The sequence below is a fragment of the Saccoglossus kowalevskii genome, chromosome 4 (genome assembly GCF_978046115.1).
Source record: "Saccoglossus kowalevskii chromosome 4, keSacKowa6.1, whole genome shotgun sequence".
Lineage (NCBI taxonomy): Eukaryota > Metazoa > Hemichordata > Enteropneusta > Harrimaniidae > Saccoglossus > Saccoglossus kowalevskii.
The window spans coordinates 15,458,914-15,580,907 of NC_140644.1; the positions used below are offsets into that span (position 1 = coordinate 15,458,914).

Here is a 121,994-nt window from a genome sequence, read left to right on the forward strand (position 1 = left end):
TACATGTAGTTGGATTGTCCAGCAGTGAGTTGTAAAAATGACCCCCCAACAAATGAGTATGCATATTACCCTAATTGTAAAATTTAAATTACAGCGTCCACAATGTCCACGTCTATGAACAAAATAAGAAATATATCAATGATTCAATATGCAACTAAAACAAATTTTGGTAAATGTGCATTTCAATTGAAAATAAAACAAAAATACGGTATATTGATTCTATTGGACAGTGTAAATGGTACAAAATGTTAAAGGAGGTGGGAGTCACCTGCGCATGCGTCAGATGGCCATCGCGTGTCATTGTTTACAAACAAGCATCTACCCATGAGCCTTTGCATTTTTAGCGTGTGTTATCATTGCTTGGGACTCAATTCCTGCGTCTGCGCAGGTGACCACCCTCCTGCTCCAAAGAAAGAATAATATAATGTGTACAACAAATCATATTTTCTTCAGTTAATGCTAAATGAATAGTATAACATGGTACATGTACATGGCATAAATACTATTGTTTTACGTAATCTTGTCTAGATGTACTATGAACAGAAACCAAAACAAGAAAAAAAAGATACACCATCGGCACCTGCTGAAAAGCGTCAGTCACAGATACCATCCTCTAACGTGTCCAAAGTAGAGAGCTCAGAGTCAGCACCGGGACTGTCCAAATTACAACCGCAAGATGCAGGATGGGGTAGGTAGTGCAATGCTTTCTCTAAAGTTGCTTTTAGTCTACTTTTCCCAATATCTGTGTGTTAAACAATACACACTGAATGCTAACTTTTTGCAGTTGAACCCTGTGTATATTTTATTTAAGGAATAAAGGACTACTTTGCCTAGTATTGCATGATAACAGGGCAAGGATAGGGATGTGTGTAATAAGGGGCAAAATACAGTTCAGCCAATTATTTAAGCAAAGATTCTCGACTGAGCCCATGACAATTGGCAGGGAAGAATTCTTTATTTCAAATAAAATATCCTGGCTGTCCAAAATTTTAATAAATATGCACGGAGGTAAATTTCCAGGATTTCTCAACCTTAAAAAAATTAATGGTAAGTTTTTGATGGAGAAACACTAAATGTTCACGAGTCACACACACATAATCTTGTTTGTAGACTCGTGCATTGACCTCAAGTACTGGTACTAATCACCCAATAAGAATGCAGTGTTTCATTAATAGGCAGTGCTCAGTATTATAATCATTGTTAATATGTTGAAAGATTCTATAAAGTTATCCCTAACACATAGATGGCTCTTTTTGTTCTTAGTTCCTCCTTCTTACACATATCCTGACTTGGATGAAGCACCTGAGTTACCCGGATATATTCCTTATTTGCTGATTGGTGGCGGTACCGCTTCATTTGCTGCATTCAGAGCCATCAGAGCTAAAGATTCTACCGCACAGGTTAGTTTACACCTTCTTGGTCAGCCACGGGTCATTACACTTTATCAAAATTTTTTTTTTTAAATCCCATGCGATGTTTTGACATAACTGGGACGCTATGACTTTTGTTTGTCGTGTTTTTACATTTGATATAACACATAATGCGGCAGTGAATGAAAAATGGTCTATTGATTTTCCCTCTGAGAAGTTTTTCGTCTTCGCATGCTCAGTTTTAAACCTCACACATTTGTTTACAATTTTGCAAATCAGCATTGTGCGCCACCCGTGGTGGAATCTCTAAATGTTTGTTTTCTGTTTCAGAGGTTTTTTCGATCTAAATATTTTATAATGCATGTATTCAAAATAATTTATTGAACATTGAACATATGTGATATTAAATTACCTTAAATTAATACAAAAATCACAATCAAGAAGCAAGATTGCTTAAAAATACAATTGATTATTAAGATTTCCTACCCTGGTCACTTAGCAAAAGAGATGCTAAGAATGGTTCAATTATTTCACAGCATCCAATCAGCTCAGCTATTAAACAAAATTAAAGACTATAAAATGAATGATTGAATGAATGATTGAATGAATGAAACAGTTTATTGCATATTTATAAATTTTGTTTTAGATTTTAATCGTCACTGCAGAGGATCACCTTCCATACATGAGGCCGCCATTATCAAAAGAATTCTGGTTCAGTGATGATAAAAAGGCTGTGGAGAATCTTAGATTTAAACAATGGAATGGCAGAGAAAGAAGGTATGTACCTTTCTGAAAATGATAAAAATCAGTAAAATTTAAAGCGAGGGAGTCGTCACCTGCGCATGCGTCAGATGGCCTTAGCGTGTCATTGTTTACAAACAAGCATCTACCCATGAGCCTTTGTGTTTTTAGCGTTTGTTGTTATCGTCGCTTGTTGGTACTCAATTCTCATTCATCCACAGGTGGCAACACTCCTGCTTTAATTATATTAACATATTTTATCGAATTTTATAAAAAAATTGTGAAACTTTTATTTCGAATCATTTTCACTTTACATTTACATCAGCAGAAATTTTCTTTTGCATGAAAACACTTTTGGTAATTCCCATTACCATGAGTCTGTGTTTTATTGCTCAATCACGGCTGATTTATGCAGAACACACATGCGCTTATGAAAATTATAGCTAGGTGTTTTTATTTTTTGGGTAGTATTATCCACCTGTTTAAGCATAATTTGCTTGTTTCTCATTGTTTTCATCCATCATGTGAAATTTACAGTATCAGCTTGTTATTTTTGTTTGCATAAATTGTGATTAAATTTTATAAGCTATGATAAGATAGATCAGTATACTGTCAACTGCTTAATTCCTGAATCCCAAATCACCATCAGACGTGATGTAATTCGATTTGCGCGTTTGGAACGTTCAAAATCTGTTCTACCTTCTAAAGGACACGCAATATGCGCAAGCGCACAAATGATAAACACGTAAACGCTATCAATTGGAGAACTGAGAAAATTGACATGAGACAAATGAAGGAGTCGGTGAAAAACTTGAAATTTTATAGCAGTGAGAATTGCTCTGGGGTCCTATGACACAGAGTGTCTGTGATTTTCATGCAATTTTGTTTACAGGAATGCCTTAAAAACATTAAAAATAGTCAGTGTTACTTAAATTGTGCCCTATTATTGAATTTCACTGTTGATCTGTGTATGCCATTTGAACAGTATCATTCCATTTTGATGAACTAGTTAATCTGACAATCTTTTTTTTCACCTTGTTCATTTCAGTATATTCTTTGAACCAGCAGCTTTTTATTGTCGTCCTAATGAACTACTATACAAGGAGAAAGGTGGGGTTGGTGTAGCTACAGGGCGGAAGGCAAGTATCATTTCCGCTTGTTAAAAATATTTAAAAAAAAACTATTATAAGCTAATCTTGTATGACCGAAGCACCAGTTGAATTGAGTGAATTGAATTTAGTTTAATATTCAATAAATGTATAGACGTAATCTATAAATTAACAAATAATGTAATTATTATATTTATATAAATTTGTTACAGGTTGTAGAATTGGATCCTGTTGAGAAGAAAGCTTATCTAGACAACGGATGGGAAATCTACTATGATAAGTGCCTTATTGCAAATGGTAAGATTCGTTTATTTGATTTATATGTTCTGCTAGAATCAAATGGCAATTAAATTTAATTAAATTAAATTAAATTTGTTTACTAAGTTAAGTTTGTGAAGCCAGCTGAAATATGATTTTTATCTATCCTATACAGTGAACTTCTGAAAGTCATGAAAGTTTTGTATGGAAATTTACTAAATATTTTTAAAACATTTTATTCTGGAAGACCCTTCATTCCAATCCAACGATTTGGCTATTGAAGCAATTTGGTAAAATTATTACCCATGAGTCTTTGTAGGTTTCTTTTGTAAAATGCACAACACAAAGAGTGTGGTAATATTCATGATAAGTGCATGGATCTTTTTAGCTCCACTATTGATGAATAGAGCGGAGATAATCATATTACTGATTGTCGACTGTGTCAACCTTTCACATTTTTGACTTCTTGAATACCATATTGTACCTCAGGTGGACCACTCTCAGATTTGTTAATTTCATAATGATATCTTCAATTCTCTAATTATGATGAATAATTTTGTCATTTTTTGTAAAATGTAATATTTTTGACTTCTTCTTGAATACAGCATGACTGATTTCTTTCATAAATATACCGGTATTAATATATACATGTACCTGGGGATACTTCAGGTAGACCAGTCTCGGTTTGTTCATTTCAATATATCTTCAATTCTCTAATTGAAATGTAAATTGCTAACAGCGGAGCTATCTTAGCCAAGAGGCTACTTGTCTTAAGTTGTTGTGTTTTTTTTAAGGTGGAACACCAAGAACTTTACCAGCTTTAGTGAACGCAGATGACAAAATCAAGAAGAAGACAACATTATTTCGTACAGTGAGTATATGTAATACAATGTGTTATTTTTGGATCTCTTTCTAACATGAATGGTTTGAAAAATAAACAAATTGAAGGCCATCAAATGTGTATGTGGTGTGTTACTCAACACCTAGCTGCTGGCAACAACTGAATTATTCATAACATACAATTCAGTGTCCATTAATCCATCTACGTAACCATTATTAACAAATCACCCTCTGAAATCTTCCACAGAAACTGTAGAATACTTTATTTTTGCTTGGAATTTATTTTCGCTGAAGGGATGATTCCGTGAAAATAAAATCCAGCGAATATACTTTTTTTCCTATATTTCACATTAAACTCATCAAAAATCAGTGAAAATAAATTCCATACAAAGCGCTAAAAAGCCTTTTCAGCGGAAATTAATTCCAGCGAAAATAAAGTATTCCACAGTAGCTGTCATGTTATATAAACTACATCAGCAGGCAATCTGTTATCATGTCATTCTCAGTCAATGTTCATTCTTACTAAATCTCACTAATAAATTCTATTTTATCATTTCTATTTGATGTAGATAGATGATTTTAAAGAACTTGATAGAATTACAAATAATGTAGGATCTGTTGGGATTGTTGGTGGAGGATTTCTGGGAAGTGAATTGGCTTGTGCCTTGGCAAAGAGAGGTAATTAATTTATTATCGGCCAAGTTTAACAGAAATCATGAAAACAACACTATAATTTATGTCACTTTAGCTAATGGTATGAAGATACTACTGTAAAATACTTTAGCTGGAATTAATTTTCGCTGAAAAGACATATATAACGGCTGCTCTGTACGAGTTGTTGGTTGTTGATGAGTTGAATGTAAAATATAAGACAAAGTGCATTTTCGCTGGATTATATTTTCACTGATTCATCCCTTTCAGCAAAAATAGCAATATTAAATTGCAAGTTGAAATAAAGTACTTTACAGTATCAGGGCATAACAAGGTAATACTATGTGGTTATTCCGAGGATGCCGAAAAGTATGCACGAAGACAGTACTGCAGGGTTATTGACCGAAGCGCAACAGAGGTCGATGTGATGGCGTACTGTCTGAGTGCATACTTTGTGGTATGCTCATAATAACCTTATTATAATACATCTTTTCCTCCCATGGAAACGTCATGGAAATGCCGTAATCCAGAAAGTTTAGAACAGATTAAGCGAAATTCTTTGTGTGGAATCCGGTCAAACCCTGGTGGCTGCCATGTTTGTTTTTATTATTAGAGGATGCTTACGCACATAATCGTTCCATATTTGGAATTCGCGTTTCCTAATATGATAGAATGCAAATACCCAGTGCAATACCGCAAAATTACAGCACGCTGTAACTTTTGGCATTACGGTAACAGATGTATAATAATATTTTCCATAGCATGTATAATTGAATATCCAAATATAATTATAGTGTCATCAAGTCAACACACAGGATTGCTGTAACTTTTTATCAAGGGTACATTTAGTAGCACAAAACGTTTTTCAACATTAAGCCTGGTGCAAACTTGTCAAAATTTATTAAGTCTATGAAGTAAATGTGATTTTTCAGTTGAATTGCTTGCTTCAACACATGTACACTCTACACCTGCAAATGATTCATCTGCAACTTGAGTATGGGGTATGCATGCTTTGTTGTTACAAACACAAAGAAGACCGATTAAGTTTTATTTTATTCTGCTTAAAATTGATTCCTTAAAAATGTGTTGACATTTGTAGGTAAAGAGAATGGTTTAAAAGTTCATCAGATTTATCCTGAGTTTGGTAATATGGCAAGAGTGTTGCCAGAATATCTGAGCCATTGGACAACTAATAAAATTATAGAAGGTAAGTGATAGAAGGTATTTATGGGGTTGGTATTATATTACTACACACATGTAGCAGATTTATAATACACAATTCACTCTTTTACTTATTACGTCATTGTCACATGACCATATGTGAATGACATTGCGTATTGATGTATTTATAGAGGGAGTTGATGTGATGCCAAAACACAGAGTGAAATCAGTTAGTCTGGATAATGGAAAACTGGTGCTTAAAATGAAAGAAGGAAAGGATGAGGTAATCTTATGTAATTAATTTGTTGCTCTATTAAAAGTGCATTTTCTTGAAATATAACATCAGTTTCATGGTCCAATCAAATTGCTTCATTCATATCACATGTCATCCTCATGTCAAGGAGGGTTAAAATTGTTCCGGATTAGGAAAGTTTTTGACTGTGCCCCACCCCCCCAATATTAATTGACACAGATACTTTCAAATATCTTAACCTTTTCACCAGCCCAAGTTTTTTTGCACTTTTTTCTTATATATTTCAATATTTCTGGAAATGAACCTTAATTTTGGGGCCAACAAACAAAATTTAAGTAAATTTTCAGTTTTTACTCAAAAACCTTTGGCTATTTTTGTCATAATTTTGTGAAGGAAAGTTCTGATAATAAAAGGGACAATTTGTGAATTTGTGTCTGCCTATTTTTCTGATTTTGCCTTCTACTTCATTTGAGCTTTTGAGTAGGGTTGAGTGTTTACATTGTTGATGGCTCATTACATGTTAATGTTGAGTTTGACATCTATCAAAAACTATATCTATATTGAATGCAACTTTGAATAAAAAAAAAAATATTCTTGAAACTTCAATAAAACTAAATCGTTATCATAGTGTTCATTTACATTGAGGGTAAACATGGCTCTTTATTTTTAAGTTAATTGAGGCACATAATCAAATTCTCTGTTTTGACAATGCCTGTTTATGTCGGCACATGTGCTTCTGCCAATCTAATTGTGAGGGGTAGAACCACTATGCTATGTGTGATTATAATTATTACATTAGATTCTACATGTAGGTTTGAAATGCTGTTAGTATAAAATATACATATTTTGCAAATTTTCTTGAAATATCAGCTGATATAAAATCAATATTTGAATGCATAGAGAGTTTTATACATTATGTTTTGATACGGAAAGTAACTTTTCCAATCACGTTTTTTCTGGATTTATAAATGTGTAGCTGCCATAATTACTGGTATAGTGCTCAAAATATTTTCTATTTCAGATTTCCTGAATGTTTCTTTTACTTTAGAAGCTATAACATTGAATGATATTTATTCAGCATATCAATTTGTTGTTTGTTGGTTTATTAGGTAAAAGTTGATCACTTAATAGTGGCTGTGGGCATAGAAGCAAATACAGATCTAGCCAAGACGTCTGGTCTTGAAATAGATGATGCACATGGCGGATATAGAGTGAATGCTGAATTGGAAGCCAGGTCTAATGTCTGGGTAGTAAGTACTCTCAACATTCAAGTTCAAATATATTTTTAAAAACAGTGGGTTTCATCGGACTGTACACCGGATAAAATGTCTGGACATATGTTGAATATGTGTTGTTGGATATCACCTGGACTTGCAGCGATTTTAGTCCAAATGACTCAATTCAATGAATGTGTCTTGCTTTGAACTAGGAAATATTCCCATGGATTTTTAGGATAAATATATGCTACTTCATAACCATTTATGTTGATATTCAATGGAGATCACAATCTATATCAGTCTTGGAAAACAAGGTTATCACCCTATTCAATTAAGAAAGCAAAACATGCACTACACACTCTATGATTATATTTTGACACCAATAAAAACTATCTGAGATTATTTTACCTATGTCAACTCTAGGGGTACTACTTGTTAACTTTTCAATTATTTGAAATAAGGGCTCCAGATTGCACAGTGCAATTCTAACAGTGCATTATGCTAACATTCTGACAGAAAAAGTTCTAAGCTTTGCTTAGAAAACTCGGTGTCATTTGTTGTATTATTGTATTTGTTTGCTTTCATTGAGATTCATTAGAAATGTAGAATTCCAACATTCATGAAGTTTCAGATTTTAAAATTCTAAATATCATTTGTCGTTAGACAAAAAGAATTACAGTGGTTTTAATGTTGGGCTAGCAGGAACAAATTGGTAATTGAAACGTGAATGCATTTTCTTACAGGCTGGTGACGCTGCCTGTTTTTATGACATCAAGCTTGGTCGTCGACGTGTGGAACATCATGACCATGCAGTCGTCAGTGGGAGACTAGCTGGTGAAAATATGACGGGAGCTGGTAAGCCGTACTGGCATCAATCTATGTTCTGGTATGTTTCCCATCTCTCAGTCACACTGAAACACGTCTAATTCTTGCTGTTCTAATAATCATAGTCAATTTTAATAGAGCTTAAATCAATTTTGTTCTTTGGAATGTGACCCAGCCACCCATCTACGTTAAATGAAGTGCCTAATTCAATGTGTTGATACAACATAGACTGTTATTAATAATAATAATAATAACTTTATTGCCCCGTGTAAAAAGATTTACATAGGATAAGTACAGCAAAAAAGAGTTTTAAAATAACAAGATATATGTAAAAATATTGTACAAAAAAAAAAGAACGTAACTAGTTTTTAAATGTTAAATAAATCTTTTTGTTGTGTAAAAATAATTGGCAAGTTCTATAATTATGCCAGGATCTTTGCTTGAGAGTATATATGTGAACTGTATATTTTTATTGTTGGATGAAAGTAATGTCATAATTTTTTGGATGAAGTTTTCCCTGTGTGTGTTATATTTTGGGCAATTCAATAGAAAATGTTCTTCATCTTCAATTGAATTTGAGTCACAGTTATTGCATATTCTTTTGTTTATAATTTTCTTAGGCAATGAATATCTGCCTTTCTCTATTGCCAAGTTATGGTTACTAACTCTAAATTTTGTTAACATTTTCCCTTTATGAGTGTCAAGCTCATTCAATTATGGCTCAAAGATGTATTCTGTTTTAAATTTAGCATATGTTCTCAGTTTGCTATTTTCTTTGGATATCATTTCTTTCCAGAAAGGGAAGTTTTTGAAATTTTGATTAATTTGATATTTTTGTTTGATAATGAGTGTTTTTCTTTTACGAAGTTTAGTGAATTGTCTTTCAATATTTGATTTATGTATGTATTTGAACCCCTGTTTTCTACTCTTTAGGAGTGATTTGGGTCCAAACATTGGGTATGAAGCTATTGGTATTACAGATTCCAGTCTGCCCACAGTAGGTGTATTTGCTAAGGCTACAGAGAAGGATACACCAAAGGCAGCCTCAGAGGCGTCAGGGGAAGCAATGAGATCAGATTCTGAAATGGTGAGTGAGTCCGGACTTGTTTCTATTGGTTGTTGTAATAGATAGTTCTATTTGAGATATTATTGATTATGCTAGTACAACTATTTATAACATATCATGCCAGAGACTTCCATTGCTGTACATGTAGAGAGTTTGTTGGTATATTTTAACCCTTTGGGCCCAATTTCTTTTACTGTCAAAAGGAAGTAAATTTTTTCACATTTTCTGTAATTTTCACTTATTTCAGTCTTAATTTTGGACTAAACAAACAAAATGGGACATTGCTTCTTGTTTTTGAGGAAATAATTTGCAATTTTCGTCAACATTTTCTGTGGAAAAGAGTTGCACAATAACCCATACTAAAGTTTGTACCAGTATGTTTGCAATATCCATTGATATTCCCAGGTGCACAATGATTTATCAATTGTTCTCACGTAAAATTAATATAATTTTAATTGTCATATTTTGTTGTTGTACTTTCTCACTCAAAAACATTCTAAGGGATAATACTAGTCTAGGATTAAAATATTGCTGTGTTCCTACATTCTCCGCATTTTGTAACTGTAGTCATATGAAAGAGAAAACCTCTGTTTAGTTTCAAAAGTTTACTGGACGTGGATCAAAAACATGATCACAAAAATGTAATTTTTTCATTATAGAATCAATAAATGATGTTTTTTTTACTGAGAATAATAATTCCCATTAATTATTAAATTTATTAATTTATGCAATTAATATTAACGTTTCAGCTAATTGCATCTTTTTAGTTCCTCTCCCTTCTGTCTCTGAATATAAACATGTTTCTCAGACTATTGAATTTCTAAAAGAAACATTGTTTGTTCAATGACCCTCAGTATAAGTTTAGAGGGTATCCTGTTATGGTTACCTCATACTATTGTTATGTGGCCGACAATAATGTAGACACACTGCCTTGTGCTTTGTTATCACTCAAACCAGTCACATGTAATTATCTATTTCTAGTCGGCTATGAATGAAGAATCAGTGCCATCCACGGACCAGTCTGCGGCACCCGTTTTAAAAGTACCAAATATGGATGAAAACTTTGGTAAAGGTGTTATATTCTACATGAAGGATAAAATTATTGTGGGCGTAATTCTCTGGAATGTTTTCAATAAGATGCCAATTGCAAGACAGGTATGTATACTACACTGACAAATAAACTATTGCAACAGCTTGTTCAAATTGTTATGTGGTTTGTTTCGTTCAGGATTGCAACCAATGAAGAGTGTGTCTATAATAAATATTTATCTGTAATGCTGAATTTAGTGTAATCTTTGGTTCATTTACTGTAGCAAATACAGTTATTGTTTTAATTGTGTCATAACAAAATTTAAATGAATTAACTACAACACATAAGTGGATATGATTGTATCGATTTTTTATTTGAAAAAATAATATGTACATTATCTTGTTCATATGAATTTTATGCTAAAATATTCTATTCCATGTTTGCGAAATTGATGACTCTGACATGTAGCAAGACGATTTTGATGCCGTGCATGTGCACAAGTGTCTGTTTGAGTCATGTGAATACATGTCTACTTTGATTTACTGTCACCACTATATTGTTAAAACTACAAACCAGCTGACTGGTTTGATATGCGCAGCATGTTTGTTAGAAGATTAGAACAAGTTGCGTCAAACGAAAACTTATATTGGGAGATTCATATATAATAGACGATCATGATGCAATTACCTTTCAATTTTTATTTCATCCAATTGTATAGATTACTATATGGTAAAAAATGTAATTATTGACCCGACCAGGACACACTCGTAAATGCATTCATTTACCTGATGACACACCCTAAAAAAATAGTTTGACCCAGGCAGTTCTAGTAATGATCTGAGATGTGTATAGCAAACCAGTCAGTAATTCAGTTAGTGTTTGGAACAATATGGCGGTGACAGTATTTACTCATGTAATCATGAGTCTCAAATAATCTACCTTTGCTAATACATGTAGTATGTATTGAAAAAATTTTGACAGATATCACTCATTATGATGTGCTAGTATTGCTTTGACAAGTTTAACCTGATTTATTGCAGATTCTTAAAGAGGAAAAAGAACATGAAGACCTTAATGAAGTGGCTAAGTTGTTTGCCATTCATGAAAGTTGATCTGGGTTTAATAGCTGTACAGAACTAACAAAAACTTAACATATTTTAGTTGTTCAAATTAGATTTATATATTGCTGGAATGACAAATACTCGTGACTTTTGTCATTGTTTGGCTTGAATTGTAGTCAATGCCTTACGATTATTCTGTATTTTCTGCTGTGCCACTTTTTCTTGAAAGATTGCTTACATTACTATGCATAAAATGTATCATGTATGTGTAAATGTACTTGAATTATTACACAATCTTGGTCTTAAATTTCCACAATAATCTGCAAGCACCTTTTCATGCTGTTGAATTAACTGTATTTTTGATCTCTGCAATTACTTGATACGGTAGATTGAAACTACACATGTTTCACTGCTGTGCCATCTTTCATTCATATAAGCCATTTTTCCAATGATATGTCTAGGTACACCTATGCATTCAGCTTTGAGATTGTAAGCCTGTCAGTCACTGACTATGTTGTAATTCTACACTAAACCGTACTATTATTCCCATCACGTGGCAGTTTAAATTTAAGCCTCAAACCAATTAAACTATTTTAAAATGAGTATAAAGCAAACACTTTTGTTATGACTTGAATTACTATGGGATATGTTTTACAGGGTAACTAGTATGTGGCAGCTCTGCTGTAACATTCTTACACTGAATACTACAACAGAGTAGATTCCTTGTTTACTAAACAGAACATGGAAATCTGTTTGGCTAGCGAGATGCACGGTGTGAGAAGAACTGTATCAATGCATGTATAAGGCTTGCAAAGCACATTAAACTTTCGCTTATCGGGAAATCATATTTCTTCAAACATGCTCGTTTCTGTGTCATTTATTATATATATTTCTGTGTGGGCCATGTATCACAGTTATAATTTCAGAAAGAATGCATGTACTTTGCCTCATTCAAAGTTATTACCACTGACCGACCTCATCTCAACCATGGTCGCATTTCTGATTGTTCAAAGAGTAACTACATGTACCTCTGATTCTACACCTAGATCATGGCCAATCTGTTGAGTGTAGTATATATATATGTATTTACAGTATATAATTACAAGTTTCCAACGTATTTGTAAATACAAGCAAGTGATTTACAAATTTCATATATATAATATTTACGGGAATGAATACATGGCCTAAACAATGGGTCACATGATCAATGGTTCGTGAATATTCGGAAAGTTTAATTACTCGTATGTAGTTTGAAAACAAGTCGCTAAAAAAAATTGAAAATGGCGTCACAAATTTCAAATTGATAGAGGTGCACCCAAATAACTTGTACACTAAGAAACAAAGAAATTGAGTGGCGAGGGAAGTTTTTAAGAAGTCGAAAACCGTAACAAAAATATTCACTCAAAAATAGAGAATTAAAGATATCATTCCGAAGTTAAAAACCTCGCCTACATACGGCGGATGAACAATTACCTATTTAAACAGGTCCGCTGTGTCATCTTCGATGCATGGATATTAAAAATGGTCATTTTAAAAGTTGACTGGAAAGTCAGTAAAATTGCATGGGAAGTTGAAAATATTTATTTGTCGGAAACGTTGACTCGGTGAAGTTGAATGGCAAGTCGGACAACTACAAGAAACTACCCAATACTTCCAAGGGGAATAGGAAAAATTGAAAAAAAAAATTCTAAAGTCAAAAAAATGCTGCGAAAATCGTAAACGTTAGAAATTTTGTTAATCTGCGCGGAATTTTTTGAGGGTTTTGTCATGAATTTGTTTTTGCGTATCTGTTGACCGACTTAATTAGCTGATTATTAGCTGAATTGCTGTGTTATGTCTGTCATCGTTTAGGCCTATTTGAAGTTTTGGACGGAACTTGGCTCAGTGATTTGGAACTAATTACCAGATAACCGTCGCTATTCTGACAGTTGGTATCCATAGTTATTAATGTAGTGAACGATTAATCAAAAGATATGACGTATACAGTACTTAGTGTGATTGGCTTTATGATTTAAGGTTACGCCCTAGAGTCTTTTTACTGCTTTGTAATTGGTTAGTTTTGAAAATGAATAAAGAGAGTTTTGAGTTGGTCTTGGGGAGCACAGCACGAGAGAGAGTGCAGTCCTGGAGAGTCGAGAGCAGTCCTGGAGAGCCTTGGGGCCAGTGTTGACGCAGTCTAAAAGAGAGTTGGGTCAGCTTTGTGATAGTCTTGGGGATATTTCCCCAGGGCGCTGTGTCTTATAGAGTGCTCGATTGACCGACTAAGACGAGAGCTGAAACGTATTTCGTTGTGTGTGTCTTATTTGACTGTAAAGTATAAGTGACTTTCCCGATCCCGCACCTCAAGGGGACGAGATATAGAGACGAGACGAGATTTCCCCCTGACAAGTGTGGAGAACCCGAGAGTAGGAGAATATTCCCCCTGATAGTTTATTGAAAAGTCGGAATATTTAAATGAAATGTGCCACAAAGGTTGTTACATTTAAGTCTGAAACGGTGTCTTGAAAGTCAGATGATTTTTGAAAAGTTTGAAAAATTAGATGGGACAATCGCAAACGTTTCAAGTAAAGTTAATTATTGTTGTAAAGGTGAACAAAACAGAAAAGTACAACAAGATCTTGAAAAGGTTATCAGCTGAGTGTGACAAATTGTTGAAAAGTGTGCAATAGTGCCTGAAAAGTCTGGTAATTTCACGTCGGACCACGATTTAAGAAGAACAAAAATAAAATTGCAACAACGATATTTGGTTGATTTCGATCTTTTCGACATTCAAAATAATGCTTTCATTACTACTTACAGACCGATTGGTGTATTCGGGAATTGTTTTAAAACCATTCTGCCTGTTAATATCCAAGAACATTACCACAATAGACGCACGACACGTCGTTATAAGGCACTGATTGCACAGCGTAACCACACTTTGTCTCGTTGGGTGTTTCGAATCCCTAGAATCTCAGTGTTTGTGACGCGACGTCGACAAACGCACATTCTATTGCCAGGACGCGCTTGCGTCGCCCTGCTGTGCATTCTCCTTCCCAGAGATCCTTGCGACCAGAACATATTCGTAGAAATAGAACTCTGCCTGGGAGATTGCCTGCAGTGCTAACGTCGCTTGATATTCGGCGCGTTCGCTCATCACATTTGCCCGTCGGTTATACACACGTAAACGGCGTAAACCACAAGTTGTTATATACTTGACAGAAATGTGTGATTGTATTTGCAATACTCAGGATACCGGAGACAAACTATAAATGAAAGAAAGCTATACCACCAATCGTCGGAATACTCGATTTCAAAGTTGGAAAAGTTTATTGAAGTTTCACAAAAAATACATTTTCGGAAAGTCAGTAAATTTCTATGGAAATTCAGAAAAGTTCAATGAAATGTCAGAAAATTTATGTGTGTGCAATAATGGCCGAAGTGTCTAAAATGCTTCTACATACTGTAGAAAATAAAACTGCAATCTGATTAATCTGTGTCAAAATAGTAAAGGGTGGAATTATTGTCGGAGAGACTCAATGTTTTTATTTTATTTAATGCTCAGTTTTACCTTATTGCGCTCATATATATTTTTTCTTCTTATTGGTTATTTTGTTATATTCTTTCTTAGTTTGACATCTCACCAAGTGCGTCAACGTGTAGAAGCACATTCACATACATTATTAGTCCCGTTCGGACGAAATCCGAAAACGGGGACTTATGTTTTGACCTCCGTGTGTCTGTGCGTGCGTCTGTGCGTGCGTCCGGACCTGTATCTTAGAAATGCTTGGACCAATCACACTCAAACTTCACACATACATCATACATGATATCATACATATGCACGTCAATTTGTTTCATGATCTGATTCAAGATGGCCGAATGGCGGCCATTTTTGTGCTAAAAATCATCAAAATCAAGCATTTCCCGGCTGTTTACAAATGGATCTTGATAAACATCATTTTGTTTTACGATCTGATTCAAAATGGCCGAATGGCGGCCATTTTTGTGCTTAAAAATCAAGCATTTCTTGGCTGTTTACAGATGGATTTTGTTCAAACTTGATATATTATACATTAGACATTATGGGACCTTGATGCAAATAATTTTGTTTTTCAGATAACATTCAAAATGGCTGACTGGCGGCCATTTTGTTTTAATGAATGGGCTTCTAGACCCATATTTCCAACTTGGTTTGACTGATTATGTTCAAATTTTAAATATTCATTATACATCATATCATAGATAGACAGATATATTGGTTTGACGATCCTATTCAAAACGACCGAATGGTTGTCATTTTTATGCTAAAAAATCGTCAAATATCAAGCATTTCTGGCATTTATGGATGGATTTCGTTCAAACTTGCTACATACATTAAACATTACGGGTTCCTGATGCACGTCATTTTATTTTTTAGATCAGACTCAAAATGGCTGTCCGGTGGCCATTTTGTTTTAATGAATGGGTTTCCAGACCCATACATGTATGTCTGACTTGTTTTGACTGATTATGTTCAAATTATAAATATTCATTATACATCATGTCACAGATATACGGATATATTGGTTTGAAGATCCTTTTCAAAGTGGCCTAATGGTGGCTATTTTTGTGCTAAAAAAATTGTTTTATTTTTTAGATCGGATTCTGAATGGCTGACTAGTGGCCATTTTGTTTTAATGAATGGGCTTCTAAAGCCATATCTCTGACATGCTTTGACTGACTATGTTCAAATTTCATATATTCATAATGGCTGATTTTGTTTTAATTAATGCTGTTCTAGAGCAATATCTTTCAATACTCATTTGACGATCAGATACAAATGTCAATCATTTAAATGTTAAACAATCATCATATTCCTGACATGTTTATATTCCAGCTATATTACTATAAACAAAACTTTATATCTTAAATTTTATAACTAACGGGGACTGTGCCATGCATGGCTTGTTTACTAATAACATTGACATCAGTTTAAACAGGTATATCCAAACAATAATAAAATCGACAATTTATACTTTGAAAAATGAATATGAATGCGTGGGTAACATAACTCTCGAGACAAAAGTAGACTGATTTGCCATAACTCACGTTGGCATTGGTAAATAATAATTTCAAATAATTGGTTATACTGCTCTTAGATTGAAACTATAATGTGTTATCAATGGCCGTAAATGGTTCAAATAATCAATCATGATTAAATCTGGAAGTGTAACTGTGTCATCGAGCAACTGAGGGCAATTGTTTGCAAATAATATTGTCTTCAGAGTTGAATATCACTAGTCTAAGAGTACACACTCCGTTTAGTATCGGCCAAAAAAAAATGCTGCTAAAACCACAGGACTACGGAACTATTATTACGAATTTAACCACAGTGTATCAAAAAAAACAACAAGTCTTTATTTGTAGGAGGCACATGCTGATGTACACATTTCGTACTGTATTACTGTCACATGTATCGTCACCTTTGATTTTGAAAAGGCAATAGGGTAAGGCAGATGTTAGCTTTACCAAAGGTATATACATCAACTCAATAATAAAGAAAAACTTACTGTGTTGTATTGAAAAAAAAAATAATTAAAAATGAACAATAAGTTTGTCAACAGCAAACTGGAAATTAACTTCTTTGACATTCAAACTACAGCTTTTAAAGTGACACTTCAGATAGACTAAGTGTAGACACAAATGCTCAAGAACTACTTCAACTATGTAACAAATTATAAGAGGCTCGATATTGAAAAAAACACCAACAGAGAGTCAACAAAAATTTGGATGCAGAAAATTATGTACATGTATCTTGATGAAAATGCGTCATATGATCAAAATATTACTGAATGTGTGTGCAAGCAAATTATCCGAATCAGAAAATGAAAAAAAAAATAAGAAGAAAATTGTCTTCACCCCGTAAGGGGACTTCGGCCAAGGAACTTCTGCTGCTTTCGTTGCAGTTTTGTCGACTTCAATGCGGACAAAGCAACCTAACTGATTTGTCGCCTGACCGACTTTTAGGCCACCATACACCTCCACTCCTCTCCCATTTCTCTCGACATTGCAGAAGAAACGCGGGACAGCCACTCTGGACAATATGTTCTCAAAGTTGTCTGGGCGAAACTCGCTTGCCGCTACCGACCTCTCGTATAGCTGTAAAAACGTCTCCCTGGCCACAGTTCCTCCACAAGAGGAGAGACTGTAGAGAGACTGTGCCCTGGCCAATGTCAATTGCGTACCAGTCTACAACAATCCCTCCGTTTCACCTCTGAACTTTTATGCTCGCGTATTTTGGTGGTGTGGTCGCCATGTTGGATCATTTATGGCAAAATTTGCATGTTTTGAGGCAATCTCTTTTCCATAAGTCTTTGCGCTTTACGTAACGCGCATCTAACTGTGCGAAGTTTGGTTTTGAGGTTGGCTGGTTCCCGCCTCAAGTGTCATCACAGGGAGCCCAGGAACTATAATCAACTGTAATACGGAGTTTCTATGAGCGCGGGGGGGGGGGGGGGTATCGGCTGGTATCTAGTGTAAGAAATAGACAACGGATGAAGGCTCCAGCCAGCTCACATTTTTTAAACTCGAAAAAACAGACGAAAAGAATGAAAAATAAAATATAAAAAAAATACCAGGTTGAAGAATATTAGTTGCTTTTTCAAATTTCGCCAAAGCCCTACCTAAATTTTACCGATATCTGCAGAATAAATCAAGAAAACTACACAAATTTACTCCATTTAGGAATTCCTAACGGTTTGCCCGAACGCATGGCATAGTTGGAGGCGTGGCCTGTTCAGCATTTGTCAACAACCAATCACAAGACTGGTTACGAACCACATCGAGGTCACGACTCGGTTAGCCTTGCTCAACTGGTTCGTTAACAATTCTGCCTGCCCACTTCCAAAAATGCATTACCCACACCCACTCCCCACAATATTAAGGTAGAGATGCAGTTTATTTGTGAATTTCAATCAAAAATAGTTTTTTTCGTTTTTTATATAGATTTTTATCTAAAGAACATTCTGTGAAAATTTGACCAATGAATTCTTATTGGAACACCGTTAAAATTGCTGTTTATTTTCTGGTTAAAAATAAAAAAACACTCACACGTGGCAATGTTTATGTCCAATTGCCTAATTTGCATGAGTAACCAAATAACAGGACCTTTGATTGACAATATGCAAATCGAAATTGTACGGGTCATAGTTCATTCAATTCACGCGCATGTGCAATTATTCTCAAATCAGTTCTCGCTCGCTTGCAAACCAAACATTATATTTCCTCAGCGTTTTTTCCTAATTTTTATCAATACATTATGCGTGGTGTGAAAAGAAAGAGGTAGAAAGAAGATTCAGATGATTTGTATGTCGGAAGAGGCAAAAGCTACACTGAAGGCATCAGCCCACCGAACGAAAAACAAAATCGATGTGAGCGTCCAAACATGGCTTTCCCTGAAGGCATAAATCCGAGTTTCTGATTGACTGAGAGATTTTATTTTTAAATAATTGTTCTCAAAAAATAAACTGAGCATGTGAAGAATAATTTAACATTGTTTACAGTGATAACTGCTCATTGTCGAAACGAAGCTTACCCATTCACGCTAGTCACAATAAACATCATACTCTTGAAAATAGGCGTCAATGACTACGGTAAAACTTAGACTCTATTTTAGGCATCAGAAATGATTGAAATGTCCGAAAATGACGCCAAAATACACCTTAAAAGTCCCATTTTATTTATTTTTCTAAATCTCATCCCGAATTTACGACAGAATCTGGTCCCTCAAATAAGGGACACGTGAGCTTTGATTCTAACCGGATATATTGCACTGGGTCGGGGAGATACAAACTTTTGTGTATCTTTTGTCCAATGGGTGGGTACCTGTACTTCGATCATTCGCAAGTTTTGCTAGGTGGTGCGAGACAGCTTTGTTTGCAACCGGACGAACTCCGTTTAATTCAATGAAGCAAACAACTGACAATGCTAAAATAAATTGCAGAGGTACGCTAAAATTAATTGAAAACAACCAAATAATTTCAATGAAAAATAAATCACAGAGAGAGGTAACTTGATACATTACGGTAACAACTCTTTTGACTTGCTGACCGCTTCTCCGCGTCTGATGTTTTGTTTTCCTTGTCATAATACTGATTGATGAAGTTGTTTTGATTTTTGAGTTTTTTAGCCTGCAACTCGGCCACGACCTTTGCTTTTTCCGTGAAAAATGGGTTTACGTCAATTTGACGGACATTCCATTTTTTTTAAACTAACAAAGCACACTGTTTCACACTCCTATTTTTTTCATTTGCCGATTTCTATTCAGAAAAATTCGACCGCTCGAAAATGCACCTTAATTTCCAACACTAATTATTTAAAACCGGTCGAAATTTTAAAACTTTTACGTTAGGAGCTGGAGCTCTCTTCTTGCAGGCGACTGTCGCCGGTAGTACAACAGCATGTTTTGTACGTACATCCGTGCGCTATTGTCTGCGACTGTCTTAGAAAATCCCTGAATAAGGCGTTGCCAAAATCGGAAAAAATAAAAAAGTGCCTCCTTAAAAAACGAACAGAATTCAAATATTTCTTTTAACAAATATGTTGCACTGGGAAAAATGGGATTGGAAACGATGAACAAAACTTCTGTGCCTCGTGTTTCGATTCTAGGATTACGCGATTATTCATTATTGTGCGTTCGCTTCCTGGAGTTGGTTCTCAATACTACATAAAAATCATCAAGGATAAATAATTTAATATCCCACTTTGTACTCTTCACGGTAAACCATAGGCTCTGAAATACTCGTAGATTTTTTATTGAAAATACATCGAAGAGAAGCCATGATGTTTTGATCGTGATAAAAGGTCACCTTCCTAGGACCGCCCCCTGTTTAATAATTCATGAGATTACGTCATATTTACTGGGCATTGCCACGTGTTTTTACCGACCCCATCAAAACACTGGTATGAATGACGTGTTTCTGATTTATAAATTCAAGAGCAGTTGTTCTGGTCCAACGATTTTACATAAAATGTCTATGTCTATAGGTTAACTTTCAATTTCAATAGTCTAGAAAGTATGACAAAGTATGACAAAGCAGTAATTCCCGGTTTAACGCGCAAATATGCAAATTAGCCTTTTTCTCGTCTTCTATTTTTGGTGAATTCTTGGGTTTTAAATTAAAATAGCTGATAGACGCTTTGGCCATTTGCCTCGAAATTTTCACACATTATTGACAAGGTGTTCCCCCTTCAAAATGCGTCCGGACAGTTTATTACGGCGAATGGAACAAAAATAACAAGTCCGCAATTAACATGGATATATAAATTATGCAAAAATAGAAAAGAGTGAACTTTGAGGTCATGCTGTGCGACTTTGAAAGCCGTTAGAGAGATGAGTGGACGCATTTGAATTAGTAGTATACCAAGGTATCCAGTGATGTAATTTTACCCACAAACGGACTTGAAGTTTTTAAGCTAATTTTTTTTAAACCACTTTTGTCCAAAAAAGCATATTTTTGACCCAAAATCAAAAACGCATTCTGGATATTTAAAATAAAAACAAGTTTTACAAAGTTTTAATAATAAGCTTTCAGAAAATATATGACATGTTGGATATATAATACCATCTTCATTGTCTAATTACTCAATTAAAAAGCAAGCCAAATAAACTGCATCTCTACCTTAAGTCAATTTTTTCTCCCTCCCACTGATTAAATTAAATTTTGCCTGCCCACACCTTTTTTCACGAACAGCTTCGTTGACTGAACCTGATGATGCGCTTTCGTCTTCCAGCTGCGCGAACGTAGATTGACATTCGAGGCGTTCGCTCATCATCGACCGTCGTTACACCCACATAAATGGCTTAAATTCGAAAACAAGTTGTTATATACTTAGCCATATTAGTTCGTTGTACCCCTTCTCTGCTTAATATTGGTGGCAGTGTCGTATTTATTTTCTATGTCAGTAGCTACTCTGATCACGGTCAGTAAAGTGACTGTGCTCCTAGTTAACAATTCGTTTTTCAGTAAAACATTTTACAATGGCCAGGAAATTGGCTTATGGCGTTTAGACCAAGTTTCATCGTAAGACGACAGTCCAAAATGTAGCCTGTCGCTATATATGTAAACTGGGAACGAATGAAGTACCCGTGATCATTTACTGACGAAAACAACTTATATAGCATAATACATTTATTCAGAACAATTGAGCATTCAATAAATGTTTCCTCTAGTATGCAATGGTTAAATCATGCAGGCAAAGTCATTTAACGGTCATTCGTTTGGAATCACGGAAAACCTCCAACAGAGGCGGCGACACGAAATTATGCATAACATAACACAAAAGGTTTCAGCTTGATTTGTGGGAGAGCGGGCGAGCAACCCCCCCCCCTCAACATGTTCCCTGGGCGAACTAATGACGGTCACGTTAATTGGTGAATAAACGAGAGCAAATAAATATTTATGAACAATAAATAAGTGTTATGTTGCTGTTACCCGAGGAAATCATTAATCTAAGAATTCAACCATATACAACACAATTCATCATTTTTCAGTCCGTACATTCAATTGCATTGTGTAATGTGACGTCATTAAATGTGGCTTCCAATAGGGAATACTAACAAATATGAACACAAATGATCTCGTGTCCAACAACCCCACAAATCGTTCATTGATATAAATTGGTGCAACTTCACTATGTATTAGAATTACAAATTTATTATATACAAAGTTTAAAATAACATGGGCATGGGCCATGATTAAAACCATTGAATTTGCAAATCTTTATCACAAAAAAATTTACGGCGACCACCGTACTATATTACGTAAGTTTAGATCCGAAAACAAAACATTGATCGTCTTGATACGCAACCGTAAAATGTGAATTTATTTTAAAGGAATGTTGTGATGTTTACTTTTTTATTTTAAAATCTCAAAACAAAACAAAAATCTAGATCAAAACACATTTCCCAATAGATCCTTTGTGTGCTGTAAAATTCTTAGTGTAAAAAACCACGGTTCTTTTCCGTATTCTACAATAGCGTATACTATTATTATAAAAATCAGGAGAAGAAAACATATATACATTTCACAAATAGCATCTTAAAATTACGTAACAAAAGTTCTGCATTTACGGACAAATCTAGTTGTTCTTCCAGCAAACTAGCCTGGTGATAACGGACCATATATATACAATCATCGGTATTATATTTGTCAATCTCGAAATATTTGAAACGTGATATTACCGTGGAAACCGTGTCATATGTAACCAAGCGTTCTCTACGGCAGAATTTGTAGTTTCATAATTTTCTCGGAAACTAGACTAGTCACGTCATTTTTCTTGTGGGTTGACGCCCACTTGATTGAATAACGTTTCTAGAATCTGAATGTGATTTGAAATTTCACTTTTTCCTTTTTCAAAAGTGACGCATGAAAACCAAGAGAAACACATTTGTTGTATTATTTGGATATTGTAGATTAGATCTTGTACCTTGACTAGGGCTGAGCAGCTTTAAGTTTCAGACAGTCCCTTTGAGGGACTATGACGTGTACTAAAGGTGAATCATGCTGTTGTTTACGCATTTGCTCCCATGACTGTAATGCCAAATGGGGCATATTTGGTCAAAGTATTAGAGCTCTAATTATATGTAATTGGATTGCACATGTTAATCGACTTTGCCTGTCAAATTTGCGATGGTAAAAATTGCTGGTTGGAAACATTTGACAGTACAATCATGCAATCACGACAAAAATCATCAAAATCTACCTGTAGTTAGTTTACCGTGACGTACCATAGCCAAAAGTTTGCTGTGGCAATACACGTTAATAAATCACACTACACAGTAAAATACTCGTCGGGCTTGGCAACATGCGGTTTCCACTGTTTTCGGAAAACCTTTGACATCCTCTCGCAAAGATCGTCGACATCTGACGCCCTCCTCTGTTCCATCCGGCGAATTCGTTTGTTTCTCTCTTGTTGTTCCAGTACGTACTCTCCCTCTGCATTCTGGGTAATCAAAGTTTCGATTTCTGATGCGTCCTCTTCGCTTATTGTGGATATTTTACTGTCCATGACGTCTAGGTGTCGTAACCTTTGACCTGCAATCTCGCCAATGGTCACGACCGTGTCGTAGTGAATGTGGCCGTAATGGACAAGGCACGTGAGATTGGTGCATTTGTTGACCATCCGAATGAGATCCTCATCGATTCCGAAACTATCGGATATATCTCTATAACTCTCTAAGCTTTCTGGGTAATATGACGTCAGTGATTCGATTATTATTGGAATAGAGCGTGAAAATCTCATGAAAATGATCGCTTGTAGCGGCATGTAAGGCTGAAATATCGCCAGTACGTCTTGCTGCCTTATAATATTAGCTAATGTCATGACGACCTTCAAGTGGGGGTTATTCTGTCGCACTGCTTTCCAAGTGGCATTTTTGATGGGACTTGTTTCGAACTCCCCGGGTCCCTTCTGGTAAGCTACGAGGATGTTCAGTCTTTCGAGTTTCCTACTTCGCGGTTTTGCGAATTCTGCCAGTACAGCATCCGTCAATATGCATAACTGTACGGAGAACGTCGTGAGCCACTTGAATTTATTTAAACAAACAGTGACTTCACTTTCCTCCGGCATCTCTAAAATCTTAACAGCCCATTCGTCGTTGCCATGGGGAAGGTCCCAATAAATGTTGAGATCTTCAATATCAATGATTCTGTCGTTCATGGCAACGGTTGTCAGGATGGTGTTACCGTTTGGGTCTTTATGAGGCCAGGACTTCATGTGAAATTTTCGCAGTTTCCTCATTTGTAGTACGATTGCATGAATGGGAATCAGCCCTCGGAGTGTGGTGATAGGGCGCAGAATAAACTTAACAACCTTGATAATTTGATGCGCCCCGTACACCCCGATGGTTAAAGAGTCCAGCTCTCTACATTGCCTATATATTACGCCCAGACATGCCGAATCCATTGCGCAGAATTCAGTTCGGAGATAGATCGCCGATACGGTTAAATCACGCATGTACGATCCGTAACGATCTAACATCGTTTTCTGGTAATCCAACGAGTTTGAGGAAAACAGAATATTTGCTTCTTCTTCGTCTTCTGCTGCACGGACAACAATTTCAGCCTCGTCCCAAATGACGGGATGGTTGAAAACCTCCGCCCATTTCTGACATACGCGAGCCGCCCGTGCCTTATCGGTCAAGTTCAGTTTGGAGAAGATCTTCGTCACGATCGTATCAGGCAATGTCGTAAAATCTGGATAATCTGACTCCGACTCTGCCATAATATCGATAATTGAGCTCCAAACTGCCTGGATATAATGCAATACGAGAATCAGTCCGAAAGAATTCCACACGCAGGTCTCCAGTACCCAAAGTGTACCGTTCCCCTCGGCATATTGACCTTTGAGAATTTAGTGGCTTACTTCCGTGTGTGCGTTCGTTATGTCGTTTCTACAATTATGGGCATCCTGTATACTTGTCACATGGGGATAAGAAGTTTATGGTTGGGTTTATAGGGTTATATAACTCCAGTACACTATAGAAAATAACTTACTTGTCAACCACAAATAACCCAAACACAAACTAAATTTATTATCACACCAACAAACGAAAACTGAGTGTGTATGCCAACAATTTACGTTAATAAATAAATAAATCGCGCAGAATAAATAAATCAATCAATCATAAATAAATAAATAAATAAATAAATAAATAAATAAATAAATAAATAAATAAATAAATAAATAAATAAATAAATAAATAAATAAATAAATAAATAAATAAACAAAAATATATGTATATAGGTCAGTGTGCGAATGACAATATTAATAGTACAAAATATTATTCCAATGCTGGAACAAGGCAGACTTCCTACGGACATCAGAGTTACATAAGCTCACCAACAGACTGTTATCCGAGGTGTGTATAGGCTCTCTAATACAAGATTTCTAATAATTTCATAAAAAGACTTGACATGATTGTATGCAAACATATGATTTACACTAGAATCACGTGGGTGATGAAAAAAGCGGCGAAACAAGATATAATAAAATACACGCAAAGCATTAAGGTTCGACTTCCGAAAGAAGCACCATATAATTATATACAATAACTTGATTTATTGCTGGGTATGGCGGTGCAGTCGACCCCTCAACGATGTGACTATAATTATACCTCCATTATTATATTGTTCGAGAATTTTTAGAAATATACAACTAAATGCATAACGTCGATTACGTGATGAACCATTTAAAACCCATTCTGCGCGATTATATGAGGGAAGATACGTACTTATGTAACTGTTTTTTTTATGAGAGATATTGTTTTAATAATACTTCCATATTGCTGTGAAATACACATACAAAATACATAAAAAGTTGATATACATCATAAACGAATTCAATATTTTTGAGCCTTATAATTATACGTGGGATTCCGGGCCAATCAGATTGGTATAAAACCTTAACGCGTTGACCAATCACAATGCTCCAGTACTGAGATGCATATATAATATCTTTGTGTTTTTTGTGTGCATGATAGTAATGAGTAATGTCCGTTACCAAATGAATTCTCGGGCATAGCCAAATAAAGCGCATTTTACTCCAGATTTAAAGAAAGCGAGAGAGTCTCTTCTGGTAAATTTTTATAGTTTATTATTTCCATGAAAGCTGTTCACGACTTCATGATATTCACTGTAGTCAAGTGTTAGTAAAATGAATAGGCAACTGTTCAATTGTCCATTGTCAATTCGATATTTTTTTTTTATTATCAACTGTGGCAGCTATGGTTCAAAAAGTCCGATTTCGATATTTTTGAACACCGCGACTGAGGCTGAGACTTCAAACGTAAATAATCCCAAGACTTCTATCATTTGTTTGGGCGGGGAGGGGGGGGGGTCTGTGAGTTCTGTTGAAATGGAAATTCGGAAGTTAGTATGCGTAATGTATAGTAGCACTTATAAGTGTGGGACGACATCGTAACGGCGCCATTCGAGATCTCCACTTGGGTATGCAACTTTCAAATGCGTTTTCAATTAAACCACGGTTACTAGTTTTAGTAGTTTTAATCTGAATATATATATATTTTTATTTCAGTGTTCATATTCCTACTAAATCCTGACAATGCTGTATAAAATTGTTACGAAAAAAACAATACAGAAAACCTCAATCGATGGAAACGTCTTCGAACGAATAAGTAATTTTATGCAAATTATGATCACCACAACGTCGGTAGTATGCTAATTCCCTTTGTTTTAAATGTAAACCGAGACGCGCACCCTAACAAAAGAAGTGAGAGAGTTTCCTAATCGTTCTTATAGTAACCGTGATCACGCTAGTTTGTTTTGATTCTGAATGACCTCCACAAAACTAACTGCGCAAGCGCAAATCTGCATAACGCTCTGCATGCTGGGATTTTTCTGACCCGTATGATTATTCAACAACTTTCCGCAAACCATCGCTGCTTATCGTAGGTGTGAATAATCTGTTTACCCGTACGCGGATAGAGACAAAAGATGGTCTGTCGTTGCCAGACCGGTGATAGAGGGACTGTGCCGTGATCATGGACGTACTAGAGACGTACTAGTATGTCCATGCCGTGATTACACTTTGTAATAGAAGTTAGATTCTTCTTTCCCATCAAACTTGAGCTTGGACATCCTTTTTAAATTAGATTTGTTACGATTCATTAATAGGGATAATTGGGAAGTGATTCGATATGATCATTCATTGATTTTAAATACATATGTGTATATTTTAAATCAAACAAACACCTTATGTTGACAATGTGTTATTTTAACCTTAAAACCTTAAAATTGCAAAAAAAATAGATAATAAATTATAAAATTAAAATATATGAACAAAATAATAATTTGAAAAATAAAATTAAAAGAATAAACTGGGAAAATGTTATCCCTGGCCACATTGCGTGAACATTTTGCATTTTGCATTCTGCAGTCACGCTTGTTCACTTGTGTAGATTTCTTGGGGTGTTTAAACTGGAGTACCCGTCCTGTTTATTTTTATATTACATCATGGACGTTAAAATATATCTATTTCTTACTTCCGTGATTACATCTTGACTGAAAATAATACTTGCAAGCGTCAGCTGACGGCGGCGGGAAATCCCACCACACATGCGCAATCCACACAAGCTATGAGTTTATGTGCGCATGCGTGCTGACTACTTAGGTGCTCAGTGATAAATTCATATGATATCTCACGAACAACTATAAATTAGAACATACTGAAAAACAGACATCACGATATTCAGTATCATATGATTCATATATTTTTAAATCAATACTATTTAAAAATAATAGCATTCAGAATAAGAGTGCACTTTCCATGGTGTCCTTTGTGTTGCATATTTGTTGTAATCTTAGGGGGCTTGATAATGTAGTGTAGCCGGACCGATCGTGGTAAATCTGGTAATACTGACATACTATTATTACGTTTAGAACCGGATTTTACCTGATGTAGTACTGCTGAATGTGTTGTATATAAGCGTGTTGTTAATTACATGTCACCAGACTACTGCTGGTCAGTATTTTCGCACACAGTACTGTGCACGTTTTACAGGTATGTGTATTGCTCACCAACGCCATTTGCATCTGTGCTGTCCTTGGATATGGTCTGACATCAACCAATTGCATCCCAGTGGTGGGGTGTTTCTTTCGCTTAGCAATAACGATATATTCACATTGAATGATTATGTTATTAAAAAGATTAGTTCATCTGCCAAAAGTATAATGCATCGTAAGTTTGGACTACTGTAACAGGTACGACTTTCCTGTACCATATGATCCATATTTCAAGCGAATGACAACGAAATTATCGACCCAAAAACATCGTGCCATCATATATGTCAGTCGTTCTATGAACCATGGAGCTAAAATTAGTTCCATGTATGAACACACTTAACTAGATTCAGCCTGCAGAATGGAAACAAGTTAAAAAAAGCACATTTTATTTGTTTTCAATTTAAAGTTGCATTATGACATTATTCATAATAATGTGAAATATTGGATGACTGAATTTGAACGAATTACTACGAACCGCAAGATGTTATCCAAGGACAGATATTCCTTCTATATATTATTTTAAATACAAGAATAAAAAATGACATGACAAATATTTCAGTTTTGTCCCTATTGATAAATATGGGCAAATCACTAGAAATATTTGAGAATTCATTCCGATTTATCGCCACAGTTACAAATTACATCAAGTTCCAGTACATTATACAAGGACATAAATTCTATCCATATAGTATTTTGAATTCAAAAATGTTTTTGTTGTGTTTAGGCAAAGACCTTGGGGTTTGTGGTGTATATTGATCTGCCGATCTGGTCAAGAGGTCAAACAGAATCCAGTAAACTTGTAGATTATTAGGCTGCAGATCTTAGTTGGCTTCGTTATTAATGCAGATTTCACGAATTATTGTATTCTCAAACTTTATTACAGTATTAGACGCATAATAATGTGTTGTATGACTACTTTTTTTTCCAGATAAAAAACAATTACTGTATATAGCTCAAGATGTTTGGAGGACAGAATAAGACCCCATTTGGAGGGGCATCTTTTGGTACACAACAAGGTAAATCTTTTTAACATGAATTTGTGTTGCTCACATTATCTATATTTTTCTGAGTTGCACACAGGGGCATTTACAATTTGCATTCTAATCTAATTGCAGATACTTTTAGTCCAACATCCAAATTTTTATGTATGGAGGAGTCATATTTGATGGTCTGAATATGTAGGAATTGGAAATATTTGATATTTCTCTCTTGTTCTTGAATTCAGAACAGGGGTGAATCTTTGTAAATATACACTGACCTGGACATGCCATTAGCAAATGAAATTTGAACTTTCAATCAAATGGAAAGCTGGAATGATTTTTATCATTTAAATGCACTGAAAATCATTGAAATTTCAACAAACTGTAAATGCATTAATTATTAGCTGGTATTTAATTTTGTTATTTTCATTGATAATTGAAATTCGCTAAAATAAATCCATGTGAACTTTTAGAATACCAATAGGACTCGGAGTGAAATTAAATGGTTTTACAGTAAATATTTTCTGCAGTTAATGCAAACTGAAAGTTTAAATTATTTCGCAGTGCAGCTATAGGAATGATATTAGAATGAAAATTCAATACATGTATTGAACAGTAACATTAAATTAATTAATTAATTTGTTTCTTTTTGTAGCTGGTTTTGGCGCAGCAGCAACAACACCATTTGGACAATGTAAGAGTTTGTATAATTGCTATATAATAATACATTTTACATATCATTTTATACAGTACAGTACAGTACATGTAAAACTTAATTTCCTAGCTGGCTTTCAGTTTCCTTAACCTTTTCATAGAAACTTATAATTTTCAAAATGCGTATCATTGTCATCAATAATTTTAACTTCTGATTTGTGGTATTTTCCTGTGTTATTAATAAGAAACACAATTAGGCAGATTACTTTAGGTGGGTTAGGCAGATTACTTTAGGTGGGTTAGGCAGATTACTTCAGGCAGGTTAGGCAGATTACTTTAGGCAGGTGAGGCAGAATACTTCAGGCAGGTTAGGCAGAATACTTCAGGCAGGTTAGGCAGAATACTTCTGGCAGGTTAGGCAGAATACTTCAGGCAGGTTAGGCAGATTACTTTGCATAGTTTTACATATGTAGCAGTTTTGAAAGCAAGCCAGCCAGCTTTAAGCTAGCTAAATTAACGTTAAGATATGTTCTGATCATGCTATATGTATATAATAATTAATATTGACTGTTATGTATTTCACATTATTTGTATGTATTTTAAATTACTGTAAAACATGTTGAAAAAGCAACATGCATTTTTAGCGAATTGTGGTAAAATGACGTAATAGCAAAATGTTGATTTAGCGAATCGCTCTTGTCATTGTGGATTTCATGTGTTCACAATACTTGTCTGTCGCGCGCAAAAACAAATGCACAGTTATCATCTCTATAAAAACAAAGAAAACTGTCAAGTGTAATTTGATTCTGTTCGCAATGATAAAAAACTGATTCAACAGGGATTTGAAAAAGCGGGTATCGTTGCTGCGTTACATCCAGAATATTGACATTTTATATTGGGACTCAAAAATTAATAAGTACTACTAATTTCCTTATTAATATATCAGTATCACTTTATTTATTTATTTTCATTGAAATAATGACCACGTTTATTATTTTGTGTCAATTTACTTTTCAATAAAGTGTATCTATCATGTCAGTACGTTTTTTTGTGTTGCTTACAAAGTGTGTGTGGAGAAAAAGGACGTTGTTTGGCGACCATTTTGAATTTATAATAAAGTCATTAGCGACATCTTGAATTAGCGAATCAGTTCTCTCGCTAAATTTGATAAAAAGACATGCTCGCGAAAAAGACATGTTTTACAGTATTTACTGAAACCCTGATTTTTGTTTTCTTTCAACAGCAGCTGGAAGTGGCGTAGGCAGTTTATTTGGTAACAAGGCAGCAACACCAGTAGGCTTTGGCACACCCAATGCATTTGGAGCACAGACCCCTGGTAGTAGCTTATTTGGAACATCAACTGCTGCCACATCGACTGTCAACACAGGAGGCCTGTTTAGTAATCAAGGTAGTGCCTTTGGAACAAAACCAACAACTAGCACAAGTAAGGACTAGATAAACAGGGTTGCATCAGAGATGAATTCGTGCACCCAAATTGTATACTTCGTGATCTTTGTACAAATTTTAGGATTCCTTTTACCGCACTGGTAATTGAGAATCTCCTATACTCTTATAATTCCTAGTCCTGGTAACCAACCCATCTGTCATTTGCCCTGCTTGCTACAATAGTGTGGAAATTCTCCTGAGATTTTAGGTTGTCTTGATGTATAGACAGGTCATATTTTTGTCATTCTAGCAACTGTCAGTCGATTTATCTAATGGGGGAAAAATTTCATTTCCGGTAGTTTTGAAGAGAGTAAAGTTTTTAGAATAGAGAATTTTGTTGGAATTGATCACAAAAGCATTAGGTGACGTACACAATTCATCTTTTGTCAAAACACAATTGTATGTTTCATCGTCATAAAAAATAATAAAAACAGGTTGTGAAAATATGACTGAGTTAGCATTGAAGAAAGTGCTTTTTATTAGAGGGGAAATGAATTAGAGCTTTTATGGTATATCAGTAATCAAATTTTTTAGCTCCTGTGAAATGGACCTTATGTGGTACCGGTGTCTGTGACTCTGTGACTAAAATTTGTTCCACTGATAACTCAAGATCTGCAATTTCAATTCAAATGAAATTTGGCACACAGCTAATATATTTTGGTGCAATTCCATGCATATTAATTACCGGGTAGTCAATTATTGCTTTAATTAATTTATAACTTAGAGTCTTTAAAGTTTCTTAACAAATATTTGACTAGGGTGAGTAGCCTAATTTGCATATTGCAATAACGTATTCTGTCACAAAAAAAAACTGGTAATATTTCATTGGAAGGTCTGCAAATTTGCGAATTTTAGTATATAATGATTTATTATATCATGATGTTATTTGAGCAGAAAAAGCGACTAAAAACATCAAATGTATGCGAGTATGGGGAGTACAGTACGTATGCGCAGTTACAAGAGTGACACAGACATTTTTTCAGTTTGACGAAAAAGCCCTACCCTTTCCGATTTTCATGAACGCAAGTTCAATTTCACTTTGTGCGTCATATTCATCAATATACAAAATCGAAAACAGATGCCGTACAACCTTCTGCCAATCTTGATTCGTAAATGTGCTGGTTACATGTACAATGTTCTCCTTGGGCCTGCGTCTCTTAGACAATAGCCACGTAACTTTTGTTTCGCCCACGATTCTGCAGTGTTCTCATCAGATCTTTTAAGGGTATCAGGACCGATACTGTTCTTTCTTTCGACTTTACTGTTTCCCTCAAGCTGGGCTGTTTCCAGGCCATTGTTTTGCAGTGATGAATCAGAACAGAACAATACAATTCTGTGTGAACTGATCGATCCTAACTTCTTATCTGGATACACGTATTCACCTGCGGATACTTCGGCCTACTTTCAAGCATGAATATAGAAGGAAATCATCGATTTTTTTTTTCAGTATCGTTCCAGACTTTGCATGAAATTTATATAATAATCACAGTGATCACTACTATTGGGTTCAAAAATTATTTATGATCATTCAAAATATAGTGGCCATGGCTGTCGGTTCAACCCAGTACTGACCTTCACCGCTATTGCGACACCATGAGCAGAGAAAAGGAAAGCTGAATCCCCACGTCTACACTTAATCCATGTATAAGGCAGACACCCGACAACAACAGCAAGGAAGTTTGTCAGTTTTATTCAAAATATAAATTTTCTATTTTACGCATTGGAGCTACACAACGTGACTGAAAGCACTTCCAATGTGATCTAATTTGTAAACAATCTCTTTGCACACGACTCCCAGTGTCTTCTCCTCGAGCAGACTGTAATGTTTCACATTTGTTTTCGCATGGTTTCTATCTTACTCAAATAAAACGAAGCAGTTGATTCCTATTTTATTCTATATAGTGTAAATATGCAAGTTTTTTGTTTTTGCCGAACGAGGACAAGGAAGACAAAATGGTGGTAGTTTTGTGTAGGGTCGATCGCGAGCTTCGGTTTGTATCAAAAGCATGTCTCACAAATGAAATTTTTTTTTTCCGAGCGTCAATTTGATAGCAATTAAACAAATTTCAATTGTTGGCATATGTAAGGGCTGGATCACTTACTTTCAAGGGCTCAAAGTCCGGACGAACATTAAACTACGATGTTTTTATTTATCTGTTCTAGGTATGTTGTACTGACTTTTTAGTTGTACTATTTTGATGATTTAATTTCAAGAATCTGTCAAGGAAACAATCTGTTGTTACTTTACATGTTCACGTATTTCAAAATTTTTCAATAATTCAAAAATTATTCAACTGCAGACAAGACAAATCCTGACCTCATTCATAGAGTGCCTCATTAGTGCCTTTTGTTTACAAGTATAGTGTCCTTGCATGTTTTTCAAAATGCCCATATCAAAATCATGTGTTTCCATATATAGTATGTCATAGATAGTCAGACATCTTGATCAATTTTATAGATGGATTGACCTACATGCAATTACATTCACTTATTAGGCAAAGCCTATACCTTTGTAATACATGCTCTGATAACACGGGAGCTATTTACAGTTCAACTTTGATTTTGTTTTTGGATCAATGAAATAAAACTTACTTTGTCATTCACTTAAATACATGCACCACTAATACCAGGGATAATGCAAAAATGATATTTATTAGCCAATCAACATCAGTCACCTACTGACCATTAAATGTGAAATCTGAGAAATTCCAGACTATTACGGAATGGGAGACAACCCTTGGAATGATAGGACTGTTACCAGGCAACAGAACTCCTTAGAACTCCTTACTTGTTTTGCTAACACTTAATATTTTTAACTACATGTATATCTAATTCTTAGTGTTTCTTCAATGCTTTTATAAACCACAATCAAGTATACATGTATCTTTTAAAATCATAATCCTTTAAATGAGTTTCAATGAGAAATCTAGTCATCCTTTCATGGCATAACATCCAGTTTTTGTTCTTATTGATTCATGCTTTAAAATTCTCAATACATGCTACAGTGTATATCTTGACATTGGTTGTGGACATTTTTATTGGCTTTTTTTTTTTATAATCAGTATAAACTGACATTCAATGTCCACAAACAAGAAAGCTAAATGTTAACTTCTCATTGAGTTTCATTCAAATGCAAATTACACATATCACTAATATCACTAATATCACTGCATTTCATGTGAGTTTGACTCGCACATTTCAAGATATTAGCTTTACCGTAAAATCAACACTTCTACTTTTCATCTCATTATAACTGTATGTGATTGATTGTATCTAACCATGGTTCAATGTAAAAAATCATAAATTGTTTTTGAAAATGAAATTTACACAAAAGTACTGTAAATTGCTTTAGTTTCAATGAGGGATGCATTTTCGTGAATTTTGCACATCACAGAAAATCACAGGGGTGACTTCCACTGGGGTCTTAGGGAGTCATAGTGACTTGTACTGGGATCCTAGGGAGTCATAGTGACTTGTACTGGGGTTCTAGGGAGTCATAGTGACTTGCACTGGAGCCCTAGGCAGTCATAGTGACTTTTACATGGGTCCGAGGGAGTCACAGTGACTTCCACTCAGGTCACAGAATTATTTTGTGAAAGGTGGCAAATCCTGACTTTAGCTTTAAAGGGGTTAAGCTACCTATATTAAAAACAAACAAAATTCATGAATATGATATGAAATAAAACTAAAGAAACTTTTGCAGTGCTCATAGCTTGTGTTGCCTTGTGTGTTACACTGTGAACCATTTTAGTTTATGGGAGATATTTTTTCATGAACATGAGATCTGGAGAAACCTACAGAATATTTCTACATTCATCCATAATGAAATTGTCATACTTTAACTCGATATTGGTTGAAACTCTTGGCCATAGTATGATTTTGGCGCTAATTCGGAAAATGCTGTAGCAGTGAATATATTGGGTATTATGGGTTAAATAAATATGGGACAAACAAAGGTCATAGCGTCGTAGTCGCGTCAAACATCGCGTGGGATTCGACAAACTCAAAAGTATTTTGGGGACATTTCCATGCTTAATAATGTGCTGTCCACATTTAATGATAGGCAATTTCGATTAAGTGAGGGTATTCGGAAGCAATATTCCTCTGTCGAAGATCGGCCGGTCGGTGTGAGCTACGAAATAAGGAAATTCGAGTTCAAAATCAAATCGTTCGATTTTTGCGGCAGACGTTCGACGCGCGTCTTTCATGCATCTCGCGAGATCTCGCAATTGTACAGAAAATCACCTATTGATTTTAACAATAATATGGTTCATAGTGATGAATCACAGTGATATTCACAAAAAATTGTCCTCACTATTGCCATCAAATGCTCAAATCCCAAGAATTGAAATGGTTTTACATTCAGTGTATTTGAAAAAGTGTTCTGAAGACAAGGCTTCTTTAGACTGATCTCAATAACATAATTAATTTGCTGTTTGTTGTGTTCTACTTAGGCGGTGGTTTCAACTTTGGTGGACAGACCCAATCAACAGGTTTGTTTGGAACAGCTGGCACTTCAGGCACCACGGGTACAACAGGTTTGTTTGCCACGCCCTCCACATCTACTGCCGGTGGTGCAGGCTTTGGTGCTAATTTTGGAGGTAAATGATTGTATTATTTGTACAAATCTTTAAATTGTTTTCTGAGGTCATTCCATTAGCTTTATTTGGGTATTGGTACTATGATGTGAAATATTTGTTAGTTTGAAAATACATGTACATGAATAATATTCAAAGCATTTTCCCGATTTGCCCATTTTTCAATTTAGAACAAAGGCGAACCTTTGTGCGTCTAAGTACATTGGAACACCATTCAAATTTGTTAACAAATGAAATTCAAACAAACAATATAATGAGAATTTGAAACACTCGCCAATTTTTGGATGCATTGGAATTCATTGACACATGAAAGTTTCCTGCAATTTGTGTCAACCAATACAGACTAATAACACATAATGATCTATGGTTCTCCAATAAAACTTGAAATTCTGAATGATCTCAGAGTGCAACTTTAACGCCTTATGAACCCTTTTCTTCAATTTATTGCGTTCAGCTAATATAATCAAACATACATCTATATCACAAGTTAGTTATACCACATGTAATCATTATACAGTCATGTGTGCACTTCTAAAAACATGCAAATTTGACAAGTCTAGATTATTGACTAAGTTAGGAGGTATTCTGAGGCCTTTTTGGTATTAAGGGGTAAAACATAGGCGTCCAAAGGAATGTTTTGTCATTTGTTCACTATTTTGGTATGCAGGAACATATGGACTAAATTTAACTGTGTATTACTTGTGAAGTGGTCAGTGTTAAGCAATTGTAAGAGCAATTTCAGTTATTAGCTGAAAGAGGTAATTTGGTTGCAATTGCCAAATAAATGAAGGTTAACTTACGGCATAGGTGTACGTTGCAAGACTAATAAAGAATTCTTTTACCAGTGGTAAAAGTAAATTATATTTACAATCGTTCACTTGTAACTTACTGTGGCTACCCCAATTCATCTGTAATTGTATAATTTTTTGTTATTGTCATTACATTCAGGTACAGCAGGAAGTGGTGGTCTGTTTGGTCAGACGGCTGCCACAGCACCATTTGGACAAACTGGAACAACACCCACTGCTGGACTTTTTGGTGCTGGTGGGTTTGGTGCCAATGTTCCCACAGGTACAACTATAAAATTCAATGTAAGTACACAGTCTGCATTTATTTACTTATTAATTAATGTTTGGATCTTTCCGGAACCGAATCTCAATTGTGCATGGATGGATTCAGTTTAAACTTGGTACACAAATTGAACATAATGAAACCTTGATGTATTTCATTTTATTTTTCCGATTAGTTTCTAAATGGCTGACTGGCAGCCATCCTGTTCAAACAAATGCAGTTCCATGGAATCGTATCTTATACATGCCTTGACTAATCAAGTTTAAACTTCACACATACATCACAAATCAAGTCGTACACATATGTATATATCATGAGTTTATAATAAAGACAGGGACTATGTCATTGAATATTGCTTATATATACATTTTTGACCCCCGTGTGCGAAGCACAAAAGGGAGTCTTTGCAGTTACCCTGTCTGTATGTCTGTATGTCTGTATGTCTGTATGTCTGTATGTCTGTCTGTATGTATGTATGTATGTATGTATGTCACTTTTTTTGTTCCACCGTTATCTCAAGAACCACTAATCAAATTTTGATGAAACTTGGTATATAGATGCTCTGGGATAATGCGCAGAGTTGATTAGGTTTTGGTAAAAATCTATGAATATTAATTACCTAATTTGCATGATAATTAGCTGATTTTTAGCTGTTCCAAGACTGTTCCACTGATATCTGAAGAACCACTCATTGGATTTTGATGAAATATGGCACATGGATGCTCTGAACTAGTGCGCAGATTTGATTAGTTTTGGGTGAAAATCTATGAATATTAATTACCTAATTTGCATGATAATTAACTGATTTTAAGCTGTTCTATGACTTTTCCACTGATTTTTGAAGAACCACTCATTGGATTTCAATGAAACTTGGCACATGGATGCTCTGAACTAATGCACAGATTTGATTAGTTTTGGGTAAAAATCTGTTAATATTATTAATTACCTAATTTACATAATGATTAATCAATTTTCGGCTTTTCCACTGATATCTCAAGTACTAATCATAACATTTCAATAAAACTTGGTACATAGGTGTCCTATGACACTGCACAGACCTGATGGTTTTTAGGGTAATATCAGTACATATTAATTACCTAATTTGCATAATCAACTTTCAGCTTTTGATATTTCGAGTAGTAATGATCACGTTTCAATGAAACTTGGTACATAGTTACTTGTGGACTGTGCAGAGACCTAATTAGTTTTTTGGTAAATATTTGTGCATATTAATCACCTTATTAGCATAATTAGTTAATTTTCAGCTTTTCACCTGATATCTCAAGTACTAATCATCACATTTCAATGAGACTTGCGACATAGATATTCTAGGACTATGCAGAGACCTGATTAATTTTGAGATAAAAAATTGTGCCTATTAATTACCTAATTTGCATAATTAGTTAATTTTTTGCTGTTCTTATGGCTGTTGCACTGATGTCTAAAAACCACTCATTGGATTTCAATGAAACTTTTAAATAGTACCCATCACATTTCAATGAACCTAAGACTATGCACCATATTAGTTTTTGGTAAATATTTATGCTTTTTAATCACCTAATTAACATAATTAATACTAATATCTCAAGTATTGATCATCACATTTGAATAAAACTTGGTACATAAATGCTCTAGGACAATAGACAGCCTGATTAATTTTAGATTAAAATCTGTTCATATTAATTCTCTAATTAGCATAATAATTAATATTTTTTTGGTTCTAATCACATTCCAATGAAACTTTGTACATTGTGCAGACCTTATTAGTTTTACACCTAAATCTGTTCATATTAGTTACCTTATTTGCATAATTAGTTTTCAGCTATTCCATCAATATCTCAAGTATAAGTAATTTTGAATTAATTTTTAATGTGTCTCCAAAACACTCAGCACACGGGAGTTCTTTCTAAGCTTTCTTTGATCTTATACTGTTTTGCATATTTCGTGACAGCCGCCTACGGGTACAGATATAATGCAGAAGAGTGGTGTTTCCTCCAATATCAATACAAGACATCAGTGTATCACAGCTATGAAAGAATATGAAAGTAAATGTTTGGAGGTAAGAAATACTAAGTCATATGAACACAAACAAACTCCGAACTGGGTGTGCCGGTGGTGCAGCGTGGATTTATGAAAATGCTCTCCCTTTGAAAATAATGTACTATGTAGTGTAGTTTAGTAATTTTCGCAGATGGAACCAAATGCTTAACCAGGAGGAGCCGTGTTGTTTATGGCACAACATACTTCTACAGTGTAAAATGTGATTGTCCGTATTTACTTTATTTGAAGCTTTTATTTCATTATACTACTTATATTGACCATAAACACACCTGTTCCATTTACATAAGCGATTACCATGCTAATAGAGTAAATATGGTATGTAGGTTTTAGTGACAGATACTCTGATTTCACTGCCAGTAGACTGTTCTTTTAAGTATTAATGTATTTGTCTTGTCAGGAATTAAGACTTGAGGACTACGGAGCAAACCGTAAAGGTCCAGGTACTGGGGCTGGATTACTTGGAGCAGGTGGCTCCATATCACAGCCAGATGCCAGTAAAGTAGGTGGATTGTTTGGAGCTACCGCTACTGGCACTACTGGTGGCCTGTTTGGTCAAAATAAAACGTTTCCTGCAGGTATGTCAGTTTATTCAAGTTTCACCAAAAAGAAATTGAGGAATTTAAATTTGGAAGTGTGTTCAGTTGAAGATGGTGTTTTTGGATTACCCATAATACTTTGCTAGTTAATAACATACAAGACTGATAAACTTTACTTTTGAAGAATTCCAGAATTGAATGAAATGAAATGAAATGAAACCCCTTATAACATATTACATATTTAAACCATTTAATTTAAACTGCTGGGAATTTTCTTGATGGATTATTTTATAGCATTTAGGAAGGCAAAAGTCACTGACACTCGGGATTCTTACTGACTCGCAGAATTCAAGAAAATTTCTCTATTGCGAAATTACAGTATATAATTCATATCGCTATATGTTCATAATATAATGGAACTCCATGGCAACTGATGTGATGTGATAATGACATAGGTAATGCAGTGCTCTCTAACCTTAAAAAAAAATGTTTATAGCAGGCACAACTGGATATGGACAGACTGCCTCTGGTAGCTTATTTGGACAGACTGCACAGCCACAACAAACAAGTCTATTTGCTAGCAAGGCTGGTGGCTTTGGCGCAAGTACTGGTTCATCATTGTTCACTGGCACAACAGGATTTGGACAAACTCAACAAAAGGTACGTTTTTTTTATTAGTTGTTCACAATGTGCATCTTCATTAGCGGTTGACATGCTGACAAGTCAAAATCAATGGAAAATGGACTAGTCAGTCACATGGAATCGTAGTAATTGTGTAAGTAACAAATCCTTGTTTGATGTATTTCAGAGTCTATTTGGCCAGCCACAGGCGAGTACTGGTTTATTTGGAGCAACGCCGACTACATCTGCCACGGGATTTGGAGCAACTGCTACAGCTCCCTTTGGACAGACATCTGCATTCGCACAACAAAGCCAGGCTGTAGGTATATCTTATGATACAGTATGTAATTCAACAACATATTGTTGTTAAAGATCCTATGTTTAAATTTTCACCATTACTGACTGAAATTGTATTTCTTCTAATATTCTAAATTGAAGTGCGGTGGTCGTGGATGTTTGAATTTTGTGTAAATAAACACTGAATTTTCATGTATTGTATTTGCAACTGTGGCAATCATATTGAACAGGGCTTGGTGCGGTGCCGTCATCCTTTAAATATTTTCATTGTGGTAATATCTGATGTTAAGTGAGTTCAGCATTCTATAAATGTCTGTATATAACTGTAAACTGTAAAGACAGGGAAAATCAGAGTCATGATGAAAATTACTCTTGGGTCCGACAATGACAGTGTCTGTCAGTGTCGAATATCATAAAATCAAGTAAATTCTTAGCTTTGAAAATTAAGCAGTTTGCAGTATAGTGAAAAAAGTAATATCGCCTGACAACAAATTGTTTTGTTTATGAAGGTCTTTGAATGGAATGGACTGAACAATGGTTCAGGACCATGTAGTTTTACTGAAATTTATTGTAAATATCATTGAAAAATTGCATGTTATTTGTCTAGATGCTTTCAATTGTTTACAATTGTTGATGCATGGAAATCCATCTGACATGTGCTTTATCGATCGATAAAACCAATGTCCCAATACATGTAGAAGCCCAATGTCATTTCTGCATTAACACATGGTTACCTGTCAGATTTTACAAGTGAGAAAGCTTTTTTTATACATAGCAGATTCAGCCAGCCGAGAGTGCATCAATGTATATATTGTAATTCTCTCATAATCATTTATTTTTTTTCTTTGCAGGGAAGTTTATTTAAACCTGGTACAGGATTTCCTACTGCTGCTCCTACTTCTGCTTTGTCGTTTGGTGCAACTGCTCCTGGAAGTGGACTGTTTGGTGCCAATAAACCTGCTTCTGGTCTGAGTTTAGGAGCTACAGCAACAAGTCTTGGTAAGTATTATACTGATTCTTTCAATGTGTTGCATCACTTATGATGCTGGCCGTATTCTCCACCAGGAGACAAGGAAATGATGATATGATTTTATTTACTATTGCACTATAGGACCATTCATGATGTCATGTCAATGTCTTGTTTTCATCTTGCTGTTATCATTGCTATCAAATCAAACTGTATTTTATTTTGTACTGAATTTCTAATATTATCATTTTATCTATTTGTGTTTAGCACCTGGCTTTGGTACAACCACACCTGCAGGAAGTCTCTTTGGTAAACCCAACACATTTGGCACAGCAACCGGTCTGAATACCAGTGGATTGATGAGTACTGGACTTGGTGCCGGATTTGGTACTGGTACCACAACCTCTTTGTTTGGAAACACTCCTAAACCAACCACTGGGCTTGGAACATTCGGTTCTACTTTAGGTGAGTAGCACAATGGCGTGTGTGATTTATTTAATACGGTAGCTCATTTTCAGTAACTTGTTGGATCTTGTATGATGATAATTTGTTGCAAACAACAAGTAGTAAGGTCTGAGCATATCTTCACTTTTAAAACTGGAGTATCTGCCTAAATATGTCTCATATTATTAACGTAGGTAAGTACTACGAAGAATAAGTTGAAATTGATAATGACAATGATACTCACTTTGAAAATTATAAGTTACAATGAAATAATGAAAAAGTTGTTGTTGCATCAGACTCATGATCGGTAGACCAGAGTTCAAATTCGAACACTAAAAAGGGTCAAACCCCTATCCTGGGTGAGTATGCCAGAGGCTCACTGGGAAGGCTAAATCCACTGACTGACATTCATTCACTATCGGATGCGACTATGGGGAAATCATTGTTAAGGTCCGCAGGTGCTTGTGTTCAACCGTGCCTTGTTGATGCCAGAATAGAGCATCAAATTTCCATTTGACAGAAAGATGGTCGCACACACAGCCCTGTCATGTAGTCCTAAACATGAATATGGTTTCTGTGGCAAAAATGCACATACAGTTTGAACATAGAAAAAAAGTCTAAAGAAACAGTGACATTCAATGTACACAACTGCCACCTAACACGAAAATATATACCCGGTAATAATGATAAAAAAATAACTACGTATGAATCTCATTTTACTGGCATTGCATACCATTTTCTTATATCCTAAATACTTTGTGCGTGTCTTAATTATGCACTCAGTATTAAAATCACAAATTGCTAATTTAAAGTATGTTTTGTTTCCCAAATTTCTCAATGTTTATAATACAATTTCAAATTTGATATTGTTGATGACAGGTAGTGGGCTTGGAACTGGTTTTGGTACTGGTCTTGGGGTGGGAACGACAACAACCAGCCTTGGCACGTAAGTAAATTCTTGTTTCTTCATATCACAAAGATTACAGTCAAACCCATGTAAAGCGACCACACAAGGGACTATCTTTGAATAGTCCATTTTCTGTTCACTGCGAGATCACATGTTATGCGTGAAATCGAACTTAACAACAGGACAAACAAAGGTCATAGCATTGTAGTGGCGACAAACAAACGTGAAAGTATTTTGGCGATATTTCCATGCTTAATAATGTGCTGTACACATTTGATGATAGTCAATTTCAATGAAGTATTAGGGTATTCAAATGCAATATTCCCCTGTTAAAGATCGGCTTTTTGATGTGAGCTACGAAATAAAGAAATTCAAGTTCAAAATCGAATAGTTGGTCACATAAAACAGGTTGTCTTTATACACAGGTTGGTCATAAGTTATGCCCTTGGGACGGTGGTCTTTATATAGAGGTGGTCACTAACACAGGTTATATATGTTGTATATGTTATGCATGTATTCATGCAAACTTTGTTTTGTAAATTCTTTCTTGTGTGACTGTAGATAAACAGTTTAATTTGTCGTAACTATTTACTTATATTATACACAAGTTGTAAGTACTGTTATAGCCGAAGTATTCAAGTCTGTTTTTTTTTTTCGTTTTTTTTTCAGTGATCCAAATGTAGCTGTAGCTCAGCAAGCTCAACTCCAACAACAGATTGCTGCCTTAACCAGTTCTCCTTTTGGTGACTCACCACTCTTCAGAAACACTCTACAGGTAAGTTTCTTTCAAAGACAATAACGATCCCTAATTACTGCAATGGTTGTTGCACTGCACTTATGATTGTTGCACTGCACTCATGATTGTTGCACTGCACTCATGATTGTTGCACTGCACTCATGATTGTTGCACTGCACTCATGATTGTTGCACTGCACTCATGATTGTTGCACTGCACTCATGATTGTTGCACTGCACTCATGATTGTTGCACTGCACTCATGATTGTTGCACTGCACTCATGATTGTTGCACTGCACTCATGATTGTTGCACTGCACTCACGATTGTTGCACTGCACTCATGATTGTTGCACTGCACTTATGATTGTTGCACTGCACTCATGATTGTTGCACTGCACTCATGATTGTTGCACTGCACTCATGATTGTTGCACTGCACTCATGATTGTTGCACTGCACTCATGATTGTTGCACTGCACTCATGATTGTTGCACTGCACTCATGATTGTTGCACTGCACTCATGATTGTTGCACTGCACTCATGATTGTTGCACTGCACTCACGATGGTTGCACTGCACTCACGATGGTTGCACTGCACTCACGATGGTTGCACTGCACTCACGATTGTTGCACTGCACTCACGATTGTTGCACTGCACTCACGATTGTTGCACTGCACTCATGATTGTTGCACTGCACTCATGATTGTTGCACTGCACTCATGATTGTTGCACTGCACTCATGATTGTTGCACTGCACTCATGATTGTTGCACTGCACTCATGATTGTTGCACTGCACTCATGATGGTTGCACTGCACTCATGATGGTTGCACTGCACTCATGATTGTTGCACTGCACTCATGATTGTTGCACTGCACTCATGATTGTTGCACTGCACTCATGATTGTTGCACTGCACTCATGCTGCACTCATGATTGTTGCACTGCACTCATGATTGTTGCACTGCACTCATGATTGTTGCACTGCACTGCACTCATGATTGTTGCACTGCACTCATGATTGTTGCACTGCACTCATGCTGCACTCATGATTGTTGCACTGCACTCATGATTGTTGCACTGCACTCATGATTGTTGCACTGCACTCACGATTGTTGCACTGCACTCACGATTGTTGCACTGCACTCACGATTGTTGCACTGCACTCACGATTGTTGCACTGCACTCACGATTGTTGCACTGCACTCACGATTGTTGCACTGCACTCACGATGGTTGCACTGCACTCACGATGGTTGCACTGCACTCACGATGGTTGCACTGCACTCACGATGGTTGCACTGCATTCACGATGGTTGCACTGCACTCACGATGGTTGCACTGCACTCACGATGGTTGCACTGCACTCACGATGGTTGCACTGCACTCACGATGGTTGCACTGCACTCATGATGGTTGCACTGCACTCATGATGGTTGCACTGCACTCATGATGGTTGCACTGCACTCATGATGGTTGCACTGCACTCATCAGGCAGATGTGAGTTTAGGACAATCTTGGCTAAAAGTCCACAGCTTGCAATGATAAGATTTTGAAGATCACAAAGCCATCACATAGAATATGGATTCTGTAGCAAAACACACTACTAGTATATGTAGCATAAGCAATTGTACATAAAGTGTCAGAAATGTAAACAAAACTATATTGATTTTGTCTTGTGCGCACGTACAGGAATTGAGTACTAAGCTAATGTTAATTCTCCATATTCCTCTTTTACAATTCATAGTCAAGATATTAAATGCAAATAAATCTGATCCATTCTTTGAAAATATACCCAAAATATCCAAATACAGGAGGCTCTTCAAAGTTCTTTGTAGGAATGGTTTTGGTAATGCCTGCATATGGAGGACCAAAGAACTCTGACTCAAGAATTTAACTTCTATCAAGATTCTTCATTATTTGGGACATATAGCGACCTATAGAACTTGTGTAACAAACGCATTGTTTACATAAAATTCGCACATGCGTTGCGCGCCGACCCACCGCCTGTCTAAAAATTTTATCAACATTTTAGAAAAAAATGAAACAAAAAACAACTTATAAAAAATTAAAATAAAAGCACAATGAAAAATTAAATTAAAACAAACTTTTTTAGCTCCGCTGTCGACTTTGTCGAGCGGAGCTTATCATACGAGTGATTGTCCGTCGTTGTCGTCCGTGTCAATGTTTTACTTTTTCGACTTCTTCTAGAAAACTACAAGCTGAATGCTTTGATACTTGGTGTATATGTACCTTGGGTAGACCTCTCTTAGGTTTGTTCATTTCATGTTGATATCTTCAATTCTCTAATTTTGGTGAATATTTTTGTCATTTTTGGTAAAAAGTGATATTTTCGACTTCTTGTTAAAAACCGCAAGTCCAATTGCTTTGATACTACATATATATGTACTACATGTGGACCTCTCTCAGATTTGTTCATTTTGTGATGATATCTTCAGTTCTCTAATTTTGGTGAATATTTTTGTCATTTTTGGTAAAAAGTGATATTTTCGACTTCTTGTTAAAAACCGCAAGTCCAATTGCTTTGATATTACATATATAGGTACTACATGTGGACCTCTCTCAGGTTTGTTCGTTTTGTGATGATATCTTCAATTCTCTAATTAATTTATTTTGATGAATATTTTTGTAATTTTTGGTAAAAAGTGATATTTTCGACTTCTTGTTAAAAACTGTAAGTCTGATTGCTTTGATACTATTCATATTGTTCATTTTCTAATGATGTCTTCAGTTCTTTAATTGAAATGTGCATTGCTAACAGCGGAGCTATCTCAGCCGATAGGCTGCTTGTTTTTTTACTTTTTTTATCTGAACAAAAAATTTACAATTAAGATTGCAAAGGCATTTATACTGAATATGCAAAGAATGTATGATTACTCATTTTCCTGTACTAGATGCTCCCTAATAACTATACAACCAATTTGATAGTCTACTCATTCATTTTGCATGCCAAGTGTAACATTGACGTTATTCTTTTCAGGATTCCAGTAGGAAAGAGGAGATACTAAAACCAACCAGTTCAGCAGCTCAAAAAGCGTTGACTACTCCATCACATTACAAATTATCTGTGAGACCTACTGCTAAAATAAAAGCCAAGCCTCTCTACTCGATAGCTGGAAAGGTAAGACATCAGGGCGTGCAATGATATTCAAATCTTATTTTTCTAAATAATGTAATTTTTTATAACTATTTTTTAAGTAAAGTGCATTGAGATTATATGTTTTATGTAATGCGCTATATAAGAAATAAAAATAATAATCTTAATCTGTTCACAGCAACAGTTATTTGATGGTCTGGATGATGAAGACACTGCTCTCAGCTCAGATATATTTATCCCAAGAAAAAACATCAAAAAGTTGGTTATTAAGAACAGCCTCTCTCCAGTAAGTATTTTTTGTGGATACCTGTTGACCGAGTTAACACACGATGCGCACATGGTTAACACACGATGAGCACATGGTTAACACACGATGAGCACATGGTTAACACATGATGAGCACATGGTTAACACACGATGAGCACATGGTTAACACACGATGAGCACATGGTTAACACACGATGAGCACATGGTTAACACACGATGAGCACATGGTTAACACACGATGAGCACATGGTTAACACACGATGAGCACATGGTTAACACGATGAGCACATGGTTACTTATCAGTATGCTTAATCTGATTTCTGACAAGAGCACAGGATTCACTATTAATAAAATAATGCACTTTTATTTATTTTCAGAGCATGGCAGTACAGAGGCCATCCATAGCAATTGAAGAAGAGTTGATTGCACCACAAAGTGAATATCCAGATGAAACAGAAAATGAAAGAAGAGATGCTGAGTAAGTTTTTATCATGATTGAAATCACATTTGTGTTTCAGTTTCTTGTTTTGGAGCACTTCAAGATGCATTGTTTGTACTGTAATGTTGTAATTCCCAAAATTGAGAGATAGTGAATGTCCATTTTCATGAGTGATTTTATGCTTAACGTTCAGAAACTCAACAAAAACAACATTTTCATTTACTACAGATGTTCTACTTGCTTGACCTAAACAATCTGTAAACAATGATTTTTTCACATGTTGAGTGTGCCACATATCTTAACGCAACGCAACACAACACAACATAAAAACATTGAAAACGTATCACAACATTTTATTGCTACTCCACCACACTTCACTAATTCTGGTTTACATTCTTACAGTGTTATTGATATTAGACAAACTCCTAATGACTTTATGAAAACACCAAGGAGTGTTAATAGTCCACTTATGTAAGTTGTCACTTTCTTCATAAATGACTATTTTAATCTATTTCAAATGACTTTGCTTAGCTGGCAAATGTTGCTGTTTTGGTGTTCGGAACAATATGGTGGTGACAGTAATGCTCTGAGTGGCATCATGTTTCCCTGAAAAAATATTGGTGCATTTTGCCATTTTTTGATCAAAATTTTAGAAAATTATAAAAAAATTATGATTGGTAATTAAAGTTGAATTCGGGGCTCAAATAATGCTTGAGGGAATGATCTCACATTTGCAACTTTAAAAAAGTCAATTTGTGTGATTTCTTTTTAATGCATTTGTTGCAAATATTTATTTTCAGTTTTATACAAATATTTCTCTCAATAGCTCTGGAGAGAATGCCAACTTGGATTGTACTATCTCTGCCTTGAATGTGAAAAACAAAACCAAGTCGCAACAACCACCAATACAACCAACACAGACGTCAGATATTGAATCAAGTTTGAACGAAACTGTTGAATCGCATGCCAGTGAAGATGAGGATGAAGACTTGGATATGGCTCCACATCCTGCAGGCATCGTTCTTCGTAGATCAGGATACTATACCATCCCAGGGATGGCTGAGTTAGCAGAGTTGCTAAATAATGGCGATTGTTTTGTGGAAGACTTTGCTGTCGGCAGAGAAGGATATGGCAGTGTTTTCTTTCCCGGATTGACGAACGTGGCGAATCTTAACCTGGATGAGATAGGTGAGACTTTTATGTTATTGTCTAGCTGTAGGTATCAGGGATTGCTCATAAACAGATGTTTTGTATATATTTATAATAATATGCGTAAGGGAAATGACCAAAATCAAACTGGTAATGAACAATGAGCGCATGTTTACCCCCGTTAAGCCGGGGTAAAGTGCCTGTGTTGGTGGTGACCCTCGGGCGGCCAAGGAGCTTATCCCAACTTCCCGAGCATTGGCGGTGCCCCGCGGGAAACCGACCAGTTTGATTTCAGTCACTTGCCTAACTAGCTCATTTGAGTAATACTAAGGTTTCACTGACAACTTGATAACAGCTTTCATTTAGGGAACTGATCATTACCACCCAGCCGGTTTCCTGTGAGTTTGACTCGGTTTACCGTACCGGTCGTTGCTTTACCGTACCGATCGTTGCTTTACCGTACCGATCGTTGCTTTACTGTACCGATCGTTGCTTTACCGTACCGGCTGGACAATTACCGTACTGATATGACCAATACCGACTATTTATCACCTTCGATTAATGAATGCATGGTAAACAAAGCCCCGGTAACTGATCGGCGCCCTGCCGGTAACCGTGAGTCATGCATAAATTAATTGGGCATTTTGCAAACAATAAGAATTTTTTTTTACCCATTGAAAGTGAATAATTTGAAAAGGACATGACTTGTACAACAGAGTGTTACGTCCCAGTCGACTAGAGGACTCGATGGTTTAATGATTTGTTTATATTTGCCAGTAGCTCACACAGTAGAAAGAAAGTCGGACAACCGTTGAAATATAAATAAATAAATTAAATAAAAAAGTCTTTCTGAAATTCTTCGCATGTGTTTCTTTCAATATACGTGTGTTATTCACATGTTCATGATCGCCTGTACACTATACAACGACAGTCCTACATCGTAGCTTACCCACGACGTTGAATATAACGTCCCAACCTGTCGCATGAATTTGATGATACTTGCATAATGTGTCAGCATTACTCGCTTGGCCGAGCTCACATGTATTTAAATTCGGGCATGGGCGTTCGAAAATCTGCTTTGATACTTTGTTGACAATAACATGCGCAACGCATGCACGTAGTCCAGATAAAATTCAAGTGCGTAAAACGGAATTTGACCTTGCTCTCACACCCAGTGCGAGCGATGTATTTGAACATAGTTTGTTGTGGGTATATTTATTCTACAAGTATTATCGATGACTTTGTGTCAGAGTGACTGTATCATTGAAAAATGCGTTTTGAGACGAAAAACAGACCTGCGTTTTTCCGAATGAATCCTCAGTTTCACACGTATTGTTTTCTTGTGAACGACTTAAAAGTGTCTCTGGCCTCTGTAGTGTTAGGTCTGTACAAAATACCCAGTCTAATTCTAGACTGTGTCCATTGAACTGGCTGTACTCGGGGCCCTGAAAAGGGCCGATTGCATTTAATGCAACGCTTTCCGAGCAAGGTTGGTGTATCAAATCATTTGAATACATAATAATAATTGCCGAAAATAAATCACTGGAAATTTGTGGAGAACGAATTACAACACAGTGTCAAATTGAACCGGTCAACTAAATTATTCAACATTGCCCCCTGCCTTTATAATAAGTTGCCGTGTGTTGCCATGGTGACCATCAAAACATTTGCCAAATTTCGTCCGATCCATTGTAAGCTGATATTCAATGTAAAATTGAAAACAAAGGGTTTGCGTGTTTATAAAAAAATAAATACATGTACTATATGCAAAACACGCATTTACTACTTTGTATCAAATTGGATGTCGTCAAATATTTAGCCCAATCACTGAATAAAAAAAACATCCAAGCACACAAGCACTGGCGCCAGATGAAGTGAAAAAACGCCTTGGTGAAGCTCTCATTCTCACCATGGACGTACTGGGAGCTCCATGGTCTCACAAAAATCACATGTAGCATTATCACGCGCAACTTGAATGTAAATATTATTCAATAATAATGGTAAAGTTTAATCTCTGACAAATAAAAAGACGCAACAAATTGAACTGGTGGTGTATTTGACCTCGAAAGCTACCGCACAGCAAACATGAACAAATTGATTTATAAACAGACTATAACTACAAACGAAACAAATTAATTCTACAGTTTTGCTTTCTCTGGCGATCCTGTGCATAAAACTGAAATTTAAACAGGTCGGCATTTTACCGGTAAACCGGAAAGTCAATGCATAAATTAACTTGTCAGAGGTGTGAATTGCCTCCTGCCAGTACGGTAACGGCCTTGCCGGTACGGCTAATGACCTTCGGGTACGGTAAAGAACCGGCCGGTACGGTAAAGCAGCGGCCGGTACGGTAAAGAAACGCACGCCGCGGGAGACTCACAGGAAACCGGCTTGGTGGTAATGATCAGTTCTCTTAAGGAAAAGCTATTTACATTTCGTAATCTTAGCATATCTGCCACAAGGGCTACCTTGTTTATTTTTGCTAAATTATTGGTTACACTAGCTAGATAGGATGATACAACTATGACTATAAAAAACTACATATGCATAGCCTGATAGTTTACACAGTTTTACTGCCATTATCCATATCTATAAGGGGACCATTTCCATCCTAGGGACTACCGTTTTTGCTCTTCATTGTATATGTAGTGCACGTCAGTTCGTAAATGACAGAGGACTGTGGTCAAACTAAGTCGTATTTCAATTATCCAATAAATAAATAATTTATAAATAAATGTAATTTTTGGTTTATGTGCACTTCTAGATAAGATACTTCTAATAAAACAAATGCAATATATATATAAAGTATGTATATATTATATTTACCATCAATTGTGTTCATTACACTTGACCCTATCACAATCAGTTACCTCTTTTCATCACAAATTCACAAAATAGTCCTGTTTATAGTCTGCACTTTCTTTCTGAAGATTTGGGACAAAAATAGCTGAATTTTTTGAGTAAAAATTGGAAATTGACTCAAATTTTGTTTGTTGGCTTAAAAATTATGGTTCATTTTCAGAAATATTGAAGAATATAAGAAAAAAGTGCAGACAAATTTGGGCAAGGAAGTCTGGTGGTGAAAATTTAAACTGTTTATGATGTTTATTTCATATCAAAGTACATTTGCATATAATAATAATGTTGCCTTATCATCTTTTCTTTATTTTCAGTGCATATACGTCGTAAAGAGATTACACTGTATCCAGATGAGAATACCAAACCAGTGACTGGTCACGGACTTAATAAAAAAGCTGAAGTGACACTGGATTGTACGTGGCCGAATGATAAAACCACTCGTAAACCGATAAAGAGTCCAAATAGATTAAAAACTCTATCATACGCAGAGAAATTGGAAAAAGCGACAATGAAGCTAGGTGCCAAGTTTATAGATTATAGACCAGAGACCGGGTCATGGGTGTTTCAGGTAAATGATCATTATGCTGTAGTGTTGGCTTGTTCTGTGTCATCCAATTTTCTAAAAGTGGTAATGTGTTGTAAAGCAATATTGACATTAAGAACATTTACAAGCATTTATTATGTTTTATATTGATAATACAATGTTTATTTTTGTGAAACACAATTCAAAAATACTTTTCAACTAAATTTATAAAAACAAAATTGAAAACTATTTATTCACTGTCAAGTTTTCAGTTCACCATCGGGGCAGGCTTGTGCATAAAAATATCTACTTTTGCATCTAAGTCAATGTCAACTGCAGCACAGTCTATTGTGGAGAAGTGTAAAATTGATTTACATAGTAATAGGTGAAACTTGATGTATTAACTTACTTTTTTTTTTGTTTCAGGTTCCTCATTTCTCAAAGTATGCCTTAGAAGACAGTGATGAAGAAAACGATGACCTGCCGGGTCAGGATCCCAAAAAATTGAAGACTCTTCAACAACAAAAACTTCAAAAGGAACAACAGCAGGTACTGACAGTATGAACAAGTGCGTTGTGTTGTATTGTGTGCCTACAAGAGTCAGTTTGTGAATACGGGAAACCCACAGACCATGGGATCTTTCCAACTATCAAACTGTGCACAAAAATTTGACTGTGTTTACTGCTGAATGATTTGCACTGTCATTTCAGTATGTATCGTATCTGCATTGTGCTGATCATTGATTGGATAATTAGAATCATGTGATGTTTGGACATTTTATGAAATTTACATTTCTACACATTGATGAAGCTGGAAACTTGAACTAGGGACCATACAGTGTTAACTACATTTTAATTTTAATCTTTTTTTTAATCCTTAATTGTTTAAATCATTTATTAATTAGTGCATGAATTTGCTGTTTAAATGTGTGTTTAATAGGCAAATTTTTCAAGCACTAACTGAGTTTGCTACTGAAGCCATTGAAGCAGTCTCTGTCATATTTTATACCTAATTTAATACTGCAGTACATGTATACATACAAAGGTATTGCAGTTTTTATGTGTTATTCATAGTATTTTGCTCATACAGAAGATTATATATGAAAAATAATTTGATGTAAAAACTCAACATGTGTGAAAATTAGCCACCGAAACATCAACAAACACAAAAAAGTAGGTCCGCGGCGCTCAAGTACCTTGTATAAAAGTTTTTTACTGGTGCTTTCCATTATATCAGCAAGTTTAAAGATTATTTCAGTATTCCAATTTTATCTGTTGAATAGACTAGTCTAGCAAACCCAGTTGATGCTTAGAGAATGCTTACCATTGAAACAAGCTAATTTTGTATCAATCGTACTTTGCTATGTGTATGTTAATTAAGTTGACAATTATTTTTTATTGTTAAATATACATTAATTGTTTTATCATAGGACTGTTTTGTTTTTTGAATCTGCGCAATAGTGTTAGCGTACATTTTTTAATAATTTTAATAGTTCTTTTATGAAAATTTCGAAGCATTTATTGAGAACAAATTTTATTTCTACTTTTACAAGTTGAACTTTTACAAACGCATTTACAAACTGTTAATAATGATCATATTGTATATTTCAAGCTATTTCTTATATAAGAGTGAACGTCCATCATCTCCTTTATTTTAAAATTTTTCATTAAGAAAAATTTATTTTGATTTTATTGAAAGTATAGATAAGTATGTAATAAATGTTTAAAAAAAAAAAAAACCTTTTCCTGTGTTTGAAAAAAGAAAATAATACATGACAATACACGATATTGGAATGCTATGTGGATTAAATCTTGTACGGAACATTGTCCGTACTTTTCAAATTTGTATCGTTCACCATTCATATAACAACGGGGAATCATTTTGCCGATGCCAGGCAGAAAAATGTTTTGTTCTTTGGATGCTCACACCTGCAAGATCTCATTTTCAATTTCTTTGGGATGGGATTTATACTAAATAATATCTTAAATGTTGGTGACACTGCAAGATTCTCTCAAATTGCAAAATCTCGGACTAAGAGTCGCCTGTGCGTCCTCCCAAATGTTCACCACCGATTATCGTCTCTATCAATGTTTGTGATATTTTCTCTGATGTTTCTGTGTTTAAAGTTAAAAGACATTAAAGATGAGAATAAATGTTTGAACATTAAAAAACAAAACAACATTTTTTTTTCACTTTTTGGGGAAAAACAGTCAAACTATGTGCAAGTATGCTCTGAGACATGTTAGAAATCTCATTTCATGCTCAAGCACACAAAACATCATGTTAATTGTGTAGATGTTGTTTGGCTAAACTGAATAATGAATTTAATTTGTTTTCCCTCAGTGATGAGTAAACTTCCCAGCTAAGTCATGCTAATAATGTTATTAAAAATACTGTGCTGTTCATTGAGATATTAAATGTTAATCTTTTACAGACACAAAGATGTTTCAAACAAGGATAGTCCTGCTTCTACCAAAACTTGTTTTGCTGCATAACTTCAAATTTTTCAAAGCTGAAGTCAACTTTGTTCACCTTTCACAAAATAAGCATTTTTCAATTTTTCAAAAATGTTGATCAAGGCGTAGGAAAATAGGAAATTATGCACATTTTCCAAAATTGACAACAAAAGTATAAAAAAAAACTATTGTAATAAAATATTTGCTGGAATATAAAAATTATATTCTAAAAATTTTAAAAAGTTGCAATAGACTTAGCTTGGCATTGTTTATTATTTTATTGTATAAGCACAATTCGATGTTTGTCATTTCGTTTTCACTAGTGTACAGCATACTGAGAAATATTTAGTTATGCAAGGTCACCACAATGTATTCACGTCGACAGATTCATAAATGTGCCTTTGCCTTGAATATCAAATCCGGATTTGTTTTGTGATCGCTGTAGGCGCACCATTCAGACAGTAGTAGGTGGATACAGCAATACAATCATAGCTGTGTCACTTGTGCAATGTTGTGATGCGTACCACTTGATGCCTTCAATGGTGTTTTCATTTAGAAACTGAAAGAACAGGAGAAGGTACTATCTGGGGAGGACGCATTGCAATCTGAAGAGCCTATGAAAGAGGACAGAGACACAGATAGTGACATGGCTGAAACCACAAGAGAACCGTTGCCACAGCTTCATCTCAGAGGTTAGGCATGGGATAATATTTGTTTTATCAGCCGTAATGGATTTGATTTTATGCTATAAAATATGAAAATGGCGTCCTATATCTGTTTGTGCATCTAGATTCTTAATTGTGTTTGCTTGAAAATCGCCCTGAGATTTCTTTTAGATTTGCTACATGTATTTCAATGCCTGGTGTGGTTCACTGAGAATTCAAATATTGCCCTCTGACAGAAAAACACTGAATCGAATGCCTGAAATGTTCTTGTATGAAGTTGGTACAAAAACAAAACATAGTATTAAATGTCTTTTTGTGATTCAATTGGATGTGGACAAAATGAATTTGATAAATAATTTGTTTTTTGTGTAGATGCTGATGACATGGAGCAAGAGGAACCTGTAGCCCATTCACATCGGTTTGCTACATCTCTCGGTATGAGCTCACATCGTATGCAAGTCATGAAAGCATCATTCTTTGGTGATGAAGAACAAATGGAACAAGTCCCTGCAAGTGGTAAGGCTTCAGTGCAGGTGCACAGTGCGCCCTCTAGTGTTGAGATTTGTAGAACTTCCCTCTATTTCCCGACCTCAAATTATTCTAGTGTAACAAGTTATAAATCCCAAACTGATGAAATGACGCCCATGCAATTGAAACACATTACTCTAGAATATTTCTTTTTTGCTCCTTTAACAAATTTTTGGTGAGAACATTGGATACTGTTCAAATGTGTTACGGTATTTCTCATTATTGCTACTAGCCGTGAAATGACGGAACTCAAACTACTGTGGAAGGAGAAATATTTACTAGCTTTAAAAATTAAATCTCTTGCTGATGCTGTTTTTATACCATTCATATCTGTTTCAGCAGGCAAAATGTTCCCAGGGATATTCTCCAGGTTTTAAATTTACTGATTTTTAAACTTTGGTTTTTATTTTAACATTGCTAAGATGCACACCACTGTACCATGTATTTCTATGGGCTCTGTGCGAGCTGCTGTGGAACGCCGGTCAAAGAGCTGATGAAAAACAGCTAAAGTCGAGGAAACGGCACTAACTGAGCTTCGAATTAATCCCGAGCAACCAATTTTATATATGCTGCCCATGCAGGGGAGCTCCCCAACTGTCCAAAACTACAGCTTTCGTCCTTTGTTTTCACAGTGATGGTTTCCAGGCGGTGAAAATGCCCGGATGTCCGCCCCCAAGAATATGTTTAGTATATACTGCCCTCAAGTGGCATATTTTGACAGTTATTGCATCACTATGTATATGTGCATTCCATTGATACTGTGTTGTTGGTTATTTCTAATAACAATTTTTAAAACCATGCCATGTATGTTGTGTCATAGGATTTGATAGTTCAGCTTATCCGAGTACAGTCAGATCCTCACCAGCTCCACTAGATGACAGCAGACATGATAAAGGTATTTACATGGACCAGTAGTTGCAATAGTAGAATAGTAGTATTTAAATGTTGTTTACAAAGCAGTTTGAAATTTAACAACCTCAGTTATAGCATGTATGCAATAATGGTACAAATTGTGAAACTAGTGGGGAAAAATGACATTGTCTCAGGTTTTCAGTTGCGAAATTGCTAACAAGAATGCTCTTAATTGTGGGAAATTGTATCTCCAAGATTTTTTGTTCTCATGACTTAGCAAGATTAATTAAATTAATTATACTATAGCCAACAACTGGTAAAAGTTAAAATCAAGTCTCTTAATTTTTGTTAAGTGTCAGTTTCTCGCTGTGGTCTGAATCTGTATGAAAATTAAAATATCACAAGACATTTTTCTTTGTATGAAAAACAAGCAAACTAAAGTTTTTTGAACATCAAGCTTGCTGTCTGGTGGTTATAGTGCAAAGTAAACCTTGTAAAATGCTAATCCTTGGGATGTCATTAAATGTTGCTGTATTCAGTATTGGTTCTTTGACATTTTGTTTTGTTTATTTATAGTATCAGGTTTGAATATAAGCGGTCTCGGTGCAACACTGCAGCCTCGTCCTCTTGGAAGTCCAGCAAAGTACCTTGGTCAATCTCCGCTCAGTTCTAGTCTCAAAGTTAAATTACCAAATGGTGAACTCTCGTCTAAACCTGACACTTTCACTTCTAGTAAGTAACAAAATGTTCATTATGTCATTAATAACGCATCAACGGCTGTAGCTTCAAAACACATGACGTATGAATTGCAGCGTTTAGAGCACAGTGCTTCCAAATTCTGAATTAGTATAAAAATGTATAATAATAAAAAAAATAAAAATAAAGTTGGAATACCATATATTTCTTACACTAAATTTATACAATTAATGGACCATTTCATTTCACAGAACCCCATTCCCTCGCCCACATGTTTGAGGGTTATGGAAGTTATTTCAACAAGTACCGTTAAAGTCCTAATATAAACCGCATACGTAATAGTAACCGCACCCCCAATTCCGGCTTCAGGGTTGAAGAGTTCTTAACAAAAATTGAAAACTTGAAAAGTACCTATTACTAACCACACCCCCAATTCAACAAGACCGTGACTGACTTCATTGTTTCAACCAGCTGGTCCAAAACGGCATTGTTCCTAAACCTATTCATTTGTTTCGACAACGTGCCTAAAAATATTCACACCTATTTATTGTTCAGCGGTGATAGGATGTCAGACACGCAATGAAACTGCTTTTGTTCTGGCGGCAACCTCTATCAATACTCTTTCTGAATACGTCTGTGTTTCGTAAGTTTTAGACAATGAGCTGTTATCACCGTAAAAGTGTTAAATTCTTCTTCAATGCTCAGTTTATCTTTCGAAAACAAATAATTTCTTGATTTACAAAAAAAATCATGTCGTTTTCCCATGGAAATCAAAGCCAAGACATCGCACTACATTATCGGTAAATCTCTTCCGTGTTCACCATGAGGTTGCTGAACTTTCATTAACATATTTAAATGAGCTATGTAATTTAGACATGTGGGCACCATCCAGCATTTTGATTGGTTAATTAGTGACATGACCTATTCGGTCAATAAAACGTCACGTGTGCATTCAAAAACATGGCCGCTATCGTATGGACCATTTACATGTGACTGAAATCATTCGTTTACGGCGAAACTACTTGCATTTCATAACAATTCAGCGGATTTATTTTTCGTGCGTTATTGTAATCACTAATGAATAATAATTGCCAATTTAAACACTTCGAAAACAAGTAAGTTATTCACTTGTGAACCACAGCATGGCCGGATTGCGCTACCGTTCTGTGATCATTTGCTACTAAGCAGTGCATTCGTGTTTGTTTTTACTTGAAACTTCTGTTAGAATATACTTTTCGTTAACAAGAAAATTAAAAAAAAATTATTACATTAAATATAGTGAGTATTTTTTTATCATGTGTACAGTTTTTTTGATTGACTGTAACTGTAACATTTCGTAACGCCTATTTTAGAACCAAAGTAAAGCTTCTCACTCTTCCCTGACGCCTATTCAAGAGATTGTACGGTGTATTGTTTGTTTTGTGCATGTGTTGTGGGCAAAAAATGACCACGCCCATTTAGTGATTGCAATATGTACGTAATAGAAACCGCACCCCGAACTTGAGCTTTTGATCCCAATTTTTAAATTGATACATTGTAATATAAACCGCGGTTTATATTAGGACATTAACGGTAATGCATACAAATAATGTTCAAGTTCGCAAACATATACATGTAGATTCACAGTTCTAAAATCACTTTAATGCATTTTTTGATGTTTCTGATATGCATAGTGAAATTTTAAACCCATGTATAGTGGTAACCAATGAAATATTATATCAACACAAAAATTAGGAATTTTTAAATATCTATAGTGGGTATTATATTGATTATACTGATAATACTGGTCCAACAAAGTTAAATTCAGCTAGTACATACATTTTTGTATGTACTGATGTGATGCACCATGCTGTGTTAATAAAACCTTGTTATCTGATTTCAAATTAGGTATCTTTGCATCTGCTAGACCATCCAAACTCAGTATACCTGTGATGGCACCACAACCAATGCTACTGCCAAGTGGTATCACACACGTTGAGAAAGGACACAAGTTGGTTGGATCACGGCGTCAATGCGTGCAGTTACCGTTAGAAGATTCGGTGATATGCGACAGATACAATCTTTTAGCAGACTCTGCTTTAATGATGGGTAGATCCTGTCGAGTGGGATGGGGCCCAAACTGGACGCTGGTACATTGTGGGAAATCAATCAGTAAACAGACAGATGATAAAGGTATCATTTAAAGTATATTGGTGTCTTGACTATTATCACACACTATACATTTATTAATTGCAAATTGCAGTGAAAATAAACTTAATGCTGAAATTAATTTCAAAAATATTCATTGCATCCAAATTTGATTATAGTTTAATTAGTCCCCGTTCGGACAAAGTCCGAAAACGGGGACTTATAATTCGGCCTCCGTCCGTCCATGCGTCTGTGCGTCCGTGCGTCCGTCCATGCGTCCGTGCATCCGTCCATGCGTCTGTCCGGAGTCATATCTCAGAATCCCTTGGACCAATTCATTCTTTGCATGTGCCTAGTACTTTATGTTCGACATATGCACATGCAGTGGTTTAGCGATTCAATTCAAAATGGCCGACTGGCAGCCACCTTGTTTTTTGAAAATGTTGTATTTTGGACATGCTTTGTCAGTTTTCATTCAAACTTGGTACATAGATTATACATGTTAGGATACATGTCCCCGACCATCTGTAAGTTCCTGAGTCCGTCCGTGTGTCCGTGCGTTACTCTGTCCAAAGTCATATTTCAGAATCCTGTGGACCGATTCCGTTCATTCTTTGCATGTGCCTAGTACCTTATGTGGGACATATGCACATGCAGTGGTTTAGGTGATTTGATTCAAAATGGCCGACTGGCAGCCATCTTGTTTTTTGGAAATGTTGTATTTTGGACATGCTTTGTCAGTTGTCATTCAAACTTGGTACATAGATTATACATGTTAGGATACATGTCCATGACGATTTATTTCGCAATTGGATCAAAGATGGCCGACTGGCAGCCATCTTGTTTTTTGAAAATGTTGTATTTTGGACATGCTTTGTCAGTTTTCATTCAAATTTAGTACATAGATCATACATGTTAGAATACTTGTCCCCGACCATCCGTAAGTTTCTGAGTTTGTCCGTGTGTTCGTCCGTCAATCCGTCACTCTGTCCAGAGTCATATTTCAGAATCCTGTGGACCGATTCCGTTCATTCTTTGCATGTGCCTAGTACCTTATGTGGGACATATGCACATGCAGTGGTTTAGGTGATTTGATTCAAAATGGCCGACTGGCAGCCATCTTGTTTTTTAGAAATGTTGTATTTTGGACATGCTTTGTCAGTTGTCATTCAAACTTGGTACATAGATTATACATGTTAGGATACATGTTCATGACGATTTATTTCGCAATTGGATCAAAGATGGTCAACTGGCAGCCATCTTGTTTTTTGAAAATGTTGTATTTTGGACATGCTTTGTCAGTTTTCATTCAAATTTAGTACATAGATCATACATGTTAGAATACTTGTCCCCGACCATCCGTAAGTTTCTGAGTTTGTCCGTGTGTTCGTCCGTCAATCCGTCACTCTGTCCAGAGTCATATTTCAGAATCCTGTGGACCGATTCCGTTCATTCTTTGCATGTGCCTAGTACCTTATGTGGGACATATGCACATGCAGTGGTTTAGGTGATTTGATTCAAAATGGCCGACTGGCAGCCATCTTGTTTTTTAGAAATGTTGTATTTTGGACATGCTTTGTCAGTTGTCATTCAAACTTGGTACATAGATTATACATGTTAGGATACATGTTCATGACGATTTATTTCGCAATTGGATCAAAGATGGTCAACTGGCAGGCATCTTGTTTTTTTGTTTCATATGCAGTATCTTGGACGTGCTCTGTCAGTTTTCATTCAAATTTGGCACATAGATGTACTTTATACATGTTAGGATGCATGTGCATGACAATTTGTTTCAAAATCTGGTCAAGGATGGCCGATTGACAGCCATCTGACTTTTTGGCCTTACTGCTATATTTCCACAATTTATGTACCATTTTCATTCATATTTGGCACATACATCATACATATCAGTGTGTTTCATAATCAGATCAAAGATGGCCAAATAACCGCTGTTTTTATTTTTGGCCATATTACTACTACAAGGAACACGTGTTTTGATGTAAATAAACAATCTGTTGTATACGCCACTTGGAACTCAAGTTTCAAGGACACGCTTGCGACAACTTCTTGGCTTTAATATGACGAGCACAAAAAGAACTTTTAAAAATTTAACGGGGACTGTGTCATTTTCAATGACTTGTTTGATTGTGTGTTCATATTTAATGTAAAAACTCTAAGATAGGTAGATTTGCTTCTGTTACAAATTACTGCCGTTCAATATACATATTTCTGTCCAAAATTTTAGTAAATATTCAGTTTTTATTCAAAAAATTTGTTTGTTTTTTTAGTCCCAATCTTTTGAAGGAAATTGCAGACTATGAACGGGAGTATTTTGTGAATTTGTGATGAAAATAGGAGCTGGTGGTGAAAACGTTAATATTGCCATATTTACTCTTTAACAAGCACAAACAAACTATACAAACCTATAAATCAGAAAATGTAGTTTTATTTTTCTTTCCTGTTTTTCATGCCTACTTACTTGATTCAAAACAATTCTACCTGGTAGTATTTTTAACATGTTACTGTAACATTGCGATATATTAAAGTTTGTATTACTATATCCTTCTCATTTCAGGTCCAGAAGTTGACACAATTCCATTTTCGTTGTTTCCAACAAAACCAAGCTATAAATTCTCGCTGGAAACGACACCATTCAATGTTGTTATAGAAAGAATCCAAATAGCTCCACACATTGATGGCAAAAACACAAAAGTACAGGTTAGTAATATTTCTATTTATTCAAGGTACTCATGGGCCATAATAATTACACTTAGAATAAAATACATTTTGTGGACGATACTGGCTGAACAATACAATAATAAAACTAATTTGTAATATAGGATAATATAATTTCCCAAATTCTTCAAAATTACTGTAGTAATAAAGCAGTAAAACGTTACACATGAAAACATAAGATAAATGTTTTTTATGATGTATATTGGCAAGTAAGTAATTCTGATATAACAGTTAAATTTCCACCTCTAAAAAATTCATTGCAACTTTCTTTCTTGTCTTAATTAACACTTCCTGTCCTGACGCTGTCATACTTGTATACCATTCATATCTGCTATCTGCAGAGGCTTTCCGAAAAGATGTTAAAAACCACTGGTACATCAGTTTATAATCATTGTTTAGAAAATAAGTGTTTCTATGTGAATGTCAAATGTAGTAATTTAACAATATAGTTAAGTTTGTGTAGAATGTGATGTTGCGTAACAAAAATTGCATAATTATAAAAGCCAATTGGTGATTCTGAGCCAACACTGTCATGTGGTGATCAAAGCGGCCAGAGTGGGAGAAAATTTAAACTGCATTGGTTAGAAGTTTCCATGGGTAAAATACAACAAGGATGTAAATTGTTTGTTTTGTAATGTACTGCAGTATACATCCGAATAAAATGAGAGTGTGTAATTGATTTGTCAGGATGTCGCTGAAAACTGTCTGTGCTCCCATTATACCATGTATGTCTAAATTACGGTAATGTCTGAAAAAACACAAATATTTGTTTCTGTGTAGTTTATTAATATGTATTTGTGAAACAATATATTCCAGTGACCAAGAATTTTGTGCTCAGCCACTAAATTTTTCAGTTGTTGCTATAGACAAAAAAAAAAAATAAAAAACATTTTTAACCTTGAGGGCTGATTATTGACCTCTTTAATCCTAATTTCCTCCCACTCGTGTTTTTAGCTCAAAGTTGATAAATTTTCGTTAGTGTATAGGAATAATATGGACAATCACTTTTGGTTCCTCAGTGAAATTCAAGCCAGGTCTTTATTGTAATGGTACACGCGTACTATAAAAATATCAAACATTCTTTCTGTCTCTCAGATACAACATGAGAATAGTTTACAAGTGCAATTAGAACATAGTATGTGTTCCATACTGGATGGATGTCCGGTCTTTGTACCGGAACCTGGTGTCAAGGCACTGCATGAATACTGTAGAGTTGCTGACGATGACATACAAGATGACAGCAATGGAGACGATAGTGAGACTCTGCAACACACCAGCTTGGTGTTCAGTCTTTGTAAAGCATTGTGGGGAAGGCTGCCAGAAGATGTAATGGCTGGTAAGAGACAATTTACGCTTTATTCATGTATATTTCAAAAGATCACTCATAATATGGATTTACCGTATTTGCTATTAGATGTACATAGATGACAGATGTACTTTTATTTATATTTTAATGATTTAGAAATAAATGCAATTTCTTGGCCTTTGTGTGCTTCTGTTAGATCTAATACAATTCCCCATTTTCTAAAAATTTTAATGTTAGACAAACTGACCAAATTCATGAGGTTATATGTATGGTTCACCAACCATGGTGCATACATTGTGAAATCAAAGCTTACTTATGATTTGCAACTAGCCAGGTTTTGCTACTATCGTAAAATTCTCAAATTTGTTAAAATTATAAAATTGCTGTTTAAAATTGCTGTCTACAGAGAAAGGGAAATACACATACCAAAAAGCAAGACGAGATGAATTCTCTAAATGGTTGTCAATGGCTGCAAGGGACAGGATACAGACAGAGATTCAAGATGCAAAAGCTAAGGTACATGTATGGTTAGTTGACTGTAACTTGAAGGGAGTATCAGTGGGAGTGTTTAATCTGTGACAAGATGGACTACCTGAAGGAGCAACCATACTAGTCTTCCGAAGTACTGTCAAACCTGTGTATAGTGACCACCTAAGGGACCTCATCAAGAGATGTCTTTATAGACAGGTGGTCATTATATGAAGGTTGGAGTACTTTTGTTATGCATCATTAACTTTTATATTTGACATATATATTTTTCCTGAAAATAATGAGATGAGATTTGCTGTTACAACAAAAACACATGTACTTGTCTGATTTGATCTGAATCATATAAGTTTGAATTGTTCTATAAATGTAATGTCAATTATTATTTTGTTCTCTGAAAAAAGGCTAAACAGCAAAAATATTGCTTAAAGAGTTGTCACTTTAGCAGGTGGTCTTTTATACATAAAAGTGGTCACTATAAACATGTTGGACTTTGGAGAGTATTTAATTATAGTTCTATCCAGCATTTTTGCAAAGATGTTATATTATTTTGCAAAAAATGAAATTTAATTGCATTTTATTGTTTTGAGAAAACATTTTTCTGAACTTTGCAGTTGATACCTCTGGGCTATAATATCATTGTATGTACATTTATTAGGACCAACACATGGATTGTATATTCAGTCAACTGAGTGGGAATCAAATCAGCGAGGCTTGCGAAATAGCACAGAAATTTAAAGACCATCGACTATCGTTATTAATATCACAGTTGGAAGGATGTTTTGATTTGAAATATGACCTACAGAAGCAGCTGAGCGACTGGGAAGAGAACGGGGTAAGTGGATTTGACCGATCAAGCAAAAATATTGAGCACAGAACGTTTAATATCGAAAAGCATAAACCAAAGAGACAATTAAATTCATAACTGGTTCCTTTAGTACTATTAGAATATATATACCGGGGTAATATTCAATTGGTAATAAATTCAACAACTGTGCCCCATATATGATTTAACTTGTATATACTCGCTCGGATACATAATGGTTAGAAATCAAATTGTATTTCCCGTAATCTCTTCTTTTATACATTGTTCCAATCCATGATTTATATAATTTGTTGATACACCTGTGCAACAGCAACTTGAAGTATGTATACAGTGATGTACAGATGAATTGTGTCGCATTTACTGTATGTAATCTCTGATGGGAACAATGAATGTACATGTATCCCGCATCAACCACCCATGATTTATTACCGTAAAATCTGTATTAGAAGCTGCATCTCTAATAGAAGTCGTACCTATTCTTTTTGAACAATTGAGAAGCAAACATTCATCATTTCTCATATGTGTAGATGCTCTAATAGAAACCGTATCCCTTCTGTTGCATTGTACCATTTTAATAGAAGCCGCAGCTTTTAATACAGATTTTACAGTAACTTGTGCAAATTAACAAATAGTTATGTAAAAAATACAAGTTTCCTGTGCAAACACTATACCCAATGATTGTACCGATACGATTTGTTATGTTTATCTAAAGAATAGTAACATGTGACAAAAATGGGGAATTTCATGAATTTCTGTAAATAAGCCTTTTAATAGTGACTTTCAACATATGAAGAATAAAAAATATCCCATAGTAGCCGTATATACGGCCACCTGTGATAAACAGTGATGGATAATATGCCTTCTAAACAAAGTATACATATAGTAATGATTTATTTTTCTATTACAGGCAATTAATTTTATGGATGAATCCCGTATTCGTGTAAATACTTTATTGGCTGGCTGTCCAGTATGGATATCGTCGCGGGGAAATATCAATACTTGCGAAATGCTAGATTGGAAAAGAGCCCTCGCTGTCCATTTATGGCAAGTCTTTTTCTTATTCTGTTAATTATAATGAGAACTGGTATGTTGTAAATTTATTTGTTGAATAAAAAAAAATATATATATAATCGATCTCAGTTTGTCCATCCAAAGTCCAAATCTGTTCATTCTTTGCATTTGCCTAGTATTTTATCTTGGACATGTGCAAGTGACAGAGTTTGAAACAGGGACTTGTAATCGGTCTCGGTTTGTCCATTCAAAGTCCAAATCTTTGCATTCTTTGCATGTGCCTAGTATTTTGTCTTGGACATGTGCAAGTGGTTTACTGATTCAATCCAAGATGGCTGACTGGCAGCCATTTTGTTTTTTAAAAATAAGGCATCTTGTGCATGCTTTGTCAGTTTTTGTTGAAATTTGTTCTATACATTGTACAAATTACCTGTCCATGACAATTTGTTTAACAATTGGGTCAAATATGGCCGACTGGCAATCATCTTGCTTTTTGTGATAAACATGGAGTTTGTTTATTCAAGTCATTATTACAAGATTCTATATTCTGTTTTGTTCGCAGGTTCATCTGTAGTAAAACAGCATCTATATCTGATGCACTTAAAGAATATGAAAAAGCATTTAAGGTAAGGACACCTGTTTACACTGATATACATTAAATGCAAAATTTTGCCTTTAAAGCAAAAATTTTCATTTATTCTTTCCTGACATGTAATGCTAGCAGGGGATATAGTGGTTACCATTATCAATGCATAACTTAAACATAACTTAAAACTTGGTCGTACTGATTTGGTAACCGTAACTACTCCCCAATTGAGATATGCACTAATGCTACCTACCGGTATATCTAGTTACAGTTGGGTGTACACCACCATCCTCCAATCAAAAATATGACCTCTACCAGCCAGCGCTGGATTTACCTCTGTCACTATTTTGGGTCATTCTTAGTATGGGTCACTGTGACCTGGTGAAGTTGTCATTATTTATTTACAATAATGATTTTATTACTAAATAAATGAGGTTATTATGGAAAAAAAAAGGTATGAGAAGATGGTGATTATATCAACTGACATTGCAGTGGAGGTTCTTGCAATCCTGTACTGCCTGAGTGCATACTTTCTGGCATTCTCATCATGATAATTTTAATATTTATACATTTTTCTGCTTTTAGTCGTAATGTTGTGGGATATAACAGCCCAAAATGTCTGCAAAAATGTTTTTGTGCCTGTATAATCGTTCTCGTTCAGTGATGTGATTCTATTTCAATCACATGACAATTGTTTTTACTTCTGTTATAAACAATGGAAAGTATTTGAATGTGACATAAATATGACGAATAGGGAAGGAAGGTTTCAGGATGGTGCATCAGGTTCTGGAAACTCATGATTGTTTATTTGATTGTTCTCCTTGTAGGGAAGAAGTAATTTTAACAAATATGCGGTATCTCCACTGCCACCATACCTTGAAAATAACCCTGATAATGATGAAGGAGAAGACGAACACCATGTCATCAGAGATACATGTTATCATTTATTGAAGCTATATAGTCAGCATGCGCACAGAATGGAAAGGATACTAGCACCTACCACGTCAACACCGTATCTCTTGGATTATAGACTAAGGTAGCATTTTTATAATATTTTCATTTGTCAACATTCATATTTGATGATGAACATTAATAAAAATTAATATAATACTCATTTTTGTATGTTTCAATGAATAAACCATTTTCCGTTCACTGCGAGAATCACGCGTTATGCGTGAAATCGAACGTAAAAACAGGACAAACAAAGGTCATAGCGTCGTAGTCGCGTCAAACATCGCGTGGGATTCGACAAACGCGAAAGTATTTCGGGGACATTTCCATGCTTAATATTGTGCTGTCCACATTTGATGATAGGCAATTTCGATTAAGTAAGGGTATTCGGAAGCAATATTCCTCTGTCGAAGATCGGCCGGTCAATGTAAGCTGCGAAATAAAGAAATTCTAGTTCAAAATCAAATCGTTCGATTTTTGCGGCAGACGTTCGACGCGCGTCTTTCATGCATCTCGCGAGATCTCGCAATTGTTTGGAAAATGGTCTATTGATATATTAGATATGCATCATTAATTTTTTTTCTCACTGCGCTGGACTCATCATAACTTGCTAAATAAATACTATCAAAATTTAGAGCTGTTAAATTAGAAGTACTGGACTTAAATTTCACTCGCTGTTTCCTGCACTCAGTTGAAGCTCAGACTATTGAAACCCCCCTTCTACCCCTCCTACTCCTACAACACTGGACAATAGTGGCTAACTGATGGTGTGCCTTTAATGATTAAATTGAAAATATTATTTTTTTTCTTTTTCAGTTGGCATTTATATCAAGTACTACAAGCAATAGATTATACTCATATATCAGAACAACAGTCAGCTATGTTACAGTGTAACTTTGCATCACATTTAGAATCCATAGGCATGTGGCATTGGGCAATATTTGTATTACTTCACATACAAGACAATACAAGGTAAATAATCCATTCATGTACGTTCATTATTGTGGAGAATAGAATGGTCAGCATCATGTAATGTGCCTGGGGAAAGGATAACACGTATGAAACTTGTCATGTCAGCATTAAACTAGAAGCCGTCCATGTTTGTGAGACGTTGCTAAATCAATATGACACAGCCAATGATCCCACAGAATTCTGGGCTTATTTATAAACATAGTTTAGCAAATTACCAAACCAATAGTTTGGGTACATAGAACAGCTTGATTCCATGTTACAATTTACCTTAATCCATATGAACACCTCCCATGAACATAAAGTTACCTTGCCATGAGTTTTTATGTTTTTAGTTCCACTGTCGACTTTGTCGAGCGGAGCTTATCATAATGTATGAGTGATTGTCCGTCGTCCGTGTCAATGTTTTACTCCTTTGACTTTTTCTTGAAAACTACAAGCCTGAATGCTTTGATACTTGGTGAATATGTACCTTGGGTAGACCTTGCTTAGATTTGTTCTTTTCATGATGATATCTTCAATTCTCTAATTTTGGTGAATATTTTTGTCATTTTTGGTAAAAAGTGATATTTTCGTCCAATTGCTTTGATATTACATATATAGGTACTACATGTGAACCTCTCTCAGGTTTGTTCATTTCATGATGATATCTTTAATTTTGATGAATATTTTTTTAATTTTTGGTAAAAAGTGATATGTTCGACTTCTTGATGATTGCTTTGATATTATACATATTGTTCATTTTTTAATGATATCTTCTTTTTCTATCTTTAATTGCAAAGTGCATTGCTAACAGCGGAGCTATCTCAGCTGACAGGCTGCTTGTTGTGACTTTGTTTGGAGTGGTTTTTGATGATATACACTTTACTCTGATGATTCTTCAGCATGGTGTTTATTTTATGCACATTTTGAAAAAAGCTGAACTGAATTAGTTTCATTGGTTATTTTACAATACTGACTTAGGTTTTTGATTTTTCTATTTCTAAATTAGAAATCTCGTCGAAAAAATCATGAATATTCTCTTATGCCGAATGATTCGGCTATTAAACAGGTTTCCAGTCTACCCGGGGGTTTCAGAGTTTTGTTTTAGACAGATATCCAGTCTAATTGGGGTTCAGTTTAGACATATTTCCCATCTTATAATGTTTTGGGTTGGATAGGTTTCCAGTCTAATTAGGGTTTCATTTAGACAAATTTCCAGTCTAAAAATAGTTTGGTTTAGATGAGTTTCCAGTCTAATAATAGTTTGGTTTAGACAAGTTTCCAGTCTAATCAGGGTTTCATTTAGACAAATTTCCAGTCTAATAATGAATAGGTTTAGACGAGTTTCCAGTCTAATCAGGGTTTCATTTAGACAAATTTCCAGTCTAATAATGAATTGGTTTAGATGAGTTTCCAGTCTAATTTCTGGTTTAGAATGATTTCCAGTTCAATCATCGTTCTGTTAGACAGGTTTCCAATCTCATCAAATTTTTGTTTAGACGGATAATACATCTGTATATATCCATTTCATAGGAGAGAACATTCAGTACGTAATTTATTATGCCAACACTGTACGCTATCAAATGATGAAGAAAATGAGAGAAAAGAAGATCTTCTGGTCAATAAATTTAGAATTCCAAGGGAATGGATACATGAGGCTAAGGTAAGTGCATAAAATGTTGTAAACTACTTGTCAATCAGATTTACAAAAAAAACATGTTTTGTATCCTGTAAATGCATTAATTATTCACTGGGTTTTAAGTGATAAGTAAAATCCACTAAATTAAATCTACGAGAACATGTGAAATAACAATAAAATTCTTCGTTTCCTTGACAAATCTGTGAAATTAAAACAGTGTATATGCTCAAACATCATTATAGTGAAATTAAATGTCGTTGAAAATTAATGTTTTTACAGTAATCATTGGTCACAGTGACTTTTGTGGGATTCAATTCTTACATGCATACACACATGTATTGCAAATTACTCAACTGCATCAATTTCTAACAGTGGCAAAAATCCAAAGTATTGTAAATGTTCACAGTATTGTTTTTCATCCATTTTAATTTGAGGACAAAACTATTTTTAGCTCCGCTGTCAACGAAGATGACCAAGCGTAGCTCATGGGTTAACTGGACCTGTCATCGTCCATGCGTTGTATGGTATCTGTCATCTGTCAAATTTTATTCAAGCGACATTTTTTTTCCCATACCATAAGCTAGAGCACCTTACAATTTACAACACGGCTATAAACAGCTCACATCCAAATCTCTATTTTTATTAGGGAATATTTTTGGTCGAAAACATTTTTTTAACAACTCCTTGTCAAATTGCATTGAAATTTGGCATGAATGTTCTTGACATGTACTAGACTCTGACTTACCGGATACTAATTTCATGAGATCATATGCAAGTGTCTATATTTTTAATACATAGTTTGGGGTCTTTTTGTGCTCATTTTTGCATAATTTTGGCTTCTTCTCCAAAACCGCCTGCCAGATTGCTTTGAGATGCATAATGTAGACACATGGACTTTCAAATTTGTACATTTGATGAAGATACATGTATCTCTGTTTTTGGGAAAGTTAGGAATTTTTTTATGAATTTTCTTTTCCCATTTTCTCTTATGCTATATATGGGCTATGTATAATACATGGACTGTAATAGATAAGTGTTTTGTTGGGTTCTGAACTACTAGGGCCAATGTTTTTCAAAATTGGTAGTCTTTTTTTCAGTATACATTGTGTTGGGTTCTGAACTACCTGGGCCATTACTGATCACAGCCGATCAGATTATAGATTGATTACATCTGCAACATTGCGTAGCACTCTTTTAATCTCTATTCTTATTTTAGTTTTAAAAATCTTGTCCTGACTGGCCGTATCATACTCCACGATCTCCATTTCTTCAAACTGGTAATACATGTAATACAATGACTAGTTTCTTTTATGGTGCCAAACTTTATCAATATCACTCCATCCTACATTTCCAACTCACAGTTACTAATTACAACGGTCCTCTCTCGACGCAAGGTCGCTTGTTTATGTTTTTGAGTCGCAATTGTAAATGATTGTTCCATGAGATGTTACATGCAGTCAGGTCAGCAACATTCATCAATCAGTTTAGTTGACAGTGTCTCTCTCGGCTCTTACAAGATTAGGTCACATTAAAATAAAAAACTAGATGGGAGTGACTTTTGTATTACTTTTTTGTATACTTTTGTATTACATATGCAATTATCTGTTTAACATCAGTGGGAATAATTGTATTTTCAAACAGTTCCATTTCCTTAGGGAAAGGAGGGCTGGCTCTGAAATGACCACGTGGCCCAATAGTTCAGCTGATTTTTACAGTAGGGGGGCCAAGACGAACACACCAGAATTGAATAAAATTGAATAAATTACAGTTCTTCGTATTTTCTCTACTAGCCAGAGGCTATCCAGAAGAAAAAAACTAGTATCCCTAATTAATTTTTACTGGCCAGTTAAAATAATTTGACCCACCAATGCTGCTTATCACAAACTAGTAGGGAAAAAAAAGACAAAACACAATTTCATTCACAGGGTAATCAGTGTACAGGCATAGTCTTATATCAATCGGCTCAGTTGAAATTTGTGTGATTGATTTTTGCGATTCACTTGAAATTTTATGGTTCTTGGGAACACTTGCTTCGTGAGTTTGTTTGTAAACTTTGACGACCATCACTTAAAGGTTCAGAAAACTAACGAAAGATCGTGCATTGTTGCTTCGAGTAGATTTTGTACATATCCATGATACATGTTTTGGGAGATCAAATCCCTAATAGACGAGAAAGATGAATTCCAATCACAATATTTAAAGTCACTTGATTTATGTTTAACAAGTTATTAGGAGTTGATACAGGATTCATAAACAAGCTATTTATTGCCATAAATAAATCCTTTATTTTTGGAAAGGCAGTAAGAGCATTTAAAGGTAGGATTTCTGTATTATTTTTTTGGCAGGGATTAAGAGCTAAGTATGAAGGTTGTCATAACGATCAAGCAGTACATCTATTAAAAGCCGGACATTGGAATGACGCACACATGATTATTATTAGACATCTTTCTGCTGATGCTATCATTAACGGTAAGTTGTACTTCTTACGTCAGATTACCTGATACACAAAACAGATAAATACACTGTGTTCGGCACTATTATTTATCACAATGCACACGGTCATTGTTACATCACTTTTATTGTTATGATGAAAGTGTTTTTTTTTTCAACAGGCCACAGTGCTTTATCTGCATGTAAATCTATGAAGAGTATTTACATCTGCAATTTTTTTTTTTAAATAAATATTTTTATTTGTTTGTTCATGAAAAATGCTTGTTGTACCAAATGAATACAGCCAAAGTGAAATGTGCAGGTTATGCACTTGTAATCAACATCTTAGACACCTTGAAGCACAACAAATGATCATTTTTTACCATGTCACCTAAACATGTATTTGGTGCAATGATCTATTTGTAATATGGGGTTTGAAAATTATGACATTGGTTAGGGTATTTGTGTTTGTCTACTCATTGTGAGGGTTTTTAGTCCCCGATCGGTCACAGTCCGAAAACGAGGACTTATGTTTTGACCTCCGTGTGTCCATGCGTGCATCTGTGCATGCGTCCGGACCTGTATTTTAGAAATGCCTGAACCAATCACAATCAAACTTTACACATACATCATACATGATATTATCCATATGCACGTCAGTTTGTTTCATGATCTGATTCAAGATGGCCGAATGGCGACCATTTTTGTGCTAAAAAATCCTAAAAATCAACCATTTCTCGGCTGTTTACAGATGGATTTTGTTCAATCTTGGTATATACATTAGACATTATGGGACCTTGATGCAAATAATTTTGTTTTTCAGATAAGATTCAAAATGGCCGACTGGCGGCCATTTTGTATTAATGAATGTGGTTCTCGTGCCATATCTCTGACTTGCTTTCACTGATTATGTTCAAATTTTAAATATTCATTATACATCATGTCATAGATAGACAGATATATTGGTTTGACGATCCTATTCAAAATGGCCAAATGGTGGCCTTTTTTGTGCTAAACAATCATCAAATATCAAGCATTTCTGGCATTTATGGATGGATTTCGTTCAAACTTGGTACATATATTAGACATTACGGGTTCCTGATGCACATCATTTATTTTTTAAATCGAATTCAAAATGGCTGACTGGCGGCCATTTTGTTTTAATAAATGGGCTTCTAGACCCATATCTCCGACTTGTTTTGACTGATAATATTTTCAAATTTTAAATATTCATTATACATCATGTCATAGATAAACAGATATATTGGTTTGACGATCCTATTCAAAATGGCCGAATGGTGGTCATTTTTGTGCTAAAAAATCATCAAATATCAAGCTTTTATGGGTGGATTTCGTTCAAACTTGGTACATACATTAGACATTACAGGTTCCTGATGCTCGTCATTTTATTTTTCAGATTGGATTCAAAATGGCTGACTGGCGGCCATTTTGTTTTAATGATTGTGCTTCTAGAGCCATATCTCTTAAATGCTTTACCTTATTATATTTCAATTTTATATATTCGTTATACATCATGTTATATATATACATGTATTCAAAATGGATGAATTTTAATGCTGTTCCAGAGCAATATCTCTCAATATGGACAAGTACTATTTAATGTTATTTTAATGTTAAAAAAATCATATTCCTGACATGGTTATATTCCAGCTATATTACTATAAACAAAACTATATACATGTATCTTAAATTTGATAACTAACGGGGACTGTGTCATGCATGGTTTGTCAGTAATAGCACCCCTCTAGGGTAAACATGAAATGTTCAAAAAAATAAAAGTTCATATTCACTAATGTGACTATTGAGGAACTTTGAATAAGGTCTGCAGGTGCTAACTTTGAATAAGGTCTGCAGGTGCTAACTTTGAATAAGGTCTGCAGGTGCTAACTTTGAATAAGGTCTGCAGGTGCTAACTTTGAATAAGGTATGCAGGTGCTAACTTTGAATAAGGTCTGCAGGTGCTAACTTTGAATAAGGTCTGCAGGTGCTAACTTTGAATAACGTCTGCAGGTGCTAACTTTGAATAAGGTCTGCAGGTGCTAACTTTGAATAACGTCTGCAGGTGCTAACTTTGAATAACGTCTGCAGGTGCTAACTTTGAATAAGGTCTGCAGGTGCTAACTTTGAATAAGGTCTGCAGGTGCTAACTTTGAATAAGGTCTGCAGGTGCTAACTTTGAATAACGTCTGCAGGTGCTAACTTTGAATAAGGTCTGCAGGTGCTAACTTTGAATAAGGTCTGCAGGTGCTAACTTTGAATAACGTCTGCAGGTGCTAACTTTGAATAAGGTCTGCAGGTGCTAACTTTGAATAAGGTCTGCAGGTGCTAACTTTGAATAACGTCTGCAGGTGCTAACTTTGAATAACGTCTGCAGGTGCTAACTTTGAATAAGGTCTGCAGGTGCTAACTTTGAATAAGGTCTGCAGGTGCTAACTTTGAATAAGGTCTGCAGGTGCTTGTGTTTCACCATGCCTGGTTGATGCCGGGATAGCGAACTTGATTGTCACAATTTATTTTACACATATGGTATGCATGCACGTTGCATTGCTACTCGCATTGAAAATAGTGTGGTGTGTCATCTGTGGTGTATTAATAACATGCTCTTTTCATCATTTCACTTTAGAAGACTTTGAGCACTTGCATGAACTTTTGAGTGTTCTAGCCCCTGGTGATCGCAGTGCCACCATACAAGACTGGAATGTTGGTGGAAAGGTGTTCCTGGACTACATTCGGATATCACAGAAACTAGAAAGCTTAAAGAATGAAGGGATTCCAAACATGTACGATGTGGAAAGATTGCATCCTGAAATTGCGTCTTTGTGTGGTAGAGTAAAACATCTGGAGTGCCATACAGCAAAGGATAGGTTATGTCAGTCTGAGATGGCCAAGAAGACTGCTAACCTGATGAAAACAGTACTTATATTGCAGGTACGTATACAAATTTGGCATGACTATTCACAAGTGTAACATTCTGGACGACTACAATGCAACTATGAATGTTTTGAAATGCTAAACTCTTTGTGAGAATGTTTTGGAATATTAAAATCTATCTATGAATGTTTTGGAAGGCTAAAACCTATGTATGAATGTTTTGGAAGGCTAAAACCTATGTATGAATGTTTTGGAAGGCTAAAACCTATGTATGAATGTTTTGGAAGGCTAAAACCTATGTATGAATGTTTTGGAAGGCTAAAATATGTGTATGAATGTTTTGGAAGGCTAAAATCTATGTATGAATGTTTTGGAAGGCTAAAATCTATGTATGAATGTTTTGGAAGGCTAAAATCTATGTATGAATGTTTTGGAAGGTTAAAATCTATGTATGAATGTTTTAGAAGATAAAATCTATGAATGTTTTGGAAGGCTAAAACCTATGTATGAATGTTGTGGAAGGCTAAAACCTATGTATGAATGTTTTGGAAGGCTAAAATCTATGTATGCATGTTTTGGAAGGCTAAAATCTATGTATGAATGTTTTGGAAAGCTAAAATCTATGTATGAATGTTTTGGAAAACTAAAATCTATGTATGAATGTTTTGGAAGGCTAAAACCTATATATGAATGTTTTGGAAGGCTAAAACCTATGTATGAATGTTTTGGAAGGCTAAAATATATGTATGAATGTTTTGGAAGGCTAAAATATATGTATGAATGTTTTGGAAGGCTAAAATCCTTGCATGAATATTTTGGAATACTAAAATATATGTATGAATGTTTTAGAAGGCTAAAATCTATGTATGCATGTTTTGGAAAGCTAAAATCTATGTATGAATGTTTTGGAAGGCTAAAATTTATGTATGAATGTTTTGGAAGGCTAAAATATATGTATGAATGTTTTGGAAGGCTAAAATCTATGTATGAATGTTTTAGAAGACTAAAATCTATGTATGCATGTTTTGGAAAGCTAAAATCTATGTATGAATGTTTTGGAAGGCTAAAATTTATGTATGAATGTTTTGGAAGACTAAAATCTATGTATGAATGTTTTGGAAGGCTAAAATCTATGTATGAATGTTTTGGAAGGCTAAAATCTATGTATGAATGTTTTGGAAGGCTAAAACCTATGTATGAATGTTTTGGAAGGCTAAAACCTATGTATGAATGTTTTGGAAGGCTAAAATATATGTATGAATGTTTTGGAAGGCTAAAATATATGTATGAATGTTTTGGAAGGCTAAAATATATGTATGAATGTTTTGGAAGGCTAAAACCTATGTATGAATGTTTTAGAAGGCTAAAATCTATGTATGCATGTTTTGGAAAGCTAAAATCTATGTATGAATGTTTTGGAAGGCTAAAATTTATGTATGAATGTTTTGGAAGGCTAAAATCTATGTATGAATGTTTTGGAAGGCTAAAATCTATGTATGAATGTTTTGGAAGGCTAAAATCTATGTATGAATGTTTTGGAAGGCTAAAATCTTTGTATGAATGATTTGGAAGGCTAAAATCTATGTACGAATGTTTTGGAAGGCTAAAATCTATGTATGAATGTTTTGGAAGGCTAAAATCTATGTACGAATGTTTTGGAAGGCTAAAATCTATGTATGAATGTTTTGGAAGGCTAAAATCTATGTACGAATGTTTTGGAAGGCTAAAATCCTTGCATGAATATTTCGGAATACTAAAATCTTCTTATGAATGTTTTGGAAGGCTAAAATCTTCTTATGAATGTTTTGGAAGGCTAAAATCTTTTTATGAATGTTTTGGAAGGCTAAAACCTTCTTATGAATGTTTTGGAAGGCTAAAACCTATGTATGAATGTTTTGGAAGGCTAAAATCTATGTATGCATGTTTTGGAAAGCTAAAATCTATGTATGAATGTTTTGGAAGGCTAAAATTTATGTATGAATGTTTTGGAAGGCTAAAATATATGTATGAATGTTTTGGAAGGCTAAAATCTATGTATGAATGTTTTAGAAGACTAAAATCTATGTATGCATGTTTTGGAAAGCTAAAATCTATGTATGAATGTTTTGGAAGGCTAAAATTTATGTATGAATGTTTTGGAAGACTAAAATCTATGTATGAATGTTTTGGAAGGCTAAAATCCTTGCATGAATATTTTGGAATACTAAAATCTTTGTATGAATGATTTGGAAGGCTAAAATCTATGAATGTTTTAGAAGATAAAATCTATGTATGAATGTTTTGGAAGGCTAAAATCTATGTATGCATGTTTTGGAAGGCTAAAATATATGTATGAATGTTTTGGAAGGCTAAAATATATGTATGAATGTTTTGGAAGGCTAAAATCTATGTATGAATGTTTTAGAAGGCTAAAATCTATGTATGCATGTTTTGGAAAGCTAAAATCTATGTATGAATGTTTTGGAAGGCTAAAATTTATGTATGAATGTTTTGGAAGACTAAAATCTATGTATGAATGTTTTGGAAGGCTAAAATCTATGTATGAATGTTTTGGAAAACTAAAATCTATGTATGAATGTTTTGGAAGGCTAAAACCTATGTATGAATGTTTTGGAAGGCTAAAACCTATGTATGAATGTTTTGGAAGGCTAAAATATATGTATGAATGTTTTGGAAGGCTAAAATATATGTATGAATGTTTTGGAAGGCTAAAATATATGTATGAATGTTTTGGAAGGCTAAAACCTATGTATGAATGTTTTAGAAGGCTAAAATCTATGTATGCATGTTTTGGAAAGCTAAAATCTATGTATGAATGTTTTGGAAGGCTAAAATTTATGTATGAATGTTTTGGAAGGCTAAAATTTATGTATGAATGTTTTGGAAGGCTAAAATCTATGTATGAATGTTTTGGAAGGCTAAAATCTATGTATGAATGTTTTGGAAGGCTAAAATCTATGTATGAATGTTTTGGAAGGCTAAAATCTTTGTATGAATGATTTGGAAGGCTAAAATCTATGTACGAATGTTTTGGAAGGCTAAAATCTATGTATGAATGTTTTGGAAGGCTAAAATCTATGTACGAATGTTTTGGAAGGCTAAAATCTATGTATGAATGTTTTGGAAGGCTAAAATCTATGTACGAATGTTTTGGAAGGCTAAAATCCTTGCATGAATATTTCGGAATACTAAAATCTTATGAATGTTTTGGAAGGCTAAAATCTTCTTATGAATGTTTTGGAAGGCTAAAATCTTTTTATGAATGTTTTGGAAGGCTAAAACCTTCTTATGAATGTTTTGGAAGGCTAAAACCTATGTATGAATGTTTTGGAAGGCTAATTTCCTTGCATGAATATTTTGGAATACTAAAATCTATGTATGAATGTTTTGGCATGCTAAAATCTATGTATAAATGTTTGTGGAGGCTACAATCCTTGTATGAATGTTTTGGAAAGCTAAACTTGTGAAATTAATGATTTGGAAGGCTGGAATTCACCAATTTTTGTTATTTCTTATTGTAGCAACAGTCTTTAAATCCAGAGTTGGAGCCTATAATACCATCACGTTTGTTAGCTCCACATATCGGCAACTTACCAATGCCAGAAGACTATGCATTACAGGAACTGAGACAGCTTACTAGGAGCTATATGATAGAAATGACATCGTAGCGATTGCATTACACTCGACTATGGAGATTACAACACAACAATTACTTGACTTCAAATGGGAATTCACGTAAATCTTCATCAATATAGACATGTATATTGTATACAAGTTGTTGGTGATTGTACAGAGTACTTGCTATGAATGAACCAATGCATTTTATCACATTTATTTTTTTCGATTTTTGATGGAATTGTTAAACTCAATGTAGTACTCGTTTGTTTCTTGCTTTAACACTGCTATACCCATTCACTTTATATTTTAGTCTTGATTGCAATAGACAGTCAAATTTTATTCTTACTTATTTAGGTACATTCCATTATGTTGGTGGTTGTTAGGTACATGTGCGTGTACATGCAGCTGATGTCTTTGCAATGTTCTTTTCACAGACATTTACCCACTAGAGTAGGGTTGAAAAGGGAAGTACGCAAATGTTAGTTTTAATGTTGAAGGGTGGTAATGTCAAATTAACAAACTGCTTAAATCTGCATTATTGAGGCTGTTGTCATTTCTACTTCGTGTTAGCATTTTTTTACAGCAGAGCCCGGGGAACATGATCGATTAGGCTGCTTGCTCGGATGCTATGTTGTATATCCACGGGAGACTAGATCACATTGGTGTAAATGCACAGATGATTCATGTATATGTTAATGTAGCATCCCTATAATGTACTGCCTTGTATGTATCAAATACTTTGAATATAAAACTTGAATTTATTTTTTACTGATGATGAATAAAAATATTGACAATGTAAAAAGACTTGTCATTGCATTTTTTACATGTACCGCAATGTCTAGACTTGCTTGCAGTCTGTTGCGATTCCGATGAAATATTCTTGAAAAATAAATATAAATTGCATAAACGTATGATCATAAATATATGATGATGAGAATAAGTTATTTCACCAGAAACAAGTAAATCCATAGTGCTAAACACCTGTAAATGATACAATAATTGAAGAAACTTGTATATATATATATATATATATATTTTAATACCTAACCTTTGGTTTATCGAAAATCAGATCTTTCATTGGTATGTTTAACAAATCACTCACAATGGAAATGGGCAATGCCTGTAACATGGTAAATGAACGGAAATGTCTGACCCCCTTCATTGTTAGATATTTTGGTATGTGTTGGTATATTTATTTTGAAATAAAGTAAGCTTATATTGCACATTTGATACTCCAATCGAAGCTGCTGCAAAGTAAACGTTTAGATTTGTATTCCTTATTTAGTCTTGATTCTCAATGAGCAAGGGTTGTATTAGTAGTGCTATGATTGTATTAATACACCACTACTACAAATGATTATAACACCATGCAAACTGGGTCATGGTGTATACGATATACCTTTACATGTGCAAGAAGGGTGGTATACAAACCTGGTCAGGGTGCATCATTCTGATGAAAATTTGCATAACTAGCTTCTTTTGAATATTAATTATTCAACTCCAAATATTTGCCCCCAAACCATAACCAACATCGTGTTCCAGATAGCTCAATTGGCAGTTTGTCACATTATGCAAGTTATGGGCTTTGAGTTCCAAGCCCAGCACTTGTGGTTTATTCTTAGTACAGTTAATCCTGGCGATGCATCTTATTCATATAAAAGTCCTAGGACAGTTCATGAGAACAGGGGGGTAGGATATAAAAGTGCTATGTTTTGAAGATTTGACTTAGTTGTGAAAACGTTTGCGATTGGCCTAGAAGCACAAGGTTGGTCTTAAGAAAAACATTAAACAGTTGCCAGGTTAGTCGCTGACCAACCGAATCAGCTAAAATGTACCATCTAAGAGGTATTATTTAAATACTATACATTTAGAGATGCAGCCATGTATCTTTAAAATCATTGCCTGAAAAATCTTCCGAAAAAATCTACCTAAGAAAGAATGGCTTTCATGGAATGTCAATGACTAACAAATGTCTAGTATACAAGTGAACAGTCATAGCTTGTTCACCACTTCTTACTAAAACAAATCTAAATAAAATAAAGTATTACATGTATTTTCATTTGGGTACTATAGCTTTTGTACGATCGAAGAACTCTCTTGATCCTTTTAGTGGTGTTGTTATAGTTTCAAAGGGGTCGATTTGAGTCTAGGCAGTCTCTTGAGTTGTGAAGATATTAAGAGCTGCTAAAGATACCACATTGCTATCACTAGCTTGAGTATGGTTGTGCCCCAATAATTGGAAACTAGTCAAGATGTCTATCATTTGATGCCCAATGCCATGTTGTGTTGAGACGAGCATAACTTGGCTTGCACAATTAATTATTCAGTTTTTCAATATTCCTTATCACATGTTTCTGATACGATATTTGTTCTCGTGTAGCATTTTCTGACCGATTGGCCTTGTTCAGTGCATTATCTAGATGATAATGGGGCATTATAATCTAGAATACAGTATTTTTTACCAAGTAAAATCATATTTATTAAAGTTGTTAATTGTTCATACACAAATTGAACACACTAAATAATTTGTAATTTCATTCAGCTTCTTCCAGTCAGAATATAACAAAATAAGTTTGTCTTTAATATTCCTGTGTAATTGATAATTAGGAAAAAGTTGGCCAATTTTGTGTAACTACACACTGGCAGCCATGTTATGCTTACGGAACAGAGGAAGATGTAACAGTGGTGCTGACATAGTTAATTGGGCAGAGGATTATAACTAAAGTTACATGAAAGGGATACTCGCAGTTGAATGTCCTAAGGTCTATGGAAACGTATACAAAGAATGATTCAGTGACGGCCATTGACCATATAAGCACAGTCAGCTGGTGTACACTTAAAATAAATGTGATTAATCTACCGATATTTACTATATGGGGGCCGCCATCTTGAAAATGTATGAAAATAAAAAGACTCGTTAATGGAGGTTTCTGTCTCTATGGTGCATATAAGTACCTATCATGGTTCAGACTCACTGGCCTCAGTGAGTGATATTGTCGTCAACAAATTGCAACTCATCTCTCCTTAGTATGACATTTATTCGATACACATTTAAGCAAATTACAATCTGTATTTCACACTAGGTCATTATTTCTTGAAGGAAATAACTGATTCACTGTGAAGTTGCATTGGGCATCCATAGATATTGTGAAAATTGCAAATCTTGCCTCAGGAACAAACAGAGAGGGCCTAAATAATGAAATACTGATTTGACTATGTAGTGTATTTATTGTTTTGTTTTCATCGGCGGTCATTTGTTTTGTGTTTTTGGACTTGTAAATTGCCCGGTATGACTTTTGCCTAAAGCTTTATGATATTTTATTTATTAAGTTACTAATATTGTACGAGACAATTTCATGTTAGCGAACGGATAACTGAATATCCTTAACTGTCTAAAAACCGAAACAATGTACGCGCCATAATTTGTGAAAAGTGTAATATATTATACATTTGTACTACAATGATAAACTGAAAATATTAGCAGTAATTTATGATTCTGGAAATTTCTTTATTCTATGATTACGAGCTAACCTCACTCTCGTTACAACTACTCAAGTATTTACCACTTATTTCTGAGTACAAAAGACAAAATAAAAAGTCCTCGTCCCGAGAAACGCACCACTTTAATAAAGCGGGGGAGTCGTCACCTGCGCATGCGTCCGATGGCCATAGTTTACAAACAATCGTCTACCCATGAGCCTTTGCGTGTTAGCGTGTGTTATCGCTTGGGCGTTGTGTCGTCACCGGAAGCGCTGTCCCAGCACAAACCGATCGCTTGGGACCATTGACGCTGCAGGTCGGCGTCTTCTACACCGATCGTGCATATCTTCAATATATTATGACGCATATCGTGCTAGGTGTGTCGGGAGTTCGAAACTTCGAACGTTTCGAAGTCAGTCATCGGTTGGCACGTATTTTACAGAAATATTAAATCGTTTCATGGGCCTGTTTACTAAATAATGATGAATGAAACTTGTAAAAACAAACTGGGTCCAAATTGCGCAAATTTGCAATAAGTTTACGCTGCTAGTGTCTGGTTCGGAAGGCGTTCTACGCGTGATTTTATCGCGTTCAAGGAAGTTCTATTTTCGAACTAGTTGAAACCGGAAATTACGCAAGTAGTTTCGAACTTCAAACAAAAATTTGATTATCGTTATTATGTGTTAGTTTCTGTTGTTTCGAATATTGAATTATTTATGACATTAATATATCACTCACTAAACAATATTTCACTAAAATACGTGATTAAAAAGCAACTTAAATTGGGAAAAAAAATATCAAGTTCCGAGTATAAACACTAGTGTAAAGAGACGGCGGAGCGCTATTTTAGCCCAAATCGGCTAGTAAGGCGTCATATGACATTGGCTGCATCCTGCGTAACAAGGGTCACGCGCCATCCTCCGGTCCGTGGGGCCGATGGTAGAGAATGCATTGTCATGGCGTACCAAGCCACAAGAGGCCGGTCATTGACGCTGCAGTTCGGCGTCTTCTACACCGATCTGACGCATATCGCGCTAGGTGTGCCGGGAGTTTGTTCGAAATTCCGAACGTTTCGAAGTCTATTGTCGATTGCCACGTATTTTACAGATATATTAAATCGTTTCAGAGACCTGTTTACTAAATAACGATAAATGAAACTTAGAAAACTTGTAAGAACAAACTGGGCCCAAATTGCAATAAGTCTACGCTGCTAGAGTCTGGTTCGGATGGAGTTCTACGCGTGATTTTATTGCGCTCAAGGACGTTCTATTTTCGAACTAGTTGAAACCGGAAATAACGCAACTACTTTCGAACTTCAAACACAAATTTGATTATCGTTATTATGTGTTAGTTTCTGTTGTTTCAAAGATAGAATTATGTATGACAATAATATTTCACTCTATAAACAATATTTCACTAACATATGTGATTCAAAGGCAACCCAAATTGTAAAAAGCAATATCACTGTTGTAAAGAGGCGGCGGAGCGGAATTTTAGCCAAAATCGGCTAGTAAGGCGTCATATGACACAGGTTTGTGCTGGGACAGCGCTTCCGGTGACGACACAACGAAATGGAACAATATGGCGATTACTAGTTACCTGCGTCCTACCTACCATTCGCAAAGGACGCCGGGAACCAGCGAACATATGACACAGGTCTGTGCTCAATCTCCTTCCCACAGGCCTTTGCGCTTTACGCAATAGTGCCTCGTCACAGGCAGCCTTCAATTTTGTGGTCAATCACCTCACTACGCACGGCCATTTTCTTGTACCTGTTACATCTGAAAACGTACTACAAAAAGTGGGGAAAAAACGTATGTGACATCCGAACTATTCGTGTATATTTTAATCTAATTAACAGAACATTTTATTCGGAGTCGGGGCGTGAAACGTCTTATTAAAGTGTTTAATGTAACCAAGTGATTTACGCATAACTTTGTTAATCGACAGGGTCTTGTAGTTAGAACTTGTTCGAATATGCAAATGAGTTCTATGCAAAGCTGCTTTGTGCAGTGATGAGAAGTAACGCGTATCGAACTATGCGGAGTTCGGTCTGTGCTGGAACAGCGCTTCTTGTGACGACACAACGCGCTTGGGACTCCATTCCCGCGCATTCGCAGGTGACGACCCTCCTGCTTTAAATCAAATAGATACAAATTTGGAGGATATTTAAGTTTGAAACCCTCTCGTCAAATGAATAAACACGTAAATAATGCCCATTTGAAGAAATAAACAATCATGTAAGCTTCTGTATATTGATATTGGTAGAGCAACTTTTTGACACGTCCTACATAAGTAGACTCAGTGTGAAGCCAACAAGGTCAAATCATAAACAATTTAAAACCATACTTTGAGGGATCTGATTGCTCATGAACTTGCATATACTGTAAAATGGTTATTATTCACTGGGTTTTAATTTAGCTTATTTCGCTGACTGGAAAATGCACTAAATTAAAACCCAGTGAATATTTAAAATTTAGCATAAAACACATTATCTAAATGATAAAAGCGTGAATTTAACTAAAACCCACTGAATATGCCTGAAATGCTAAATCAGTGAAATTTAAACCCAGTAAAAATTAGTCATTTTACAGTATACCTTGAATCAATAAAATGCATATATAAAAATAATATATATTCAATACAGCACAGATAACTCAGCGATTCCAACCTCATAATATATACTAATACTGTACACATTATTTACAGTTCGAACATTTCATTCGAACGAAAATGTACACAATGCTATTGGTCTGAATTACAAATATAGGCTTAACATAATTCCAAAAAAATAACGGTTTTATCAATTCTATTTATCGTTTGAGTAATTAATATGTGGCTGTTCATTAAATATTAGTGATTTCAAAAACTAGTGGGCGTCATTTCCGTAGTATGAATCGTTGTCATGTTTCCTATGTTCGTCACTGGCTTAAATGCGTCTACTAAATTGATAATTGACACCAATGTTCCAAAAATAAACCCAAAAAACCCAAGTAAAACAATAATAGTATTTTTCGTAAGTCGCAACACTGCCGAAGGCTTTTTATAACCATTGTAGAAAACAAGTTCATCGATAATTGGTGGAAAAATCATAATTAGACTGCTTCCTAAAAGTGATCCTATCAATGATATGAAAAGACCAAGCTTTGGTATAAGAGCGCCGAAACCAACTGTAAACAAGAATAAAAAAAAAGAGAGAGAAAGTTAAAGCATGAAATATGGATTGTAAACACATTTGCATGTGCAAAATTCACATATTTATGTTTGATTCATATACTTCAATCTTTACATTTCAAGTTTTATGCTTTTTAGGCCTTTTTCTAATATACTGACATAATGGACATTAACAAATACAAAATCAATTCAAATATTCATTTGAGCTTGAATTAGTCATATCGCACACCAAATTATTCTTATGCGCCAATTTGCTGGGTAGAGTTGTATTTTATGTCAGTTTGTTTGCGCACATTTATTCGATGCAAATTTAGCGATTCGACGTCGCATCATTGTACGGATTTACGGCCAAAGGAATTGTGAATTACGTTACACTGTACTGCAATGATGTCAAGTATGTTTAGGTATAGACATTTAAATAGTATACGGGAAGTGTTTATGCTTATAATGGCGAGGCGCATTTGTTGTGTTGAGTTGTGTGTTCGAATTTCTTGTTTCATGTTTATATATTTATGTGTCTGTAATTTTGAATATAACTCAAGACATATATCCGGGGACCCAGTTGAAATATATATATACTGCAAATGGATATTTTTTAAAAACCGACTTGAATTTACTTTCTTTGTGAGGAACAAAATTCAATTCTTGGGGAAAAGCAGGGGAATTAATTTGTTTGCACCTTACTGTTACAGTATTATGTTTGTATATTTGTCTTCGCTTCCAAAACTACTACATATAATTACAGGAAAGCGCTCACAGGTATATCATTTGATGTTGTACATACTTTCCCGTTAAATTCAAATTATTACTATTCCAAATATAATTATGTTTGATTTAATCCATATTGTCCTCAAATTATAAAACATTTATTTACTTACATGTAATAAGAACTAATATTGTTCGGTAGACGTATTCGCCAAATGTTTGGAATCTCTCTGGTAACTTATCTCGTAAAGTTGGCCATGTGATTTCTATCGGAACATAGAACTGTACTGCATAGCTGACAAATACGGCCATCGAGAACATAATCTTCACAGATATGTAAAGCCTAAGAATTACAAATCAGTTGTGATATAAGTAATCTTGCACTGGAACAAGAGATTAACATTCACCGTGAACGAATGACCAATCAGACTATATTACCGCTTAACTATGACCTATTACAGATATATGTTGGCAGGCTGGCGGCCATTTTGTTTTATCTGATTTATCAAATTTTACACGTACATGCATTTGTTTTGTGGTTCGATTCAATATTTCCAAATGACGGCTACCTTAGTGCTAAAATGATCAAAATCAAGCATTTCTGCCATTTCGGGACCAAACAATTTTTTTTTTAAAAACTTGGTATATAAATTTAACATAATGGGTCCTTGATGCACATCATTTTCCAAGATTAAATTAAAAATGGCAGACTGTCGGCCATTTGGTTTTAACAAATACTGTTCAGGACATTACGATACGTAATGACTTGATATAAAGATAAAAAAACAAATCTCCAACAATTCATCATTTCTCCAACATACTTGAATTACCCTTTAAACATTAAGTGTAGACATTCACCTTAAGTTGATTTTGTGATCTATGTTTTTCTTTGCTATGTGAGTACATGAAAACCATGTTGAAGAAAATTATAAATATGTGTCATTTTAATGGCTTGTTTTTGTATTGACTCATCGTTAGACAAAAAATGGATCTATATTTAGGATTCATTTCATTTTTTCACGTTAAACAGACTAAAACGAATAGCTTCGATCAAATTGTTAACATATTTACAAATTCAGTTATAATTAAGACACCGAAAACTAGTTTGACGCATCACAGATGCATTTGCATACACCTTTTTGAGTATGCAGACCCTTGGGACCCCTGTTCTCCTGGGACGAGAATATAAATAAAGGTGAAAGCAACAAGTCGAAACTTACCTTTGATTTTGGGGAAGATTTAATGTTATTGTATCGGCAACATCGTGACCAAAACGCATGTAGCCCAGCGTACCCATGGAGACGAAAAGCACCACTACTATAGCCATACCAATGTATAACACATGCTTAAAATAGTGTGGGTGCTGCATTTTATTTTCTACGGGCAGTACCTAGACAAAAAATAGTAATTGAAATCCTTATTTCCATATCATACGAGTATAACGTCTGCAACTTATTGGCATTAGATAAAACAATATATAATAATACTAGTGGTTTCTAGAGTGACGTAATAAGTGTACAGGAACACACTTTATTGATTGTACACCAATGCCAGTAGAGTGTAAACCATGTTCGCCATAGAAGGTAAATCTTCAAATCGAAACGAAAACCTTAGATTCCACACAACTGTCACTCATTTTTAGCGTTACATGTAAAGAACTACCTGCAGAGCTATACCCAAAACAGTGAATGGTCATGAAAAGTTGGCGTTGTGGTACTAATTCGGTTTGCATAGTTATAAATATATAATTGATATCACCGCAATATATATATTGTACTTTTACCCGCGTACCTTAAATGCATTGTTTTTACATACAGAATGGGACATCATGGTATTGTCATGAATTAGTTTTCGCGTATCTGTTGACCGACTTGGTTAGCTGGTTACTAGTAAATGGCTGTGTTATATCTGTCATCATTTAGGCTCATGCGAGGCCCTAGACGGAACTTGACTCAGTAATTTGGAACTCATTATGATATAACCGTCGCTATCCGGACTACTATTTCTGACAGTTTGGTATTTGCAGTTATTAATATAATGAACAATTAATCAAAAGATATGATGTGTCCAGTACTTAGTGTGATTGGCTGTATGATTGAAGGCTATGCCTTATAGAATTCATACTCCCCTGTAATTGGTTAAGTTCTTGGTCCCAGAGAGAGCTCCATGAGGTGAGAGAGTCTTGGTCAATCCTGGGCAGAGTCTCTGACCAGGCAGTTTGCCTTGAGGCGTTCTCGATGTGGCTAAAGACTAGCTATTGAAACGTATTTCGTTGTGTGCGTCTATTTTACTGTAAAGCTTAAGTGACTTTCCCGGTCCGGTACCTCAAGCAGACGTGTATAGAGACAAGACGATATTTTTCCCATGACAGTATAATAGTAGAAATTCATTAATTGTAATAAAAGCAGTTAACACAATCAGACAAAATTAATGTCTTTATTTGCTTTTATGATACATTGTAGAACAAATCATACTAGCAGTTTTCTCCTATATATGCATTGCCATTGTTACAGGGCCAGCTCAATATACAAATGAGAAACATTTGATGGCAGATTGTCAGCTATATCACAGGGAAAATTCTTCTTCTCTGGGTTCTCCACACGTGTCAGGGGGGAATCTCGTCTTGTCTTTCTATTGCGTCCCCTTGAGGTACGGGATCGGGAAAGTCACTTAAGCCTGCAGTCAAATAGACGCACACAACGAAATACGTTTTAACTCTCGTCTTAGTCGGTCAGTCGAGTACTCTATAAGACACAGCGCCCTGGGGAAAAGTCCCCAAGACTATCGCAAGGCTGACCCAAGACTCTCTCTAGACTGCCCTTAGACTGCCTTAGACTCTCTTAGACTGCCCAAGGCTGCCCCAAGACTAACTCAAACAACTTTATTCACTTTCAAAACCTTAACCAATTACAAAGAAGTATAAAGACTCTAGGGCGTAACCTTCAATCATACAGCCAATCACACTAACTACTGGACACATATCTTTTGATTAATTGTTCACTATATTACTAACTGCGAATACCCAACTGTCAGAAATAGTAGTCCGAATAGCGACGGTTATATCGTAATTAGTTCCAAATCACTGAGCCAAGTTCCGTCCAGGACCTCGCATGGGCCTAAACGATGACAGACATAACACAGCCATTCACTAGTAATCAACTAAATAAGTCAGTCAACAGATACGCAAACAATTTCATCATAGCTAGGTCTAATAAATCCAATACACAGACTTGTCAGCTAGTTTAATAGTACATAAGTACTGAGAATAATTGTAAACTCATAGTAGCTGTTAACATAGAAAGTAAAGCAAGCAAATAACACCAAATAAATGGCATGGTAAATACTACGTCAAATCAGTGTAAAGGTGGTCGTCCCGCAGCATGTGTTTGAATTTCATGTGAACAAACAATGTATTTTACACGCGTTGTGTACGAGTCCCATATCGAACAGAACGCGGCGCGACGACCACCTACCTTTAATAGTACAGTGACCGTTATCAGCTTAATCCACGAGGTAGGCTGGTTGGCGATCCGCTCTGCTGAAAAACAAGCAACATGTTTTTGGGTGTTTCCATGGTAGGACATGAACAGGAAGCTAACGTCGGTTTATAACTAAATGGGCCCTGTATACGAAGTTCGCAAAAAACATTCTGTCTTTAGAAGTCACTTAGTTTATTACTATGACGTATTCTGCTGTTACCTTTATTATTTCCAACCGTTTTGCGATAGTGTTTTCTAGAATGAAGGCAGCATTTACAGTTCATTCAAAGTTGCATTGGAATTACATTGATACTGTGTAACAATGTCAGCGCCGGTGATCTCTTAACAGTGTGTAATGTAGCCAAAATAAAAAGCATGATTTGAACACTGCTATTACAAAACTCGTAGGAGGTAATGAATTTGGGGCGAAAGTATTCAAAAAATCAGTTTTTGGATGTAGCAATGGCAGTGGTGGGCCAGGATTTTTTTCCAATTAGTGACGGTACGATCTACCTGTCAAGTATGAACAAAATCAGCTGAGCCAAAAAAAATCACAGACGATTTTAAAGCCGTTGCTGGTGAAAAGTTACGCCAACTTTGAGTACAATTTTCTCGTTAATGAAAATATACATAAAAAAATAAAACAGTAAATCTTTGCCCACACTCAAGCTGAGTAGAATGAGATATGTCTGTGCTATTTAATCCTAGAATTGTAGGGTAAGATACATTTGGCGCAAAGGTATTTAAAAAATCAGTTTTTGGGCTGTTACCATGGAAACAATGGACCACAAGTTGTTTTCAGATTTTACAACCTACCTAGAGTGAATGTGTGACCAGCCAAAAAAATCACAGAAGAGTTAAAATGCCATTCTTGGTGAACTTTCTCGGTAATGAAAAAAGATATCAAAAATTCAAATAGTAACTTTGTGCCCACACTGAAGCTGAGTAGAATGAGCTATGTCTGAGGTGTTTTATCCTAAATTTGTAGGAGGAAATACATTTGGCACAAAGCTATCCAAAAATCATTTTTTTGGCTGTTTCTATGGCAAAGGTGGGCCAACAATTTTTTCAGATTTTTCCTAATAACTTGGGTGAAGGTGTGACCTACCTGCCAAGTTTGAGCGAAATCAACCAAGCCAAAAAAATCACAGAAGAATTAATACGTGAAAACACTGGAAATCACACACACACACAAACCTACGAAAGTGATTATAAGGGCAATCCTAGCGAAGCGAATCGCAAACATTCACTACAGTGGTAAACCAACCATTATAATAATAAGCGAAGGTCTGATTCCCGTAGCTTGCCTGGATCTCAGGTCACATTGTACCCACCCTATAAACTTTGTTCATTATATTAGTTTGCTTCTATGTCTTATGAGAAACAATATTTTTTTTGGTGTGCTAAAAAAATCATCATTGTGGTCACTGTCATGAATTTGTTTTTGCGTATCTGTTGACCGACTTAATTAGTTGATTATTAGCGAATTGCTGTGTTATGTCTGTCATCGTTTAGGCCTATTTGAAGTTTTGGACGGAACTTGGCTCAGTGATTTGGAACCAGATAACCGCCGCTATTCTGACTAAGATTCTGACAGTTTATATCCATAATTATTAATGTAGTGAACGATTAATCAATAGATATGACGTATTCAGTACTTAGTGTGATTGGCTTTATGATTGAAGGTTACGCCTTAGAGTCTTTTTACTGTTTTGTAATTGGTTAGAATTTTGAAAATGAATAAGGAGAGTTTGAGTTGGTCTTGGGGAACACAGCACGATAGACGCAGTCTAAGAGCAGTCCTGGAGGGCCTTGGGGCGCTGTGTCTTATAGTGTGCTCAATTGACCGACTAAGACGAGAGCTGAAACGTATTTCGTTGTGTGTGTCTTATTTGACGTAAAAGGGACGAGATATAGAGACGAGACGAGATTCCCCCCTGACAAGTGTGGAGGCCCCGGAGAGAAGAATTTACCCCGAGGAGGAGAATTTCCCCCTGATATAACTTTCAAATTCAATATGGCTACTGAATGGTAAATGTACAAATATCTGGTTAAATACTTATGCTAGAATGTTAGTGTAAATGGCTATTCATATGTTTTATTGATTAATAATCCACATATTTGCATTCCAAGTTGATATCATTAGTTGATAGCAATATATCCATGCTAGCCGAGTCCACACTCACATTTTAGTGAATTGTTCGTCTCGTTGACCAGACGACTTCAGTAATTATAGAAGTACCAATTAGCCATTCTTCAACAATCAGTAGTCAAGAAAAATATACTGACAAAATCGATGGAATCGGAACATCATAAACCCCCATAAGGGAGTCAGACCAGGTGCACGTGAAAGGTAAGCATCTGCTGCGGGCATGTCGAACCCGCCCTGATGTTCCAGTCATGTCAGCGAAAAATGTCAAAACAAATTTACTAGACAAACAACCACACCAAACCACAAGGACAAACAGTTGTCTTGTATGATATTGGATAGTGGATCTGTTTTAATGATACGTGAATAATATTGCTCACTTCAAATTGACAAATATATACCACATTGTGTACAAACAATTTACGTAATGAGCAGTTTAGCTGTTATTGGATCCTATACATAGGGTATTATATACTGTATATTTATAAACTGCTAAATTTATTTGCCAGATAAAAAAAAACAATTTTATTTCGAAATGCAGTATCATTACTGGTTAAGAATATTTATGATAGTTGTGTATGGCACACACAGTAACATATCAAAGTAACACACACGTTTTAGTATTTCGATCTGAACAGTAACTACCAGTATATGATAATCGGAAATCTGTAATTAGCGAAACAAGGGTCTTATACGTACACGTACAAACTGTATATTTACCTTTCAGTAGTGTATATAAGGACATTAAACATATTCAATAAATCATTCGTTTCGCTAATTACAGATAATTGGAAATATGTGTTATTATGTAAATTGTTGGCTTTAGTAGTCCAGTGTATACAACGGCATGGAACAATTGTCAAAAATAAAGGTGATGACACCGAAAGGAAGGTCCGTAAAGGAGGACAGCCCCATCCCTCGTCCTTGGTTGAACCAGAGAGCTCACCACACTGATGGTCATAATAAAATTAATACGCCTTTTGGTACTCCTCGGAGCGTTGCACGTTGCATAGCTGGTTGCAATATTACTGTTAATTTAAAAATCATCCCCTTTATTTTTTGACAACTGTTTCATGCCGTTGTATACACTACTGAAATGTGAATGTACTGGTCATGTTTCGTCCAGTTACAGTTGTAAATAATATACGTGGAAGACCCCTGTTTCGCTGATTACAGATTTCTGAACATCCATAATTAGGGAAGCGAAACTAATTAAAGTCCCGATATTTTCGGCAAATGTTTTATCTAGTTACGACACGACTGAAAGGTGAATTTACTGAATCAAGTTTCGACCGAAAGTTGTAAATATTGAACGTGTAGTAAGACTCTTGTTTTATTTATTATCTGTAATCAGCGAAATGAACCATTTACTGACAAATATTGTTATTTTCTGCAAATGTTTTATGTAATACCAGTATACACTACTGAAAAGTGAATATACAGGTCAAGTTTCGACCGACAGTTGTAAGTATTGTACGTTTAAGACCCTTGTTTCGCTGATTATGTATTTTTAATTATCTGTAAATATTGTACGTATATGACCCATTTCCACTGATTATGTACTGATTTCATTATTTGTGTTATCCCCGTTTCGTTTCGTTTCTTCGATTACAGTAAGCCAAAATGTACCAATGACTCGTTAAATCTCGAAGGGCCTTTAAAAACTGTTTGTTCACTTTTTGGTGTGCATTGCTAATTACGGTGACAAAGCTGCCTTCTGCTTATCACAGTCCGTTGAGTGACTATGTGCTGAATGAGTTCGATTTTCTCGTTCAAGATTCTTTATTGATATTTCTGGATAGGTGCCAGTCACCCAATGTAATTTCAGCTGCTGAATAAGAGCCATGGTACAAACAAATGGATCATCAGTTATATACATAAAACGTGGTTTGCACCAAATATTGGTGAATATCTTACAGTTTGATAAGAAACAATACTTTTATCATCATAGAATGTTAGTTCGTGAACTTTTTGGTTCAGAAAAACATATATTTAGCCACTTTCACAAATATTCTATCACAACACAAATGGAACCAGCTATATTAGGTTGTACAGGCTTGGTCGCCATCTTGGACGCCATCTTGGATTTGAAGGTCACCGCAATAACTCTTTTCGAGCACATCAACAAATTGTGGTATCTTATACCATAGATGTGCAAATAAACATAGTGAACTTAGTTTGTAGGCCGGGTACAATGGGAGTGCCTAGTATGTGGGATCAGACCTTCGCTGATAAGTATTTTAAGCTTTTATGATGCGGATCTATCGCTTTGTGTCAGTTTAATGTCTTTAAGAACGTCACATTGATCTCGGACTTACCACTCCGATTCCTTCAAATGCAAATACTGCTGTACCAAAAAATATCGGGTAAGCGCTTATGCTCTTTGCAAGTGGTAGAGAACTCAGGTCCGTTTTTCCCTCTGAAATTCCGGAAATGAGATACTGGAAAAAAAATCATCTCACTAAACATTTATGTTGACCATCGTTGTACTTTGGGGGGGGGTATATTCATATCGTTGTCTACCTAATTACTGAGTTTCTTGATTCCAATAGGGCTATATCATAATATTTTGCACGGACAGGGTAATAAATTATGATAAAAAGGAATATCATACCTCATATGTAATGACTACTGCAATAACTATGAGAAGGTTGGCAACTGCTGAAAATATTGACAAGGTGTCCAAGTTTCTGATATAAGAAAGTAGTATAAATGCTATAGCAAGTATTGCCATAAATATTTGTATTACTGGAGTACTGTTAGGGTGGAACTGTCTATATACCTGAAGAAAAAAAAAGAAAAAAATCAATATTTCTTCTTAGAAATCTAATTTTATTAAATATGTTTTATATGTTGTCATTGACATTTTTGGTTAAAAGAAGACTGAATATTTGATTTTGCACAAATATATGTTTTCAAAATGATTCTATCCATGACGGAATAAGTTTTAGTTTAATATGGCATCAGAAAATAGATCAATTGCAACATGTTCGCGACAACTATAATTTGCAATGGACAATAAATGAAAACGGTGTTAGTATTAACTCTAAAACGTGGCGTTATACAGTAATACATCTTTACCTATTTGTTTTAATTTGTAAGTGTTATCATCGAGTGTCATTTACTGAATATTGATGACAATATGTACGATATGGAAAAAGGTGTAACATACGTTCTGTCGGACATTTAATATTAAATTAATAATCACCTGTTGGAAATTATCGGATATAAATATAAAGTAAATACAGCAAAAACCAAGTTGTGTCAAAACAAGGAAAGTGTTCACCACGTGCCTGCAAATAACATGATTAATGAGTCAGGTTCATGATACTAGCCCAAAATGGGTGACTATGATAGTATTCAGCTCTATTTAAGGTAAAGATTCAGTTTACTTGACAGGTATTTTAATTAGTTAATTAGGAAACCAAGATGACCTCCCTTGTCCACAAAACTACATATTTCCGGAAAACTTATTGTATGTAATTTAATAAATTTTTATTATTTTTTTATGGACACTGTAGTTTGAAATATGCACAAAAATGTGCTTTTTTTTGGTCAAAAGTTATTTAAAAAAAATAGCTCCTAAACCATGCTTCTGTTTCCTGTCAAAATTGGTTTATGGGTACATCTGTTTACTATGAAGAAAGAGCCGTCTTGAAAACTGTCTACCAGTTGTCAATTTTGCAAGGCAGTAGCTCAAATTTCACTACTTCAAGTTTATGCATAAATTAACACCCAGGCTAGTTGTCTGTACGATTGTTGTAACACTGTTTAATCAAAAACAATGCCCCGACGGTGTTTTAAAGATAAACACATTGTCAATCATTTGTGAACATTTCAAAACAAAAGGTCAAAGCGTCTAGGAGCTATTTTTTTTAAAGTTCAGGGATGTACACTAAAAAGAAACTGAGATAATTGCTAATTTGCATAACCATTCACTCAGTAAGAAGTTTGCTATTGCTCATAATTAAAATGGCTGTAACAGTTCCAAATTTAAATGTATTATCGTTTTGTTAAAAGTTAAATATAGTGCATAATATGGAGATCTCGTCATTACTTTTTTTCACCATGTTTCTTTTTGATTATTTATGTACAGCCATGCTAAATCTTGCTAAGCATTCAAAAAAGAGAATGTTTGTACCTGTTTTCTATATTTTAAAATCGTCTTTAGAGTATGTTCCACTATTCACAAATCTACAGTCTATAGCCAAGACTGTTTGGATAATAAAAAGCAAAAACACAAAAAAAATTCACTCCCAAGTGCCCACGAACCTGCATCTCTACCTTAAATGACGAGGTTCATTGGTGCATCCAATGTTATTAAGCACCAATTATTTTACTAATTGATATTGGACTGTTTGTATACTGTAAAGAATTCGAGTCGCATACGATATCAACATTTAAAAAAAAGTTCCGATCTATCCCCGAAGTTCAGCCAGAATATTTGCCACAATTAGCAAGAACGTATAGGGATGATATGATGGACAAATTCGTTTCTAACCTGCCTATATTCCCGTACGAGTTCAGTTTGGTATTGGAAGACTGTTGTATTGCATCATGGGCTAGGCAGCCGTAGTCGAGAGCAGCACAACCGGTTCTGAAATATTTATAATATACAATTATTGCACAGATGAATCGTAACGCTGAAATGTGTGGTGACATCCATGGTGTCATATCGTGTCATACAAAGCGCTGCCTATGACAACGCTGACAACACGTGTGACAACGAAATTAATGAATAGACTCATATTTTATTAATTATGGCAATGAACCAATATTAAAAAGATGAATCAGTAAATTTTGTTTACGTGAGGACATCCCATCTATTACTTGATCTGGATATTCTAATAATATGCACATTCAACATTGTTCGCATATTTAAAGCGGGAGAGTCGTCACCTGCGCGTCGGTCGATACTTTGAGGAATCCTCATAATTATCCGTAATAACCTCATATTATCTCCAGTATTACCCGCGAATAATATATAATTAAGCGTCGTGGTATACAATATTGTTCGTTGGTTAAGAATGGGACCCAGGTTCAAAGTCACTTATTTTTAAAATAAATATGACATTTAACTATTATACATGTTACATTTATTTTGTTACAAAATGTATAAAAGCATATTCTTATTTTTCTTCAAAGCCTGAAATATTGAACAAAGGGCTATGTGTGTAAAGTATAAACGAGAAATCAAATTTTAAGTGTCGCATAGCTAGTGCATTCCTTCAGATCATTGTATAATTAAATAGTGATCACTAATAGTTAAACATAAACGCAAACATCATTTATTATTTTTTAAACCCGGCCTCAAACATGAACCAGTAGTCAAATTATTTAGTTCACGAACGCCCATACTAAACATAATACCAATGTGACCTTACTAAATACTAGGAGTACACAATGCATTTGTCTCATAACTGTATGTCATACCTTTTGCAGAGGTTGTGACTGGAATCCACCAATATCTGCATACAGTGTGTAGACACGATTCCTAACACAAGTAAAGAAAACGGTCCAAGCTGACGGAAACACAAATTGTAATCATATTACAAGATTGTCTATATATATCTACTCACCGTCTACTAGCAGACACCAACAGTATAGAGTTGAGGTTGTAGTCATATTAACAATATTCAGATACATAATTAGAGATCATTACTATAATATACACGACAATTTATACAAACTATCAGTAGTTAACTTTGTGATTACCAGAAGTCCAGCATGTTGTACAGTGAACGCCATTCCAAGAAACCCAGGACCAATATTTGCTTTTAATATATGCATAAGTGTCTGCAGATTTCTGAAAAAAATTATCCGTTCATTCAAACATACTCATGTTATCATGCAATGTATTAATTATGTCGATTAGTATGTAGAAAAATATATAACTGACCAGGACCAACTCTACAGGTTTGGTTAATTTTATTTATACTCACATTTATATATTACATATTTGTATTTTGTGTGTGTGTGTGTGTTTTGTAAAAATATTTTTCTTCATCTGTTTTGAAACCACTAAACGAATTGCGTCGATATTGAATACGTAGATTTTGTGTTTCTTTTTTTAGTCAAATTTGTTTTCAGAAAAGGAAAAGTTTATTGATTATGGGTATTATTACATATCGGTTGCTTCGGATTCAATATATATGCAAGTTTACACAATCATGGTTAATAGTTTTGAAGTAATTACATCAGAGTTTTGGCTAAAATCAAACATAAAGGTTAGCTTAAAATTACAAGAATTACAAGTTATCCTTTCTTAATGGAATAAAAAAAATCCACTCCTCATGGGGTGAATATACCAAAACATTTACCAGGCAGTCTGTCTGTATCTGTAGGGATTAAACAAATAATGGCTAAAAATATAACAAAACAGTCAGATTAAATGATCATAGCTCAGAACCCCTCCACCCAATACCTATCAGAACAGTGCAAAGCTAACAGTTTATGAAAACCTAATTAGGTCATTTAACAAGTTAATTGTTTACTTTATAGCAACAAGTCTACATGTCAATTATTTTGTGCGGATAATAATTTATAATAATAAATTTTTTTTGGAAACCAAGTCAGCTTCGCGAGTGTAATGCATTTTTTTTAAAAATCTCAACAAAGACAGTCGATTAGTTGCCGTTTATGGTTTTCTCGGAAATAAAACCTTATCTAACCCTTGCTTATACGGATTGTGTATATCGATTCACACACTAAATAAATCACACTGAGAATAAAAATGAGAAAGATGCTTACGAAGTGAGGTTTGCAGTTATTGGTCCCGACTCCCTGTCATCTCTATGAAGTAGTATTGTTTCCTCGGGATCTGTATCGCGCGTCATAGTGCAACACAGAAATGTCACATATTATTCGGCTATTATCAGAATTTTTAGACCCAACGATTGTATTGTAGAAAACACGCACACTGACAAAATGGTATCTGTTTGTGTACTATAAATAACTGAACAGAGAGTCACGTGGTATAAGCCTGATATATTTAAACCCAGTAGTAGGTGGATATAGTGAGAATATTAGGTATTTAATTAAATATTTAATTAATAAACGAAGTTCTACTGTTAATTCATCAAGACATTTTATTGCGTGGTACATTATTTCTAAACGACGATATCACTTAATACTGTTATATTTGAGTCTATTATTATGCACATTCTAGTACTTGAACTCTAGTACTCAATTTCCTTCGCCCCCCCCCCAGGCAGTTTTTTTGTTTATTTGCCCATATATAGCACATTATTTGAGATCTATTCCTAGCAATGTTCTAATAATTCATGTTAGCTATGTACATTGTTGTTTAATACAATGCATATGCCATACAAGCTGATTGCTTTTAATGATGTACAGACCGAGTCATATTTCAATATAGGTTATTATTCTGTAAAATATCGAGAAACTAATTCTATTTGGTTCCCAACTCATGTGACAAAAAGGCATGCATTTTATTTATAATGAATTATTTGGAATTTTATTTCAGTAAAAAATGACGTGTTTGGGCTATCGTGTTTCTATCTTTACACCTGTAACGTAATAAAGCTGTTGTTTGTTCTGCGCATGCGTTCTCATTATGGTGATACGTGTGTGAATAAGGATTTATCTGTCCTTCATTTATTGTCCTCATTCAAAATAGTATCAAGATTTACGAATAAAACAAATAAACAAGTCTGGAAGAAGTAGCTTAGATCTCATATGTTATTTTCTTATGTTACTTTCCATGTCAGCAGCAACTATCAGTTTACAATTATTTCTCAGTACTTATTCACTGTACCATTACCTTCGGCTTTCACCATTCTAGTACAGCCAGATCTGAAGGCCTTTGCCGCAATGTCTGGCTATGCTGTGTGGCGTGGATCGCGCGGACGGGTTTCCTGCCGCCTCTACGTATTAAGCTCGTGTATTAAGCATATTATTTGGGAGCGAGCGCCGGTCCGAGTCATGCATACAGAAGGTGTTTTCTTTGATTTGACGTAGTATTTACCATGCCTTTTATTTGGTGTTATATTCTTATCAAGGTATGTTGTATTGTTTTGCCACATCCCTTGATTATAAGCACGAATACATTTTAACAGGGTGGGGTCACATTTATGCTTCACTTAGCCGATATTTAACATAAATACGCACACCATGTCACGTGCTCTTTTGTTATATTTAATATTATGTTTTAATTTTAACGTCACAGATCCCGCAACGAATAAATGTTAAACGAAGTGTGATGATGACGTAGAGAACAACATATTATGATATTTGAGAGAATATACATAGCTCGAGTTTCAGAACAGTAAGAAATGAATATTTTTAATAACAAGTGGCAAATCATAGTTTAAACGTCTTAAAAACAATTTTAAAATATTTTCAAACAACCTTTCCAGTGTAGGAAGTGTCTTCCATAAAATTCATAACAATATCATTTGCAACATAAATTTTCTAAGATTTATACTAATTATTGTTTCAATTTGTTTGTGATTAAAAAAACTCGAAAACAATTTGAATACCCTAACTTGTTTTCGAGTTGTGAATCTCAAGTTCAGTTTCTCAATTGTCGATACGGTTTAACGCTATATGGAAACCGCAAAGTCATTGTTTCCATGGAAATAACTTTATTTTTATTTAATTTTCATTTTCATGGAACATTTCATTCAGCGAAATATAAATAATTTGTTGTGCTTTTAAAAATTCCAAATTCATCAATTCTATACTAATATTTCCATACAGGCAAGTTCCAATGAGTTGACGAACAACTTCTTTCAAACATAATTTAAATTGTAGAGAATGCTCAGATATTCCTTGTTACAAAGACAAAGACGGTCTTAATTAGGCATATTCGAAACACAGTAATTAGAATATTGTGGGACTGCATGCTGGGTAATATTGTTTGTGGAACAAACAAGATGGCGGAATTCTTGTATATACGTGATTTGAAGATTGGCATTTGAGTAGTAAACTATGACAAAATGTAATCAATGGAATGGTTTACTGTTGTTTTCAGAGCACTGTATCCTGGATGCGGTATTTCCAAACAGTCAGAAAACCAAGTTGTCATAAAATTTTCCTGTGAGCAATATAGTGTAACACAGCAAACATTTTGTTGGGGATCATTGTGACATGACAAAGTAATCCCGAATTTGATTGAGAAATATTTTGTCAATAAATCTTATTCGCAAATGGCTACAAAACAAAAACTTTACAGACAGCGAAAGAGACACGTGCCTTGTTTTTGCCCCGGAAATTGTGTTCTTTTCCCGTCATTGCATGCAATGTTCCAAGTACATAAGTGTACATAGATGACGATAGAGTGTGGAATGGAGCCATAGTTCAGTGCATTCAATGGAACATTAGGATATATTATTTTGTATTAAAATGTGCGACTATTTCGTTTTCTGTGTGTGTTGGCAAAATTAAATTATGCAACAAAATATGCAACACGATTTGGGTGTTGTTTTTGAATTAAGACGTTATTACGTGAATGAATATGTCCCATATGGATAAAAACACCTAACTTGTTACGTCAGTTACCAGCTGAATATTATTAATAAAAATGAAGACGTTATTAACATGGTGAAAAAAGGAAAACTGGAGAGTGATTTTTACACAGTGTTTAAGTGTCGATGATTTGATGAATAACCGCAGAATTGCCCTTTGATGTCGTCTTCACCAAAAACCTATTTTTTTCAAAATAAGCTTTATTATTTACAGATTAGCATAGATGACGTAACAACTCACTAACTGCTGTGAAGTATAGTCGCAAACAACGTCACCAAAACACACAAAAGTAGGGCCGCCCATGGCTGCATTGGTGCGCAATTAATTTACGTACTTCTTTTTACGAAACTACACGAATATAGCACAGAAAACATAGAAAAAAATTAATACAGTATTTTCTGATTGAGTATCTGATGCATACAGTCGTTGCTTGGACGAACATCATTGACACGTTATCCGTAATAATCAATACAGAAATACTCACGTGGTATTGTTCTTATAAGGCAGTCGAGCCTGACTGTCTGCATGGTGAAGTGGAGTGTGTTCATCACGGGGAGTTGACATTGTTCATTAACGACATGAACCACAGCTAATATTGCCCAAATGCAGCAGGCCATAGTACTGTAACAGAATACAGTACGCGTATTTCCAGTTAAATGCACCCGTTTTCAGATATCAGTGTTACTGTTCTAATAATATCCCGGGTATTTATACTTAATGATTTATTCATCTGTGGCAGGTAAGAAATATTATCAAGCTTTATTTCATATTGGAATATCGTCAGAGTGGGGAATATTTTGTATGAAACTACAGTCTATTTCACTTGTCTGTATTATTAATGCAGTCATGTAAATTATTGTATTAATCGCCGGTTATGGTATTATATTTACCACTCTTATCGCTACGCCCTGTGTAAATATTCAGCAGCTAAACCTTGTTTACGTTAATATAATTTTCTGCAATATCATTACGACACATATTATATAAGCTTATATAAGTAAATTGTAGTTCTATGTGCAATGCTTGTTGGCAACACTGATATCATTTTATTCTTTGTTGTCAAGAACGGGAACAATAATATTTGTGTGACCTTTGTTCCTATTAAATTTAAATAAAATTATATTTATTTAAGTGTCAAATATGTGTTACTAAGATCAACAATTTTAAAATGTTACGATTTAGATTGAATAATAAAATGGAATATATGTATTTGCGCGTGGAATAAATAGCAACCTTCGTAAATTCCATATAATGTCTAATATTAAGTAAATGATGATATCATTGAATGGCTCATTTTAAATTTGCATAGTGGCAAACCAATAACGCATTGTCTTTAATGAGGACAATGGTAAATAAAACGAGAAGGCCTACACAATGTATGTTTCAGTATTATCGTATTTTATTTCTTTGGTTTTAGTATTTTCAGGTCTGTCATAATGTTTTCCAGTGGGAAATGCAATTGTTTTATTTCGGTTGATATTCAGGTATACAATTTTAGACTTTAAAACATTATATGATTTAATGTAGAATTCAATTATATGAACACATAAAGATGACAATATCATATTCGAATATTGTCTTAGACACAACTGCATGGGCGAAAGAATCGTACACAGGGCTAATGTCACATAAAATGCGATGTGAAAACTAAGGATGGAGTCGTCGCCATTTTGTTGAAATCGGTCACATGGTGCATTATGGTACATGACACATACATTAATCAGTGAGAGGTCATCGTAGGGAGGTTTAGCCTCTAAAATTGCCTCTAGTATTTGACATTTCGCTTTCAGTTTCCATATTTCAGCAATGGCTGTTACAAATCGACACCGATGTTAAAATTAATGTTTTTTTATTAAAGATACATACTTTTTACACTCCAACTTATTAATTTGTTAACTATTATTTTATTGTTAGTTGTAATATTTTACAAATATGCACGTAAAGAGTGAAGAATGTTCACTGTCCCTCTCACAGACTTTGTTGTGGTGTGTGTAGTACATTTTTAACCAGGTATTCGCATTGGTCCGTTGTGAAGGCCGCGTTTATCACTGAACTATTGCATGGACGAGATACCATACCAAGCATATTTGTTGTTATACCTTTTAAACCATTGTTTTATGTAATCCATGCATGGCGTTATATGTTCCCGGTGTGCATTCTTGTCTCTAATAATATATGCATGTAATTATATTGGACAATATCGGTGACCATCTGGCCAAATTGTTCATGTGTTACGCGAATTGTGCAACTTCAAACTATCTAAGTAACAAGTTGTGAAATTATTAATTATTATTGGGGTTTGGGGTTAATATTTGACCCGTGGCCTCATGACGCAATACACTCTAAGTGATATAAATAATGATACATTTGAAATCGTTATTTCATTTGTAGAATAATAAATATTGCTGGAGAAAAAGTTAAATGTTAAATGTTATACTGCTCAAAAAAGGTGGCTATTATATTATGTATAGTATACATAATCTACTGAATGTACTGAATGTGGCCAATTGAATCATTGACTGAATGTGGCCAATTGAATCATTGACTGAATGTGGCCAATTGAATCACTGACTGAATGTGACCAAGTGAATCACTGACTGAATGTGGCCAAGTGAATCACTGGCTGAATGTGGCCAAGTGAATCACTGGCTGAATGTGGCCAATTGAATCACTGACTGAATGTGGCCAAGTGAATCACTGGCTGAATGTGGCCAGGCGAATTACTGACTGAATGTGAACAAGTTAATCACTGACTAAATGTGGCCAAGTGAATCACTGACTAAATGTGGCCAAGTGAATCACTGACTGAATTTGGCCAAGTGAATCACTGACTGAATGTGACCAAGTGAATCACTGACTGAATGTAACCAAGTGAATCACTGACTAAATGTGGCCAAGTGAATCACGGACTGAATGTGACCAAGTGAATCACTGACTGAATCTTAAGACCAACGCCAACAGTCATATATAAAATAAAACAGGTGTATTGGCACTTTATATATTTACATACTAAATAAAATTCGAATATTTAGTTAAACCCCGAGTTGTGCATTCGAATATGAACATTCTATACTTATTTTAAATTTTAAAATTGGTGTAATTAAAAAAGTGCATTCTTAGGTGTATTCATATTTGTACGCTCTATATTTATTTAAAAATTAGACCAATTAAATGCGTACATTAGGTATATATATTTGTACTTTGTACTATACATTTTCTTACTGATCTGTAATTATTAATTATGTGCATTCAAGTTCTTTCAAATTTTATATTCAATCGAATATTTCGATTCCATATCAGTATATATTTCGGAGAAATTAAAGAAAATACAACACATAAAAAAAACGTTGTCCTAACACTAAAATCATAAACATATCAAATATCGCTGTTCAGACCCGTCCGGTCTAATAATATATTGAAAAATACATATTTATCATCCTGAATTAATCTAGGGCTAACTAAAATAGTCGACCTCAACGTATTACCATTATATTGAAAATGTTCTGCCACAATTTATGACAGATATGCATTTTTACTGAATGGTTCAAACATTCATACAGAAATGTGCACTCCAACTCCAATGCACACGGTGTTGATCTGCAAGCAACTATATACCAAATGCATAAAATAAAGACACCAGGGTTTTTTCCATTAAAAGACATGTATATTTTAAGATATTATATAATTAACTTAATAATATTATTTTCTTCCATAGTGTCGTTCATTTCCGCAGTCATATCTCCCGTGTTCGTCACTGAGTCAAATATGCGCACTTAATTAATAATTAACATAAATATTTGAAGAATAAACCCAAAATAATTATAATATTATATTTCGTGTCTTAGTTTTGATGAAGGATGTTTATAACTATTAAACAGTCATTTCTGCGAGGTTTGGTATAAAAAGAATGAGTGATATTCTCTAAAAATATTAACCATAAAGTAACATTCAGTTATGCAAAAAAAAAGTAAAGCAATTTATATTCAGCCACTTGTGCGACAAACTGGAGAATACTATTGGAATGTACAGCTTTTCTGGTAATAATCAATGTAACCACAAAACTAAGTGATTTATTTGACCAATAATGTAACTTTATACTCTAATCATAATAATTATAATAAAATCCTGGTAACATCCTGGTGAAGATTTAGTGGTAATGCATCAGTATATCTGTACCAGGAAAGTGTGAATGACTGAATTATACTCTTTCAAACACAGTCTCCAGATTAACAAACTGTCTTCGTATTTATTTTATTTTGAACGAATAAATACAAATAAATGTTATTCTGTGAACACACCTTTATAATCAGTTGCTATGTTATCTGTGAATTTTTGAAGAACACGCTGTAGTATTATTTATGCAAAATGGCTTTTTCTTGCTCAGATACCCATTAGACCTTTGCTCAGATACCCATAGACCTTTGCTCAGCTACAAATAATATGAATGAAACACTTAGGCTTGTTTAGGATCATGGTGGATAATAAAGAAACATTTTATGTGGTGTTGTATTCAACTGACAGCCGACAATGACTATCTGTATGGCGAATTGGTATAGTTTCACCAGTGAAAACCATCAACTGTTATTAACGTACGTAAAAACAGCAATAAAAGTATTAGATAGGAAGAGTTGAAAATGTCACGGTGCCTGAAAACAGCACGCGCATGTCCTTTCAATGCCTTCATTTTTACCCAACTGATCTATTATTATTCCCCCGAGTGAGTAATACTTAGATAGTACGATCACCGAATATACTTTTACAGTTTTAATGTTGGGTAAAATTAGTCATGTTTAATAAACACAGAATGAAATGCGTTTTTGGAAAACACAGTTAGTGAACACATTTGATTCTCGTCTGGTGAACCAAAATTTGGTGTATACCAACTTTGACCCCATCTTAACATGCCAAGAAACAAAATGGTAGCTGGATGACACGAAATCAATAATTTGAGCATAGGAAATTTTAATTTGCGTTATAACATCTAATATATTCTACCTTTGTTACTATTTTACCTTCTGACTTCCCATTATGTGTCCATGATTTGCTACTTTCAATTTCTTTATGAATTTACATGCGTTTTCAGTTAGATTCATTAAAAGGCTGCTGGTAAAATTGTTGGTTATGTAATATATATATATATATAAATTCAGGATGAAATTGGGTATACACATGAATCACTAAAATAAAAGTTTTCTTTTTTGATGTTCCCATCATGACGGGGCATACATGCATACATGTAAGATACACGTGAATACATTGTATCACACTAGTATTTTGAATATTATTGCGACCCAGGTTCTTCCTTTTTCTTATACCCAGAATTAGTTTTTACCCATTAACCAATTATTTTTAAATGTCATGTAGTAACTGTTGTGTTATCTGTAAATCATTGAAGAACACGCTGCACTATTATACCCAGAATTAGTTTTTTCTCATTAACAGACAGATAATTTGCCTATTTAAACTATTTGGGAGTATGTCACTTGCCCGTGTTACCTTTCACATCCATAAACTGTTACATAGGTTAGATCTTTTACTCAGAGAATATTCATTATATTCCTATCATTAATTATTTCCAACCTTGTCTAATCCATATCTTGTTTAAAATCTGAGCATCTTATGTTATGCCTGTATAGTTTTTGTTAAGATTTATTGTTTCTTGAATACAATTTAGATGAGTTTGAGATGGGCGATGGTACAGTGGTTCAATTGCCGGGGCCGACTCAGCTATATACATTTGAGTACAGTCTTCCTGCGTTTCAAATGTAGCCGTACACAAAATATATTCATGAAAATAATTTGTAACTTAACATGTATCAAGGCGTTTTTATGTATGAGAGCATTATTCACTCCTATTGAATGTATGCCTTTTACCCCTCTATATGTTGTAATATAAACCTCATCGAAATAAAGATTGATACAATATTATCATCAACCACAATTCAAACGAACTCTTTGTGTGTGGGGAGGGGGGTTCCCGGCCCACACCGGAAGTGAGACCTGGACATTATCAATTATTTTAAATATCATGTAGTTAGTTAAATATCAAGCAGACAATAACTTATATATCAATTGTGTTGACAATCCAACCACCCACAGCATGGTCCATCACTTAGTGTGAATATACTTCTGTAATGTAAATACATTACTAGTGATCAAAATGTTAATTTCAGCAAACATGCAGGAAATCCAAGCATATAGACAGGTTATTTGCATGGAATGAATAAATTGGACATGCTTTGAAGAAAGCGTCAACTGGAGATCCAGCAATTCTACTGAAGCCCAAGTTATGCTCACTTTTGCACAGCTATTAAAATATAACTGTGTTTGTTTCTGAATAGAGTTCATCAAATTTGCATTTCTCACATTTTTCTTGTAAATTTACATGAATTTGCAATTAGATACATTCTGTGGAAGAAGAAACCTGTTGTACTTGAAATGAAAAGATCGACGAGTTAAGTAAACAACATAGCATGCGATATCTGGCACATTTCCCACGGAAGTTTATTTAAAATTAAAAAAATTCAAATTTGCTTGCATAATTGTAACTTTACTTAATTTTGAAGGAGAGTAAATATTAGTATCATAACATGGAGTCTGTCTTGCTAGTATGTGGAACACAAAACTGAAATATACAGAGATTATATGTAAGTATTCCACACACTTACAATGACTTATGGTATGTTATGTTATAATCATACTTTTTTCAATTCAATATTGAAATACTAATTAATAACTCATATCTCCCGTTAAGTTTAAAGTTGTCATATTGATTAGCTGACCTTATTGAACATGTCTTTAAAGGGGAACTAAATAGAGCCTATTTTGGCGTTTGTATTTATCAAGTTATGTATATTGATTATAAATTTGAAAAAAAAATTAAAAAAAATGATTATCTTCAGAGTTATGATGATTTAAATATGAGAAACCATAAACCTGCGAAGGACTTCCGTTTGCGCCATCTTGCCATAAAAAACGCCCTCATGAGGTATAAACAGGTAAGGTAACAAAGCATGATGACGAAACAGTATCTGATTAAATATAAGCAACTTAGGGAGCCATAGCTGGCTGGACTGGTGAATTGACTTCTAGTCTAGGTTGTTTCGACTTTTACGTTAATGTTATTTACAAGCATATCAACATACAAACATTATGGATGTCTCGATTGATCGAGACAGGCATTTTGTTTTGTTTTTTTGTCTAACTGTCTAATAAATGCTGTTTCCAGTACTGCACTGTGCGGCGTGCAAATTATTCAATATATGGATGCTGGAGTATGCAATCTTGAGTTCGTAGGGTGGTGGTGGAAACATTTTCGTCCATGTATTCACGGGGCTGCACTGGCAAATCATGGGACAAGTGTCACAGGAACACCAAGCAGATTGTTCACAGACTTCCGTGTAATTTGAAATAAAACTTTCATCCGAACAAGGGGCATCGTCGACGATATACTCTCATCACTCACACTGGACTGATCTGAATCGTCACAGTATACCGTACTTCCCTGATCATAAGCCTGGAGGCATGAACACGTAAAGGAAAAGTAAGGGATGAGCTTGTACTCGAGGACCAACTCAGAAAAAATGATTTTGTTTTGGGGTTAAACACTGTAACCATCTTGCAAACAACGAAAAATTATCCAAAAAAAATATTCGTTCACCACGCCGGGCTTGGGAAAATAATACTTATTTTTGAAAAAAAATGCGTCATTGATTTGAACGATACTTACAATGAAGAAACAAACATGTTAATAAAAAACACACACATTTTATTACAATACGATTTACATACCGTATGAATTTACGGTGAAATAATGGGTTGGGTCTGTGAGGAAACAGTGGACGAAGGTATTTATCATTATTTTCGTTTTGGTATGTTTTCGATCGTACGCAAACGCTCGACGCAAAACAATTTTCCACCATGAGGTTTTTCAGCACGATTTGACCTGGAACAACTTCCTTTGACATAACAGGTCATGTCTTTCATTAACCAATCAAAATGATGTGTCGTAATGATGAAATTTTCCGATTATTGACGATGATTTTTTAGCGCAATGCGGAAGTGAATTACCGCAATGTTAAAATGCGATCTGTAGCACTGATTGCAACGAAAAAACGATGATTTTTTTCCCTAAAAACTGGCGATTCGCAATTTTCGAAATATAAACGACGGTTATTAGTAACCGTGAGTAAACTGAGTGTGGAGGAAGAATTCAAACACCTTTCTCGGTCGCCAACATGTCTCATCGTTCAAACCCTAGGCCTTTCATGATAGTCTCAAAGTAAACCATGCCCAATAACCAGGTACACGCCTTGACGATCACATTTTTGGCTTTTCGAAAGCTACTACTCAAAGAAATAGGATTATTCCAGAATTGCAACATGATGTTCATCCTTAGTAAATGACAGAATAGAAACGATGCGAATCACGTTGTGTACGTTCGCCATGCACATAAAACTAAAAGCATGAACCAAACTAACATGCCAATCACGATTATTATGAAATGAAACACACCTTTTACACGCATATTTTAAAGAATATTGTCGACGCCCAGTAAAAACACTCTGGGCTTATAATCGTGAATGCCCTCAACTCGATAAATACCAAGTAAAAACATAGGGATGGGCTTCATACTCGGGAGGGGCTTACGATCGGGGAAGTACGGTACTTTAACGCAATTGGGCTTTCACTCTCAGAATATTGTGGTTCAAACGCATAAGGCTCTAACCCAAGTTTTAAAAAGCACATTGCGCATATAAAAGTTGAGTTTATACTAATAGTACACAACGCTTGGCAGCATGAACGGCTATGTACAATGGCGTATACGAATGCGATCAGATACTAAAACGTCATAGCTTTGAAAAGTACCCGGATGTTAAATATGTTCGTTTGTTAATTATTCCCCTCCATGAATGGCCTCCATGGCAAGCACTTCAAATGCCTATCCAAGCTACAGTTATAATTAAAACAAAATTAAACCACTGCAATATTATTTAGAATACAGTTTAGAATATACACAACTATAAATTAAGGCCGCATTTAGGTTCGCTTTAAACACACGTGTCTTGACTTGGTTTGCATACGTATTTTAAGTACCTCAAACAACGATTGCACAAATTATTTTGTTTTTATGGGCACAACACAATTTCCATGCAACGAAAAAGAAATTAACTGAACAACTAGAAAATGTTAAAAAATATGCATTCAAAAAAAATGTGTTGCTTCAATTCTCCAAGCAAGAGTGACAAATAAATCTTCTATTGTTATTATATATTACAGCGATTAAGTCCCAAAATTTAACTCTAAATCCGAAGTAAATGGTGTGTGCATCCGGATAATGGCGTGCAATGAGACAAAATGAACAAACTTACATTTGTACAGTACGATGTACAGTCCGATCGAATCGTTAACCATATCTCAACACGAATGACAACAATTTACTGAACATATATAAGCAAGTTGTGTTTATTCCATGAAAGGAATAATTGTCTAACTCAAATAACCAAATTAGTAGTTGTATTGATATTATACCAAACATGACATTGTATACTTGTTTTTAAAGTGAAAAGAAGGTAGCCTGTTTCACATGATTTGGGCATACATTCGCGATTATCAAAAAAATAAGGTTTTTAGTATGACTTTTCTGGTTCGTTGTTCAAATAGATCAACCAAAAATCAATAAATTGTTATTTAAAAAACAATCTGCAGAGATGTGGAAAACGTTTCCCACTGGTCACAATGTTGTGAAACAGAAGCAGGTTTCCTTTAAACACGCATACATCTCCCATTGGTTTCCACCTACTCAACCATGCCATTGTCATTAGTGATAACGCCAGCTTTCACATGGGCGTATTAAACGTAGGCAACAGAATGCCATGCACAGAAGATCACGGTCGCGTTCGAACTATATTAATAGAGTAGCGATAATTTTATATTTGCCTGTAATTGTCAGACAATTACGTTGGCACTCGAGTTTCGACTTTCCCCTTTCCCACCAATATAAATTCGCAAATAATAATTATTACACAAGTTTAATACATTTGCTTTTGTAAAGTCACGTGATACATCATTTACTGTCTCTTATATCCGGTTTCAGACGCAAAAAAGTAGGGATTAGTCTCTGAAACTTACACAAATCGCCGCTCATAAACATAAATTACAATTAAATTAAAGTTCGTGATTAATTCATTTAAGCTTGCTGTTTGGACAACTGTAACATATTGACCCAAGAACAAAAACATTTCATGCATATTTATTATCTTATTATCTGTGAGCAGCAAATGCTAATGACGATCTGTTTTTAAGGGATCATATATGTTATATTTATCATTGTCAAATTTACTGGGGGTGGAGTACAATTAGTGCTCGCTGAACTAAGCACTTCAATCAAATTTAATATTGACACGGCAGTTCCAAATATAAACCCAATTACCCCAAACAAAATAACGAACAAATTTTTAAAGAGTCGTCGCTTTGCACGTGTGGTGTCGTAACTGCTATAAAATGTAAGCTCGTCCAGGATTGCAGGAAATATCAACGTCAGAGCACTTCCTGTGAATGATCCGACCAATGAGATGAAGAGAGCCAGTTGTGGAATGGCTGCCGCAACCGCCACTAATAACAAAACAAATGTAAAGGAGTTCAACAAATATATGTATAGGGGTTTGTTTGAATATTTCAGCATAGTATCATTACAAATCTTGGATGTTATATTACATTTAATTTGTTATATTACATTTTTTTTATGTACTTCAATCTTGTATTTTTTCATTTGCTTTGTATATACTCAATTATTCCACAAATACTCTGACGATTCCTCTTTAAACAATCTACTCAGGCTGTGTCCCTTCAACGTATTTAAGACCTTGCTCACGCATCTACTTACATGTAAAAAGAACTAGTATTGTTCGGTAGACGTATTCGCCAAATGTTTGTAATCTCTCTTGTAACAACCCTCTCAGCGTCGGCCACGTAATTTGTATTGGAACATAGAACTGTATTGCATAGCTGACAACAAGAACTAATGATAACATGATTCTCACGGATATGTAAAGTCTGAAATAAATGTGCAGAACATTAAGTAATGTATATGAGATACTGATATTATAACAAACACAGTTGAAATATTGATGGTCATATTTGATATTGCTGATTGACATTGTATGTTTGTGATTACATCGGATTATGATTTACCGTGAGCTAAAAAACGTTGTTTTCCACAGTACACTTCAAATCTAATTTTTTCATCAACATGCTGTATCAGTACAACATTTATATTTTTATTTATAGCGTTTAATTAAAAACAATATCACTCAGTTGAAATAACATCATAGATGGTAGGCAGTGGTGAGGCGATTGTCGTGATTGTGAGTTCGAATGCTGTGTATCATTTTGAATGTAGTATTTGCCTGTTTGCTGTTGTATGTACAATTCATCATACGAGATTGAAATTTGGAGGTAACAACCGCAGATGACCCTGGGGAAAGGTTACCCATATTCACAGTCCGTGAAGAACACGAACTAATGAACAACAAACAAAGGATGGCCCTGGTTAAAGATTAACGATTAACATTACAATTACAATTTCAAGAACACAAATAACAAACAAAAATGATGAATGATGTTCTGACTTTATCAAATGAAAACGCTACATCATGGAATTGGGTACTACGCAGTTTGTCGTACCGGAGCAATGGTATACGCGATAGTAATATATTACTAGTATATTTAAAGTTTTAGTTTGGGGTTTAGATGAATGGAAGAGGTGGTTGTGAGGGGTGTTTACAGGTACATTAATGACTACGAATTTCTGCAGAGATGCTGCTTCATGCAAGTAAAGAAATCGACGAAATGTTGTCAATAATTTAAGCTTACTGATTATAATCTTTGGTGCTGATTTGTAAGTGTTACCCCAAGTCCTGTTTTTGACACACTTACAGTAGGTAAAATTGTAAAAAAAATAACATAACGTTCGATAGCGTCACGTAACGCAACATAAAGTAATTGACTATGCGGGGTGAATGATATTACATCAGTAGAGGCAGTACAGCTAAATACGAACTAGGTTGAGCAAAATGGCGGATTAGACAACTCACTCGGACATTTTTTTTACATGATCTATTGCAGATCGTGATATGGTATGACACGCAAAGAATATTAGCCTTTAAGGAAATACCTCAATTTTGTTTGTATAAATGTCATTGTGTTGGTACCTACCCTTGGTCTTGGGGAAGATTGAGTGTTATAGTATCTTTGACATCTAAACCAAATCGCATGTATCCCAGCGTACCCATAAAAATATATAGAATCGTCACTATTGCCATAGAAATATGGAGAGTCTTTTTAAAGTGACGGGGGTGCTTCATCTTATTTTCAACTGGCAGTACCTACAATACGTTACAAAATAAAGTATAACTTAACACAAGTTTAACTAGACTACTATTAGTTGCTCAATTGACTAATATGTTCTAACCCTCTTTCTCGTTTTATTATAATATAAGTTTGTGAGGTAATTTCTAATGAGAATAAACATATTATAAAATGTAGTAACTTCTAAGCCACAAATGTAATAATATACTTAATTTGCCGGTTTCGTTTCCTTATTGCGCCGTATTGCTATCAAATATATTCTAGTTCTTGGTTACCTATACAGTCCACATAATATTCATAAATATATCAAGTTACAGTTTATTGGGGCAAATAAAGTACATGAAAACATTTAATTGGTTTTAAATTAGCTAATATTCAAATATTAATAAGATATTCGTATAGACAGGCAGTGACATCGTGTTTAAGCACAAAAACATGCACAGCATACACAAAGTTCTTATAATACAAATATCCTAATAAATATTCCCATTTTTTTAATAAATCGGTATAGGTTGATGAAATGTTGGCTAATCGAGAAAATTATTTGATGTCGACATGTATGGACTATTTTAAGTTATATACCTAACTTTGAATAATGGATAGTTAATAATAAATTTAATAGTTATTATTGTTATCAACCATGGTCGGACCGACGCTGGATAGATAATGAATAAAGTACAGAAAATATATATGTTAAAACGAAAATTAAACAGGGTATTTTTGGTCATTACATTTGTGGTTGGTAAAACTTGATTACATTTGTTGTTGGTATCATATGTTATTACATGTTTTAACCATAACTGTATATGCCGTCAATTACGGTTTATTAACTCAGTATTACATATGCGAACAACATTTGTAATACGCAGCAATGTTGAAGACAAATGAATATTATGAATTAGTTCATTGTAAATTTACAATAGTACACTTTGTATATTCAATATGTTACACATTATATAAAATACAGGGCGAAGTATTGAAAATTACAAAAATCATTACACATGAACAAATAGTTAAACGGATAAAGTAGTCTTTAAACAAAACTTTATTTTTATCATCAGCTGATTTACTTTGAATTTGTTATTGGAAGAGAAAGACATTCCAAGATAGAATTAGATTCTAATATGTAAAATTTTATGATGGTAATACTGGATTGTTTATATTTTAACAATTATATTTAATGAAAATCATGATATTTTAATATCAATAATTATTGTGACTGTGAGTAGTAACCAATTAATCTATTCCAGCAGATTTGGAGGCCTTCTGCAGTTGTTGCGAAACAAGATGTAGATAGTCTTCATGGGGAATACCAGCAATAGGTTTTTGTTGATCAGTAAAAAAAATGTGATAATGAGCACCATTTGTTTCGCACCATAACGTGGCGGAATGGCAAGAAATGTTCAAATTTCGCAATTTAAACAATGAACCTTCTCGTCATATACAGTCAAAATATTGCTATTTCCCAACAACTTCCAAATTTTTGTTACTCAGGTGATTGTTCAGTATCTATTTTACGTTGACTGGACGCAATAATGTCAATATAAATTCAATTAAGTTAAGTTCAAAATATATTAAATCGGTTTTAAACATATATTGGTATTCAGTGAACATGAATGTCATGACTGTTCTATTGATTCAGTCGACCGATCTGAACTATGTATTCAAGAAATACTGATGTAATTTAATAAATAATAGTCGTACCTAAGTTAATAGATTAGTTTTTTCCACACTTACCACACCAATTCCTTCATAAGAAAAAACTGCAGTCCCAAAAAATATTGGGAAATTGGCGACAGTATCAAATAACGGCAGGGAACTTATATCCGTCTTGTTTTCCACAATTCCTGCAATAAGGTACTGTTAAAATAAATACAAACGATATCAACATTTGATTCACTGTGATATTTAATGTATGATCATGGGAATACTTGTTATTGACATACACATATTTATTAGGGTAAGTTCACAATCAACGTTACCTATATACCAGTATATAAAGAGATAAATGTTCAGTGTATGAAGGTAGCGAATTGAGAATATAGACTAATGCATACATGAAGGTATTGAATAAAGAGCAAGGCGACGGTTGTTCGTACTTAAAACTTGCATTGGCTTCTAGGGGAAATAGATTGGAGAGGAAAACAACGATACAACCATGTGCCATTTGCGACTTGGTCTCCATTTTCAGGTGTGTTGTATTGAAGGTACGTTTTAAAAATAATACATAAAATCAGGCTATCGCTGCTTTATTTATTTAACACATACCTACATAATGGTTCATATCACTTATTATATGTGTACCACAATTCGTACCGGGGTTTGTTTAATAATGTGGCGGTAGTTCAATGAAATCATTTTTTCCCGTGACTTAAAATATAGAACCTTATTGGATATGTAAGCATATGGGCGCAATTACCTTTTTAGTGTTTTTAAAAGGAATTATAATATCTCCAGGAACAGATGTACATATCTGTGACTGGTGCATTAATTAATTGATATACGCATCCAAACCCACACTTAAATTGATTTCAACACATTAATCATGCATTACGTGGGCAAACTATGCGAATTAAACACGTCACTCACACGAGTCTAATGCACCTTCAAAATGTACATCCAGCGTGTCTGTTACCATGTTGGTATTAGTACATGGCCACCCACAATGCACCGAGGGCGTGCGGGAGGGATGTTGTACGAATAATTTAAGAGCTGTAAACTAACAATTACCTCGAATACGATGACGGAACCTACGATAAGTATAAGATTACCAATAGCAGAATAAATGGCCAAGGCATCCAAGTTTTTGATATAGGAAATCAAAAGAATGACGATAGTGAGTATAACCATAAACACTTGTACTACTGGTGTGTGGTTTGGGTGAAACTGAATATAGATCTGTAAATATATAAATGTATAAAATGAAATGAAATAAAACAAAAATATGTGCACATCTTCAAAAATACATTTGTACTACATGTAATTGTTGTTAAAGAATTACTCAACATCTGTAAATAAGTCGATTGACAGACTACTATTTACCTGTTGAATATTGTCAGATATAAAAATTATGTAAATGCTACAAAAAACAAGCTGACTGAAAAATAGAAAGGTATTCACAGTTATCCTGAAAAATAAAACAAAAAGGCCATTTATTAATATTAATAAGAAGTGATTGAAGTGATTTAGTAAATGTAACATGTGCTAATATGTCACAAAGATTTAAACATGTCGTGTTGAATATATTCAGAAAGTTGGATATGATAACAGTTTTTTTTTTAAATTCATAAGACAGGTTTAATGTTCGTATAAAATTAGCATTGTTAGTCACAACACTTGTAAAATAAATGAACGTGAGCACGTTTTATCTGATTTCGCTTTTTAATATAAAAAGGGCTTGTGTAGGCAGTCGTTTTAATACACCAATAAATCAACCATGACTTTTGTATAATTTACACATATGTATGTTTGACGTTCATTTCTACTGTTTTTTTAATATACCTATGAATGCAGAAGCCATTCTGAAGAGAAACAAGGTGATATGGTTTTGACAATTTCAATATGATCCGATAATGGGTGTTAAAGCTATTTTTTAATTTAATTTATTTTTGACTGTCCTGAAATAAACAGAGATATTTGCTAATTTGCATATTACCTACATAACGACCATATTCAACTCATAGTTAAAATGTGTGTATATTTACATCTTATTAATTATGTAAAACATATGCAGCCATGTAAATAAAGTCATAACAGTTAATATTTATAAGTATTCTTGACCAGTTTTTGAGTTTCAATTTTTACAGCATGATGTGTGTTCTACAAATAGGAAAACAAGTGAGTTTTAATCAAATGGTGACTAAAACGTGCGTCTCTTCCCGTGGTGAACAATAACATTTTAACTAGCCAAACATAAATATATGAAAGAGACTCACATGGAGTCTCTGTTGGGGTGGGTTGACGCGAGGCAAGTTACCCCTCTAACACCAAAGTACATTCATTATCTACGGGAGGCCCCTTTCTATTTCCATAACACTGTATGATAAGTATACCCTTTTCTAACCTGGCTATATTTGCATATGAATTAAATCGTTTTGCTGCTGATAGGTGCGTTGCTTCGTATGCTACTTCACCATAGTCTAGAGAAACACTTTTAGTCCTGAAAACAATAAATAAAACAACAGTAAAAAACCCAGCAATGTAGCAATATATACACTTAACATAATTCAAACATTTGCCGACTTAGACATAGGTGTTGCTGTTTCTTACCATTGGAGGTTCCAGGAATTTGGTAACTCGGGCTACTGCTATTGGATCTCCCCCCATGTCGTAGCCGAAAACAATAATTTGGCATATTTTTTTCATCCAAACGAAGAGCGTTACGTTACCCTCCAAATACAAGGTTTTGAAATCACACGAGAAGGGCACACCCGGCTACCCTGGTTTACACAGTTAAATATAATGGAAAAATCAACATGTAATCCTCTAGTTTATTAGTAAATGTCACTAAATATATATGTACATTTCTACTACCTCTTTTGAATATAAATCGAAATAGACATCGCAAATGGACGTCGAGATTTCATTAAAAGCAAAAGTGCAACTTGGTTTTGGCCCCGGAATAGTGTTTCATTCTCTCTGCCTTCCTCACGTCCACTTTTCCGAACCATCTTCCATAGATCAGCAGCACAGTGAACGCGAAGACGGTGGAAATAGAACACAGATTGTCTAGCATACCCCCCCCCCGGGTGCTCGCATTAGATCAGGGTTACCCATACTCAAACATGGTTTTACGCTCTCAATGATATCTCGGCAACCTTTCGCAAATAATAAAATCTATTACAGATTGCAATGTCATATATCAGATTACTAGTACGTCCACATATTGACAGCAATGACGTTTGAACATGACTTCGTGTTGTATGATGATTGACTTACTTTTTGCATAAATGATGACTACAATCTGCTAATAATCCCATGGAGTAGGTTGAGATAAATCCTATTATAAGTAGACAAATAGGTCCAAGCTGATGGATGGAAAACATTTATCAAATGATATAACATTTTTCACGCAAATATTGGTAAATGTACATTCTGTTTATTGCGTTCTCGCATGTATATAAAAGTGAGTTTGCTCCATGTTATCTTGTTGGTTACATCTGAAACGCAGGTACGAAAAAAACTGAAGGCTAAAGCATTGTAACGCTAAAACTGGCATATTGTTATTGTAAGACCTTATTGTATGCCATTAACAAACCGTTTTTGTAGTTGCTGTAATACGACATACGTTTATGTTACAACACATATACATGTAGTATTTACCGTGAGTCATTGAGCTTACCAATATTCCTGCATGCCGTACAGAGAACGCCATTCCAAGAAAACCAGTACCAATATTAGCTTTCACTAAATGCATAAGTGTCTGTAGATCTCTAATAATATATCACACAATGTATTAATATCATGTTTGCAGCTACATGTAGTATATATTGTTTCTGGAATAAGTCTTATGTAATATTCGTGTCAAGTTGAACTTAAGAATATGAAAACTACAGAATCTGTATCTTCTGATTCCTATATAGATCAATGACTTGAATCTAAATTCAGTGCCATCTTTCTAGTGAACTATATGAAAGAAAAAGATGATATTGCATGTACTATCACAGTTATGCACATCTTTGCAGCAATTTCACCTACCTTTCTATAAAGAAAACATTAACATTCAAAAGTTGTTTTGGGGAGATACAGCAAGTTTGTATGTGGACATCACGTTTCATAAAGGAATAGTTTGATTATGATCCTCAATGATTTATGAAAATCTCTACATGTGGATGGGCTCACCTGACATGGCTTCATGTATACCATGGAGTCCATATATTTTCTTTACTGATTCGACTATGAAGTGTAGTGAACTTGTCAGTAGTTTTGTTCTTGTGAATTGTTTTGTCGAGTTGTGTTTTTTTATATATACTATATACGACTTTTATATTAAGACTTACGGTTCGGTATGTTATTTCCATTACTATTGTAAGCCATTGTTTCATAACTCGATTGGAACTTTTTTGTTATTTATGTATAGAAATGACAGGTAAGAAGAAATAATCTATAGAATTTGAATTGGACATCACATGCATTTCAAAAACATAAAACTGCTCTGAGATTGATTAATTGTTTGTTTGTTTGTTTGTTTGTTTCGAAAAGAGTGAGCACATTCTGCTCCACAGTGATAGTTTTAAATTTTACCTGTCTTTGAAATATTGCTGAAGTGTGAAAGTCAATATAGGACATGTGTCAATAAGGCACGATAGCAACAATACAAAATTCAACCTTGACTAATTTTGAGACTATACATTCATACTATTTATTCCATCACTCTCAACTAATTCAGGCAGTATTAGAAATATTAGTAGTTGTTTTCATATTTTATAACACCAATGTTATTCAATCATATTTTACTGTTCCACATTCCGTGTGTGCATTTCAGAAAAGTGATTCTAAACAGAAAAACTATAGAATTCATACAGAATGAACTTACTTGTTTTTATGGTACACTAGCACATTTCATACCGCCCAACTACTAGTATGCAACATTAATCATGCTGTACAAAGCTGAATGACTATTTGATTAAATAGTAAAACTGGTTGCTACCAACATCTAATACGTTATAACTGTATGTTATGTATAGCATTGACGTCAATATTTTGAGTGAAAACAAATATACAGCATAAAGACAAATACAATACGTTTGAACCCCACACACGGAAGTAAAAAAATAGTAATCGACATTATTCCAAAAAAAGTGTATACAGACAAGAATTTGCAAATATGTAAAAACTATACACAACTAGAACTAGAAAAATGATTCATAAATGAATTATGGTCAGCGGAAAACACCGACGCCACACAAAACAACACCGCCACGTAAATTTACGGAACACTGTACTTATTTTCTACTAGTACTTCCAGAGGTAATTCTGATTTTCGGAATAGTGAAAATGAGTACTTGTTTTCACATTTGGGCATACTGTCAAATTGTTTTTGTTGCATCGTCATAATCAGATCGATCGGTTTATGGTCGAATTTAAACTGCTTTGCTATATATATTTCCAACGTAAAAGTGTTACTTACGAAGTAGAGTGTTCAGAAAATAGTCGAACATCACTGTCTACTGGTCGAAGTGACATTGTTTGTACTCCAAGCTCAAAACTCAAATGAAACACGTACAGGTTGCATTGAAACCATCGTAAACTCCATTTTGTAGTGATCTAAATTGCTATAGGAGATTATACAATAGCCGTATTATTGTTATTTTTACAATTACATGCAAACAGGAACACCAGCACATTTCAAATTTCAAAATTTAAATATCGAGGTGGGGCGTTTTATGACATGACAGAAATGCAAATTGATGCCTCTTCAACAATTGATGTACTTCCCACTATTAAATTCAGCTTTTATAGACTTTGTATCATTTTCACTGAAAGCTTAATACAAATGCATATTTGATAGAAAATAATTACAGTGCGAGTAATAAGATAGGAAAATAATACCAAAAATATATATTGTTTATGTCAATAGGCAACAAACTATTCATTGCATTGATATCTTACTGCATCTTTATTCACTAAATACCTTTGCAGTTTAATTACATATTAAATAACCTTCCAAGAAACGTTTATTGAACCGCCTACGCTCGATGGTGCAGATTGACAGCAGAACGAGTGAAATAAATAATTAGATTTGTTGTTCATCCAGTTTGAAGTACAGACTTGTGAGTTCATGCCACATTTTACCCACTGCTGACGTTTTAACTATATATTTTGTTCACTTTTGTTTCTGGGGTAATAACTGCCACTGTCGATTTCAAGATGGCTGGAAACCAACATAATAAAAATGTTGTATTGAATAAATGGTGTGGCACCTGATAAGTGTACGATTTCACTATGACCCCATAGTACTATCAGGGGGAAATTCTTCCCCGGTCGGGGTTTCGGGGTTCTCCCACACGTGTCAGGGGGGAATATCGTCTGGTCTCTATATCTCGTCTGCTTGAAGTACCAGACCGGGAAAGTCACTTAAGCTCTACAGTCAAATAGACGCACACAACGAAATACATATCAACTTTAGTCGGTCAGTCGAGTACTCTATAAAACGCAGCGCCCTGGGGGAAAGTCCCTAAGACTATCGCAAGGCTGATCCAAGACTGCGTCTCTCGTGGTGTTCTCGCCAAGACCAACTAAAACTCCTTTATTCACTTTCAAAACCTTAACCAATTACAAAGAACTTAAAATACTCTAAGGCATGGCCTTCACACATTCAGCCAATCACACTAAATAATGGACACGTCATATCTTTTGATTAATCGTTCACTATATTACTAACTGCGAATACAAACTGTCAGAAATAGTAGTCCGAATAGCGATGGTTATCTCGTAATTAGTTCCAAATCACTGAGTCAAGTTCCATCCAGGACCTCGCATGAGCCTAAATGATGACAGATATAACACAGCCATTCACTAGTAATCAGCTAAATAAGTCGGACAACAGATACGTAAAAACTAATTCATGACAGTACTTCCCCTGGTAAGAAG

The 121,994-nt window shown here is 34.8% G+C and overlaps 5 protein-coding genes across 9 annotated transcripts in view; 2 read left to right on the top strand and 3 right to left on the bottom strand.

The window, feature by feature from the left end:
* The window catches only part of LOC100377150 (apoptosis-inducing factor 1, mitochondrial-like), a 15,116-nt gene extending 2,677 nt beyond the window's left edge, over positions 1-12,439 (top strand). The window contains exons 3-16 of the mRNA XM_085497835.1: positions 529-688; positions 1,264-1,400; positions 2,017-2,147; positions 3,160-3,250; positions 3,433-3,517; positions 4,273-4,349; positions 4,888-4,996; positions 6,069-6,176; positions 6,322-6,413; positions 7,493-7,633; positions 8,344-8,486; positions 9,359-9,512; positions 10,473-10,646; positions 11,562-12,439. Coding sequence (XP_085353961.1) covers positions 529-688; positions 1,264-1,400; positions 2,017-2,147; positions 3,160-3,250; positions 3,433-3,517; positions 4,273-4,349; positions 4,888-4,996; positions 6,069-6,176; positions 6,322-6,413; positions 7,493-7,633; positions 8,344-8,486; positions 9,359-9,512; positions 10,473-10,646; positions 11,562-11,633 — 1,674 coding nt within the window. The 3' untranslated portion in view covers positions 11,634-12,439. The remainder of the gene's footprint in view (positions 1-528; positions 689-1,263; positions 1,401-2,016; positions 2,148-3,159; positions 3,251-3,432; positions 3,518-4,272; positions 4,350-4,887; positions 4,997-6,068; positions 6,177-6,321; positions 6,414-7,492; positions 7,634-8,343; positions 8,487-9,358; positions 9,513-10,472; positions 10,647-11,561) is intronic.
* A 10,936-nt stretch (positions 12,440-23,375) lies between these two features.
* LOC102810262 (F-box/LRR-repeat protein 21-like) lies at positions 23,376-24,827 on the bottom strand. Its single transcript, XM_006825342.1, has one exon. The coding sequence runs from the start codon at positions 24,825-24,827 to the stop codon at positions 23,376-23,378; it is 1,452 nt and encodes a 483-aa protein (XP_006825405.1).
* A 3,102-nt stretch (positions 24,828-27,929) lies between these two features.
* LOC100377298 (nuclear pore complex protein Nup98-Nup96-like) lies at positions 27,930-79,359 on the top strand. 3 transcript variants are annotated; one of them, XM_085497836.1, is made up of 38 exons: positions 27,930-28,124; positions 29,055-29,142; positions 29,762-29,800; positions 31,004-31,204; positions 35,661-35,807; positions 36,753-36,895; positions 38,827-38,934; positions 39,334-39,511; positions 39,969-40,132; positions 40,281-40,412; positions 41,242-41,389; positions 41,625-41,822; positions 42,681-42,747; positions 43,378-43,483; positions 46,445-46,585; positions 46,740-46,847; positions 47,206-47,306; positions 47,670-47,738; positions 48,094-48,455; positions 51,590-51,843; positions 52,225-52,347; positions 54,811-54,946; positions 55,292-55,435; positions 56,268-56,342; positions 56,876-57,031; positions 58,883-59,167; positions 61,701-61,843; positions 62,957-63,197; positions 63,574-63,683; positions 64,312-64,488; positions 65,387-65,523; positions 66,053-66,116; positions 66,904-67,112; positions 67,844-67,999; positions 69,512-69,641; positions 71,963-72,086; positions 74,692-74,996; positions 78,461-79,359. In XM_085497836.1, the coding sequence occupies exons 2-38, from the start codon at positions 29,085-29,087 to the stop codon at positions 78,605-78,607; spliced, it is 5,586 nt and encodes a 1,861-aa protein (XP_085353962.1). In that variant the 5' UTR covers positions 27,930-28,124; positions 29,055-29,084; the 3' UTR covers positions 78,608-79,359. The 3 variants fall into 3 exon arrangements, with proteins under 3 accessions (XP_085353962.1, XP_085353964.1, XP_085353963.1); XM_085497838.1 differs by having other exon boundaries at positions 31,004-31,168; XM_085497837.1 differs by lacking the exon at positions 27,930-28,124 and adding an exon at positions 28,283-28,324.
* A 2,685-nt stretch (positions 79,360-82,044) lies between these two features.
* LOC102810375 (proton-coupled amino acid transporter 1-like) lies at positions 82,045-101,670 on the bottom strand. 2 transcript variants are annotated; one of them, XM_085497840.1, is made up of 10 exons: positions 101,518-101,670; positions 97,260-97,350; positions 96,978-97,066; positions 96,046-96,141; positions 94,753-94,837; positions 94,159-94,326; positions 93,863-93,985; positions 87,137-87,306; positions 86,090-86,259; positions 82,045-85,207 (listed from the first exon to the last, which is right to left on the bottom strand). In XM_085497840.1, the coding sequence occupies exons 1-10, from the start codon at positions 101,595-101,597 to the stop codon at positions 84,900-84,902; spliced, it is 1,380 nt and encodes a 459-aa protein (XP_085353966.1). In that variant the 5' UTR covers positions 101,598-101,670; the 3' UTR covers positions 82,045-84,899. The 2 variants fall into 2 exon arrangements, with proteins under 2 accessions (XP_085353966.1, XP_085353965.1); XM_085497839.1 differs by lacking the exon at positions 101,518-101,670 and adding an exon at positions 98,295-98,436.
* Positions 101,671-111,048: 9,378 nt separating this feature from the next.
* Positions 111,049-120,650, bottom strand: LOC102800503 (proton-coupled amino acid transporter 1-like). 2 transcript variants are annotated; one of them, XM_085498510.1, is made up of 10 exons: positions 120,532-120,650; positions 118,744-118,834; positions 118,341-118,429; positions 117,466-117,561; positions 116,445-116,529; positions 116,133-116,300; positions 115,140-115,262; positions 113,250-113,419; positions 111,919-112,088; positions 111,049-111,647 (listed from the first exon to the last, which is right to left on the bottom strand). In XM_085498510.1, exons 1-10 carry the CDS (start codon positions 120,585-120,587, stop codon positions 111,334-111,336), a joined length of 1,362 nt encoding a protein of 453 aa, XP_085354636.1. In that variant the 5' UTR covers positions 120,588-120,650; the 3' UTR covers positions 111,049-111,333. The 2 variants fall into 2 exon arrangements, with proteins under 2 accessions (XP_085354636.1, XP_085354637.1); XM_085498511.1 differs by lacking the exon at positions 118,744-118,834 and having other exon boundaries at positions 120,532-120,645.
* Between the last annotated feature and the right edge of the window lie 1,344 nt (positions 120,651-121,994).

Excerpts from the sequence above, each read along its gene's own strand:
- LOC102810262 (XM_006825342.1), bottom strand. The coding sequence starts at position 24,827 with ATGGCAGAGTCGGAGTCAGATTATCCAGATTTTACGACATTGCCTGAT.
- LOC100377298 (XM_085497836.1), top strand. The coding sequence starts at position 29,085 with ATGTTTGGAGGACAGAATAAGACCCCATTTGGAGGGGCATCTTTTGGT. Across the intron at positions 47,739-48,093 it reads AGTGTTAATAGTCCACTTAT|CTCTGGAGAGAATGCCAACT; the intron begins GTAAGTTGTCAC and ends TTCTCTCAATAG. Across the intron at positions 54,947-55,291 it reads GCCACAGCTTCATCTCAGAG|ATGCTGATGACATGGAGCAA; the intron begins GTTAGGCATGGG and ends TTTTTTGTGTAG.
- LOC102810375 (XM_085497839.1), bottom strand. The coding sequence starts at position 98,380 with ATGACGCGCGATACAGATCCCGAGGAAACAATACTACTTCATAGAGAT. Across the intron at positions 97,067-97,259 it reads TACAACATGCTGGACTTCTG|CTTGGACCGTTTTCTTTACT; the intron begins GTAATCACAAAG and ends TGTTTCCGTCAG. Across the intron at positions 87,307-93,862 it reads CATTTGAAGGAATCGGAGTG|GTACTGCCCGTAGAAAATAA; the intron begins GTAAGTCCGAGA and ends TTTTTTGTCTAG.
- LOC102800503 (XM_085498510.1), bottom strand. The coding sequence starts at position 120,587 with ATGTCACTTCGACCAGTAGACAGTGATGTTCGACTATTTTCTGAACAC. Across the intron at positions 117,562-118,340 it reads AGTCATCATTTATGCAAAAA|GACTAAAAGTGTTTCTCTAG; the intron begins GTAAGTCAATCA and ends TATTGTTTTCAG. Across the intron at positions 111,648-111,918 it reads AATACTAGTTCTTTTTACAT|TGGCGGTTGCGGCAGCCATT; the intron begins GTAAGTAGATGC and ends TTTTGTTATTAG.